Source organism: Anguilla anguilla, chromosome 3, assembly GCF_013347855.1.
Source record: "Anguilla anguilla isolate fAngAng1 chromosome 3, fAngAng1.pri, whole genome shotgun sequence".
In the NCBI taxonomy this organism is placed as follows: Eukaryota; Metazoa; Chordata; class Actinopteri; order Anguilliformes; family Anguillidae; genus Anguilla; species Anguilla anguilla.
This window is the reverse complement of record NC_049203.1, coordinates 10252939-10395408: the sequence shown is the minus strand read 5'-3', so window position 1 is coordinate 10395408 and position 142470 is coordinate 10252939. Positions and strand designations below refer to the sequence as shown.

Here is a 142470-nt window from a genome sequence, read left to right as displayed (position 1 = left end):
CGGATTAATCTGGGAAGGTTTGTTTTGGTTTTGATTGAATTTCGCATGCCCTTAAAGTGACTGCGCGTTTGATTGAATCTGTGCCCCTGCCTCTCACCTGCACTTTTATAAATGAGGACACTGTTCTCAAATAGTTTTTTATCTATCTTCATGGACTTTTGAATCTGGAACATCCACCCTCATTGCATTTATGGCCATAAAATCTCCCTAGAAGACGAATCATAACACAAAGTGTGATATGACTGACAGCGTGCTTCAGGTCACTGGCTCCTGAAGTGATTAGGTTCTCGTTGAGCTTTATTTTGCGGGCGACCATCATATTGAGTGGATGTGCCGTCGGGTCTGACAGAACCGCTCCAGGGAAGACACGTTCCGCCGCAGTCTCTGTTCTGTGGGCGACAGCGGAACAATGTCCCTCGTACAAAGTAAGAATTTAATTTCCTTGTCGTTTAGCCGAGGCCCAGGGGCTGCACACTTGGTCTGTCACTACTGCCGTACAACTCATTGACACAGATGCCGAACAGTGTTTGGACCACAGCCCTGTATCACTGTACTCCATGATCGAGCGATTCTGAATTGTTCCTATTTGGATTCTGTACCCACACTCTGTATATATTATTTTTATGATGCTATTGATATTACCCCCTGTCAAAGTATTTTACGGAACAGTCCCCCATGCCAAATGGATTGTAATACTTTTTGAAACCAAAACAACAAGCCCGTGGTTTCCACTTAATTTGTTTGATGTACTTGTTTGTTTATTGCACTATAATGTATATGGTGTTAATATGGTCAGTGATGTGAGAATTTGGAAAACAGACAATTTGACTCTTATCCAAGAAGCCAATAAGGAAACCCAGTATTGAGCACTACATTTACTGTATAAAAACCCTGTTACTCTTCACACAGGTGTCTCATTTCTTTCTATTTGTAAATATAAGGGTGATTAGGCCTTGGTTCCCGATCTCAGGGAAACACTCGGTGCTAAGTGAGAAGCTGACTAGCTCCAGCCTCTCTTGATTAAGGTTTGCTGTGTCTCGGCATCTTAATGCTGGTGCTATCAGCCCACAGCCCCTTAATGGCCTTAAGGACCTGTACTCTTAATTCTATCAATTTCCAAGGGCTTGTGGAGGCTGAATTTCTTTAAAAATGTTCCTTCACAGAAAAACTTTATTCTGTTAACTTTTGCTCTCTTCTTTTTCTACCTCCCTTTGTCTGTCTCTCTCTCTCTGCTCTGAATTCGTCTCTGTCTCTTTGTCCTGGTGTCCCTCCGCAGGGGGACAGTAAGCGGATGGAGGACGTGGGCTCCTACCTCTCCCTGCCCTCCACGCGTCAGCACGGCGATGTCCACAAGGGGGCGGGGCTCATGCGCAGTGGCAGCAGTGTGGGGGCGCTGTCAATCAGCTCCAGGGACAGCTTTACCATCTCCACCCTGGTCTGCTCCACAAAGCTGACTCAAAATGGTGTGTGTGTCTGTGTGTTTGTACGTCTGTGTGTGTGCCTGTGTTTGTGTGTGTGTGTGTGTGTGTGTGTATGTTTGTATGTCTGCATGTGTGCGTGTGTGTGCCTGTGTGTGTGTGTGTATGTTTGTATGTCTGGGTGTGTTCGTGCGTGTGCCTGTGTGTGTGTGTGTGTGTGTGTGTGTGTGTATGTTTGTATGTCTGCATGTGTGCGTGTGTGAGCCTGGGTGTGTGTGTGTGTGTGTGTGTGTGTGTGTGTGTGTGTGGTATGTGTACTTATGTGTTCATTCATGCAGGATTCCAAAATATGTAATCATCTTAATATCAGTGCTCTTAGACAATGAACTATATGTGCATGTTGAAGGAGAATACTTATTTCACCATGTAATCGATGCATCCTTTCTGTCTCTCTCTCTCTCCTTAACAGTGGGTCTGCTGGGCCTGTTGAAGTGGCGTACGCGTCCTGAGATGCTGAAAGAGAATCTGGAAAAGTTGAAAATGATTGATGGAGAGGAGGTGGTGAAGGTGTGTGTGTATGTGTGTGTGTGTGTGCCACACTATCTCCCTCTAGCAATCTGGCCTACTTTGGAATGTTCTGAGTTCCTGTGCCATTTCTACTGTCTCGACCTGTCCACAGGTTCCTCTCTCTTACTCGGTTTGTTTATCTGCCCTGTGTAATAGTCAATTCAGTTATATGTCAAATACACAGTATTGTTCAAGTACATAAAAAATATGCTAAACTTACATGAATCTGTTAATAATTTAACTATATTATGTTTGTCCTTTTCCATCTCCAGTTCTTGCAGGACACTCTGGACGCCCTGTTCAACATAATGATGGAGCATTCCCAGACTGATGACTACGATATCCTGGTGTTTGATGCGTTGGTGCGTATGTGTGTGCATGTGTTGTGCACATATTTTCAGATTTGATTGATTGTGTGTGTGTGTTTTGTACAGTATGTGGTGTGTGTGTTTGGTTTGTATATGTGCTTTGTGTGTGTGTACGTGTGTGTGTGTGTGTGTTTGTGTGTTTTGTATATGTGCTTTGTGTGTGACTCTGAGAGTATATGTGTGCAATGTCAGCCTGATCAGATGTAGGAACTTTCCCTCTCTCTTTCAGATTTACATCATAGGTCTGATTGCCGACAGGAAGTTTCAACACTTTAACACAGTGCTGGAGGCCTACATCAAGCAGCATTTCAGTGCCACACTTGCTTACAAGTATGTTTTCTCTCTCTCTCTCTCCTGTGATCTAAAATTGCACCCCTGTATATTTCTTGTCCCTGCTGTGTGTCTGATGTTCAATGGTTGGCAGAGTTTCAGACAAATGTTTACCCTCACAGTCCTGCACTTCCCTATCCAACCAGCAAGTGGCAGTATGCATGCATGTGTGGGCAGTAAATCACCATTTGATCCATGTGTCCGACGGCTGTTTTTTTTTTTTTGGGGGGGGGGGGGGGTGATGGTTTCAGTCAATGTAGGGCTTTTCAGAATTATGGTGCTTTGTCTCTGAGGCTTAATTCCCTGTTTACATTGGGGAGACACAGCAGCCTGTGCCCCGTGCTCACTGTTTGCCAGAGATTTCGTTCTGAACCGCAGGGTCATTTCGGTTTAGCCAGGGTCCTGAAATATGCACTTCATGCTGAGAGAAGCTCTGCAGCGGGCTGTTAAATAAACTCTGATGTATATTTAAAGCTATTCTGCTATTGAAACTTTTAAAACCAACATCGCGCCCATCAAAGGGCTCTCTCGGTAATGGTTCCTGCAGAGCAGATTATATTGTTCAGCTTTTATCCAGTGCAACTTCCAAATATCCACCCCCCCCCCCCCCCCCCCCCCCCCGACCCCCCTTATCACTACATTACTGTTATTGTTTAGTGCGGCTAGCAAATCATCCATTGCAATTAGAGCAGATTTTTGGTCCAAATACTTAAACACAGCCCTGCACTAAAGTCCCTGGTGTACCCTCTGTAGGCAGAATGGATAGCCGTGCTCTGATATTATTGCAGTCATTTTCAGTACCTGAGCAACAGAGTGCTGCCCTCGTCATCTTAAGCGAGCAAAGGTTCAGGACAAAGCTGGCAGCCAGCACATTTTAGTGTGAAAATGACACACAGAAACATGCACACACACACACACACACACACACACACACTCACACACACACAATGGTTCTTGTGTCCAGAATTTCGCTCTGACAGACTTGCATAAATTACTTTTGCTTCATACATCGAGCCTCTTAGAGAAGAGTTCGGCCAGCTAGCTTGAACATTGGCCTGTGAATTGCACGGGCTCCCAAAAGTACTATGCATCACGGGCATAAATACTATCCCTTCTCTACTCCTTCCCGATACTGTGCCATTTTTCTTCCCCTCAGGAAGTTGATGTCAGTGCTGAAGACTTATTTGGATGTGTCGAGTCGTGGGGAACAGTGCGAACCCATCCTCCGGACACTGAAGGCCCTGGAGTACATCTTCAAATTCATCGTTCGATCCAGAATGCTCTATTCACAGTGAGTGTTCATCTTCCAGGAAGGGCTCAACATAAATAATAAATGACATCTGAAACACACATATTCTAACGGGAACTGCAAATCCTAAAGCATTTAAAGTATGCACACACATGTCCACGCACACACACACACACAGTGGAACAGGAGCTACAGATATGATCATGTTATATTGCTACTGCAACACGTCATAATATGAAGTCATAATATGAGCCCAAATGGGTAATATTTTCTATATTTTGTAAGCATGTGCATTCCGACGCACATGCATGTGTGTGCATGTGTGCGTGCATTGGTGTCAGTTTCAGTGACCTCGTGTCTTTTCTGTCCGTGGGGAGTTTTCCAAATTGCCCTTTGTGTCCAAACAAAGGGAGTCCCGACACCTCCACACAGTCAAACCACCCCTGCATTCCCACCACAACTGGCCACGCCTGCTAACCCCAATCAGGGTGATTACAGAGCTTATGCCTCTAATGAGCAGTGATGACAAAATACGGCGTTAATTTAGAGGACTAATTGTCAGCATCATTATGCACAGCTGCGGGATAACAAACACTTTTAATTAGAGAGCAGAATTTGATTAAGAAGGATTTTGGTAATATGCTTTATCTCTGGAAGAAACATCGTGCGTACGTAAAACAAAAGTGACTATGTGTGTGGGTTACTGAAGTGTATTAAGTGCTGAGTGCCGGTACAGTCTATATTGAAGCTTATGGAGAAACTTAATCATACTCTGTTCTGTTTCAAAGCCCTCGAGTATTCTTGACAAAATCCCACAACAACATAAATCAGTTATTCAGTCTTTTTTTCCTCCTCATTATACTCACTGCCCCCAGGAAAATACAGTACACAGAGGTGAGATGTTTGATGTTACGGAAATATTCCTCTTTTGAGGGAGGAGTTTACTTTATCAGGGTGCCAGTTTGTGTGGATCAGTGACTAAGAGTTGCTGTGGATCAATGATGGACAGTTTGTGGATCAGTGTAAGTGTGGATCAGTGATTAAGAGTTTTGCTGTGGATCAGTGATTGACAGTTTGTGGATCAGTGATTGGGTGTAAGTGTGGATCAGTGATGGACAGTTTGTGGATCAGTGATTGGGTGTAAGTGTGGATCAGTGATGGACAGTTTGTGGATCAGTGGTTGGGTGTAAGTGTGGATCAGTGATGGACAGTTTGTGGATCAGTGATTGGGTGTAAGTATGGATCAGTGACTGACAGTTTATTAGGATCTATTCTGGATCCGGTGGCTTCCAGACTGTAGATACATGTTGCATCCACATGCAGGATTTTTCTTTCTTCTTCACCTTCTCCTGTGGGCACTCAATTGCTGTTGTGCCACAGCTAGTACCAACTGGCAAATATTTATTCTTATACAGTAAAACAACTTCCAGGCCAAGAAAATATGCTTACACAGCTTTGCTGATGAAAAATTTGATTGGATACATTTGAACAGAGTTTGTGGACAGGACTGCACCTGGCCATAAAGACGGGGGGCGTTGATGGCTCCTCACGGATACCTCAGACAAATTGAAATGGGGAGCTGAAAGAAATAAGGTGTTGTGTTACAGAGATTCTGGAGGCAGTTGGCATGAGTGGGGTAAGGTTCATGGCCTGTACGGGGAAGCCATTTTAACAAGTTGTGGTAATAGTAGGGGATTGTCTGTAATGGTCTGTTCTCTTGAATCTTGTTTCCATGCTAATAGTTCCAATATAAGGACATGGCTGTCCTTGTTTTGAAACTGTTCTGTTATGCTGTTCTTAAGAGAATCTGATGCTGCTGTGGCAAAAATGAATGACATTGTTCGTAATAAGCAGCGATACAGCCGTGTACACTGTCCAGATAGAAATGGAACAGTGTTTATTTATGAAACAGTGTTTATTTATATGTGAGGAAAAGTAGATCAAATCATTTCCATATCCCAACAAAAATAACAACAACAACAACAAATTAATGCATTCAGCGATGCTTTTGGACCTCTTGTTGATAGAATTTCTGCTATAGGTTTTTTCTATATAGAATTTTCTAATAGAATTTTTCTATAGGTCCCAGTTAATTTGGCTATTTGTAATGCAAGAATGAAGAGTCTTTTTGTAGTGAGCAGCCCGTCATAATACTGGCCCTGTATAACAAAATACTGAAATAAATGCAGTTTTTTCACCTACAGAGTTATTTGAGAAACTTGATGCTTCTGGTTTATTTTTTAAAGTGCTTATTTTCTCAGTCTCTTCTTTCTCATTGTTTCACTCTTGTTCTCCTGCAAATTAAGGATGAATTACAGGGTCGTGACTGATAAGAGAGAAGGAGTGTCTTCATTTTTAGAACGTTCTCTGTTGTGAGTTCATCAAGGGATTGATTATAGAACTAATCTGATGCATCTGGAGCATATTTTCACATTAATTTCTGCAGATCCAGATAAAAGCCAGTAATCCTAACAATCAAGGGAGTTGTGTGCGTGTTTGCATTTGTGTGTGCACGCGTGTGTGCGTGCGCGTGTATGTGTATGTTTGTGTGCGTATGTGTGTGTGTGCTCAAGTGTGTGTGTGCGCCTATGTGTTTCAGTGCACTTGCGCATGTGTGTGTTGGCATGCGTATGCGTGAGTGTGTCTGTGTTTGCGCAGGGTTGGAGGGGTGTGTTAATACAGAGTCAGAAGATTAGAGATGACAATGCCCACATTAATCACGCGGGGCTCGGTGATCCTCAGCTTTACAGAGAATTCTACCGCACATCCCACCATAATCTCCATCCTGTACAGATTCCACCCTACTGCTGCTCTAATCAACATCTGCACATCGTTACTGTATACAGAGATACACAGAGGCAGGGGGAAAGAGAAAACTGCAGCGAGTAGAGAGAGATGCCATGGGGTAGACAGGAGCGATGGGGGGAGAGAGGGCAGGGAGGACGTGTAGAGAGAGAGAGAGAGAGAGAGAGAGAGAGAGAGAGGATGAACATCGTGAATGCATCAGTCAGAGAGATGTAACACAAGTCAATACTGTTCAACTTTGTCTTTGACAGCAGGCTAGAACAACATAGCATTGTGTAGCACCTGGCACCATCCTACAAGATATAGAAATCTGTTGCCACTTGAAAGGTGACCTGGTTATGTTGTGCAAACAGGAATTTAGTTCTGCTTGTGAAATGCTTTCAGTACTGGGCTCTGGCAGTAATTTGAAAGCTATAGTTAAATTAGAGCTCTTCAACTGATAACTCACATGAATATATGACTTTAGCTACACCAAATTTTTATATAGTTCTTACTCATGGCAGCGAAGGAACAGAAAGAGAGTAGCAACGAGGCAGTATAGTGGTTAGGGATTAAGACTGCTTTATTACCCTTGAATAAGTTGCCTATCATGAATTGCTGCAGTAAATTTTTTTCGGCTGCCATGAAGGAAAAGTATTAATTTGTACCTCTCTTTCCATCTCTCCTTTCTGTAAGACTGTATGAAGGGAAAGAGCAGACTGAATTTGAAGATTCTCTGAGAAGATTGTTTGAGTCCATCAACAACCTGATGAAGAGTGACTACACCACTACCCTTTTGTTGCAGGTACCGATGCACCCACGGTGGTTACAAACACACATACTCACACACACACACACACACACACACACACAAACACACACACACGTGATCACACAGACTCACAGCAGTGCACGCTGCCTGTGTGGATGCAGGGTTAAAGGTGGTGTGGTAATTCAGGGATCTGATAGGGAGTAAGTATGGCTTAGGGGACAATGCCCTCTGTAATCCTGGGCTAGGTTCTGAGAGTCACAACTGTACTGTAAACAGAGTTTTGTAATCCGCACTTTTCCTGCAGCTCTGTCACCCTTCCATCCCCTCATCCATCCCGCCTCCCAAATTCACTGACACGGCACCTTTGAGAAGCACACATACACATCTGCTAACATGCACACATTTAAATTCATGCATCTCTCTTCCCAACAGTGCACTGAGGACATTCCATTAGGGCGGGCCAAAAATGACCACATGACCCGTCCTATGTAAACATCCTGCGGCCCACAGCTCCTTAATTAGGGTTATTTGCATATTCAAATGCCAGTCACACATGCGCACACACATACACACACACACACACACACACACACACATATATCATGGGCACATTAAACAATTACACAACACAAGCCACTGAAACACACATGCCTTACCTGCACACCAAAGAATACACACGTACATCATATGTACAACACCTGCACGCCAAACACACAGACTCACACTTGCACTGCAGAGCACCAGGCTGCAGCAGTCTGAATGGTAATTGGCTGCAAGGTTGTTCTGTGTCCTTTGACTTGACTTTGTCCCCTTGTGAGTCTGCATCATGATTAAAGATCAGTTTGAAGTTGGAGACGTTGAAAGATACGCAAGCGTTAGCACTGCAGTAATCTGTAATCATCACCCATCAATCCTGCAATCATCATCACTTTCGCTTTACTTTTAATGAATATTCATAGTTTTTAAAGAGAATATCGTGGAAATTAGCACTCATTGAAATTGCCTTTAGACTTCAAGATTTTTGGACATGATATATCGTACGTGAATGCCTTAGATTTTTTAATGCTCAAACACTTGCGCAGGTATGTAAATGCGTTGCATGTTTACGTATGCGCGCCTGTGTGTGTGCATCGTTGCTGCGTTCGTGTTTGTATGTGCGCATGTGAACTGCGCGTGTGCTGACAGGTGCGCATGCTCAGGTTTACGGTTGTGTGTCCAGGTCGCTGCGCTGAAGTACCTGCCGACGGTGCTGCATGACGTGGAGACCGTTTTCGATGCCGGCCTGCTGAGGTGAGTCTTTCTCTCTCTCTCGCCCCGTCTGGGAAAATGAACGGGAGGCAGGGACTTCACGAACGCTGCGTCAGTCACCGGACACCCCCCCCCCCCACCCCCCAGACCTCCACGCCAAAAGACCCAGCCCTTCTGCAGCAAGGTTGTATATTCACAGCACTTGTCCTTGGGTCGCATTCTCTTGTTTAATAAGGGCAAATCAACGAAAGGGCAAAGCAAAGGACAGACAACCCTTATTGCCTGCTCCCCTCAGCAGAGACAAGCATATCTCCTGTGATCTCGCTGTTCTCACCTTCCAGTGTCCCACACTGTCCCTCTACCGCCAAAAAAAAATGATGCCCCGTGAATAATACCACACTCTGTATTCAAAACCATTATTTGTTCGTTTATCAGCCCCGGGGAGAGTTAGCCCTGGCAAGGCCGAGGTTTGATTGCGGACCGTGGGGCGCGTCAAGTGCATCAGGGACTGAGGATGGAGTGATGTATTCCGCTGCCATGCCACCAAGGAGGGCCTCTCCTCCCATGTCACGCTGTAAATATTCCTGTGATAACAGTTACACCGTATATCTCTTTGCCTAAAAGCTCCCCAGCTCGAGAAATGAGAACTAACAGAGAAATCGACTTCCCAGCAGGATCAGAGACTGCTCAGTAAATAATTTATACTGTAGCACTTTGCAGATTTTGCAAGCTTTCGCAAGTTCACAAGCTTTCTTTATCTTTTCCCACTTGTGAGTGTAAACGACATTATGATGACATTTTTAAAATGTTAGATATCGGTTGGTCTTAATTGCATACCATGAACTTAAGTGAATTTAGTGATTTTCCATTTTCAGTACCTTTTTAATAGTCTATTATGCTGCAGGATGATCTGTAAAAAACAAATAATTAACGGAATCACAGGGCCACCCTGTACTGTAAATTGGAACAGGGCTGGGTTTTACGCTGTTTTGTCAAGCTGGCATAGTGCAGCAAATTCTAATTGTAATTAATAACAACAGTCATTGATTTGACTGTCAAAACCAAAACCATTGAATTTGTATTATCAATAACCTGCGTAGTTTATGAAATTAGTAATTAGGTTCGAGAAGACCACACAGAAACATAATGTTGGCACATAGACCTCCAGCACCTAGACTTCCTTACCGAGTCTCCTTGCTTTTAAACTAATTATAGGTCAATTCACTGCTTACTCATATCGCTTATTTATATTAATAAATCTGGTGATACAGTATGGTAATGACAGGAGCCCTTTTCCATATGTGAAGACAAACTAGATAAGATAGTCAACAAAACATACGCCAACCAGGGCAGTTTATATATTTTTAAGAGCCTTTCGCAGTCTCATACTGTGATGTAGCCTACTTTCTGTTTTTTTTTTTCAACCATGGCCTATCATAACACAGTAGGGCTCTCAGACTGTAAAATAAGTAGTTTTGTAGAGACAAAATTGCATTTCCCGCATGAAATGATTATTCCGAGCACTAAATGTTCGTCCGTCCACAAAATGTTCATTCTGTTCAGGAAATTCAATTTGGTGCACACATAACACCATTTTATGCTCAAAATGCAATACAGTTAGAAATAATGCCCCATAAATTAATTCTTTGCAACAAAAATTATGTTCTAAAAGCTGATATCATGATAGATGAATAATTGAAATATTTTTTGGTATGAATATCATACAGTGATTGTGTCATGTCATTTCACTCCATGTTCAAATAATGTATAAAGACTACACCGAATGATCAATAGACATAGAAGTGTTTTTAACTTTTTTATATAAAAAATGGGAACCAGCATCCTCTCACACGAGATACTGTAACCCCTAAAAACATCTTAGGATGTTCAATAAGACATACATTTGCTAAAGAATCGGCTTTTGAATAGAATACTAATATTGATGGGCTGGGAGACCACGTGAGGCAGGCTGAAAAGGCAGGCGACTGTCAGTCAGTTTGTGAATCCTGTCACGGGTTTGGTTCCCTGCCAGGACAGTTTCAGCATGGTGCTCTGATCTCTATCTGTAACCCACTCTACACTCCCCCCCCCCCCCCCCCCCCCCCGTCTGAATAATGAGCACAAATAAAGGAGGAGGGTAGACTGTCCACTCTCCTTTTTATTATAAAAATAAATGCGCTGCTGTTATAAATAGGATTAGCTTTATGAAACTGCATTCTTTTATTGCGCTCACGGGCAGTGCTCTTGAACACGTACAGCGGTTGTGCTGCCATGTGCCGAAATTTCCAAGGGAAATAAAAAAGAACCTTCCGGCGTGAAATGCGAACTGCAGGAAACCACCATTAATGTCAATTAAAGATGAGCGCATTGTATGTTATGCGTTTAGATGTTCAAAAACACAATGAAGTGAAAACAGCCCTAAAACTGTATTTGTATAAGCAAAGTAGCACTTCAGTGCTAGCAGATAATGGTGGCCAGTGAGCTGCTAACGAAGAAGGCCAAGATCATACGTTTAAACTAATAATGGCCCCGGACATTCTTTCCTGTGATTCAGCAGAGCTATGCCAACAGTGGCATGATGTGGATGGACACTGGGCAACTTAAAAGAATCAGCTGTGAAACTGTTAACTTTAAAAAAAAAAAACTGAGGTAGAGAAAGAGAGAGAGAGAGAGAAGAATGGAGGGAGTGAAAGTGAGAGAGAGGGATAGAGAGAGAGAGTGTGAGCGAGTGTGCATGCACACAATATACATCTAAGTAGCGTATAAGAGACCAGTCAGGCAAAGGGCCATTCTCACGTCTGAATACATTCTCTATATGCAAAGTGGCTGGTATGCTGTGCCTTGAAACATCCCGGGGATATAAAAAACGTAAGCGCTCATTCAACATTTTCAAGTGAAAGATGTGGAAAAATAGTATCTTAAATTCACCACATACAAAATATGGCCACCGGCCTGTTTGAGCATGAATATTTCAAAACCCAAATCAATGGGATGACACAGTGTGGACCTGCATGGAAAACAGATCAGGAAAATTGAGTTGAACTTCCTTAACATAAATTTCCCACAGGCAATATTAATCCCAAGGCATGTGCTTTAAACCATTGCCAGTTGTGCTTCAGTGATCTCAGTTGTGTCAGATAATCAACCTCTTCACACAATTTGAATTTTATCTGAGTGGAAATTGCCGTAACCATACCGATATTTGGGCAGTGGCATAATCAACATGTGTTGTAAATATCAGGGCTCTACACTGGTACATTACAGAGCCACTCACACAAAACTGTGCCTTACCTATACAGACCAGCTCTCACAGAATCAGGCCCAATCCAGCAGCCCCTCTCTCACACAACCAGGCCCAATCCTAACAGTGCCTCTCTCACAGGACCAGGCCCAATCCTAACAGTCCCTCTCTCACAGAACCAGGCCCAATCCTAACAGTCCCTCTCTCACAGAACCAGGCCCAATCCAGCAGCCCCTCTCTCACAGAACCAGGCCCAATCCAGCAGCCCCTCTCTCACAGAACCAGGCCCAATCCTAACAGTCCCTCTCTCACAGAACCAGGCCCAATCCAGCAGCCCCTCTCTCACAGAACCAGGCCCAATCCTAACAGGCACTCTCTCACAGAACCAGGCCAGTTCCTTTCCATTCCACTCTGAGAAAAACCAAGCAGAATAATTTTACACACGAAACCAGGTCCAGCCATTACAATCCATTCTCATCAAACCAGGCTAAATCGTTTGAATTTCTCATGTACACTCACTATGCATGTATGTTGTGTTCATCTCATCCATTATGAAAAATTGATTAGTTTTGGACCTTATCATCAACTGCGGCAGATAATTTGCAAAAAATTTTTTCCTTTGTTTTTGTGTGACAAAATGTGCTTTCCTCAGCACTGTGACAAATCTGGTTGAATCAGCCTGAGACAGCTTGGCCGTTGGCTGTTTAAGCAATTTCACCCACAGTGGAAGTAATCGGACCCGACCGCGGTTCTCTGCTAGCTGTCTGTCGTGTATAGCCGTTCGTATATAAGCTCATGTTTTGCTGATGCCTGTCAGGAGGTGCTGACAGAGCCAATAGGCAAGCCCGATGCGCGTTCTCTGAACTTCCAAGCAGTAATCCCAAGTCGGCCTTTTATGTGCATTCTCTCTAGCAGCTTTATGGCTTTCTCATTTTCATAAATAGGTTTTAAATGGAAATACTACCTAAGGCACATTATTTTTACCTCATTTTACAGCATGTCGAGTCCTTTTGTCTAGTTAATCAGTTTTATGGCAGATTCCGGAAACTTCCTGAAAACTGACTGCTTGAAAATTTGGTCAGACGTACAGAGGCTTAGCAGAAGGCATCAGACATGATGAGTACAAAATCTGCACGTTGTGCACTCAAATTATGCAGTGTAGAATATGCATATTGTAAATGCTTCATAGACCAGGTAAGCTGTATTTATATATGTGTATGGTTTGTGCTTCTGGTCACGTAAATGCTCTATATACAGTGAAAGTGATCGTTAATTAGTATGTTAAAGGAACAGGCAGGGCCTCCTGTCTCCTTCCAGAGAGACGTGTTCACATTAAACCAGCGCAAATGCAGATTTCGGTGTTTGACGGATTCACAGATGTGCCTCACGACTCACGGAGACACAATCTGCCGCAGATATCTGCAAATGGAGCGTGTTTGATGTCGGAGATCAGAGGCACATTTACCTGTTCAGCCGTCTGATATTAGAGCAAAGGCACGATTGAGAGAACAGATGATGAGACGAGACTGTTTAATGTATCAGAGGTGACCCGCGGTGTTCTCTTTTGATTAAAATATTATATAAATGACTATATTTGTAAAACCTGAAAGAACTGTATCTCTGCTGATTCGTACCTCTGAACATTATTAAGAGGGGTCCTTCAACTACCTAATTAGCCATGTATCCAGAAGGAATATTTGTGTGGACTGTTGCCCCAGGGGACAGGTTTCAGCCAATATCTTTATGAAATGTGTTTAGTCTTCAATGTAAATCAGTGGGGCTCTTTCTGCACGCTGATACTGAATTTCATGCTCAGATAAAACTACAAATGAAGAACATGCATCCAAGCTGATGGTGCTTCTGAGGAGAACTGCATTTCCAGATTAAAGCAAGACCTGTTTCTTGCTTCATGATGCTTATGGAGGCTCCTGTTCTGTCCATCTGAAGCACAAAACACTTTTACAGTGCAGTGTTTCCTGGATTAAACAGGGACCACTGTTGCTAGGGTTCATATTGTGTTATGCATTATTTGCTGTTTTATTACCCTGGGAGGGAGAGAGGGTTTCATGGGGCATGATATGCCCCCCCCCCCCCCCCCCCCACCCGTTGCTTAATACCAAGCTGTTAATAGCATGTCAGTCGGACACCTGTGTCTGCTTGTGTCAGCTATGCCAGTTGCACAGTACCCTGGCACAGTACCATGCAGTTGCAAATGATATCTGGCTGCAAATGTTTTGGAAGATGTGCCTCATTCACAAATCATGAATACTAATCGGATTTGTTCTCTCTCCCTCATTCTCTTTCTCTGTCCCTCTTTTTTTCTCTCTCATTATTTCTCTCTTTCCCTCTCTCTGTCTCATTCTCTCTCTCTCTCTCTCCCTTTCTCTCTCTCTCCCTACCCCCTCTTTACAGTGAGCTGTTGTTTGACTTTTATACCTGCATCCGCCTTGACAAACTGCAGAAATATAAAGTGGCATCCATGACAGAGATCGTGGGCAGCAAACTCTTCCGGAAACAAGGTAAAAATAAAAAAAAGCCCTCCCTAAGTTTGTTTCTGTGTGTCCCCAAGATGTCCCATCTTACCAAAGCACTCCAGAACTGTACATCATGGCTCCCAGAAGGCAGTTGTTGGGGTTAATGCTAATGACTTTGCTGCCACTTCCTGTGGCTATGGTGATTGAAACGCGAGCCTCAGTCTGCTGCCACGGGGAGCAGGTACTGTCTTATTAATAGAAACGTCCGGGAAACGAGGCGAGAAGGCTGCTCGCTTTCGTCTTCGCTTTTCAGCGTGACCCTAAATCAGGTGCTCTCGCACTGTCACGCAATATCACTCTGCACTGAACTTCTGCACCGCTCTCCCCATTTCAGTCATCTCTCCTCTGTCCCGTCGCTCCCCGCCCCCCCCTTATGATTCCACTCCCATTATGTAATCAGAGGGGGAGAGCTCCTGAAGGGAGTATAATAGCGCGTCTGATCCGCGCCGAGAGCCCATTCCTCCTTCAGGTGCGGCGCCCGGCTTCTCTGAGCACCTCCTCAGTTCAGCCCCGCTGTCAGCTCCCTCGCTGTAAAGCACCTCGTATCTGCGAGAGAGACAGCCTGCATACACTGTGCTGTCAGTACTCATTTTGTCTAATGAAAAACAGCTGACCTGCTGAGGCTCCCCTTTTGCAAATGTCACCGCCGTCCTTGGTTCACAGCTCCTGACACCAGAGTATTTTTTACTGAGGACTTAAAAAGGAAAGTGTATATGCTGAATACTATAGGGCATGGCATATACTGGGTATGGCTTGGCATATCGTTGCTGTACTTTTTTGTCATCCAGATCTTAGGGTCTGGCAGATGCGTGCATGTAGCGTATTGTAATGTTTTGGATTTTGTACAGTGTGGGTAAAGAGTATGACATGAAATGGTTTGGTATAGAATGGGTAGAGAATATTACATGCAATGTTTATGATTTGTTAAGGTATTGAATGTATAGGTGTATAGGCTAGGGCTAGTAAGCTAGTAGCTAGGCTAGATTGTCGGACTTGTAGGAGTGGGTGTGTGCAGTTTGACTGGTTACGGTGGGTATAGTCCTGAGTGGGAATATGGGGAGATAATGGACCCAGTTAGGCTACTATTTGCTCTGCTTAAGCAAAGGTGGACATCATGCCAAACTCAGGACAGCGCTTGCTAAGCATGGAAGGTACAGTGTATCACTCTGATGGACAAAGCATTCGTGCTCTGTGGCCCGGTTCCAGTATTTCAGTCGACGTTTCAGTTAGCATTTGACTTTAACGAATTAAGCACTGGATTTGTTTTAAAGTGCAAGCGCCTTGCAGGCCGGGGCCAGCGGACAGGCAGCTGTAGTCCTTTGGGCATTGTGGCTGTGTGACGGATGGTGTTTGTTCTGGGGCGGGGGGGGGGGGGGGTGAAGTGGGGGTGGAGAGGGTCCTGCGCAGCTGATGATTATCGATGTTGTTTTTTGAGACCGCTACTACCGGGAGGCTCATTCATCAAAATGCTCACCTCAAGCGCCACATCTTCTATTGATCATACCAAGCTGATTGATCCCCCTGGGTTCCAGTAAAGACCTTATCACTGTTCACTCTCCCACAGTCTGCAGACCATAGTGTGCATTAATAAAGCACTTAACCAGACCTAGTGCCCCAGTGCTGGGGAGGGAGGGAGAGAGACACAACAAAAGGGAATCTATGTTCCATTGATATTTCAGTGTTGATTTCTTTTCCTTCTTCCTCCATTTGCTGTTTTCCTGTCATGTGTGCCAATAACAGGCAGTCTGAATGAGAGATAGGCGGGGATAGAGAGAGAGAGAGAGAAAGAGAGAGAGAGAGAGAAAGTGGGAAGCAGAGAGAGGGAGAGAAAAAGAGAGAGAGAGAGAGAGAGAGTGAGGAGAGAGCAAGCGAGGAAGAGAAAAAACAGGTGTGTAAGAGAGAGAGACAAGCATTAATCTAAAAGACCCACCACTCCCAGTTTTAATAGTGATGGAAAGTGGGGGGGGGGGGGAAGGATGGGACACTCTAAAAAGCATAAATGAGGAATTGAGGATTAAAATGGAAATAAACAGGGACAGCATAGCACACCGATGCTGCTGGGTGCTGGAGAGGGCAAATTACTGCAGGTCTCCTGATGTTCCCGGAGCAGCCAGGCTCGGTAAGCTGTATTGTTAGAGAGGCCCGTTCCGCCTGGACTTTGCTGCTGATTGTGCAGCGGCTTTGTTCTAAAGTGCACCTCTGTGTAATGCCAGCCGTCACTCACAGTTTAAAATCTCCCACCTCCCTTTAGAACGGACGATCGCGTTTAATTCCGATTAGAATAGCAGTCTTTTAGTTAGTGAGAGCTGCCCTCCACAGGAAAGCGCAGGGTGGCTGTTCTAACCAGAAGAGCATCGGCGTCCTTTCGCTGTAGGACATCTGCGGCAGTAACCGTCCCTGCCGTGGTAGTCTTGCTTTGATAAATGTCCCACGATTCTTCAGTCTTCCTGCTGTTGTTTTCCCCTGAAACCTCCTGGCACTTTGAGCGAAGTCTGTCTCTCAAGTATTGAGGCGGTGGGAGAGCTGGGAGGCCCGGCCAGTGGAGGTTTCCCGTTTCGCCCCGTCGCATCTGAGGCTCCCCGCTACACATCAAGGCTGCGGCTGAGAGCGGCCACATCCTTTTGATCGTGTAAAAAAAAAAAAAAAAGAAGAAAAGCTCTCAGGCTATGGACGTTCGCTGAGAGCACGGGTGCCACCGGGGATTTTGAGCCCCATTAAAATATCTCACATTGGACTCCGCCACCCCAGAAAATCTAATATGTTCTAATATGTTTTGAGGGCGCTTGTCAATCAGGGCCCTCGGAATCATTCTAGCCCCGCCCCCGCCATGGTGCCCCTGGCTGAGAGCTTAACTGGGCGTTCTCGAGTTGCATGGAAGGAAGGGCTACTATGCCTGTCGGCCTCTTTCTCTGGAAGCGTAAACAGCTCTTGGGCTGTAGCAATAATCCTGTCAGGGGTGCAGTGAGACTGATTTGCAAGTGAGGCTTGTCAGTGTCTCACACTCAGCCTATTTTTAAGGGCCCTTGATACTTAGTGAGAGAAGGACGGGGAGTCTTTTATCTCAGCCAAGTCTGCCACTCAGTATGGACACAGTAAAGGCGATGGGTTTTTTAATAATCTAACCTCATAGAAATGTGGACATTTGAAGCTGAGGTGCTAACAAAGTACAATTTATTGCATATCACCAGATAAGGAACATTTCCTTTGGAGGTTGAGAAATACTTTGGCTTTTAACATGAACTAATTGATTTCAATTGTTGTACGTGGCAATAAAAAGATAAAATGCGTTTTTTTTCCTTTGAGAAGTGGACGGCGTTTATGATCCAGCAGAATTCCATCAAGGAATGAATCTATGAATCTCACTATCACAAAGAGAAACTCTGATACAACTGAATTTCTCTTTGAATTTTGAAATGACTTCAGTTATTCAGTGGCACACGGCCTAATCTTCGTAATGTGTGTAGGATCTCATATAACACGTTTGCTGGCTTTTCCATTGTCCTTTCCGCTTCGCAGGCTCCGCATAGTAGCAGTCTTTCTTGCAGATGATTTGTAGTCGTACTTGAGGAACGGCACAGTCCAAAAGCCCACTTAACCGCGAGGAGCTCGGCTGTGGCAGTGAGTGATATGATATGAACTTTAATGAGCTCGAAGACTCCGTTGGACGCGTTTCCACTGGCGTCCCACGGTGACGAATGGCCTGTTTGGGGACCGGTTGTTGTGGTGCCGTGGTCGATAACGGGACGTGTGAGGCTGCGATGGGGCTGTGCGAAACGGCGTGCGGGCGAAGCGAACGCCGATCGCACGCCGGCATCGTTACCGAGACATAGCCGCGTGTGTTTGTGCACGCGGCCGCGCTGATCGATAAGTATGACTGATGGGTGTCCTTTCAGCGATTCCCAGAGTGGCTCGGGCCGTCCGCGCTCCACTGCCATTTCCTGTCTTCCGCTCTCCGTTCTGCCCTCCTTTCCTTCCTATCTGTACCTCTCCATCATGCTATCTTCTTCTCTACTCTCCCCTCCTTTTCTTTTGTCATCCCGTCTTTCCTCTCCTCTTTTTCCTCCCTTTCACTCCCTCCCTATTGTGCACCAGCACTAAAACTTTGAAGACTTGTCTTTTTGTCTGCCATGTGCCTGCCGTGGCATTGATTCAGGACAGAAAAGGTCATGTTTGGAGGTCTGTGTTGCAGCCCCTCCTCTGGCCAGATCGTTTCAATACATGACTGAACCTTTTGTTGATGGGAAGTTTATAAAAAGCGGAAGAGGGAGCATTAAGGGATTCTGATGGCAAAGATAGCGTTGTGGGTGACAGGGTCAGTGGATGCAGAGGATGTTGAAGCAGTGACATGGTTGAAATCTGTAATTTCATCAAGATTAAATATTGAGTTCATGTATTACATTCAAGCCACCAAAGGATTTGAACAGTTATGAAAAAAAATGTGAAAAAAATGTGTCCTACTGGTGAAGATAAGCTTCATAACCAAAGGAAAAACTTGCTTTGGAGTTTTTTTTTACAAGGCTTCTCTCATTTATTTTCTTTATTGTCCTTCTTGTCCTTTTTGTAATCCTCTTTTGTCACTACTCTTATCCTCCCCAACATTTTTCTCCTCTGCTCGCTCTCCCCTCCTTCTGAAAGGGCTCATTGCCCTTTCAGTCTGTTGGTGTTGAGGCTGTAGTTTTGCAGGTGCTGTATGACTGCCCTCTGTAACCCCCCCCCCCCCCACCCCCCCCCACCCCCCAGCCCCTCCGCTACACAGCACCCCCTGCTGGGAAGCTGCTGTGGCAGGAAGGAAGTCCCACACTTCCAGCACAATGGACCTGGCAGCCACTGAAATTAAATATTGAAAACATTTATTCAAACGCAAATACAAGCTGTACGCTTTCCCGGGGAAATATCCAGGGGTGAAAAATGAGAAACGGAAGCAGCTATTGACAAACCTATGGCAGCAAATACACCAATGAATATTTAATGGCGCTTAACTGAATGAGTCATTCAGGTATCAGCAGATGGTGTGTGTGTGTGTGTGTGTGTGTGTGCTTGCGCATCTGCGTGTGTGCGTGTGTGTGTCTGTGTGTCTGTGTGTGTGTATTTATGTTTTCCATTTGCTTTTTGGGTATTTAAATATGTTTTATGCCTGCAGAACGCTTTTATAGGTATTATGTAATGGTGTATGGTGCGTGTCAACCAGCCCAGGTACTGTAGTTATAGGCTGTTGTTCAGGAGGGTATAAACAATGCAGTAAGTGTTTGTTTTTTACACCAGCGCAGTAAAAACAATTCTGAGCCATTACTGGAGGCTCTCGTATCAGAACTGTGATGTATGAATTCATAACTTCTCAGTTATTAACACACACAGTCGTAAACCCGCCTGGAAAAATAACGAATGTGCATATTGGAAAAGTACAATCCACACAACCAACGAGGTAACTGACGAAGTTAAAGCATTCTGTCACATCTGTCACTGACAGCTGCTTTTCCCCAGCTGATTACCTCCTGTGTATGCATCACCTATACTTACCCATGAATTATTATTTATGACTAACTTCCTGTTTCAGGCTGGTTACTAATTAGTGATAGACTACATCCTGTACCAGTTAGTAGCAGGTGCCCTGCTAATGCCTGATTATTATGCATAATTGTGTGATTACCTAACAGTGCCATTTTCAAATATTAATATTGTATAATCAGTATGGCATTTATTTATAATCCTGAAATGATTGAAATCACAGTATGGATACAAATATAATTAAGTGTATAACAACATTAAATTTTCATTTATTAAATTTGACAACATTAACTTTCTTTTTTTTTTTTGGAGGGGGGGATTTACTGTAGGGTTGAATTGAGCAAGGGAGATATCTTTCCATTTACAGTAACTAATCAACGGGGGATGGGGGGGGGGGGGGGGGCAGGTCGTTGTAGTTCTGTTGAAGTTTCGGAAATAACAATGAAATGTGACAGTTTATCGCAGTTTTTATCGCAGTTTACGCTCGGCGATGTAACCGAGGCTCCTCCCATCCGCCAGCGTGCCCGGGTCTCTCAGTGAGGCCTGCCACTTTGTGATGCATTACACCTTTTAGATCTAATATCTGCCGTCCGAACGCTATTTCTGCCCCGTCTAATTTGATCTGCCGAAATCCTAGCCAGGGAGGGCCTGATTTAGAAGGCACCAGTAATTGAAATAGCATCTTATTACCATGTGAAATAGTTTATGGCATTCGCCGTGACATTGCACGCTGAATTGAGTGATGGGCGCAGTTTTGAGGGACCGGGTGATTTGTGATTGCTTGGAGTACATTTGGCTTGGCTATTTGTCCGTAACTATAACAATTTGGCCCGTGATAAATAATCTTAGCCCTTCCACGTCATTAGGGGACCGTCCATCTTGCATAAACCACAAACATATAATGCATATTAATATAAGTGTCTGCTGGTGGACGAAGTGTCTGGGTGATCAATTACATTAGTTTTAATCATTTATCAGTTCAGGCCTTGCAGGCTGTCATATCATCCAAGTTGTATTATGATAAAAAGTGCTGCAGTCACTTTGTGATGTATATTTGCAAGCAAATAACATTTTTGGACCTGGCAGCGCTGAGAACAATAAATGCCTCTTATTAAACCTGCAGACAGACACATACACACTCCCGCTTACTTCAACACACACACAAACACACATGCACACACACACACACATACACAGAGGGTGTATTAATGCCTGAAGGCCTAGTTGTATATTCACAGAGAGGTGGTCTTAAAAAAAAACACTCTGTTGATAACTCACTGTTGTGGTTAGCTAGCGCTCCAGGCATTGGCGGTAAAATGTTTTTTCTCAGTGCCGAGCCGTATTCCCAATAAGGTCTGCGCTACACCTCCTGGCCATGTCCAGAAACATAAATTGAGACATCTTCTGTCTGATGTTCCGGTCTTCCTGCACCCCCGCTCTGCCATACCTGTCTGCCTATCCATTTCCACTGCCCGTTTCCCCGTTCTTGTGTGTGTGCCGTGCCCAACATTATTATTTTGGTCACGCACGCGCTCAAACCGGAAACGGCTCATCTTTCTCTTTGAAAAAGTGGATCCTGGTATCAGAACAGGGCTTGTGGCGGCCGGTCCGCGAGAGGAGCTGAGACTCCTCTGCAGTCTCTACCCCGGAGCTAAAGGCTGCCGTTCTACAGACGCAAATTCAGTTAGCGAAGGCTCCGTCTTCAAAAAAAAAAAAAAGAAGCTGCTTCCGAATCAGTTATGTATTTATGAGCGCTAATACAGCTGGCGGTAAGCGTGAACGCAACGCAGCAGATCATTTCTCTGTAATTGGTTGAAGGCGTGCCAAAGGTATGAGCGTGCTCTGGCCAATCGGGGTGGGTTTTTCTTCGCAATCCCGTTAAACGAGGGGGTCCGTCACGCACCCTTTTCCCACGTTGCGGTGCCGCACACACACACACACACACACACGCCGCTGTTAGCCTTGCGAATGACCGTTCACAATGGCCAGTCACACATGAGAGGAGGGTAATAAAACATCCCTGTGAGCGAGATAAAAAAAACACCAGTGAATAACCTTTTATCTGTAATTAGGAATGAATTAGCAGAAACACTTGAAAAGTGATTTAGTACTGGACTGAGGGCATAATCAGTATGCCCTTAGTATTTATATTAATTATATTTCAAGTGTTTGTGCTAATTAATTCCTAATTGGAGATAAAGGTTTCTCACTGGGTTTTTATAGAACATCTTGTCATTAGAATGTCATTTTCTCATTGTGGGCAAAAATGGTTCTCCATAAAAAAAAAAGTGCAGGCTCTGTTTGTATTGCACCACTCAGCCTGTTGAAAGATCTTAAACACATATTGAACAATTGTGATGTTCCCTCAATAATGTCCCACTGCTTTAATCCACTCCCAATTGACAGCTCCAGCCTTTTGACTCCCTCCATGTAAACACAGAAAAGGATGAAAATAGTAATGTCGGTGCAACTGTCACTTTTTTGCACTCATAAACTTGAAAATACTAATATTTGAAGGATTGCATTCGCATTAATTCAGCATTCATCATTCTGTGCTAGATCTATGGACTTTTTTTGCCACAGCAGTCATGAGAGAGATAAACTGAAGGGATTGTTTGCTTGCTTTTTTATTTTTTTATTTATATTATCCTTTATTGACGATTGCTATGTGGAATTTATATAAATTCAGAATCCTGTGATTTGGTACTGTTTTTTTTATGGCCATGCCAATCAAGCTGACTTTGAAAGCCCGTTCATTTCGTTTAAGAATCACATCAGCTAACACTGAGTGAGCTTTGCTTGTTATAGCTGAGTGTTCATGTGTCAGTGAAGCAGGAGATTGTTTTCTAACGGGGGCACTCGAGGCCGGATGGCTCAGGAAGCCAAGTTATTTTGGGGGCGAGGTGTAGATTAGATTGTACAGGACATTTACGATTTGCAAAAACAAAACAGTGGTTCCTGTCTTTGGCCAAGTGTGTGCCGTGTTTATGGTACCTGTGTGTGTAGTATGTAGCGTTCTGTGTTTTGGAAGATCTGTGTATAGTCGGTTTGTTTTGGCCGATGTGTAATGCCATTGTATTGGGTTCAGGGTGTATGGTATGGTCTGTGTGTTGGGTTTATTGTGTGTGGTATGGTCTGTGTGTTGGGTTCAATGTTTCATGACCTCTCCCGATGGCAGCGTGCCGTGACATCCTCCTACCCATGATGCTGCGGGAGCTGAGCATTGCGCTGACGGAGGTGGGGAGCAAGTCACCTGACGATGGCAAAAACAGTGTGGAGCTTCTCAACAACATCCTGGAGGTGCTGAGCAGGAAAGACGTGGTAAGAGAGCCAACAGATGTCTGCCCCGCTCTGCATCCACTGCCCCATATTTACCCACACAATCCTCACACAATGAACCCCACACAAATACTAACCCCCACAATGCTGCCTCCCCAATTCCAACTTACACACACACAGATCCCCCCCCCCCCCCCCCAAAATACTGACCTCCACACACTGATGCTCAGCCACACTGATCCTGTTCTGATTCCCACAAATGTAAAGCATGCTTTGTCACCACATTCAGAGGCACAAATAAATCCATACATTTGTGCATGCACCCTCTTAGGAAATGTGCAGGCCTCATCATTTGGTCAACATAAAGATGGTGCAATCATCTGCCAAATCCCTCGTCACTATACATATACAGTGTGTTCACACACTCCTGCACCAGCACCCCAGACAAGCACACAAGCACACACACAGAATACCCATCCACACACTCCTACAGAAACATAATAATCCATAAGCACAATCCTCCAACCCCCGACCCAAACCTACCCACACATACCTATACGACTCCTAAAAACATGAATACATGCTCCATCACAACCACACATACACACACACACTACTGGACCACACTGTCCTGTTCTCTCTGCTTTACTATGGAAAGCAATCTAACTTAACGCCTTCTCCCACATCTACCGAGCACCCATAATCCCGTGCTCCCGTACTAGTGTGGAGGAATGGAGTAAGAAGACCAGCTGTGCCAGGAAGTGTGAGCGACATTGAGAGATGTGTTTAAATATACATTACACACCACTAACAGTGTGTGTGTGTGCGTGCGTGCGTGTGTATGCCTGTGTGTGTGTGTGTGCGTGTTTGCATGCGTGCGTGTATGCGTTTGTGCATGTGTTTGTGTGTGCATGCGTGTGCATGTGGTGTGTGTGTGTGTGTGTGTGTGTGTGCGTGTGTATGTGTGTGTGTGTGTATGTGCGTGTGTGTGTGTGTTTGGAGGAACAGCTGGGAATCTGAAGCAAGAAAAGGAAAATAAATAAGTGAAATCCCCATGCCATATGAAACCAGCTGCTAAATTTCAATCTGCCTCTCTCTCATTCAATCCCCTTCTCCACATATTGAATTGATTGTGATGACAGGAGCATTCCTGTCTTAGCCCATCATCTTCACCATGCTGTCCATCCCATCAGCCCCATTACCACACTGCACTAGCATGTCATTGGGAGTCTCAGTCTCCTCAGGACTTCTTTCAAATATTCAGGGTATTGCAGTAAAATTCACACACATCTGTGTGCACACACACGGACATGCTCTTGCAAACGTGCACAAACACACACGCTCACACACATTCACACCCAATCTGTCTTTGTCTATCACCGGTTAGCTTTTTGCACGCACGCACTCAAACTGTCTCTCTCTGTCACATATCCACAGAAAGGGACGCATACACACAGGAATGCTAATTCACACAGACGCAGCCCTGCACGCAATCTCGCGCATAAACACACGTAAGCACGCACCCACCGTTTTGGTTCCGCAATCGAAACGGTGCCAGATTAAGGTAGAGTGGTGATCAGATGTTCTTGCCAGTTCTCTGCCCAGCAGTTACTGTGACTAACGTCATCTCCTCGTGCACAGGGAGCAGCCTTTGTCACACTGACAAAATAAACCGCGTGCGAATAGAGAGACAAAGCGCAAATAAAACACACAGCAGTCGTCGATAAACTGCTCTGCTGAGTTCGGCTTGACTCAGAGAAAGTCTGGCCGCTTTCAGATTTATTTTAGGGTCTGCCGTGTTTTAACTTGGTATTTGGGTGTGATATTTCGGTTGCAGTGATGATTTTGGGATAATAGTTGTGATACTGGGATATCTGGAGTTATACTGGGGTAACAGGGATAATATTTGCGTAACATGGGATATTGGGATTGCAAATGAGACTGTGGTGTGATGTGTTTGTTTAACATGTGAAAATTCGCCCCATTCACGTTGTTTCTCTAATGTCTTATGATTTACAGGGTGAGACCTTCAAGCACATTCAGGACATTGTGCTCACCCTCCTAAGGACCATAAACCGTACTGTGATCATCATGGGCCGAGAACATGCCCTCATTGTGAGTAACCCCCCACCCCCATTTCTCACTCACTCTCTGCATTTCCCTCCTCCGAGCCAGACACAGGTCACATGTCAGAGAGGACAAAGTAAGTATTTTAACAAGCTCCAGAGGGCTCTACACTGTCCCAACGCATCGTGTTCCCTCTGTGCAGTGATATGGCCTCCATTCCTGCTACTACCCACAGTATATGCCAAATGTTTGTGCCAGCAGAAGTTACTGTGACCCATCTCAATCTGTGGCATTCTGGCACTCTGTGGTACTCTGAGGTACTCTGAGGTACTCTGTGGCACTCTATGGTACTCTGTGGTACTTTGTGGCACTCCATGGTACTCTGTGATACTCTGGTACTCTGTGGCACTCCGACACACAGTAGCACTCTGTGGTACTGTCTGGTACTCTGTGGTACCCTGAGTACTCTCTGACACTCTGTGGTACTCTGTGGTATTCTCTGGCACTCTGTGGTACTCTGTAGTATTCTCTGGCACTCTGTGGTGCTCTGGCAATCTGTGGCACTCTCTGATGCCTCACTGGTCTGAGCTCTGTTGCAGCTGGGGCAAGAGTTTCTCAGTGTGACTCAGCCAGTCAGGGCCAAAGGATTATGCACTGTCACATAAAATTATATTCGGCATATCATTTCAAATATTTATTTTTAGAATAAAAAAGGCTATCCAAGGTCTGCACCACGGTCCTTTACCTGCAGGAATACTTCCTGTTGGCAGGTTTTTCAAGATGCATGTGCTATACAGTACACACATAAGCTCCCTGTCAAACACACACACACACACACATACACGCACACAGAGATAACAGTCTTTAAAAATATCGACTTTATTTGATTTCATTATATTATTTACAAACAACTGAAAAAAATGGCATGACAGGCTCAATAGCCCTTTCTATAAAAACATGTGGACCTCTCTGTCTGGCTGCATGTGTGGATATTGATGGGATGGAAAAGAGACTGATAGTTCATGTAGAGTCTAGATGTGCTTTCTCTTTTTTAATATGCATTTACTGTGTTAGTGTACATACTCTATTAGCCTGGTAAATGTACTTTAAGCATGCTGTTCACTGGTTGTCCTCTTCTGTTCTCTGATTGGTGGAATGGTGCTTTGAGGGCGCGGCTCCAGACTGGTGTCAGGAATGGTGTCAGTTTATTTGCAGGACAAAACCAGCAACGCAGATAGCCTGAATGTCAGGCACCGCACATGTGATTTGTTAGCTGTGGTCCTAATTTAGCACTCCAGTGAAGCAAAGCGCCGTTTTATGTGCCTGTGACTTTTGAGTGAGGCGGTCGTACTGCGATTTGCGCTGCTGGGAAAGAGGTGTACATGATTTAAATGTAGGTCCAGAGAACGCAGCCGGTGACATTCAGTCTGTCAGCGTGTGGAAGAGCCCGGTCATTATCACTGCCTCCCTAATTCCATTTACAAAATGGCAACGATCTCATCCCGTTGCAAACAAGATGAGGGACAATGCTCCAGGAAGAAAGAAGAAACATCCAAGTCTCTCTCCTCACGGAGACGAAACATGGCCTCACTGGCATAACATTGTTCCAGTGTCCCAACATTGTCACAATGCTCGCTGATGAGTTCTGATGAATTATTCGGTTCGGACTGGGAACACTTTGAAAAATGCAGTATAATTACAAACAGAAGACGCAGGCAGGTTTCAGTGCCTCTCCCTCTATCCTCTGAGACAGTGTGCCGTGTGATCTCAGCACAGTCTCTAGTCTACGCAACACTTCATCTCCCACAACCATATACTGTTTCAGCAGCCTCTCCCTATGCCTCTGTGTCTTTCAACACCATGGTAACTGTTGGCAGAAGCATTTCAATATTGACAAGGCTATAGTAGTCCCATGACAATTGCTGTCTGTAGTGTCTCCTTGGTGACTGACAGTGGGTTCTTGTGTCTTCTTGCTGACACTTTGCTGTACTGTATCCTAGGTGACAGCTGGCTTTAGCGTCTCATTGATCATGCCTGGCTATAGTGTCTCCTAGGTGACAGTTGGCTGTAGTGTCTCCTTGGCCACACCCGTCCATAGTTAACCGAGGTGACATCAGGATGTAGTGTCTCTTAGGTGACGACACGCTGTAGTGTTCTCATTTTGACAGCAGCTGGCCAGAGATCTTCTCATTTAAATGTGTCCTTATAGCCACCAGAAGCATTTCTTGCGCAGTTTCTTAACTTTGTTCTTAGTGTTGGAGGATGGGCGTGAGGGGGGAGGCAGGGCAGGCAGAGGAGTGTCATACTCCCCCTCCAGAGTGTCCAAAACCCCCTGGAAGCGCCCCTCCTGCTGTCGGAAGTCGTGTTCCACACTGAGAGAGAGGGAAAGAGAGAGGCTGTCACGCGCTCAGTCATACTGTCATTTTCTGGTCAGGAAGCTCCGCATCAGCGGTATCTCTGACCCTGGTGTTTGGGTTAGATTAATGTGTTAAAGAAATACTGAAAATTCAGCAGTAGTGTCTTGCCAAGAATTTTGACTCCACACTAGCCTACAGTCCAACGCTTCAATCACAACCTCACGCTAACCCTCAACCCAACGGCCTAATCACAACTCCATACTAACCCAAAGCCCCACACCCTAATCACAACCTCACGCTGACCTACAGCCCAACACCCTAATCACAACTCCACACTAACCCAAAGCCCCACACCTTAATCACAACCCCACTCTAACCTACAGCCCAACACCCTAATCACAACTCAACACTAACCCAGAGTGCCAAACCCTAATCACAACTCCACACTATCCTACAGCCCAACACGCTAATCACAGCTCCACACTAACCCAGAGTGCCAAACCCTAATCACAACTCCACACTAACCCAGAGTGCCAAACCCTAATCACAACTCCACACTATCCTACAGCCCAACGCCCTAATCACAACTCCACACTAACCCAGAGTGCCAAACCCTAATCACAACTCCACACTAACCTACAGTTCAACACTCTTAATCACAACCCCACACTAACCCAAATCCAACACTCTAATCACAACTCTAACCCCGCTCCACGCAGCCCCGAGGCCTTGAGAAGGCGTTTCAGTCGCGGGTTTGCTGTGCAGCGGTGACGGCTATGCGCGAGTACGAGCCGCGCGGTTCGGCCGCGTTTTGATCTCAGCGCGGCGGTTCCGAAGCGCCCGTGTTTGTCTGCACTTTTACGCCGCGGCGGAAGAATTGAACGCTCCTAATTGGCTCCCCTGGCAGGATCTTCGCCGGCGTGGAGAAGCGAAGGGCCCGAAACCTTGCGCTCGCTGACACCGAGGTGTCCTTCCGAAAGCCCGCAGCGAGCTCTGGAGCGTGAGCTGTGCGCGGTGCTGGGCTATATCGAGCGGTTTAACGCGTTTTCGGTCGAGGGCTCGGCACTGCGAGTTCCGTCATGCGTGAATTGAGCCCTGCGCTGTTTGCCTGCGCAGTCGGTTGGATCAGTTCGATGAGCTGTGCGTGCAGCGGGACAACTAAAGCAGAGGTCATTACAGCTTGCCTGCTAACAAGAAAATAAAAGAAGCCACCGTTTCGCCATCACTTCCTCATGAAATAAATATATTTATACAGTAGAGTAAAACGTCATAATTGGCCTGGAGTTTTACCAAAAACCAATCAGGCTTGCAAGCAAAGCCTGTGTGTGAGCTGTACTTATCAACAGTAGAGAACAAAAATTTGCACTACCCAGTCAAATATCAAGCACTTGCATGCATTGGTGTTCTAAGCAAATCGGTTTTCTTGCTGTGCTTTACTTTTTTCCTCAGTAGTCGCAACTTTTCCAATTAGCTGCCATGCTGTTAGGTTAATCAAATGGCAAATGCGCTGCTGGCTCCAGTTCAATAGCAATAGCATTATGTGGTCCGATAACTCTGCCCGTAGACTGTTGTCCCATCTCCACAAACAGCTAAGAGTTAACCTAGCAAAACCAGTGAAGAAGGTAAGAGCGTTATAGTCCCCTAATAGTCACTTTGAGTTTTAGTTCGAACAGTGTAAAGGGGCTACCATTACCCTGAGACAACCCGGACCTCTCTTCTGGTTCATCAGTCATTCCATTTCTCTTTAGTGTATCATAAAGCCGGAATCTAGATGTCTAGAGGGTGGGAAATCTAACTTGTGAGACCTTTTGACATAAACAGACTTGGTAAACCGTAATATAGCTCAGGTTTTACCCAGATATAGCCTGGCTATGTCCAAATGCAGTAAGCATTCTGAATTCTAAACTACTGAATTCAAAAATACAATACACTGTATGATTGCATATTTGCACATCTTTGTTGAACAATCTTTTATGAGTATCTATGATGGCATAGCCTATGTGTTTTATGTCTTCAATGTGTTTCATATGCCACCTGTAGACAAAGACAGATCCCCACATGTGTAGATAGTCATGTTTTTGTAATCTAGTCAGCTAGAAAACTTCACCGACTTTTCACCATATAAAATGTTCACTGGGAGAGCTCTTTCCTTAGAGTTTGAAATAAAGGATTTACAAATACAGGAAGGCCTGGGACACACCAGGAGGAAAGAAGTAAGGCCAATGCTCAGGTTCAAATCTGCAATCATTAAATTGTAGGAACCAGCTCTGATTCTGTGGGAGAGTGTGTGTGATTGAGCACATGATTACGGTTTTAAGAGAGAGTTTGTGAGCGTGTGGCTATCCATTCACAAATCTTTGTGTCAGTTTTTCAGTTTTGTTTGTGTGTATGTGCATGTGTGTGTGTGCATGCATGCACTTGCATGTGTGTGTGTGTGTATGTGTGCACGTGTATGTGTGCATGCATGCACTTGCATGTGTGTGTGTGTGTGTGTGTGTGTGCACGTGTGTGTGTGTGTGTGTGTATGCTTGTGCATATTTGTGCAGGAGAAAGTATTTGTTTGCATATGAGGGAGCTGCTCTTCATCTCTGCCTTGTAGATTAATTCAGCTTGACAATCTAAAATGTCTTCAGGCAGCAAAATCAGAACTCTCATTTTCTGAGTAAAATAATTAAAGAAAAACTCCCCAGACTCCTTTGTCCGCCCACACATATGCATTAATAGAATATTGTGTCATTATCTCTGCATTGTGCTCATTCCCAGCGGGTATGGTAGATATTTCAACAGCAGTGGTTTCTTCCCTTTGATTGGCCCTTATCAAATATGTATATGTGTACACAAACCCTGAATACCCCGGTCATTTATAATATATAGTCTGTTTGATGGCCACACATAGTCTTTTACTTTTCTATTAGGGTCTTGTGTGTGTGCAGTGATGCGTGTGTGTGTGTGTGTGTGTGTGTGTGTGTGTGTGTGTGTGGACATGCCATATGTTCATTTGTCGTATGCGCGCACTTGTGCATGTAAGGTATCAGCCATGCATATGACGATTTATTAATGGCTGGTTCTTGATTAATTAAGGAAGGAAACCAATATGATTGACAGGTGACTGTGTGGTCAGGAGCCCCTTTGCTGTCCCTGTGCTTGTCTGTCTGTCTATTAGCAGTAAATGACAGCCAGTGCCTGTCCATCTTTCTGTCTGCTTGGTACTTTCAGATAATACATAGTGCTTGTCTGTCTCTCTGCCTGTTACCTTTAAACGGTACACAGAGACTGTCTGTATGTCTGCCTGTTACCTGTAGATGATACAGGCTGTCTTCTGGCAGGTGGTACAGTTGTTCAGATCCTGCCCTGTCCTGTAGGAACGCCGTCTGCAAAAAACAGCAAAATTACATTACTTAAGGGCGACACAATGGACACATACAGACAGGCACACCTACAGACACACACACGCATACACAGACACACACATACACAGACATACACACACACACACACACCCAGACACACACGCGCACACACACACAGACACACACACACGCATACACACACACACATACACAGACACACATGCACACACACACAGACACACACATGCACACACACACACACACACACACACACACACACACACACGCATACACACACACACACATACACAGACACACACACACACACACATGCACACACACACACAGACACACATATGCACAGACACACACACACACACACACAGACAGCATGAGCTGGAGCAGACAGCGCTTGCTCTTTTGAGTCATGCAGAACAGCCGCAGCAGACGGGTGAATTCCAGAAACATTAATTACACATCTGATATGATAATCTCCGCAGGATTCATTTCGTCTGTCAGACAGCCGCTGGGTCTATGAGGCAGAGGGACAGGGCAGAAACAGGAGGGGAGGAGACGGAGGTAGAGAAAACAGAGGGAGGGATGGAGAGAGCGAGGGAGGGCACAGGAAAGCGGAATAGGAGACGATGAGATGGAGGAAGATCGGGTTAATGAGGGGACGAATATCCTCCTGACAGGGAAAATGCGGTTACCATGGGGACCAGTGGAGCCTTTGCTCCAGGTTCGTTTTGGGGGGTGGAGAGGTGACAGCGCAGTCGGGCACAGACAGAAAGAATGGCTTCACTGGAGGCTTGATTGCATCCTACCCCCCCGGTGGTGATTGGCCAAGTTCTTCGGAGGGAAACCACTGTCTACCGTTGCATGAATGCAATGCACAAACAGCATTGTTCAGCAGCACACCGCTCCAGAGCCGGCTCTAGGATTTTGGTGGCCCTCAACAACAATTATCCTAAGTACTGCACAATTAAAAAAACTTAATATTTAAAATCTGAATAGTGTTGCCCATCCATACTTAAGCCCTAAACAACCACATAGGCTGTTTATGCCAACAGCCGCCTCAGCACAGCTGAATAAGTACATTTCGTTTTTAAAAAAGAAGTAAGAAAAGCAACCAAGGAGGGCAATAGACTAGACACAGGTAAAACTGTCTTTCTGTCCTGATGAAAATGTCAGACAGACACACAGGTGATCTAGAAAAATCTCTTTCTCTCTCTCCCTGTCACTCTCTCTCTCTCACTCACAAACACCCACTCTCTCTCTTTCTTCCTCTCTCTCTCTCTCTCACACACACACACACACCCTCTCTCTCTCTCGCTCTCTCTCACACACACACACACACACACACTTACCCCTCGCTCAGAGCCCTGCTTCTCTCCAGATCCTGGATGACATTTAGCAGGACTTTAATCTTCTCCTGGTTGGACAGCAGACTCTCCTCCACGGTCAGCAGGCGGTCCTGGAGGCCCTTGGGCACCCCGTTGCATTTCGGAGAGGGGGACGGAGGCAGGCCTGTGTGGTGAGGGTGGTAGTCTGGGGGAAAGGTTTTGGCACTCGGTGCGTGTGAGTATTCCGACTGCAAAGAGGAACGTTTTTGGGCAGGTGTTTGTGGATCAGGTGGTATTGTGGGTTGAGAAGGTGCAGGGTCTGTGTTTGTAGAGTGGTCAGAAGAGGCAAGTTTGGGTTCTGCGTATGTAGGCTGGTCATATGCAATAATTGCAGGTTCCGTGTAGGTGGAGTTGTCAGGAGAGGCATGTTTATGTTGTGTGTGTGTAGGCAGGTCAGGAAGGGTGGGTTTCGGTTCTGCGTGTGTAGTGCAGCCGGGGGGCGTGGCTTTGGGCAGGGTGTGTATAGGGGCTGCCGGGGGAAACTTAGCTTCCTCAGAGCGGGTTCCGTTTTTTGAGCTGGGGGCGGGGAGAGTCATACTCCCCCTCAGCTGGGCCGCCCTCCTGCGGCAGGCCGGGGCCATGCAGGGCGGGGCCTGCGGCTGCTGTTTCCGCCCACAGTGGGTGCAGATCCGGGGGGTCATTCGACAGGGCCGGGGGCTGGGCTGGGACTCCATACTCCCCGAACGCCCTCCCACCTGCGTACACGCTTGCTCTCTGAGGCTCATCGTCTTCTCCAATAGGGTCCTGCTCTGCCCTGGCTCCGCCCCTTCCGTGTCTTCGCTGCACACCCCGCCCACCACCTCCGGAGCAACCACGCTGCCATTGACGTAGCGGATGTTCCGCTTCCCTGTTGGCTGACTGCTAGTCCTGCCGCCTGATTGGTTGGGACTGGTCCTTTTTACTTTAACATGGCAATAAACCTCGCCCCCTACATCTCCCTGGCCCAAGCCCTGAGAAATGCTATTGGCTGCGTTCTGAGAGATTTCCTTTGTGACGGCAGTGCCTGTATCGCAAGAAGTTAGCCTCCCAGTGTGCACTGCTCTCGTAATCTCAGGTTTGATCCTTCCGTGACCTTCCTGTGCTCCCGGCAGACTAGCGCCGTGCTCTGATTGGCCAGGCTGTTTTCTCCTCTTCAGCGAGACCAGGGCTCGGAGTTGGGGAGAGGTCTGCACTCCCACATTGCACAAGGGGCCCCATTTCTGCGACGACACCCCACCTACTCTGTCACTTTCCCCCGTCTTCCAGCTCCGCCCCCTTGTCAGTGGGATGCCCAGTTCTGGCACCGGATTCGTTGTATCGGTTGCCCGTCTCCCCATGACCAGGCCGACTGGCTCAGCCCCCAGAGGAGCTGGGAGGGGAGGGGCAACACTGTGCCATCACAGCTAGGGGATGGAGGCGTCGCAGTGGCTTACATTTGGAGCAAAAGATGAAATACTGCTGAAATACTCGTCTCTGTTTGTGTGCACAAGTGTGCGAGGGTGTCTATGTCTGTAAAGATCTGTGTGTGCATTTGCTAATTAGGCCTTTGCGATTGTGCTGGTGACACACGTCCAGTTTGTTTTTCCTCCTACAGAACAGAGAGAGAACAAGGAGAGGATGTAGACCTTGTTACTGCTGCGCAAATATATATATTTTTGTGTAAACTCAGTTATTCAGTGTTTACACAACATTAGCACCAGCCAGCCCAATGCAAATTCAAGCCCACAGAACCGGGAAGTGACGGCATAAAACATTACTCCACACAAGCAGACTGGGAGACACTGTGAAATATAAATGCAGTTTTACTAAATTAATTCAGTAGTCTCAGCTTACAAAGGAATATTTTTACGTAACTCAGGGCTGCCCAACCCTGTTTCTGGAGATCCCTCCAACTGTAACAAAGCACATTTATTCAACAGCGAAAAATCTTGTTGAGCGGCTAGTTAGTAGAATCAGGTGAGCCAAATTAGAGTTGAAATGAAAACCTACAGGACAGTAGATCTCCAGGAACAGGGTTGGGTAGCCCTGGTGTAACTCAATTTAAAAAGGGGTAAAAAAAATTAAAAATAGAATAACTTTAAAGTTAAAGACCAATGAACAAATTAATTCATCCTACTCAAATGTTTCAAGCCAATTGGTTTTCTCAAACCGTGTGGAGAAACTGACCTTTTTTGTTCTGCAGTGTACTGCAGCTCTCCTGAAAACATCTCAGTGTGTTCTCACAGCTGTACTGTCTTCCTGTGACCCATCCGGGTGGTCTCTCTTGCATTGACTGTCTCCCTCTCTGTACAAGGTGTTTGTCTTGCAAACACCTCTGTACAAGGTGTTTGTCTCCCCTGTCCTAGCTGGGAGGTGCCTCTCTGTTCTACCTGATTTATATGCATTTAAAACGCACAGAACAGAACAGGAAAGCCATGGCAGGTCCGTTCTGCTTAGAAGCAGCCTGTTTAAGACTCCCAGACCGGGAACCTGATCTAACAGGCTTTTGAACAGCTCAATGCATTATTTTGCGGATACTGACAAGCGGGGTTTAATATTGTAAGGCATGGATGAATTTTATGCAAACAGGCTTCAGCCTGACAGATAGAAGATGGTGATCCTGACGCATATCTACCTGTTCTGACACAACGTTTTAAAGAAGGGGTCGTAAAGATCGGTTTTCCTCCCTAATTTAGTCCACCTTTGAGATGCACACTGGTGATCATTATGGCAGTCCGCTAACGACTTCATTAGTTCCTGACAGAGGAAAATGAATAATCTGTTTACTGTGAGGCTCATTAATGTTTCCAGAGAACGGAGAAACAGCAGCGTCTGGACATCAGGGACATAACCATCTCTGTGTGTGAGTGAGAGAGAGAAAGAGAGAGAGCGAGAGGGGCAGGTGACACACACACACACACACGCACACGCGCACACACACACGCTGTGTGTAGTTGAAGAACAGGGGACTGAAGTTTCTTTCTTTTCCCTAAACTCATTATTTTCCCTGCAGGGAAGAAAACTATTCCTTGTAGTGTTCAGCGGATAACCATTATTTACGTATCTATTTATTCATTTGTTAAGGGAGTGGTAAGTGGGCTTTCAAAAGAGAATCAGCTGCTTAAATAAGGGTTTCACAACCTTCTTCAATCTGCATATGGCATGTCATAGAATATCTTGCTCTCCTGCCTGCATGCGAGCATATTTTGATCCACATTTGTCAGGTCAGCGGTTCACTTGAACTCTTGGAAATGAAAGTGTGTCTGTCCGGTTCCCTCACCTCCTGTCTCCTTCTCTTTCTAAAGAATTCAGTGTAAGGAAAGAGATACTAACTCTCCTCTTATACTGCACATGGTAAATGGGCTGCATTTATATAGCGCTTTACAATTGATGCCTCTCATTCACCCATTCACACACACACCAACGGTTAAAGGCTGCCATGCAAGGTACCAGCTTGTTGGGAGCAATTAGGGGTTAGGTGTCTTGCTCAGGGACACTTTGACACGCCCAGGGCAGGGGATCGAACCGGCAACCGCCCGACTGCCAGAAAACCGCTCTTACCTCCTGAGCTATGTCGCCCCACATATACCCATACAGTGTGTCTCTCTTTCACACAAATAGTCAACACAGTCTTTTTTCTTTCTCTCCCTTTCCCCTTTCCCTTTGCATAATGTTGTCTATCCTTTTTTTTTTACTTTGTCCATTCACACTGAAAGCGCACATCCCACAAACACACATAGTGACTCCGCTCACTTCCCTAAGCTGTGCGCGACACTGCGGTAGCCCTCGTAGCGAGCTGTGTGTCTCTCTGGTCTGTGCGTAACACTACCCTCTTCCCTAATCTGCGTGCAGTGTTCTCCTCTTCCTGATCAATGTGTGACTCTGTACCTCCCTGTAGTCTTTATTTCGAAAAGGACAAGTGGGAGGAGCTGTGGCAAGTGGTCTTTGATTGGACGCTGGTGCGTGCCAACGATCGATACCGAGAGCTGCAGACGAAGCATCTATCCCCATATTTCTGAAAGATGAAACCCCACAAATAGAGCCCGCTACCGCAACGTGGCTAAAGAAACACGAGCGCGGCGGTATTTCAGTCTGGCCGTTTTCTGGAAAGGGTTTTTCGAGCCTGAGAGTAAGTCTGTACCGTCGCAGCAAGATGCCGACCGAGCGTCATTATGAAACCACCTTTCGAGCACTCATTAACAGCCAGCTCACCAGGGCACCCAAATCAGCTCAATTAGTCATTTTAATGATTAATAATTATGTGCAATAGCACAACAGTTCACAGGATGGTGTCCGTGGCTATTAGCAAATATTTGCCCATTTTATTACAATCTGACATTTAGCAGAAACTCTTATCTAGACTGACTTACACAGCTTACATTTCCACATACAATCCGTTTATACAACTGGACATTTACTGAAGTAATTTAGATTAAGTGCCTTCTTAAAGGGTACACCTGCCAATGCCTCACCTGGGAATCACACCTGTGACCTCTGAGGTACTGTAAGATCCAGTTCCCTAACCACTGCACTATACTGCCACTCCAAAAGAGTAACTAATGTGCACTGGCCAGGAAACTAACCAGGGTCATCTGCTTGAGGGCTATGCTGGTCACTGTAGCACAAACGAGTTCAATCTGCAGGACAATAATAACATTGTGCCTACACAATAATACAACCCTCTATAACAAATAACAAATTTGTCTGTTGGTGATTCTGCACTATTCTTTATTTATTAAGAGAATGAAATCAGAAATGCATTAGAGAAACCTGAAATGTCGACCGGCACTAACAAAACATTATCAAAGGTTATCTCTTATTGTGATTGAATGATAACGGAATGGCATTGTACACGAACATGTCAAGAATGTAAAATGTGAACAATTGGATCGGACATTCCAGTTGTTCCCTCATTTCAGAATCAGTTCTGAATACTTTTTGCAGCAACTGTACATCTGCAAAGCCACGTGATCAACCACATGGTGCCTCTGTGTCAGCTGCGTCTAAAACTGTGATAATTATCAAGTCTGCACAGGGCCCATACCTCCAACCAGTGACAACAACAGCAGCTGGGTACAATTTAATATTACTTCTATGGTGTTTATACACATGTATATGCTTCTTATCGATACATATTGATGTTCATTATATAAACAGCTCATGGATAATGTGTGGCCCCTGTGCATAATTTTTTTTTATTTTTTAAGAATTTGGCTTCCTTGAAAACATGTGTGTTTGTGGGCAAGATTCGCGCATGCTGAAATACAGTAAAGTGCAGTATACTCACACCTCTCCTCATCTCCTTCCCCTGGTTGAGGTGTACACTTATATTTTAAGGCATTTATGGAGGTTATTCGAACACCCGGGGATTTCACTGAAGTAATTCAGGTTGTACTAAACTGGTTTGCCTATGGGGCAACAAAAGAAGCTGCCTACAATATACAGTATTATCAATATACAGTATTATCAAACCTTACACTTCCTCCAGACCACTGCACTCTGCAAACTTTGGTCATCTTGCCTACCTCTTCCTGAAAGCAAAGGCATCCATGTCTATTATCTGCTCTGGCCCCCTAGTGGTGGAATAAGAAAGCGCTCCCCATTACTGTCAGCACAGCAGAGTCACTGTATGTTTTACGCCACAAACTGAAATCACACCAGTTCAAACTACATACTGGCTCAACAAACTCAGAATATCTTAAACTATGAGCACTTATACTGGGTTGAATACTACCAAAATACAACACTTGATCAGCTCTCGCACTGTAGTGTTATGCGGTGCTTATAAAAAAATAAAAAAATAAATAAAAAATAAATAAATAAATAAATAATAATAATAATACTTAATTTATAAAGTGCCTTTCAGGACACCCAAGGTCAGTTTACAGGGAAATCAGGATAAGACAGACAGTGCAGAGGATTAAAGCACTATAGCACCATATCCTCGATATCCCTCTTAAGCCTCCTACGACAGTTACGACACAGTTATGACACAAGTCGGCAACATATCGTTGCTACTCCTCGCCAAACCTATTTGTATGCACTGTGTAAGACTCTGGATAGCAGTGTTTGCTAAATGATTAGATGTAAAAGTAATATTGGGCAGTTGGTGTCATCATTAATTAAACTCATGCCTTCTATCACTGATGATTCACTGTGAAAACTAGCAGTTTATTAAAAAAAAAAAAATCTGATCCATCCCATTGCAGTGTATAGTGTAGTGCATGTTTGTTCAGGAGAAGACTGTCAGATGGCATCACCATAATTGTCTTGTCTAATCTATTCAAGGTAATGTGATAACTTGTTAGATAGCACCAAGCTCATTATGATTTGGCTGTCTCTATCTAATTAATAACTGATTAATCAAAGCCAACTGTTGTGCTCTCAACTGGCACAACAATACAGAAATCTCAACTGATTTAATGACAGACTGCGAAATCTGGTCCTTGAAAACGCAGGGTATCTGTGTAGCAGTATGCATGATTCTATTGGGTCCAAGCTGCCTTTGCTAAATCTTCATTTTCCTCTCCTTCTCTCTCATACACACACACACACACACACACACATACACGCTCTTTGTCAACATGAATGTTATGCTTGCTGTCTTGTACTTCATTCCCTTTCTCTGTGTCCTCTTAATTTGCAGTCATTATCTCTCCCCACTGGCTGTTTCCTGTCTTTATCTCTCTTCTTGGCACCCTTTTTGTCTTCTTCTCTCTCCATCAAAGTCCTTGGATCTATTGTCGTTTCTCTCACTTTGTCATTGTCTTGGTGCTTAATCCCCTCATCTCTCCCATTCTGTCCCCATCTTTCTTTTTCATTCCGTCGCTCCTCAGCCCCCCCAAATCAAACCCAATTTCTGTCTCGAATTCAAGTCCACTTTCTGCCCAATTTCCACTCTTCTTTCTCTGTCCATTTCTTTCTCTCCTCTTTTTTCTCTTTCCCACTGTCAACCAATCAGTCCCACATTGTTTCTTTGCTTCTCTTCTCTACCTCCCCCCCCCCCTGTGTGTGTGTGTGTGTGTGCCCATTCGAGCATGCTTATGGTTTTTTGATGTCGTTTTAAGAGGTGAACCAACATTTCTTTTGGGGGGTGGGGTTGAGTGGGGGGCTGAAAATTGGGTTGCATTTCTGTACAAGGCTTTGATACAGCACAGCTGTAGGTCGCTGTGGTTACAGAACGGCACAGACACATATTAGTAGACCTGCAGGTCAGTACAGATAGAGGTCAGTAGAGCTACAGGTCAATGCAGGTCTAGACCAGAACAGATGTCAGTCCAGTATGGCTACGGCTGTTAAAAAGCTAACAACGGTAAATGTGTCTGAGAATTATTCCTGATTTTATTGCAGTGTAAGATGACACTGCGAGATAGAATCACACAGACCTCCGGAGAGCACTGCTAAAAACAAAACTGCTGTTAAATATTGCATAAGTGAGAGGAGGGTAGGAACACAATAGACTCATAGATCACAGGCCATTGTAAGAGAACTGTGGAGAACACATACGCACCCATGTAAACGTATAGAGATGAACCTGGGTAACTGTATACGTTACCTTGCTAGGGTAGTGTTGATTTAAAAAAAGAAAGAAAAACAACCAATAAGGATATTAAACACAGGTGAATGTAGCTGCCTTTCTGTCATGTTGGACAGACATACACAGGTGATCCAGAAATCTCTCTCACTCTCTCTCTCCCCTCCTCTCTCTCTCTCTTTCTCTCCCCCTCCCAATTCATTTTCAATCAATCAGATTTCATGACAGATACACAGGTGATCAGGATAGATAAACCATTTCTCTCTCTCTCTCTCTCTTTCTCTGTCTCTGTCTCTCTCTGTCTCCCTCTCTCCCCCTCTCTCTGTCTCTCTCTCTCTATATATACATTAGACAAACACAGGTGATCATCATGAGTTCTATATCTACTTTCTCACCTGTGTCGCAATCTCACGGGTCAGCTTTTCGCCAGATTTTTATTTTTGAGAAAATTTGAAGCTGCAAATCTCTAGAACCAAGCGCTCCAGTGACTTACCGATGCTGTTCAACCGGACGCTGTGTCAGTGGTCTCTCTCTCTCTCTCCCTCTCCTTCTCTCGCTCTCCCGCTCTCTGCGTGGAGTCTGTTTCAGTCTGTCCGCTCTGTTTCTCTAATCCCAGCGCGTGCCCCCGATTCTGCTCTCCGCCGCGCACACAGATGTGTCAGGTGTGAGTCCGTTTTTTTTTCACGCGCACACAACCTGTCCCGAAAACTCCACATTTAAAAGTGTTTCCCAGCTGTCCGTCATGTCTGCATGACCCACCTATTCCTCTTCTCCCTGTCCGTCACTTTTCTTTTGACAGGATGCGCTTAGCTCTGTGATCTCTTCTGAGATTCTGACTTCTGTCTGTCCCTGTCTCTTACTGTCTCATTCTCTCTCTCTATCTCTTCCTCTCTCTCTCTCTAGCTTTCCCTCTCTTCTCTCTCCCTCTCTCTTTCTCACACACACTCTCTTTCACACACACACACACACCCAGCTCCACTGCTGAGTTGAAAAATCTTTCTGAAATCAGCTGGAGGGGAAAAGAGAGAGAGGAAGAGAGAGAGAGAGGTGACTTCGACTCTCCGTGAAGGGACCGTGTGAAAACTATGAACAGCTGTTCAAAGGAACACTCCGTCAGACACCCCAGCAGAGATGTGCCACCGGAGACAGCAGGCAGGGGATTTGCTCTTGGTCCCTCAGCTGAGAATAGAATAGCTGTGAGTGAGACAGAGATAGAGAGAGGCAGAGAGAGAGAGAGATGGAGGGACAGATGGAGAGAGAGATGAACTGAGGTGGAAGAGTGGACCAGGGTACGTGGAGTATGCAGTGTTGTTCAGTGCACTTTTCTGGGTTTTCTGGGTCTATGTGTAAGGATTCAGTGTCAGGGTCTGCATCTCTGTATTTCTCAGTTAAATGGGTGCATGTACATGACCTTTGTACTGCATATAATCAGCATGTGTGATGAGTTTGTGTTGTACTGTTCATAGTTTTGTTTAGTGTATTTAGTGTGTGTGCTTATGTATGTGTAGCATTTGGGAAATGGTCTGTGTCTATGTATACACACGTTTATGTTTTAGTATGAGCATGGCAGCATGTGAGAGAGTATGTGTGTATTTAAGTGAGTGTGTGTGATAATGCATGCATATTTGTGAGCACAGTATACATTTGTGTATATGATCGCATGAGTTCAAGTGTATATTATTATATATGCTATTTATTTTTTAGATGGATTATGTATGAATGTGTTTGCTTGTTTCTGTACTTGTGGTAGCTCTATGTACTCATTACTTTATATGCATGTGTATGCGTGTGTGCATGACTGCGTGTGCTTCTGTTGTGTTTGTGTGTGTGTGTGTGTGTGTGTGTGTGTGTGTGTGTGTGAATGATAGGGTTAATAATCCCCTCAGGTCCCACTGTAGTTAATCTTCAGAAAGGTCATGTCCCACACATTGTCATGGCAACTGCCTTTTGTCTATCAACACATGCACACTGAAACATGTATGTACAGACTGACTGTTGAGTACATTAATAAATTCCCATGTAAGTCTCTCTTATAGCACAGGACCATTCAGTTCCCCATTAGCGCCTTAAAGACAAGGAAGGGTGTCTTTGATCTTCATAATTAGTACACACTGACTCTGTCCTTTCTCCCATCCTCTGCTTTGCTCTCTGTCCTTTCTTGGCGTTACTGACATGGCAGAAAGGTGATTTGTGTTACCAAACACTCAGACATTCATCAAACATGAAAACAAATTGAAAAATCCCTATTTTAAAAAATCAACCAAGCTCCTAGACAAATACACATTTTTTTTTTTAGTTTGTGAAAATTAGGGGGAAATTGTGAAGGTATTGTTGAGTTGCAAGCACATCTTTAAAATGTTCTCCTGTGGGAAAAAAAACATTCAGTCAGAATTTGTTCACGGCATATTTCTAAAGTTGTGGTTTGAGATGGCAAACAACATGACTAGAATGTGATTCTTCGCTATACCCTTACTGCAGTAACATTTAGTGCTTCCTGGGTTCTGAGCAAATAGGCAAAATATTTATACATTAGTTTTCTATACAAATGGAACAATATTAAATTTGAGATGTTGTTCTGATTTTGTAGTTAGGCTTATTTTTCCTTTATTGGTGATTGTTTCTGAAAGAATAACAATAACCTGGACAAATTATTTGTTTCACAATTTCCCAAAATGAGGTTTGTGCACTGCCCTATCACTAAAGATGGGATGATATACATTTTCTACATCTCATCTTTTTATTCTGGGGGATAATTTTTTATGTCCTGCAGTGCAAGTAACTCTGAGTGAGTTTGATTTATTTTTATTGAAGTAAATTTCCTCTTTGTCTTTGTATTTTTCCCATTTTGTGATGAGGTGAAACTCTCCTACATCCTCCTGTGGATAACAGTGCGAGCTCACCCTGCCCCCTTGGAGAATAGGACTGCCTCCTAATTGAATTCGGTTCAATTCAATTCAGCTTGATTTAATGGCATGACAATGACTCATTAATAAGAACCACAATGAAAAAAATGAATAAATCTGCAGGTTAACAATGGCAGCGAGGGAAGATAATGGACAAAAACAGGACATTATAATCAGCTTGTAATGCACGATCAAAATAATTAATGTAATAAACCCTAAAATAAAGTTTGTGCTCAGTCAATGGAGTCCCTCTAGTTGTGTTTAAGAGCTGTGTGATTCCTAAACAGCTCACATCTGTCATCCCAGTGGAGGGTGGGCAGATTTTCAAGGTCTTTTAAGGAACTGATTAGTTGATTGATTGATTGAAATGAAATGTGTTTTCTTTAACCTGTGCAGTGTGCTACTGCCACCTTTGATCACAGTTTGAGCACAGCCTGTCCTCCCTCAGGGTGTTTCTCTCTGCCAGCCAGTCACCAGGCTGTGCTCGGTGAATCTCCAACTTTCTATGAGCTTAATTTTTTATTATTAAGAAATTATTTTTTTGTCAATATCTTTTTTATCAGTCACTAGTCAGCCATAGTGCACTGCTTGTTTGGGACCAGGTAGTGCACATTAATATTGGTATACTTTGGTTACTCTCACTATACGTGATGATATAGTTTTCAATTTCTTTTGTTATAGTTGGGTTGGAGTGAAAATACTTGCGTTTGTGAGGTGATTTTTTTTTATTTTCGGTTTGGTTAGATTAAATTCTATTTCTCTCTAAGCTCTTAAACTCGTGACGGGCTTATTGTCTGTGTGGAACATTGTCTCCAGCAGAGATGATCACACACAACACGGCAGAGCAGCAACAATACCTCTCCCTTCCCCCCATCGACAATAAACAGGATATTCTCTACAGAACACAACCCCCCCTCTTCCTTCTGCTTCATTACATACTCCTCCTATGCTCATTACCACTCACATTCACACCTCAGAACAAACTCTGCCCCGGGTTACTGTTTGTTAAAGTGCTATGATCTCTATTTTACCGCTTTCTGTGAAAAGAATGAAAATGCCAATTAAGGGGAAAAAGTGAGGAGTCGTACCTCTGTGTGTGTGTGTGTGTGTGTGTGTGTGTGGGTGGGTGCGTTTATGTGTGTGTATACGCAGGTGTGTGTGTGTGTGTGTGTGTATGTGTGAGTGTCTGTGTGGCTGCATGAATGTGTGTGTGCATACATGTGTGGGGGTGCCTGTGTGGATGTGTATGTGTGTGTGTGTGTGTGTGGGGTGGTGTGTCTGTCAGTGTCAGTGTGGTGTAGGGAAGTATAAAGAGAGGCAGAGAGAGAGAGAGAGCAGAGGTGATAGTCACATCTGTGTATTTGTGCCCTGCTATTGCAGTAATCTGTGAAGTCAGTGTATTCCTTACACGGGGCATGGAAGGTGGGGTGGGCAGGGGCAGGGGCGGGGGTGGGGTGCAGTACTGACGGGGTGGGCCGATGGGCCAGGGGGGCCTGGCCAGGTTTCAGTGATTGAGTATGATGTTAATTCCATACAGGAAACCAATTGTGGGAAAGTAGGGCGATGAACAGTGACCTGAAACCAGTGGCAGACAGACCTGCCTGCCAGTCTGCCCTGATCTGACAGGGGCGGAGATTAGTGCCATTGTTCGCTGTTCCCTTTGCTGTGCTGTGCTGTGCTGTGTTCAGTGCTCTGCAACATGTGCCGTGCACAGTGTTCAGTTCTATATGCGGTGCTAAATGATCTGTTTTATGTGCTGTGCTATTTGATCAGTTCTATGTGTTGCACTAAGTGTTCTGTTCTATGTGCCGTGCTAAGTGTTTTCTTTCATATTCTGTGCTAAGTGCTATGTTTTATATGCTGTGCTAAGTGTTCTGTTTTATATGCTGTGCTGTGTTCTGTTTTGTATGGTGTGCTGCGTTCTGTTTTATATGCTGTTCTGTGTTATTTCTCTCCTGGGCTCTGTTCTTTGCGCTGCAGGAATTGAAGATGTGAGCGTACGGTCTAGCAGGCCACCACATCTGTCTTCATTACACACCCCCAAATGCACATGCTGTGCACATGGTCAGAATTCACAGGGTCAGAGCCCTCACAGTCACAGTCCACAAGGCCATCAGACTCATGGGCAGTGCACCAGCACAGGCATGTGTTCACATAAGTTAGATGTCCATCAGGTCAGTGACTCAGATAGTGAGGACCTCATTCTACTCCGATCAAATGGAACCTTTTGTATCTGTCCAATTACAGCGAGAGAATACTCTGTACCTTCAACCACTGGTGCAGCTCAATAGCATCTGATGTATTCGTTTGATTTGGTCAGTGGTACATTGACAGGATTCATGACATTTTATTATAATTATACTGAGACGAATTATAAGTACAGTGATTTATACACCATATGAAAATGAAAATTGGGGACTGAACGATATTTCATGTGACATTAGCAGTCGGAGAGCGATGGCACGAGCGTCTGTACATCTTGTATTTCGGTTAAATGAGAGAGGATCTGCGGTCATGTCAGAGCGCTTTATGGGGGGCTTTGGTGCTCCGTTTCTGAGATTGCTAACTGTACTCGAATGTTTGGGAGCCAAAGCAATGGAACTCAGTCACCATAAAAGAAACTACTGTGTTTTTTGTTTTTTGGTGGAAAAAATACAAATCGTTTTTTCCTGCGACACATTGACAGATCTGATGTTTTAAATGAAAAACATGCTTGATTCTCGTTCCTTTGATGTGGGGAAAAAAATCCTTAGTGCCGGTTTCACAATTATCCGTGAAGATGGGGGGGACAGAGTGATTGCGTCCTCTGGAGATGTAACGGTTCTGGTTGATAAATATAGATTTAGAAATTCTGGCTGTTTGTGCTGACCGCAGCACTTGGGTGGCGGTTCAGAGCACAGTAGAGAGAGAGCTGGGCTCCTGGCTCCGTTACCTGGAATCTGGAAGTGCGTTTGGTAAATATCCAGCTGCATTAATGAGCCACAGGTCAAATGCAACTTGTCTCCAAATAAATAAGCATCATTTTTAAACTAATTAAAACACTCAAAGGCCACACGCTGGGTGTTTATTTTCCTTTTTTTTCCCAGACCGTAATGTTGGCTGAATCCAGTTATTAAGCGCGCTGGTTAATTAAGGCGTGAGGAATGGCTAAATGTCAGTGCGCAGAGGGACCGGTTCGGGAGAGGAACGGTACAATCTGCCACTGAAGGCTGAGGACTCCCTCCCGTCTGGGCAGAATGTGTTCATGTTCCCCCCACATGTTGGCGAAGGGCGCCATCCATCCGCCACGTCTCACCGTCCTTTTCTTTGCGTCCACTATCGACCTCCCCCATCTCCAGCTGTCCAGGAGGAGACGAGGGAACAGTGCAAACATTAGAGTGCTTCTCTCTCTCCTCTTATTATAACAATAAATTATTAAGTGCCTCGGCAGACACGTTTTTTTTTTCCAGGGCGAATAATCTTTTTTACAATATTATCCATTTGTACAACTGGATATTTACTGACGCAATTTAGGTTAAGTGCCTCACTGAAAGAGTACAGTGGAACTGCCCCCCCCCCCCCAGCTCCCCACCCCTCACCCTGAGGATTTGAGCCTGCATCATATGAGTTGTGAGCCCATTTCCTGAATAACTGCATCATCCCCTAACCCCCCCCCCCCCCCCCCCCCACCCACCCACCCACCTTCTCTTGCTCTAATCTTTCTTTCTCCTTTGTTGTCTCAATATCAGGAGATCTGATGGGGTTGAAACTAACTCACTGGTCGTTTAAAAGGGTTTATAGAGCAAGAATCAATATGTATCAGTTTGCACCTTCCACCTGCTCTGAGGTGGCTCATTATCTCTCTCTCTCTCTCTCTCTCTCTTTCTCTCTCTCTCCATCTCTCTCTCTCTCTCTCTCTCTTTCTCTCTCTCACACACACAGTCTCGAGTGGTTGCCTGCATGACGGCCATTCTCAGCCAGATGGATGATCGACATTACTCCAGTTACATTGAAACTTTCAATGGAAGCGATGACCTGGTGGTGAGCCACTGGCACATGTGCACCTGTGCCCGTCCACATGCACATGCACAATCACACACATACACACACACACACTCACACACACACACAAATGTGTACACTCACGCTTAGGTGTACACAAATACACAAACATATACATAAAGTACACAGCCAAACACCCACAAATACCCACAACAACACACACATACGCGCACAGCAATGCATGCACTTTTACATACAGGCATCTATGCATGCACACAGCAAACACACACACACACATATATATATATATATATATGCACGTACAAATACACAAATACACAAATAGATCCATCACTGAAATGCCAATAGACACAGGCGCTCACATTCAAAGGCATGGCTCTGAACATTGTTTTGTTCCTGTAGGACTTCCTCATGGAAACTTTCCTGCTGTTTAAGGATCTGATCGGAAAACATGTATACCCATCAGACTGGATGGCCATGATCATGGTACAAAACAGGTGAGACAAAGATGGGAGAAGGAAGATGAGATGGAGGGAAGAAAATAAATAATGGCAGGAGGACAGAGGAGGGAACAAGGAAAGTGTTGGTCCAGGTCAGGAAAAAGACAGAGAAAAGAACAAGATGATGGTTATTAATGTGGTTTCATGACATCATATTTCTTACGAGCATTATAAATAACATAATATCTTGAATAACAAGCTTACCAACCTAAAATTAAGGCTTGAATCTGACTGCTAGAGAGACAACATTTTCAAAAATACTGCAATCCAACCTAAATTATGAAAAAGAAAAACACAAAATTAAAAGAAACTAAGCAAGTATTTGAACACCAGATTTATGCCTCCTATAATTTAAACACTTAAAATAAATGTGCTTTAAAACAGGGGGAATAAAAAACATGCATAACATTTTTAATCATCCTGAAGAATCAATAGATTAGACTATTAAAATCAGTTTTGCATGCAGAACAATTTAAGCATGTAATACCCACAAGAAATGACAGCATGTGGTCAAGATGTTTGAAAACAATGGTTTCAAATTAAACCAATGGCCGGAAAAAAGGAAAAGATAAAAGCGAGATGTTTGAATCGTACAGATAAAACCCTCCGCGCAATTTTTATTGCAAGTACTACCATAAAAAAAACCCAATCTTTGAAATCAGGAAATGCTTTTGGCCCTGACAGCATTGGGACTGAGATCCTTAAAAGACTGCTGAAAGCCATGTTTAAATTATTCAACCTTGTGCTGTGCTGACGCTTCCTCCCCGACTCACAGAACCCAGAGGTTTATGTCCCCCAGTCTATGAAAACAGGAGATAAATTTGACCCAAACAATTACCGAGGCGTCCGTTTTAAACGGCAGCCCAGGAAGGCTTCTTTATGGTATTATTAACGCAAGATGATTACCCTTCCGTAACGAACGCATTCTTCGGTCTGCCTGTTGCTATTCTTTTGTATTTACATGGGATGCACCTTCATAAATAAACACCTTCGTTAGACCAAAAAAGAAAGCATTTCCCTGCTGCGGTGACCTTAAAGAAACTTTTCATTTTGTTAGCAGCGATAGATTCTGATATAGACTCCTTCAAAGTGATTAGGGATATGAGGAAAGTCCAGTGCTGTACGCGTACATCAATAAGTTAGCGGTTGCAGACTGCAGCAAGGCTCTGCTCGAACAATGTCGTCTGTCCTTGTCCTTGACTTTCAGTTACAATTACCGAACCAATAATGAAAGGCTGTACTTTCATTTTTTGACATTGACATTAACAAAATACCACTCTAGGCAACATCATCACCAAGCACATCCTACTTAATGTAGTCTGCTAATCAGCTCCTTGGTGATCTTAAATGTGTGAATGCATTATAATTAAAAGCTTGCAGAGCACTTACAAAAACATACCAATTAAAATTTGGTCAAAACCCAACGATAATGCTTTCCAGTCCACTGCACCATATGTAAGTGAGGTTTGAAGAACTGTTCTGTCAGTTCTGTCAGAACAAATGAAAAATCCACTGAACTCTGGCCAGCCCAGCCATGAAACTTCCACTGCTCTGAAGGAAAAAAATATAAAACAAAGAACAATCTCTTGTTGAGAATTGTTGGGCAGTGAAACTTAAGCACAAATAAAGTTGCTGATGAGCCCTAACTTGGTGACAAGAATACACTGGAAGAAAATCTTTCTCTATCAAAGATATAAAGCAGAGACAGATCCTGATCACTCACAGTAGTTCAGCCATTGAGAAAGAATGGCATGAAGTGCATTGGTGTAGAATGGATTTCTGCTGTTGAATACAAGATCGTATAGTTACTGTGGACATGAGGTTGAGACAGTAATGTGCTTTCTCCATCAAAGTTTAATTAAACCTTCAATAAAACAATTAAATGAATATTCTTAATCAGAAAATGTAAATGAAAATGATTTCATTTATTTGTTCTATTAAATTATTTGTATTTAAATATAATAAGGTTACCGATGTACAGCTTAAGTGGTGAATACAACATAATTGAAAAATTATTAACAGAGTAACAATGCTAATTTCTTTAATTATTGAATAATATTGTACATAATATTGTAACTGCTTACTTGCTTTGGCAATATTTTACAGTGTGCATTTACAATGTATTCCAACAAAGCATATGCAGAATTGGATTTTAGCGTATTCTCTTTCACACTATCTGTTTTTATCAGAGTCTTTCTCGGAGCCATCAATACCTATGCTGACACCATGAACCTCAAATTCCTGGACAACAACAACTTTGAAGTGCAGGTCAGCCGTCTACCTATGCAGATGTCATTTATGCTCAGGGCAATACATTACTGTATCTGAAGTTCCAATACCTTACTATAACAGGCATTCCTCTCTCTCTATCTCTCTCTCTTTCTTTTTCTTTTTCTCCTTCTCTCTGTGGGTTTCTTTACAGTTGTGGAATAATTATTTCCATTTGGCTGTGGCATTCATTACCCAAGAGTCCTTGCAGCTTCAGCACTTCTCTCCTACTAAGAGGAACAAGATCCTCGCCAAGTGAGTGTGTTTTAGACCTTTTGTATCTGAAAAGGTTTACCTTTGGTGGTATTTGAAGGAATTCCAATTGTTTCTTTGTAAAGCAGTCCAAGATCCAATCTCTAATTATCATTAGCATTATTTTTTTTATTACTAGAGAGTTATTGTTATTATTATTATTATTATTAGTAGTAGTAGTAGTAGTAGTAGTAGTAGTAGTAGTTACTTACATTAGTCTGTGACTATCCACTTACGGAAACAGTAAGACTGGTGCTATTGCTCTGTTGGACTATGCCCTTAAAACAAGAAAAGATTGGAAATTGCCTCTTGCAGTAACTACAGTGTATACTGTTACTATTCGCTAATAGTAACAGTAGACCAGGACTATTTTCATATAGTCACTGTGGGTAGGACTGTCTATTTAAATTAACAGTAGAGCCAGACTGTGCTTGGATTCAGAATTGCTACTGTACTGGGAGTCTAGATAATTCACACGTTGTCTGTCTCTGCCCTTCCATCTTTCTCTTCATCTCAGATATGGGGACATGAGAAGATTGATTGGCTTTGCAATTCGGGACATGTGGTACAAACTGGGTGAGTGCACAAAAAAAATAAAAATAGAAGCAGTACAACATGCATTTGTCTATGTGTGTGTGCGCGCGCGCATGCGTGTGTGTGCATGCCCATATTTGTCAATGTGTATGTGTGATTCTGATTCTATTTGATCTCTTTTATACATTTGATATACAGTAGTTAACCAGCAGGTCCTTTTGGAAACTTTAATAGAAGTGTGTATCCCAGGCAATGCCCACAAATAGTTCTTTTCACAACTTTCTGATGATACCAAGCCTGGCGTGGCTCGATATGAAAGTACCACAGCCTTATCACAGGAGCACACCAGGGATTTATTCTGCCTCGATACTATCCTCCCATGCATCTTTCTCCCATCGCTAAATAGACCATGCACAGGTATTTCTCTCCTTTCCACCCACGGATGTACGCACTGTCTCGGGCATCAGAGCTTTTCTTAATGACATTTCCAGTCGGGTGATCAGGTAGAAGCTCAAACGTAATCCTCCCGAAAACTGAGTCCTCCACCTACTGTACCTGCTACATCTTCCTCCCCCATGGATCTCTCACATTACCCAGAGGACACTGGGACAGTTATGTGGAGCTGCCTTTTCTTTCTCCGCAACCCCTTCCGAAATCTCTCCGAAATCTATTTCTGATGACACATGCTGCCCGGCTCATTGTCCAGGCCCTTGTTCTGCCCCCCATAGACTGCAGCGGCTCCCTCCCTGCTGGTCTCCCTGCATGTGTCCATAGGCCCCTCTGCCTGCAGGATTCTGCAGCTCATCGGATCTACAGTCAGCCGAGCAAGCAATCAGCTTATGGTGCAGAGGGAGGAACTGAACCCTATCAAGTGCAATCTGTTATCAAGCCTTTCAGTCATGCTGGAACACTCTGGCCCGTATACCTCCTGTCACCTTGTCCTTCCGTTCTGAAAGAAACCCTCCTCTCGCTCGTATCCCTCCGGTACTCTGGCCCCCGGTGGTCAACTTTTATATGCAATCTGCTAAATGCCTAAATGTAAATACATTACATTACATTTATTTGGAAGGCGCGTTTATCCTGAGCGACATACAGTTAGTGCATACCGAAGGTCACTGGAACAACTGCAGAACGCAGGTTCGATAAGGTGCGGTTCTCATTAAGTAAATGTGGGTGCGGTCAGAGGGCATGCCTTTGTGTGAATGACAGGCGCGTGTGCTGACACTCGTATGTGATGTGCGTGTGTGCGCGCGTCTGTGTGCATGTTACAGGGGTGAATAAGATCTGCTTCATCCCTGGGATGGTGGGGCCCATCCTGGAGATGACTCTGATCCCTGAGGAGGAGCTCCGCAGGGCCACCATCCCCATCTTCTTCGACATGATACAGTGTGAGCACGGACACTCTGGCCACTTCAGAAAGGTACTGCCCTCTCTGTGCACTCATCACCATTCACTGTGCTTTACGCCAGTCATAAACGAGGCACCAATCACTACGGACTCCTTCGATGAACAAGTTTTAGCCTGAAAACAGCATGTGCAGTTCATCTTCATGGGGTTTCATCGGGTTATTATTGGTGCTAAAATGCTAAATTCTCCATCGTGAAAGCACTGAAAATGCTATCAACATCAACATCAGACAAAACGATGTGTCTTAGCATACCTGCTGAAGAATATATAATATGGGACAGTCAAACTTGTTGCCAAAGGCCAAAGATTTTTGCAAATGTTAATAATAATACTACTAATAATCAGAGTGCATGGCGGGCGCTTTGTAGCTTGCATTGCCATACACATTCATTAATATCAAGATATGGCATCATTTTGGTCATGAAGTGCATTTATTTTTAAAATGCAGCACTTATATACTGTAGAGAACATTCCATGCTATGCAAACACAGCTAACATGGTCAAGTTTGTGCATTGCGTTTACAGCGCATGGTATGCTAATGCTAAACAAAAATCTAAGAATAATCACTTTTTATATTAATTAAAGACTGGGAAGGCAATAATCAAGATCACTGACATCATTGAGTACTGTGTTTTCACCTGTGTTTCTCTTGTTCTTCTTAATAAGCACTATTACTTCTGTTAGTCGGGTTTTATAATTGCTATTGATCGTGGGCCTGAAATATTTTATCACTATTGCTTTATGTGTTTTAATAGCTTTTCTTAATTGTTCATTTATCACACATGACAAGCAAATGGAAAAGTAATGATATTTTATCTAAATGGGATAAATGATACATATTTTTAAAATGTGGCGACAACATTTATAAATGCAAATGGAAAGTTTTTGACCTACATGTATCTCCACTTTTTAATGAAGAAGCCACTCTCGTAAGACTCCACAAAAATATTTCAGGCTGTAACTATAGATAATCAGTGTTCGTTGTTCTACAGAAGGGGAGTCAGTTCACACAACAAAGATGCTTCAGTAACTACAGAGGGGCAGTCCCTCTGAGCATTTATATCATTCATGTCACATCGCTCGTGTCTGCTTCCAGTGATCACAAATCATCACTTGTTATGTTTCAAAGGTCTCCCAAGTAAAGTTAATGAGGTTTATTACTTCTGAGAGAGAAAGCTTAGGCAGAGCACCCTCACCAGTCCAGGCCCCCTCCCATCTAAACTACAGTGTTAGTTATTGTATTAGTCAATATGAGTAAAAATACACACATATATAATATAAGTCATCCATATATTTTAACCCTAACATACTGTACCCTGTACACATTATAACAGTGGACATGGTATACACACTGTACACATTTTACAAACATGAAGCACATTGCACATACTACACTCTGCCTGTCTCCTGCAGTTTGAGAATGAGATCATTTTGAAGCTTGACCACGAGGTGGAGGGAGGCGGAGGAGACGAACGTTACATGGAGCTTCTGCAGACAATGTGAGTCGCCCCCGGCAACTGTCGTTCAAGCACACCGCCTCTCTGCATCCCCTTTCCTGCAAATTTACCTGTGCGTCTCTGAGCCTGATTTTCCGTGGCCTTAAAGCATACAGAAAACCTTTTAGCGCACGCAGAAGTAATAACGCGATCAGTGATTGGTGCGAGACAAATGCCATGGCCAATCGCTGGTCACGTTACTGGTTTTATGAGTGGTAGAAGACTTGGTAGTGGTAGAAGGTCTTAGCGAATCAGGCCCTCCGTCTGCGTTTCAGCCTGCTGGAGTGTGCGTCAGACTGGCCCCAGCTGGTCCCCCAGGTGCAGCACTTTGTGACCCTGGTGAGGGGGCTGCTGGAACGCCTGCTGGACTACAGGGCCGTCATGAGCGACGAGAGCCGCAACAACCGCATGAGCTGCACTGTCAATCTCCTGGTGAGGCCCCGCCTCCCGCACAGTGGGGTCCCGCTCCCTTAGTCATTAATCACCGAACCTGGCTAGCACCTCATTTGGCTTTACTTCATAAGCTCTCACTCATCCAAAGTGTTTAATCGTTGAGATACAAAAGCAATATCATTTTCACACGTGTATTTTTGTTTTTCAGAATTTCTACAACGACATCAACCGTGAAGGAATGTATATCAGGTGATTGTTATTTTATTATGATAAATCTGATGAGGATTTTTATACACTGACTGATCATAAAGGCATCTATAATTGTATTTTATACCTGAACATACAGTTTAATGTAATTATTAACATAATGTATGTAAGTATATTAGGTTATTTCAATTAAATTCTGTGTGTGATAATACAGGTTATATAATTATTTATTTCATACTAACTTTTGCCATCTGTACATTTTGTTTTTCTGCAATTTCTGCAAGTAAAACCTGAAAATGTTTGCTTGGACATTCTCCATGAAAAAGTGACACACTAGCACACACACAAACACACACTCACACGCACACACACACACACTCTCTCATACACACAAACTATTCAGTGAGCTTGTGTGTGTGCGTGTGTGTGTGTGAGCACACACGTGCTCATCACAGTTTAAACATGCTTATAATGATGATGCCCAGATGGTGTGTGCATACATTTGTACACAGATGCATATGTGCGCTATGTGGTTTGTGTGTGTCGTGCGTACGTGTGCGGAAGAGTGCATGGTGTGTGTCCCTGTATAATCTGGCTGGAGATTATCCCCAGTCATACTGAATTAATGTTAAAACCCGGAGGATCGACTGATCCTCTCTAGGCAGCATGTGCACTCATCTCAGGAGAGAGGAGGAGAGAGAGAGGGAGGATGACAGAGAGGGAAAGAGAAAAAGAGAGGTTAGGGGGAAAAGGAGAGTGATGGAAGGAATGAGGGCCTGGAGAGATGTTTGCGGTAAGACAGGAAGACAGCCATAAAGTAGAGCATGTTTAATTTATGCCCAGGAAAAGGATATGTGATAAACAGTGTGAAAGAGCTTGGGGGTGGGCCCTGCTCCCTCCTCTCTAGTATTGCTGCAAGTGAGAACTAAATTAAACTGGAGTCTTATCAGTTAAACAGCCCAGCCTATCGATAATCACTAGAGACCAAGCCAGCAACATATCCCAATATTTTAGTCCTGAAATTCTTATTTCATTTATGTGTTAAGAATAAGTTATTTGATTGGTTCCCTTTGACATTTTTTTTTTCACTTTCTCAGTCTAGACACTTCGTCTGTCCTTCCATAGTACGTGGTGTTATTAAGCCTTAAAGCGGACATTGTGTTGACAGTTGCCTTTTCCTGCTCAAGTATTAACCTATTGACATGTGTGTATGATGTGTGTCATCCAGATAAATTGATTTCCGACATCAAGGCTGACAGGAGCCAGACAAACACAGAGCGCAAAGGTTCAGCAATGCCTGTAATTATAGAGAGACATCTACTGGACAAGTTTGCTCATTGCACTGACTGTGTCCTTGGGTCTTGCATTTGGGATGGAAAAACAGTGATTTCTGTTTGTTTGACTGTGCCCTCTAAGCGCAACTTGCCTGTTTCTGCACTTATGTGGGTCTGTGTACTCATTGCTTTATGTGCATGTGTATGTGTGTGCGCATGGCTGTGTGCCTCCGTTGTGTGTGTGTGTGTGTGTGTGTGTGTTTGTGTGTGGGACTCTTACAGGTACCTGTACAAGCTAAGAGATCTTCATTTGGACACTGAGAACTTCACTGAAGCCGCATACACCTTGCTACTGCACTCACGTCTGCTCAAGGTAGGAAATGTCCACCTTCGCCACTGCAGGTAAAACACACACAGTGCAGTGGAGAGAGCTCAGCAGTGGGCTACACACACACACCCGCGCGCACACACACACACACCCGCGCACACACACACACACACCCACACCCAGTATGGGGTGCCGAAGGCAATGGGTGCAGGTGTAGGGGCTTAAAGGTTTTGGCTTGTTTGTAAGTAGGTACTCTTGGCAGTGCTCACGGAGAAATGTGCAAGCAGTACTGCTGCCAGAGCTGCTTGCTTGTTTTATGATGTGGGCTGCAGCTCTCAGACCTGTGCAGCACAGTGAATTACAGTCTCTGAGGATCGCTGTGTATATTGCATTAACCCCCTTCTCTAATTCAACTTTTAATTCACCTTATAGCTAGCTGTCGAAAAAGCGTGAGCCATTAGCCGCTTATAGGCTGACACGCGCAACACCAAGAGTACACCACTCTCTCCCTCTCCCCCCCCCCTCTCTCTCTCTCTCTCTCACCCAAGTGAATTTACTCTCACCCCTGTCTCCTTCACTCTCCTTACCCTCCCTCCCTCTCTCTCTCACCCAAGTGAATTTACCCCCCCCCCCTCTCGCTATGATACGTCAATGATGAAGGTGAGTCTGTTTTCACTAAGGGGAAAACTGTTGCTTCAATGTGAGCAGGAAATAAAGGGCTTTTAAAAGTCAGTCTCTCTCTCCCTCCCTCCCCCCATGTCTCTCTATCACTCTCTCCCCTCTCTCTCTCTCCTTCCCTCCCTCAGTGGTCAGAGGACCAGTGTAGCCCGCAGATGGATTTCTCCAGTTCTCAGACGCAGCGGCAGCTTAAGGAGACTCTCTACAATAAAATCATTGGGTACTTCGACAAGGGCAAGGTCAGCACAGTACCTCCCCCTCTGACAGTATGCCGTACTGCACCCGGCAAAACTGGGACAAAGTGCCTTAATCTTTTGGGTCCTTAGGATATTTTGGGAAATTGTCACGCCTTTTTGTCACGTTGCTCCTGAAAGGCAGATGCAAATAGCCAAGTCTACCACCATTTTTACAGCGTGATGATGTGGATCAGTACAAAGTCTAGGAAGCCATAGCAGGAATCAACACAATAAAACTTTAAATATCCCCACCTGAGAAACGTTTTTTGTATCCTGTGTGGTTATAATTAATAGAGCCAGCTGGACTTGGAAATAGGATTCCATTTACGACCAACCAGCTGTCTTATGGCACTGACTGTTACTATTAAAGACTTACTTCTGTAGGTCACAGTAAAACATGATTTACTTTTTAAACCAGACCGTTAAAACCAGGCCATTATTAATGGCAAATAATAATGTATAGCACTACTACTAATAGTTAATTAAAATGTGATTTATATGTCATTAATAACAATAGATAAATACCAGTAAATAATTTCAGTGTTATGCATTGTATTCTGTTCCTTATCAGTGCAAACATACAGTGGCATATTTGCATCTCAAGAGAAGCTCCTTTCAATTCACTCCTTGAATGTGGCAGCATCCACTTCAATTCCCCTCTTTTCCATTTTACTTTCAAAGCTGTTTCAGAGCCATTTCTGCAAAACTGCAATGGGGTTCTGAAGTGCTCATTTAGGAGCTCAAAGTGGACCTGACTGTGACACTGTGACTCTCTCTAGAGGTGACCATGACTCCCTGGAGCTGACTGATGCTGTGACTCCCTAGAGCTGACTATGATTCCTGGAGCTGACTGTGACACTGACTCGCTCCGGAACTGACTGTGACTCAGTGGAGCTGATTGTGACACTGTGACTCCGTGAGAGCCAACCAAGACTCCCTGGAGCTTACTGTGTCTGTGGAATCAACTGTGACACTGTGGGTCTCTCTGGAGCTGACTGTGAATTCAAATTGAACAGTATTCAGCTTTAGTGAAAATAAAATAATTAAACTGTGCTGCAAAGGAATTTCACAGAACATCCGCTATATATTTAATTTATTCATTTGTCATTTGGTGTTTTTGTCTCATTTTGTCCTCGTCTCCAGATGTGGGAGGAGGCTATTGCTCTCTGTAAGGAGCTGGCTGAACAGTATGAGATGGAGGTGTTTGACTACGAGCTACTGAGTCAGAGTCTGGTAAAGAGGCTGAGTATTACTGTCTCCCCCACTATATCGGCATGACCGACTCCACCCACTACATCTGCTATGCTGACTTTACCTACCGCATGTGCTACACTGAATCTACAGACTACATCTGCTACACTGACTCCATCCACTGTATCGGCATCACTGACTCTGCCCACCACATCTGCATCACTAACTCCACCCACTGTATCTGCTACATTGACTCTACCCACCACATCTGCAACACTGACTCCTCCCACTACATCTGTAACACTGACTCAGACGCAAGCAGCTGAATGCCAGCTGAAATATGTGTAACTGAGTCACCTGATTGTAGGAGCCATCTGCGATGCGTTTGTCATGACACTGCTCTCTCTGATGTAGTAGGCTGGGTTACTCGGGCTAATCTGTTGCTCCAGATCCTGGCACAGCTGCATCCTTCCTGTAGGATGCTCTCATTATCGTTGCAATTAGAGAGAGCTACAGTACAGCCAGGTTCCATAAACTAAAATTTATTAATGTTAATTTTTTTCCCTGTGAAGTTGGTTGGCCCCAGCAGGGAGATATCCCACTGGGGAGCTGTGTATACACAGAAACGCATGCACAAATGGACAAACACATATTTAATATTTCTCTTTTACTCTTTTGCAGACACAGCAGGCAAAGTTTTATGAAAACATCATGAAAATCCTGCGGCCAAAACCAGACTATTTTGCTGTGGGGTACTATGGCTGTGGATATCCCCCATTTCTGAGGGTGCGTTTGTGTGTGTGTGTGTGTGTGTGTGTGTGTGTGTGTGTGTAGTAGAAGTAGTAGTAGCAGTAGTCGTAGTAGTAGTAGTTGTAATTGCACTAACTGTTACAGGTATGTATTCACAAACTATAAAAATGTGTTAATGTGATTATGTTAGTGTGTTGGAAACCTCATATGTTTAGATTGTGGTGAATGAGAGAGGGAGAGTATGCTTTGATATTGAGGTTCAGATTCAAGGTTCTTGCAATATCTCATTTTAACAAAGTGGCCAGTTCACCTTAGCCTATTTCTTCAAGTTTGTTTCCCTCTCTCCTCTTCCATTATCAAAAGCAACTCCTTGGGCAATTTAAGACACACAGAGGCCCTTATACACAAACAAATGCAGGCACTTCTGGTGTCCACTATCACTGGAAGGTTTTATTAGTTCTCTGAAGGAACACTGCAGCGCAAACGTATTTTGATTATGAGGGCCCAGCAGGACCACATAAGGGGGTTGCTATTGCCCATTTACAGTCACCTAGTTTGAATGCCTAGGGCTCATAATAAACACCAAATAAAGAGCGATGCTTTTTCTCTAAGTCTGTTATTTGTTTCTTTGGGTTAGTATAGAGAGGAGTAACCTGTTTTAAAGGGATAATTAATGCTAGAGTGTACCTGGCAAAATTACGCCTGTATACTGCGCAGTGTGTGTGTGTACGTGTGTATGTGTCCATGTGTGTGCGTGTGTGAATGTAACTGTGTGCATGTGTAGTTTGTAATAGTTTGTGAGCATGCATTGTTATGTGTTTAGATTGTAAGTGTGTGTGCGCTGTACTTCTCTCTATGTGCAGAATAAGGTGTTTATCCACCGGGGGAAGGAGTACGAGCGACGAGAGGACTTCCAGAGCCAGCTGATGAGCCAGTTCCCCAGTGCTGTGCGCCTCAACACCACCAGCACACCTGGAGAGGACATCCGCAACTCCCAACTGCAGTGTATCCTTTACAGGAGGAGGGGGTATAGTCAGTATGGGAGCAGGGAAATGGGGGGCCTCTCTGCTCCACAGTACAGAGTGATGTGTTATTTATCTTGACCCAATTGCACCAGACATCCAGTGTTTCACAGTTCAGCCAGTTCTGGAGATTCCCCCTCGCCTGAAGAACAAGCCTGTGCCCGACCAGATCATCAAGTAAGACCACAGATTTGACCACAAATAAAATCTTATTCCCAATCAGATTACCACTCAACCCAGAGCCCGTGCTCTCATTCAGTAACCCCAGTACCTTTACCTGAGATATCTTGCTCTCATAAGCCAATCACACAACCTCTAACAAAGACAATCATCTCTTCTTATAAGCCAATGACAGTGCCTTATGCCCTGAAGCCCTTTTCTCACTCACAAATCACACTCTTGAGCCTTTGTTTTCACCCATAAATCACAGTGCCTGTTTCTGATGCGATAATTACACAGGAAGAGGGAATCAACAATGCCTCATATCTATCTCTGTCTGTCTGTCTGTCTTGTAGTTTCTACAAATCCAACTACGTGCAGCGTTTCCACTACTCCAAACCAGTGCGCAAGGGTTCTGTGGACCCCGACAATGAATTTGCTGTGAGAATCCATCCACACACATATTCCTCCCAGATGTGCAATAAACACCATTAAATTTTAAAACCAAAGAAATTTGAGACTGAAGATGTGTACAAGCCTATTAATTCACTTCTGTCTGTTTGTTGACCTCTCCCCCTCCTCTCTCTCCCTCTCCCTTTGTGCCCACACACACACACACACGCACACACACTACTTCTTCTGTTCAATTAAATTGATCCTCCCCCAGTCGATGTGGATTGAACGCACCACCTTCCTCACAGCCTACAAACTCCCTGGAATTCTTCCCTGGTTTGAAGTCACCAACACAACGCATGTCAGTACCAATATCTTTCTCTCTTGGTCTTGCAAGATATGAAGATAATCATACCTATAATCATCAGCATTTCTGTAAATTAGCTAGTATAAAAGTACAATTAGGTACACTAAATGAGTACAGTACCATATCATATATTTGGTCATTCATTTAAAAAACAAAAAACGAAGACGTATTTCTGTTGTATTTTTGTGTGTGTATGTGTCCGAGTATGTTTTATGTATTTATATCAGATGACAATCAGTCCTTTGGAGAATGCTATTGAGACCATGGGGACCACCAATGAGAAAATCCTGACCATGATAAACCAGTATCAGGGTGATGACAGTCTTCCCATAAACCCACTCTCTATGCTGCTCAATGGTATCGTGGACCCTGCTGTCATGGGTGGCTTTGCCAAGTATGAGAAGGTGAGGAATGTGCTTGCTCCTGCATGCCTGTGTGTGTGTGTGTGTGTGTGTGTTTGTTTGAATATCAGTGTAATGGGCGTGCTGGGTTCATATTAAACTCTATACTTTATGCTTTAAATTTTAAATTACACAGATATGCAAATATATCACACCCTCCTCTGTGTTCCCCTTGCTCCATCTTAATTCTTCCTCATTGTCATTCTATTATAATAATATAAAAATACTTTTTTTTAAAAGGTTGAATAATACAACACATATCTTTGTCTCTCTCAAGGCATTCTTCACAGAAGAGTATGTGCAGAAGCATCCAGAAGACAAAGACAAGCTGGTTCATCTCAAAGACCTCATTGCCTGGCAGGTAAAAAGCAGGGAGGGGGATGTAATGCATGTTTAAATACCATACATTTTTATAATAATCAAACAGTGAATTCAGGTGTGATCTATTTGACCTTGATGACCTCTGACCCTGACAGACTCCCTTACTGGCTAGAGGTATCAGCCTGCATGGCAGAAGGGTAACGGACGACCTTCGACCTTTCCATGACCGCATGGAAGAGTGTTTCAAACAGCTGAAACAGAAGGTGGAGAGGGAGTATGGAACAAGAGAACTGGTAAGAGCGAGAGAGAGATAGGAAGACAGAAAGAGGGAGGGAGGGAGGGAGGGAGGGAGGGAGAGAAATTTGGTGCAAATTGATCAATAGTGATATCCAGCCCATTACCTTAAAGTTAAGTTTACATTAAATCTTACTTACAGAGATATGCTTAAAATAGCTTATAAGAACAGAAAAAATTGCAGGGGAGAATAAGGCATGATCTCATTGATAATAGATAGTCAAAGCACAACAATAAAATTCTGGATGTGTCGCAAGTCGCCGAGACAGGCTGTATTTTAAAGCCCTATACACCCAAGAGCTGAGCACTAAAAAGAGCTCTTACTCAGCGAGACGTAAAACTGATTAATAACCAAAACTAATTTATAATTGCTCAGCCCAGCACTGCCAACCAGCAACAAATCAGAGCAGGTTAAATTATTAAACACATTACGGTAATAAATACAGGAAGATGTTTTGTCGGGCCCTAAAAACACACCCGATGCTGGCAGAGAATCTTTGCGCTGCAAGAGGTGCAGAGACAGATGCTGGAGATTTGTTGGGCTCACTGACCACACTCTTACAGCTTAAACCAGGCTAACACAAAAGGTCAATGTCACCAGGGTGGATTGTGTTTGTGCACACTGTGAAGACAGATACGGATGAAAAGTATGAAAAATATTAAGAACATAAGAGGAGCCTGTCTCAGTTCAGTACTTTTTGATGGCGCTGTTGTGCGCTTCCATTCCTGTGCTCAATATCCCGAATAAATAAGTGTATTGACTGTGGGGCAACTCCAGAAGAAAACAAATACGTGCTGTGACAAAATGGCTGGATGTAAGGATGATTCTGGCAGAAGAAACATACCTGCGTACCAAATGTCTTAAAGTGGCCGACGGCCATTGCGTTTTTGCTTCCTAGGGGTAGGAAAATAAAAAGAGCAAGCAAAGAATGTTCCAGCGAGATGAACAACACAAAATTGTTCCCCAACAATTTTTCTGGGAGAAGGATGTTTGAGGAAACACAACCAGACATCTATTTTTAAGGTCTTTATAAATAGGTCTGATGAGGGCCCCAAGCAATAGATGGGCTAGTTACCAATCAGCCTTAGCTGTGTGAGTGTAGGTGAATCTACACACAAACACACACACACATTCACCCGAAATAAAATGTGTGTACAGTCACACAAGCACACTCGCAAGCCCTGTCACACAGTAACAGTCACACTCACATGCAAGTGCACGCATGCATACATGCACGTGCTCGCGTGCATACACACACACATGCGCGAAACACACACACACAGTACAGCTGGACATACAACTGTGCTTGAAACTTACCTATAGACTACTCTGTTAATTCACACTCATTAACAGAGTACTCCCTCTCTCATGCACACACACACACCACTGGCCTCTAATTTTGTCATGATCAAGGTTAACAGATGAATAGGTAAAGGCAGGTACATATTGTCAATATATACCTTGAACGTTTAAAAATATCGTTGTATTTAGAAACATACTCTTCGGTTCATTTTAACAAGGCCATTGCATAAGAAACATGCCAAAGTCATCTCTGTGCCCCTGTCTCTCAGCCGGATATGGATGACCGCAGGTCCAGCCGCCCTCGGTCTGTGATGCGCTCCTACCGTCAGTCCATCATATCCATCGCCTCACTGGGGGGCTCCTCTGAGTGTGGGACCCCCACCAAGACACATCCTGACAGGTATTAATATGCCTTCTGCCTCAAACTCCCCCATCTCTCTCTCTCTCTCACACACACGCATACACACACACACACACTCACTCTCTCTCTCTGTCTCTCTCAAACACAGTCTCTCTCTCTCTCTCTCTCTCACACACACACACACCCTCTCTCTCACTCTCACAAACTCTCTCTCTCTCATACACACACACACCCTCTCTCTCTCTCTCTTTCTCTCTCTCTCAATTTCCGTAGCTGTCTCTTCCTCTAGTCCTCTCTGTCTCTCTTCCTCTTTTGTTTAACTGAATTCAACTGTAAATATTTTCCCTCAAACTTTTTATTTTCTCTTGTGAGTCTCAACCTCACTCTCTCACTTGTCTTGCAGTCAAATAAAAAATTCACGAAATATTGTGTGTCTGTATTGGGTGCGAGTGACAAAGCAGAGGCACAGGCAGTGAAAAGCCCATTACATTTGTGAGGCCATGTTTGGGTGCATCAGTAAATTGAGCCTGGCTGCAGCACAATGTTATGACTCTGCTGCTAAACTCTTTATGTGAATTAATGTACCATATTAATTTAAAAAAAATCTTCACAGAAATACAGAAAATGTGCATAATTATTTGAATTATTCACATACACACATACGCGCGCACACACACACACACACAAACTCACAAGAGAGAGCCAAAATGAATATTATGCCCTCACTCATTCTTGTGTAGTTAGTTGTACAGTATTTTACTGTATTCTTCTGAATATCAGCTAAATCATCTATGTTGTGCTTAGCCTGTTTGCTTCTGTATTTATGCAGTATTGACATACTGTATGCTAACCTAAGAGGAAACATAACTTAATATTGGTACCTAGACTTGAATATAATCAAAAAGATAAGACAACATCCTGTTTTTTTAATTATTATTATTATTTATTTTATTTATTTATTTATTTTAGCAAAAACTGAAGAAGGGTCAGCTAGGGGAAAAACAGTTCATTGCTGCCACCTACTGGTGCAGTGGTAACAGTGTAGTGGAGATGAAAGATCTGAAGCTTGGCTGAGTGTGAAAAAATGGCAGTTATAGGCTTTACAAAATTTGAATTGATTACCTCTTTTGGTGTTCAAGTATATGTCTGTATCTACCTTTTTTTCAGTAGAAAAACTTTTGGTAGAAATTCAGATTAAAAAAGAGTAACCAGATAGTTCAGTACAGAAAATAATATAATAATGTATGTATACAATCAATGCAAACCTGAAGTTTATTATACATACATGTTCACAGGAGAAAGCATTGCTCTTTCTCTGTCTCTCTCTCCCCCTCCCTCTCTCTCTCTCTCTCTATGTGGTGTTAGTCTGCTCCCTGAATCCCCAACCCCCCGGACCCCCACCCTGCAGCGGTCCAGTGGAAGCGTCAGCGCGGTGGAGGAGGGGGCCACAGGAGAGGGGGAGGTTCGTCTGCGCAAATCCAAGAAGAGGCAGAAGAGGAGCAGCATGATCTTCATCAGTGAGGAGAAAGAAAGGACAAGCACTTTGGATAGCAAGAGGGTATGAGAGAGAGAGAGAGAACGTGTGAGCAAGGAAGAGAGAATGATAGAGGAAGGGAACTTGAGAAGGTCATGCAGGGGAATGGGAACAGGAATTATCAGAGCATGAGGAGATGAAAGGTGATTTGAAGGAGCTACTCCAAAGACAAGACTAGAGCACAGAAATGTGATGTTGCAAATGTGGTGTAGCTCCATCTGTACCCCCTGGAGGAGAGCCCTTTGTGTCAATGTGTCAGTGTTATAGTGTACACTCACTCTCACCCTCCAGCTGTCAAAGAAGCAGGAGTTCCGCAGTGACACAAACCTGTCAGACGCCAGCGAGAACAGCACTGCTCTGACCAGTACCAACTCCAGATCCCTGCCTACTATCACAGGTGAGATGTGCATATACATGCACACACACACGCGCGCGCACACAGTGCACATTGCCTACATCTTCTTTGACCTTCTTCCTCCTGCGTGCTCTACAGGTTTGTCTCTGTCAGTGGCCAATGGGGGGGAGGAAGGAGAGACTGCGCGCTCTCGCCGGGACAGTAAGAGCGTGTCCGTCTGCCTCCCAACGGACCGCACTCCTGACCGCCGCTCCAAAGGGGTCATCAACCTTTTCTTCAGGGCCAAGGTGGGCCTCCACACATTCAGATGTACACAGCTTAATACGCTGTGTCGCTATACTTCCTGTCTGTCTGATAAACTGAATGGCTGTGTTTCTGTTGCAGCACAGCTCCAAGTCTGAGGAGGGGAAACCACCGGCTGAGCCAGCTGCAGAGAAATCCTCTTCTCATTTTTGATTCGTCTTCATGACCTAAGCTCCACCCCTTTCCTCTCTGTCTCTTTAGCCCAACCCCCATCTCAGCCTTTACAACCACATCAGCCCCACTGTCATTCTTATTTTTATAGAACAAGCTTTTGTTGATCATTTTGAGAGCACCGTTAAGTATTTTATAATAGTTACATAGTCCTGAATATATTTTTAGCAATTAAGGGCCAATAAACAATCCTCACCTGTATTCAAGTGATCCTTTTATAATTTCTAATGGTTTGGATGTTAAGATTTATTTGAAATGAATTTATCTAGCTATATTAACATTTGCTTTGTGTGTTTGTATCGGCGTTTATTTTGAAATTGGCTGAAAGAAATAAACCATTGTTTTGTTACGTGTGTCTTTCCTTTTATCTAAATTGAAAAGAAATGCCTGTCTCTCAGATGTAACGCTTCTCTCACACACCTAGCATAAAATCACTGATTATGTTAAAATGAGAATATTGTCTTAACTATGGTATGTATTCATATTAAAACTTTCACACCAGACTTACACAACAGAGTTCAGTTCCAGCCATCCCAGAATGCCATATGTTGGGCTGATTTTATTTTCATCTTTATATGATTATGTTGCTACCATAAGTGTAAAATATTGCCAACCAAATTATATTTATATTTTAATCAAATTTCAGATAACTATGAGTCAAAGTAACCTTGATCCTTATTATATTACTTTTTACCCCAACAAGCCACCTGAGGGAGACAAAAGGCTCTGTATGACAATTAAAATAAGCTTCAGAACTTCAGTTTACATTTCAGAAAAATATTTACAGCACTTTTTTTTTTTTGCAAGGATGATAAACAAATCTTTCCTGAAAACAAATTTGCTGAACCCACCCCCCCCCCCCCCCCCCCCCCCTCCCTTTTTTTTGTGATTAAACGTAATTAAACACATTTTACTTGATAAACACTTAATATATAAAGGAGTAAACAGACTTTCCACTACATTTCTTTTAAACGCCCGTTCCAGAGTAGAAGACAGTTGCAATTTCAGAACAATGTTGGAGTTAATGAGGGTGTTACATAAAATGAGCGCTTCTGTGCAGACCAAGAAAGGACAGCTTTTGAATCCATCTATACATTAGGCATTTAACAGAGGCTCTTATCCAGAGTGATTTGCAAACTTGTGTGTTGTCTTAACTTCTTCTATTAACTAACGTCTATTTAACTGGATATTTTACTGAATCAATCAATTGAGGTGAAGTACTTTGCTTAAAGATCAAAGGACAGCATCTCTACGAGTATGTGAATCAACCATCTTTGAGCTATTAGCCCAGTTCCCAATTTATCAACCATCTTCTCTCTGCGAGATTATGCTGATACCCCTGGGACTGTACTGTGGCCACAGGCCAGAGGTAGCCAACGTCACAGCGTCTTGAATTCACCTCACACTTGTTTTAGGAGTTACAACGTTGGGTGTGGTTTAAAAGCGCATGAGGTTGTACGAGTGATGCTAAAATTAAGCCCATAAAAAGCATAACAAGTGTCGATAAAATCATGCCGTTTTGCGTCAAGAAACAATTCGTCTTCCCGTTTTTTAGGTGTTTAGAAGAGTTTAGTTAATGTTATAACCCTAATGTTAAATAATTGTCTCTGAACTAGCTTGCAACCAAAATCAAGGTGGACTGTTGGCGCTCACGACATTATTATTATAGTAACTGGCAGCTAATAATTGAGCGAATGGCAAGTTATATTATGCAAATGTTCATGTTTGCAGAGTAGTTAGCGGCTACGTATGTCTTAAGACCACGTCATGGAATAGTAACCACACGTCCACTATATCATTTTATTAACTACAGGTCCCAGAAGTCTCATTCTACAACCCCACCCACTTTGCTTTCTCATCGTTCCAATGGCTGAGCAGTGAATGCTCTGTAACAAAGCATGGATTTTAAACCAATTAAAAGCCAGACCGTTCGTCTCTATGCGGTTTCCAGGAAGTGATCTTACCCGGAATTGTACCCACCTCCCCCACGTGAGCCCCATGACCATCACAGCACGCGCAAGTCTGAGAGAGCGAACCGGCTCTAGAGGCAACGTCACATAAGTGGAAGCCGACCGTAAAAACTCGCGCGGCGGCACCAGCGCTGGAGACCGAGTGGAGCGGCGGAGCCCGAGGCAAGTATGTTGGTATAAGTTATGAATGTATAACTGAGTCGATTATATCCAAAGTTTAGCAACATCTGTTAAATGCTAGAAAACGAATCGAGTTGGGCCAGTAATGGGAGGAACTAGGTGGACTTTAGGGCCTGGGAGGGATGTGAGGGCCTGAACGCGCCGCGCACTACACTGACATACAGCCGGGCGATAGGCCTTTTACTCACGGTTAGCTCAGCCGTGTGGACACACTGGGCTTTAAAGTTTGTGGGGTTAGCACCCTGGGTCCTGTGGTGTAAGTCCTCTTGATATCTGTATTCTGTTCATACCCACATGTGAGATGTATAATTCCTCTGCCATTTTTTAATCAACCAGCTTGCCGCCTCTCCATTCTAGGTGCCGAGACGATTACAGCAGGAAAGATGGCGGACGACCCGAGCGCGGCGGACAGGAACGTGGAGATATGGAAGATAAAGAAGCTGATCAAAAGTCTCGAGGCGGCCCGGGGGTGAGTGCGAGTGAGAGCAGGAGTCGCGGGGTAGGGATCGTTCACAAGGGGATGGAGTCCATCTCGGACAACCGCATTATAACAGCTGTACAGGGTGTCCGGATCTGGGAGGGGTGCAAGTAGGGTGTGGGGTTACTCCGCGAGCGAGGAATCATGCCACTGAAAGAATGGGATCGAGTTGATATTTTTAGTGGATTTTCTGTCTAGGGTTGAAAATCCGGTAGTCTTGGTAACATACCTATTCGAAAAATGTAGGCCCTGATAAGCATTGTGGGCCGCAATGTATGCGTCTCTATACTCCTTGGTTTACGCATGCTGTGGCTTTGTAATTAACCAGGGTTTCTAGTTAGAGGTTGTTCACAAATTCGGTCGCGAGTACTAACTAGCTTGTTACTTAGATCTGTCGAACTATTGTTTTCCGTATTTGCGAAGACTTAAATGTGTACTGTGCCGTGGTAATTGAGCGGTGACAGTCAATTACTGTTTTTCGCTGACTGATCAACTCTCCGCACACAGTAGACCAAGCGTGCTTCGGACAAACAGACGCTAGCTTGGTAGTTGGTCAAATAGCAGCTAGCTTAATGACTAGTTAGTATTTGTTATAATTGTGTTCAATTTTCAAGTAAATAAACTGGGGCATGAGGCTACAAGAAGGGCGGTTCGGAAACAAAAGATTGTGTTGCAATCAGACTGGTGTTATTGTCCTTGGTTTAGCTAGTAGTTGCTATGTGTCCGTTTGTCCTATATTCCGTGTCGGATAGATACCGGTACATCGTGTCCGATTCGTCAGTGTGTTTGTGTGACTGGTTTGGGGTGGGGGCGGCGTAGTATAGTGGTGCGCGCGACTGCTTATTCACTGGCGGTTGCGGGGTTATTGTGTGCGTGCACATGGTGTAGTTGCAGTGTGTTGTAGAACTATTCAGTTGTTCAAGGGCATTCTCTGCTTTTAGTGTGTACGCTCCCTCCATTCCCGGTCAACATGCGGTAAAGAACACGGGTATAATTGAGGGGGGGGGACATCCGGGTGTGATCTGCCCCTAAATAGATGTATGTTTATTCACCTACAATGAAATGTATGATGTTAACGGTGTTTATGTCTGTGGCTTTCTGTGAGTCATACTGAAGTAGGCTGTGCATTTTCATTTCTCTCCGTGTGATCGGTGCTGTGTCTAACTTAGTTGTGTCTTCTCCACAACAGGAATGGCACTAGTATGATCTCCCTGATCATCCCTCCAAAAGACCAGATTTCTCGAGTTGCCAAGATGTTGGCGGATGAGTTTGGCACAGCCTCCAACATCAAGAGCAGAGTCAACAGGCTTTCTGTGCTGGGAGCCATCACCTCTGTACAGCAGAGACTCAAACTCTACAACAAGGGTGAGGAGTGTGTCTGTGTGTGTGTGAGTGCGATCGTATAGGGTAGCATATTGCTGCTCAGTGTGAAAGGTAGCATACAGTAACACAATGTATGAAGGGTATTGTAGTTGTAGTCCACTATGCACAGTAGAATGTAGTATCTCATTGTTCCTGCTATGGTATAGTAGTTAAGTGTACACATAATACAGCAGTTTCTGTCATGCTTCAAGTATGGCAGCTCACTGTGTTTTGGGTTGGGCATAGGTCACGGTGTGCTGAGTAGGTTATAAGTTGATGAGTATGTGCTTGGCAGGCTGTGGTGGTTCAGTGTGTGCTGGATGGGGTACAGTAGCTGTATGCGCTGGGTTGGCTGTAGTGGCTCTATGTGTCATGGGTGGGCTATAGTAGCTTGATGCATTTTGGGTAGCGTTTAGTAGGTCTGTATGTATAGATTTGTGTCTGTAATGAGTTTTCCTGGCAGGTTATTTCAGTCTGCAACACTTCCCTTAAGTTGCGGTTGTTCTTTAGCTGTTCACTTTGAACAGTGCTATACCTCACAATGATTTACAGATAAGAGCCCTTTAGGTTATCTCATAAGCTTGCAAGGGAAAGCATTCACTGTGAAAGAATTGTGTACTACATGGGTTTTCATTTCAAATTCAACCACAGGAGCCCACTGTGTATGCTGCTTTTTGTTCCTACCAACTTCTGAATTGTAAAGAACTGTTGATTGAACTTATGTGGACACTCAATGTATGTTGAAAGATAATTTATCCTCTTGAAGGCACATTATCATAAATGGAGCAAATTGGTACGAAATGATGTTAGAACTTAAATGCTTGCTTACTGATACCTTAGTGAATATATTGCCTATGAGAAAAAGACATTTACAGTGGCTGACCAGGACTGGGTTTGAAAACAATCATGTGTTCAAAAAGTAATTCATAATAACTTGTGTGAAGGGAACGTTTAGTGATCAGCAGAAAACATTGGATCCTGGCAAAGCTATGAATGATCCAGTTCACTTTGTGTGGTGTGGTCACTAATTGCGGCTGTCTGTGCCCCCTCCTAATTGGGCTGGACCCCTTTGTGTTTGTTGCAGTGCCCCCTAATGGACTGGTGGTGTACTGTGGCACCATAGTGACAGAGGAAGGAAAGGAGAAAAAAGTCAACATAGATTTTGAACCTTTTAAACCCATCAACACCTCCCTGTATCTCTGCGACAACAAATTCCACACTGAGGTGAGAGCCTTGTTACACCCCTGCATTCTTTCACAGTAAAATATGCATTATTTGCATGAGTGAGTGCACCTTGTAAAACATCGACACATCTACATTGAAACAAACAATTCTTTCAATAATAACCCTTTAAAGACTTAAGTGTTAAGTTTGAAAGATACTGTTGATCATTTGAACATACTTTTATGGTATACAGTTCACTTGTATGTGTAATGACCTATTCAAGTTAATACTTTACAGTGTAACTGCAGTATATGATAATTATACTGTGCAGATTCTTTCAAAAGTGTAGGGGTCTTCACCCTGGTGTCCTGCTCCAATTCCTGTGAAAAAGAGTTACCTGTTGCATTGCCTGTTAAAATAACAGGGAAATAAATTTCCGTGGCTGTGTGGTGTAGTGTTTAAAGAAACGAGCTAGTAACTCCAATGATTGGTTTCCAGCAAGAATAATTTGTGTTCCTGAATTGCGACATCCAGGTGGCGTGATGCAAAATGGTGAATGTCATTTGCTAGAGCTGTCGGGGTAACTGGGTAACTTGCACCACTTGTTTGATTAGCAAATGATGTCCCTCATGGGTCTGCAGGCTACTGCCTATAGAGAAGCTTAATGGTGCTCTCTTGCCGTCGCCTAATAAAACTGGCAATTCTTTTGCCTGTTCTTTTTTTGGAAATTGGGTGAGGGATATTTAAATCTCTCAAATTAATTTCGCTTTAATCTTTCCCAGCAATGCTGTAGAGAGCACTATTACATTTCTTAATGACATTGATGGTGTCGTCATGTTTTAGGGACTCAACAGCTATCAACTGTTTTGGATTCACTGTACTGAAGTCCAAATTGAAGGGTTTTTTTGGGGGGGATTTGTTCTGTAATTCAGTTTCATCCGATTTGCGATAGTTTGTTTCCAGAAGTTACTTGAGCCACAGACATGGTAGTGTGGAATTCTCATTTGGTTAGCCTCAGACTGGCTGACTGAAGGCAGCTCTGTTGAGATATCAGCTCTTTGGTTTTTAAATGATTTAAACTGCTGCTTGTTGTGGGCTTCATTGCAGACGTCCAATATTTTTGCAGTATATTTTGGAAATGTAATATCAATGAGAACTCCCTTTCTGCCCGGCAGCTATGTGTGTAATTTGTAGTTTGTGGGATTTATTTTGGAAAAGTTTAATGTTTTTTTAAAATAAGTTGCCTCTCTGGACCCCAGACCTCTAGACTCCATACCATGATGGGTTGGAAGACCAAATATGTTGAAGCTAGTTTATAACTGATGTAGTTTTTCATAACGGTTTTGTTCATACATTGCTGTATGAGTTGTATGATTTTCCCTACCATGTAAAAACCTTCTTAATTATTCTAATTGCAAGTATCATTCAAGAGGTGTTCTGTGAGGACTGAGCGATATGGACAAAATATAATTTGTAATGTTTTTCATAAGCTGAATATACTGTAACTGTATAAAAAGGATAAGTCAAAAGGCAATAATAATGTAGGTTCAATCAAAATGTGGTAGTAATAAACTTCACTATTTTTATTAGGAACATGAACAGTGTGAAATATTGAATGACATTCAGAATTTGATAGTAAACATTAAAAACCCTAATATGCAGCCTTGCAAATGTTAGATTTTTAAAAATTCAAGCTTCTTGGTTGGGAATTAAATAGACTGGTCAAATAAAAATAAAAAAAACATTTTTTAAGCATAATAATCAGAGCCACCTTACAGCATATCGGCTTTCTTCTGTCTTTTTTTCTTTTTCTCTAATCACACCTTATGCGGGAGTAAACCTCCAAACTTAAGAGGCCAAATGAAAGGGGGAAGAAAACAATACCATTCCTACCTCTTGAGCGTTGATAGGATATTCACTCGGCACCAAGGCCTTGCTGTTTCCTTGTGAAAACATCACATGCTCCCAGAAAAGAAAGCTGATGTGGTATTACCCTTTAAAAAAAGAAAACGCATTCGATCAGTGTCGGTGTGGTTTATCGCCCAGCCCTACTGCACTTCCAGGTATTTTTAATTTAAAAATGCTGCAGAGGCTGAGAGGATTCACCGCATGGCGTCACTCCCACGGCATCATGCGTTTCCACAAACTTCTCTGCACGTTTTATGTGCAATGTCACATCCCTTTTTTTTAATGAAATGGTGCGAGTTTCATTGAAAACAAAGAATGTGTGATGTAAACTTTAGGTGAATTGTCAGTCCAACTGTTGCAGTGTGCAATTCATTCATAAAATATCATTGACACCAGTATTGCAAAACCACATATCGTTGCGTGAATTCATCCTGGTGTACCGAAAAATACGGTATACCACCCAGCCCTATAATCTACGGTGTCGTCGCCTCATAGTGATTTTCTCCCCTCTTCTTCCTCCTCCTCCGCCCCCTCCTCCCTCCCGATTCTCCCTCCCTGATTGGCAGGCTCTCACAGCCCTGCTGTCAGACGACAGCAAGTTTGGTTTCATCGTGATTGACGGTAGTGGCGCTCTGTTCGGGACCTTGCAGGGGAACACCAGGGAGGTGCTGCACAAGTTCACTGTGGACCTTCCCAAAAAGCACGGTAACTCCCTGACCGCGCGCGGACCACGGCATAACCGACCATCCTGCTGACCCCCTCCCCCCCCCCCCTGCCAGCCCCACATGTTCACGTGCCGACCCTGAACACAAACCTGGCATGGGGTCTTATTACTCAGATGTTTATTAGTTAATTCCTTCATATCTTTTACAAAGGCTAGGCAGTTAAAAACCACCTGTTTGTAAATGCTGTCAGGTCTGTTGATGTTGTGTTTTGTGAGGTTGCCATTCCATTGTTCTTGCTGTCATTATGCATAATCAGATGTAACCGTGTATAGTACAGCTCCCTGGTTTGAGTATAGCGGTAAAGTATTAGAGGTGTGTGCTGTAATTCAGTAGCGTGCAGCGGCGGTGCTGAGCGGCTCCTCCTCTTTCCTCAGGACGAGGCGGGCAGTCGGCGCTGCGTTTCGCGCGGTTGCGGATGGAGAAGAGGCACAACTACGTGCGGAAGGTGGCGGAGACGGCCGTCCAGCTCTTCGTGTCCAACGACAAGGTCAACGTGGCGGGGATGGTTCTGGCCGGCTCTGCCGACTTCAAGACGGAGCTCAGCCAGTCGGACATGTTCGACCCGGTCAGTACCCCGAGCTCAGCCAGTCGGACATGTTCGACCCGGTCAGTGCACCGCGAACTGCTCTGTTCTAACGTAGTTTGATTAAAGGTGCTGGGCTGCAGTGTGCGTGGTGTGAGGAAACACTGAGGCTTTAATAAACATATTTCAGCATTCTTTAGGCCACATTTAGTATGCTAGACTAGGCACAACACAATTTTCCATTAAGTTTACAAAGCCCTGAAGATGAGAAAATGTCCTTACTCTATGATCTTATGGGGTTATTTGTCTTATTTCTAATAACCAGTTGGCATATTTTTTGTTCTGTTCAGAGGTTACAAGCCAAGGTGTTGAAGCTGGTGGATATCTCATACGGAGGAGAGAATGGCTTCAACCAGGCCATCGAGCTGTCGGCAGAAGTGCTGTCCAATGTGAAGTTCATCCAGGAAAAGAAACTAATTGGTACTTATGAAACCTCCATGTGCCCATGTCTTTGAGTTTCAGCTGAGTTGTGCTGCAGAGGGGCTGTCAGCTCTCTGTACAGCACAGACCCACTCAGAATTGTTGGAGTGGAGATACTGGGTCAAGAGGCTGCAGGAGGGTGGAGCTTGATGTCATGGCCAGCCTTTAGACATCCTACTGCCCAATCCAGTGGAGTGATTGGAATGGCGAAAGTGTTTTTAACCAGTTGCAAGCGTTGGTGGGTGGGACTGGATATGAAACCCCGCCCGTTCCACATCCTGCAGTTGGACATACCTGACTGGGTCTACACTTCACTGTTACTATACTGAGTGCCTGTGTCCCTGGCTTTGAGTGACAGGTGTCAATCTGAGGTGTGTCCCCACTCTCTCCCTAGGTCGCTACTTTGATGAGATCAGCCAGGACACGGGCAAGTATTGCTTCGGTGTGGAAGACACCCTCAAGGCCTTGGAGATGGGTGCCGTGGAGATCCTCATCGTTTATGAGAACCTGGACACCATGCGTTATATTCTGCGTTGCCATGGCGCTGAGGGCAACGCCTCTGAGAATGGTACACAAATGCATGCGCCCGAAACTGCACTGGGGACCCTATTATCCGGCATCTAGTCTGAATTGGTTATGAAGCAATTATTTTTTTTTAAATGTTTTTTTTTTTTTTGTTTAACCCAAGGTACAAATGGCAGAAAAATACAGTCTGGGATTGTTTAACATCATTAAAGTAATTTATTGAAAACCAGTACTCCTTAAAGTATTAGGCTTTTCAGACTTGTATTATTAAAAATTCAATAGTGGGCATATTTCCCTTACTCAAATGAACATTTTCTCATTTGATGTAGCTGCCTACATTAAGCTTTTATAAAATGAGCAAACTAAGTAAGACCAACTTTTTAAGATGTCACTACTGGACTCACACACAGACCAGGATATACCCCTTTATGGACATTTAATATCAGATTTTTTTTTATTTTAAAGTTTGATTGAAACTGCATGGCCCAAACCAGCCAATCCAGTTTCATTCAAATCTTATTTAACATAGGACCCACCAGTGCCTAATTTGAAGTAAAAATGGTTGGTTATACCGGTGTGCCATGCATGGTTGAGATTATGTAGTTTTAATTACAGCAAATGGGAATGTTTTTCATGCCTCACAGTTATCTATTTGAGTGCCATAATACGCTCTGTCATAAATGCATGAATGCTGGAAAACATGCCAGTTGCTGATAAAGGTGCAGGAACTCCTTTGCCTGAAGCTGTGCGATATAACCGGTTGTATCGTCTCATTGGCCCGTTCTTGTGTGCTAAAAAATTATCTTTATAGCAAAGTTGCTGGCAGAGAGCCAGCTCCCTTTACATATTGAATACCGCCTGTTCTGTCCCACCAATGAGATTTTCCCTAAGGAAAAAAATGTTTAAAGAGATGCAGTACAGTGTATGTGAAATATTTAGCACATGAGTAGGCATTCACTGCCTGACTCCTCTGCCTTGACCGCTCATGTCTTGATGACGCATCTCTGTGACCGTTTCAGATGAGAAGACCCTGTTTTTGACGCCTGAGCAGGAGAAGGACAAGTCTCATTTCACAGATAAGGAGGTTAGCTTCTGTCTCCCTCTCCTTTTAGCCTGTAAGAGGGCCGTCACTTCAGCCCAGTACACTGACATTGATAGCTTGATATGCCTGTGTTCCCTTAGTTTGACACTGAACCGTCTGTAAATAGGACTTTTTTTCTTTTTTAAATCCTTTTGAAAATCTTTTTTAAACACTTGTATCTCTCGTCAGGAGATGTGCTCATTTCTCTCTTCAGTAGATTTGGTCCCTGCTGAAGGCCATAATGGGGAGAGAAATATATTCTAGTCTGGGGTTTTCTGGAAGGAATGAAGCGGTTACTGTGCAGCCGTATTAAAAGCCATGTACAGAGAGGCCCAGCTGGCTGTATTGACCGATTTGGTTATACGTGGACTTGTCTGAAGACCGCATCGTGTTATGTGGACACATGCGCAAAAATGACTCGATGTGGAAATGTGCTATCATTTTTGAATGATGATGGAAAGATCCCTTAAGGAATGCCGGTACATTTGTGGCAGCAGTGACCACTAGCAGTGTAGCTAATGCTCTTCTGTTCAGAGAATGTTGTTGCCTCTAGTAACATCAGTCTAAAATACAGATAAGATCATATAGGCTGGTTAGTTCTAAAACTGGGAGGGGGAAGAAAAAGTCACCAATAGAAGAGTGATACCTGTGGTAAGATGAGTCAGAGCGTTCATGTTCATTCTGCTGACTGCCACAAACTTTTTACATTACCTGTCACTCGCGTCTCGCCACGAAACCTATCCGGAGTTCTGAGAAGAAGAATTTGGCTGCTTTGAACTCTTTGAACTCTCAGGAAAAGCACTGCATAGGGTGCCCACGGCATGCTGGCACAGCTTGTGCAGTCACCAGCCCCGTCACAATCTTGATAGTAATTCAGAAAAAAATAATGATAAACTTTACATAATGCCAGTACATTTAATTCTAGTACAGATCTGAGCACAAATTGTGTGCTTAAAATGGAAACATCAAAAACTGCAGTCCAAGTGAAGTTATTTTGCCCGAGTTAATACGAACCCAATTACTCCAAAGCAATGCAGTGAAAACAAACGAATGTGGTCCAGTGGAAATTGCTTTGAAGGGGCTTTTTAAACATAGGAAATATTGAAACTCAGTGAGTGCCTAGAGTGTTAAAGAGTTAACACTGATTTAAATTCTTGCTGGACTCATCCTCAGTTCATTTTTCAAAGTGATACCTTCCCTGCTGGAACATTTGGGTTGTGGTGGATTGGGTTCAAAGCCTAGATTGCAGGCTAACTGAAAATGAGTTAACTGAGCTCAACACAAGCTTGTCTGTACAAACGAGTAAGGATTTATGCAGAGCGTAATCGCTGTTCCCCCCTTTCCACAGACGGGGCAGGAGCACGAGCTGATCGAGAGCATGCCACTGCTGGAGTGGTTCGCCAACAACTACAAGAAGTTTGGTGCCACGCTGGAGATCGTCACGGACAAGAGCCAGGAGGGGTCACAGTTTGTCAAGGGCTTTGGTGGCATTGGGGGTGAGACTGAGGCCTTAGCGCTGCATTCGTGCTAAATGAATTTCAGAGGCTAACGGGCTCAAAGCACTGTGTGATTCAGGGCCTGCGTGTCCAGAAATATAACTTAGTCAGATTCAGGACTAACCCCACTCTTTTCCCCTTCTGTCTCTCTCTCTCTCTCTCTCTTTCTGTCTCTCTCAGGGATCCTGCGGTACAGGGTGGACTTCCAGGGCATGGATTACCAGGGAGAAGACGATGAATTATTTGATCTGGATGACTACTGAGTAGTCGAGACTGGCATGAGGAAAATAAAATTTAAAGATAAAATAATAAAACGCCTCTCGCAAGAAGAGGGATAAAAGACCACACAGAGGGGGAACGAGAATGACAATTCAAACAGAAAAACAGCATCCATAGATCTATCCCTGCCTTAGTAAGTCATTCCCTCCCCTTGGTCGGATTGGATATTTCTAGATTTTTCTCTCCACTAAATTAACATGAAGCAACAGCAGGACCCAGCACCCAGCCCTCAGAATGTCTGGACTCACTCTTCTTATACAGAAATATATTTTCTTTATTGCCTCATCCCCATCCTTCCCTCCTTTTTCCTTTTTTTCTTTTTTTCTTTCTTTTTTTTTACTGGCTGCTGTGTTTTATGAGAGTTTGGGTTTTTTTAACCTGGGTTTCTGTAGAGAACGGGGAAAGAGTATTAAATTTGAACTGTTTAACACCAGTCCCGATATGGTCACGCCTCCCATTTCATGTACATTTTCGTTTTTCCTTAAGCTCTGAACTCTCCCAACCCGTGAGGCGGCCCGGATTTCCCTGGGCCGGCCTAGAAAGTGTTGACAGTGCAGTAGTGCATGTTGAAATACCAATCTGAGGCCTGCACTTATCCAAATGGCTCTTTGTCTTTGTGGAGGTTCGTCTTTGTCACCGTCCCTGTCTGCACTCAAGCATGTTGACCACCCCGTGTGTGTGTGAGAGTGAGTATGTGCATGCAGCTCTTAGGCTGTGCTGCGACCAAAAGGAAATTCATACAGCTGATTGGCTGTGGAATCTGATAGCGGTAATGCACGCTGCTGGTTGGATGTAAAATGTTATAATGTCCACAGCTGATTGGGTATGGAGTGTGATGGGGTTGGGGGTCTGTACCGAGCTGATAGGTTGTGGAGAGAGTGGTTGAGCTTTGACACAGTTCCAGGCCTGCAACCTCAATCACAGTTTAGCAACGCATTCCCAAGTAGGATCTTTTAAAATTCTTTAACTCTCCTGAGAGGTTACCAAACAAATAGCAGTTTGGTTTTTACATTTTAACATATCCAGATTTTTGAATAAGACCAAGCCACAGGGGAACTGATTGAAATGCAAAAGAATAGAACCGTAGTCCAGGATCTTTGGTGCCACCACTTTGGTTGCCACTTTGCCTGGTGTAACTGGCCATTGGTGTAATTCTGCCTGCTAGTATTGGCTTTGTAGCAGTGTGTGTGTTTACCTAAGAACAGGTGAATGTGAGGGTGGTTCCTGTCCTCCTGATGCAATGTTAACACAGCTTTCTCTGCTTGGAGAGATGAGGCAGGCTGTGGTATCGAACTCTGAACACTTGCATCAGGGATGTACCAGGAAGAAGGAGAAGCTCCATTGTGTCCCCAGGGGATTTGCTTTCCTTCCAACACAAACGTGCGCACACCTCCTGCTGGACATTGCTCCTGGCCTGTCTGTATTATAAGCTTCAACAGAGCCACCGCTGTGCTAACCAATTTGCTGCATGATGGTTCTTCATTAGGTTGATTTGGTATGGTACTGCTGCAGCCATGCCAAGAGAACCCAATAATGTATGGACTGCAGTTGAGTGGCTTAGTTCATACTTTGGAGAATCCCTGTCTGGCTAACAAACTTGGCATTTAATCGTCCCTTAGTATAATTATCTGCATAAATTCCTCCCGTTCCACCTCAGCTGATGTGTGGAGAGTGTTCTGGTGCAAAATGGCTGCCATGGTGAGGGTTCCCCCTTTCACTGTAAAGTGCTTTAAGATCCATGAGTGGCACTATATAAATTCAATGAATTATCATTTTTGAGAGCATGTGTAAAGGACAACCTTCAGAGACACTTAAGCTCCAGTATGATTGTGCTGTCATTTTACTCCCAGTCAACCCGTCTGAAGACAGATATTTTACCTGGAGGTTGTGAGTGTCAAAACGTCTGTCACAAACAGCAGCAAAAATAATGATACTTACTAAATGTTCTTGTTTGATCTTTTTTCATTCATTGCTATTTTATATGGATCAGTTCTATCTGGCCACAATTATTAAATGTTCCCATTGTTTGCAAAATGAGTGTGGGTATTTTTGTGGATGTCTGTGTGTCTGAAAGTGAGGTTTGGGTTGGGGACAGGGTTTAAATGAGTGAATATTTGTATTTTTCAGTGAACAGCATGCACTGTCATCAGATCAAAATGCAGAGTGAAAGTGTACGATAATATCTCAATGGGGATTTATAGCCTGTGGTTACAGTTTCCCCCGACATGTCTGTCTGGCTGCATTATTGTCGCCTGTGCGTGTCCTCCTGTGCCCCCTCTGCTAACTATTGGTAGCGTCGCTTTGATACATTGTCATGATGCTGTCTGAACAAGCTGCTCTCTGAGGAAAACTGTTACCAGGGTTGGTTCATCTGAACGGTTGTATAACCAGCTTCTGGGGGTGTAAACTAAAAAAAATGCAATCATGGTGTGCAGACCTTTTAAGACATTATGTAACAAATATATAGGTGAGCTAACAATGGCCAGGTTATCAATCTACTGGGAATGATGATCATTGGAATGTATGAAATGAAATTAGTAGGAATTCATATATGGGGGAAATATGTTTTAAGCTACGTTTAATTAATTATTGAAGTAATTCAAAATAAGAATCTTGAATTAATTACGTCCAAATTGTGGATTAAATGAGTCGCTCCCCCACTCAGCTTCAAAAAAGTGGTACCTAGCTGGAGGTGCGCGCTCGTTGATTTGATAAGACTGCTGAAATGAACGCTGTCGTAATGTATTGTTGTGCATTTCCTAATCATTAATCGATACTTATATTATTTCACGTTCCCCGTTTTATCTTTAGTTTGTCTACGCCGAGTAGCTACCTACCTGCCACTACCGAAAATCTCAAAGGCTCACTCTTGTGTCAATGCGAGAAACGCAGGATCGCATCTGCTACAGAATCAACCAATCTAAGCGAATACGTCATCAAAATAACACCCTCTACTTCAAGGCTTGGCCAATCGGCTATGTGTGCCAGAAGGAGGGTGCTGTATCGCTCTGTGCTGTGCGCAGTGACGTAGCCCGAATCGCAGGCCGCAGACGCAGGGCTGGGTTTCCATTTTCACTGCGAGTTTCGGGGGAACAACAACATGGAGCCGGAGATGGAGGACAAGACGTTGGAGCTGATGGTAAGTTTACATAGGAAGTTCGTCTTCCTTTGGAAAGAAAATCTGAGGCAGAAGCGACGACCTACAGATTGGGGTGAGGAGGCTTGTATTAATAAGAAAGAAATGAACCCAGACCGACAGAGAGGTGGAGAAAAAGGAGGGGGAGCAGAAGGGAAAGAGACAAATCCAGAGAGGGAGGGCCGGAGGTCGATATTTTTCTTGAGGGCAACACTGCCTCGATTAACAAGACTACAGATACCCAGAGCAGCTGGTTTTACTGACAGCGAAGGGTCCACGGTGAATCTGAAACGTGAAGGTGGGGACAAAATTGTACTATTAGCGGCCAGGGTTGTCTGAGGACTTCCCGGCTATGAGGCTCAAATAGTGGGTGAGCGTTTCACTGCGGCGCCGCTGCGCCATTCGGCCCAACCATCAATTGCCCAGTTGGCTAGCTCGCTGGATGTGTCGGTAAAACGCACAAAGCAGACACATTCGCGTAAAAATAAAATAAATGTAAATTATGTTGAGTAAATTTCTGGCCTTTGTTCGCTGTAGGTTTGAGTTTCTCACGCTGTGTGTGAATGTATGATTGCGTGTATGCGCTTTTTAAAGCTGCGTAGAAGGAAGTAACTCAGCTAGAAACATTAGCCTACTAGCTAGGCAGTACTTTGTGAAAATATGTTGTGTTTGGTATTCACGTAGTTCGTTGACTATCTTTGAGTGTTTAAATATCGGCCGGAATGTACGTCTGTCGTGAACTGGCTGTACAGGACATTTTGTTCCAAATGTTCCTAGCTAGCAATGTAGCTTGCTAGCTACTGGCGTGTATTTTTAACGGACAGTTAAATTAGCGTGCAAGCTAGCGAGCTGTTCGCCATCAAAGTAGCTTCGGCTATCTCCTGTGGCGTCATTGCTGAGGTTGACTGAACCGCTAGCCAGTTTTACCCGTGTTGTAATTGTATTTTGGGTTTTTTTAATCGCTGAAGTGTATGTGTTTAATGTATTCCTGTGTATGTCCGTTTTACAGTGTGTTTGTATGCAAGAGAGAAGGAGCTTCGTTGTTTTGATTCCTAAACCCAGCAAACGTAACATTAGCTAGCTAGCGTAAGCTAGTTCATTAGCTGTGCTAGCTATTGTAGTGCAAAAATGGCTGGCAACAGACTAGGTTAGATAGTTACTGTAATAATACAATCTCAAATTCATTTAGCTAAGGAAGCTGTGCAGACGCTTGCGCCTGTTAAACCAGACAGGTGATACCCTCAAACAGATCAGAAGACAGAGACAGGCGGATCTTTGTTAAATACCAGATATTATGTTATTTGGGAGCACTGCTATTTGCAGGGTTAAAGGGTTTGAAGCCTGTAGAGGAAACCATTCTCTAAAAGCCCAGCTAAATAGGTTACAGAATAAGCAAGATATAAAGTGGAAAGTGGCCCTGTGTATGGGGCCTGCCAAACAGATTATGTTGTCTCAGGATCAATTTGATTAGAAGAGAGCTTCCTGTTCAGTCTGTTTTGGGAGCATAGTTGTGCTGAATGTGGTTATATCGTGCCTGCCGTTTCTTCAGGCACTTGCGAGTGTTAGGCTAATGTCATTCTACACTTAAAACGTTTGGCAATTTGCTACTGTTCCTCTTCTTGGCTCTGTTTCCTGGAAAGGACTGCTGTTACTCAATATCTTGCATATTCATGTATTTATGGTTCTGTGTTCAAGAAAAAAAATCTTCAAAAAACTTGATTAGGCCTTTTTTTTTTTTTTTTTTTTTTTTTTTTTGAAAACTGTCCATTTCATCCAAATATTGGAGCCCAAATATCAATTTCATTTATGTAGTATGTACATCACAAAAAACAAGGATCATTGAAGGGACCACCATGAGTGAAGTATTAAATAATTTACTTTTCACATATTTTTCAGTTTCAGATAAGATGTCATTTTAATAGTTCCACTAAGGAATATTACATTTTGTAGCTCAGTGATTTTAAGAATGTGTTCAGCTGAAACACTGCTTTCTACTGCATATCATAATAGCAGTGAGTTAAAATATTTGTATATGGAGCCATTCTGTGTGGAAACAGCATGTGATAAACATGGATTTATTTGTGTTCATAGTTTGCCAAATTAATTTATTACCATTAACAAACCAGAAATATGCTTAATTATTTGGAGCACTTAGTACGGTTTGTTTTGACACCACAGTTGTATTTCTTCAAAGCTACATTTTTATTACATAATTTAGGTGAGTCCAAAAATATATATTGAATCTTACTGGATGTTCTAAATACTCTTCATTATTTGGAGCAACCAGTAAGGTTTGATTTGATTCTGCAATTACTTTCTTGTTGTGTGAATGGCTTAGGTGAGTGCAACAATTGATATAGCTACATTGCTGTTTCAGCTCCACATTTAATTTAAGTATAAATGTGGATTTTTATCAAGTTGCTAAGTAGCCTGCTGTCCATATGACTGGCTCACATTTATTTTTGTACTTTTATTCATTATCTGTTGTGTTTTAGTAATATTATTGGAAATGTTTTCACATATTGATAATATTATTTGGTATGGTATTTGTTTAGTGCTTTTATCTTACTCAAAGCACCTGTGTTGGTAAGTGGTGTGTGTGTAGAGCAAAGATGGTGCAAGGCCGAAAACAACAGCAAATGGATATGTCAAAGCAGTGCATGTGGCACAGGATAGAAAAATCAGTAGATTGAGATCAAGTAGAATTATAATGGGTTCAGTCATGCAGTTGTCTATGCATTCCCCCATGTTGATATGGCGATGTTCAGTGAATATGTAGCTGTCAGTGTAGGCTATGTTGCTTAAGATGGCAGCTTTCCTACGTGGTAATGTAGTTAGCATACAGCACAGTACTGCATTGCACTCTTATCTGGTGTGCACAGGATGTACTGAGGGACAGGGATCCAGGGTCCTTCTCATAAAACACCTCAACATCCATTCTTTCCTCATTCAAACTGAAAAGGCAAGGCCTTTCATGTTTAGCTCCTGCACAAGCATAGCTTTGTGATTTTGCCAGAGTCATTAGTTCTTCCGTCATTCACATACATAAGAGCAAAATATAAAACTGCTCGATCACACGCAGTACATATATAATTATAATCTTGTTTATTTATTAAGATTGGTTTTAACATTGTGAACAATGATATTAAGTTTTCTGGCTGTGTGAAAATGAAGAAAACTATTTTAGTCTTATGCATTTCTACAATGTGTAGGCTACATAGGCAAGCTGTTTATTCTTGTAATCTTTGTTCTCTGGCCATGCCACTGTTGTGTCCTTACGGCCAAAATTGGAGCCAGCACCTGTTTCCATTCGGCTGCTTCTGTAGAAGTTTAAATCATTTTCTTCTTCCAAGCCACATGAAAGTTCCACCCCATATTCTGTTTCAATGTGCACAGCACAGTTTGATGAAACTTGGATGGATTGTTTTCTAATTTTTGGCCCTCTCTCACTCTTTGCTTGTTGTCTTCATTAGTTGAGCTCTGTGTACAATGTGGTGATTCTTAGGCAGTGATTTGCCCTGTCCTGAGGGTACACTGTGTATTATGGTATTCATCCCAGCTGTCTCCATTGAATGAGATTTGATTGAGCTTGTAATTAAATGCGCATCTTGGATTGTCGTCACTTGGCGGGTGCAATTAGCCTCCTCCTTTTTGAAAGGGGGCTTTGAAAATTCCGTTTGGAATTTGAACTCTTCCAGAAAAGATAGCTGTGCACATCAGGACAGTGGCTGTGTTTTGCAAAAGGAATGCTCGGTTTAAACGATGCACTTGGGTCAGTAACAGTTATTTTCCAGTAGAAGGCCTGAATAAGCTCCACGGCGTGAAGATTGAATAAACGTGTCATTAGATTATTCCCCTTAGTGTAGAGTTTTTCACATGAGGTTTCTGAGTGGAGATGAAGGCTCATTACTGAGAGACCCATGCCCTGTCAGTTCTGTTCTCCCATTCCTGACTGTAGAGCATCGCTCTTCGTCTACTCAAATTCTGACTACTCATGCCTGTACAGATTCTCAGACCTCTATTCTGGTATGTAACCCTGGGCAACTAGCTTGTAATCTGCTGTGATAGTCCTTGGAAAACGCGCTTAAGTGTGGATATGCTAACGAGTATCTTTTCCCCAGTTACTTAATGGCCGTCTGAATTTCATGGCACAGCAAACGACTAATCGCATCAATTTCAGAAAGTATGGAATGACTTGCAGGGAAGTGTATGTGGTTGCCGGGAATAGGGGCTGCAAAGGCAGATCGGTGTTTGAATTTGCTAAGTAACCGCAGTGTATAACCAACTTGGAGAGAATCGTTTTTATTTTCTGTTTATCAAAATGGTTTGAACAATCTAAAATAGAACAATTATACATTTTCAGAATAATTGTCCACTGTATTCATGATGAACATGAAAAAAGGATTGTGATGGTAGTAACTGGGACACACAAATTGTGATGAGCAGTCATTTCTTTCATTTTTAACAACATTTGAAGGTTTTGGGGGAAGAAAAGGTAGAAATTTGAAGGTTTTGCAGAATTTTTTTATGAATTTGAACACTGACCCACTGGCAAGGCCCACTTTAGCCACCCAGAACCTCGACCCAGTGCGACTACTGAGGCCCAGGCCAAGACTTTGTTCAGCCTCTCTGTGTAACATTTTTTCTAAGGAGCACATTTCTGTTAAAAAATGTAGGACCATACTAATGCAGCCCAATTAGTATATGTGCTCCTAAATTATTTTTCCCATTAGCACACATCATTTTTCAGGAGCCTCTAAAATGGGAGCCCTGTAGAGCCCTGCATGGTCGGTGGTCCACGTGGTTGATCCAGCCCAGACTCTCACTGCACGGACAGTTCATGGGCCAGAACCTTTCCAGCCTCTCACGACGTTAGCAGTCGGACAGACCCACTTCAACCCACAGTCAGAGAAGGTAGTGCTTGAAGGTACAGTGTACCTCAATGTAACTGAACTCTAAAAAGCATAGCTACTTAGCTAGCAAGCTAGCTGACAAACAATTTAAAGCCTGTGATGCCTAGTTCACTGATGAACACGCAGATTCAATTTGTGGTTTATTTCTGCCTAAGAGAGCAACCGCTTTTACAAACAGAACCGTTTTCACGTCAACACATTCAGTAACAAAATTGTATGCAACCTCAGCTGGTTCATTTAATTTAAGTTTAGTGGCTCAGACTTTCCTTCATTCACATTAATCTTTATATAAATTGTACCGTGCTTGTGTAAAAGAAAATTATGTGAATTAGCTCTTTTTTTCAGTTAATTTTTTTTTTTTTTAGAAATGGCATCTTCCTGCAACTGAACACAGGTAGATCTTTAATTTGCCAAATTGTTGATAGTTTCTGGAACCCGCGCACGTGTTTTAATGTAGGAATGTCCATTTCAAGGGCTTGATATTGTAAAACAATTTGGAATATTCTAAGTTGATTGCAGTCAGGTGATCGATGGGTGTGATGTCATCAGTGCAGGACAAGCTGACCCAGAAAGGAAACTCAAATGTGTCTTGTCGGGACCTTTTCTCTTTCTCATTTTACCTTTTGAGGACCATGACACAAAAGCCATATCCCCACACATTTCTTTTCTGTGGCTTCTGTCTTGCTACTGCCTTGTAGTCAGAAATGAAACTGGAGAAATGAGGATTCCTCCAGCCTTAGTTTTGCTTATAAATATGGCTTTTGCTATGGTCAGGGATGAATCCATTCCCTCACACAGTGTGATTTCATCCTCCCCCCACATTCACCTCAGTATGTACTTCACACATTGTGAGGTCATCTGTCCCCCAGCATGCACTGCAGTTTGTTTGCAGTGTGATGTCATCCTTCCCCAACTTGTCCTGCTCTGTATAATATGTGGGTGTAATGGTAGGCTGTGATTCTTTGTGAATGGAGGCGGTGGCTTTAGAGAAGTGGATGATAATAGTATTTTTATTTATTTATTTTACTTTGACCCATATCTCTGAACTATTTCAACCATACGGCTCAGTAATGACAATAATTTTGGTCACCCCAAGAATCGCTCCACTCTGCTTTGCAATGAAGTCTAGTGGGCCCATGCAATCAAGCCTTGAAATGCCCATAAAATAACCTCCCTCAAAATAACTGCACAGCCTGAAGGGGAACATTCATTTATGTAACTTCTTATCATCCATTACCAGGTATTTGATGTTTCAGTTGACGGACTACTTTTTTTAGCGGAAGCAGATGTTGTTCTCGGTGAGAACCTCAGCAAGAAGAGTGTGTGATGCGCCGCCAAGGAAGTTACTGTAGCGCATAACTGCACCGCCACACCCACCGGTGCACATGAATACAGCCTGCTGCATTGCAAGTGAGGAAGTGTTTCTGTAATGCAAAATTTGGAGCAGTAACTGCTCACACTTCTACTACTGAACGCGTATATGCTATTCAAGCTTTTATTAGGTGGAAAACCACATTTGAGGGCATTTCAAGTATAGTTAGCGTGGCCTCATTAGACTGCATTGAAAAGCAGAGTGGAGTGGTTTCTTGGGGTGACCAAAGCTCCACAAAGAATATTACAGAATTATTGTCATTACCAATCAGCGAGAGAGAAACAGTTCGGAAGAATGGTTCCGAGTCGAAAAAACCAAACTTACCTTTTAAGTGGCAGGTAATGTACATGCAGTGGCCCCACTACCTCTTGTCAGAAATCCAAATGAGTCAGGTTAGTGTAACAGTTCACATTGAGAGTAGTGTTCTTGAGGAATAGACATTGTATTTAGTTTCCGACAGATTTCAGATGTAATCTAGAAATTTAGCTGATCCTGATTAGTATATCCCCCCCTCCACCCACTTGTACATGCACACAAGCACACTTGCACGCATTCACGTTACCCCCACACACACACACACACACACACACACACAGATTCAACACGTGGTATAATTTGGTGTACACAGGTGTTTAGATGCTGCTCTCTGGTGGAGCTCCTGTGTATGTGCGTGTGCTTGCCTGTGCGTGTGTGCCTGTGTGTGCCTGTGCGTGCGTGTGTGTGCCTGTGTGTGTGCTCTCAGTGCACCATCCTAACAGACTCACTGTCCTTTCACCCCCACCCTCCTGTCTCGGTAGCACAGTGTGTAGAAGTGACTAAACGTGCCTCTCCATCTTCCTCCCTTCTCCTTCCAGCAGCGCTTCAGTGTGTGTGCGCTCTCACTGACACTGAGTCGCTCTGTCTGTCTGTCTGTCTGTGTCTGTCAGTGTGTGTGTGTGTTGGGTGTGTGTGTGGAGGTGAGGCTCTAATAGCTGTTTCTCCCTCACTTTCCTCCCCCTCAACTCTCTCTTGTTCCATCCTCTCTCTTGCTCTTGTGTAATCTCTCTCCATCTCTCCTTGTTCTCTCTCTCTTTCTCTCTGTCTCTCCATTCTCACTGTCTTTCTCTTCCTCTTCCTCTCTCTTTCTCTTTGTCCCTCTCTCCCCCTCTCTCGCTCCCTCCCTCTCCCTCTCTCCCTCTCCCTCTCTCTCCCTCTCCCTCTCTCTCTCTCTCTCTCTCTCTCCCTCCGCAGTGCTCTGTCCCTCGCTCTCTCTGGCTGGGCTGCTCCTCGGTGGCAGAGAGCTTGTGTGCACTGCGGTGTCTACAGAGCATGCCCAGTACCCGGGGCCACAGTCAGGTTCTGCTCCTTACTCCTTACTCCCTCCCGTGTGCTGAGTGCCCCCCCTCCCCCCCCTGCTGCGCTCCCATTAGTCCGTGCTGTGCCACCCATTCAGTCTTCACCCTCTTACTCCAGACAGGAATCCTCAGCCCCCCCCCCCCCCGTAACTCATCTCCAATGAGTCAAATTATCTTTTGAGTGACAGGACCCAGCCCCACCCCCAATGCAGGTTTACTCTTTTCTGTAAGGGTGCTGTGCAGCCCTGTGACTTCCCACATCTCGTAATTCAGGAAAGTAGTTGAAGCACTCAGAATCATGGAGCATGTGTAGGATTTGCGTAGTAAATGCTGGTTTAAGTAAACCAGGTACTTGCGAATCTAACCCGTAGGGAGAGAATACGAAGCTTTGGCTAGTTTTTCATGGGAAGTCGTTATTCCATGTTTGCACACTGCCTGCAGGGTAGTGACTACTGCTCTGTCTCTCCTCAAACTTGTAATTTTTCACCCGTCTGCTGTGGGCAGAGCCTCTACTTTCACCCCGCCCACAGTCAGGGGAACGCGCCCAAAACGTGAGGCTGGTGAGCAGGCGTCCTGGTAGCAGGAGTACATGGACTCTCTCTCTCTCTCTGGATCATGATATGGAATGGAGCTGGGACTGAACATAGGAAATTGCAGTCTGCCCCAGATTATGCCCTTTAACCCTACCCTCGCCCAAAATCGTGTCCCTTTGAGGTCCTGCCCTCCATCAGTTATGATCGTCCTGCCCCAGATAGATTTACCCCTCACATGCGCATAGACCCTCCCCCATGCCCCACCCTAAACTCTTTTTGATGCTCCCACTTCCTGGCACCAGGTTTGGCCCCGTTCACATTCAGCTCCTTTAACGCATTTGTGCTGCTCTGCTGGGGTCTGAACCGGTCTGGGTTGTTAGCCCTGAGCTGCTGCCGGCTCACTGAGTAGATGTAAAGGTTGTGGGAAATGTCTGCTGCTTTAGTTCAGTCCACTGCAAAGCCTTCTGGGAGAACGGGGTGGGCTGGGCCCAGCGAGACCCAATGGGAGCAACAGTGAGACCTAACCCCCCCCCCCCCCCCCCCCCCCAACCCCTCAGCCCCCCGCCTGCCTGCCTGCCTGCCTCTTGGTCCTGTTTGCTTGCATCATTTTGTATTCTGTTTGCCTGCTGCTCTTGCATGTGCACTTACAGCGTCTGTCTGTCTGTCTGTCTGTCTCTCTGTGTGCCTCAATGTGACTGTTACATCCCTTCCGCCAGCCTCCGTGCCAACGGGCCCTCCACTGTAAGACTGAGGGACGCACGCCTGCACACACACATGCACACACACACGCACGCACGCACGTGCACACACCAAACATGATGATGTTCAGCCACCATGTTAGCAAACAGGAAAGGGCCCCAGTCCCTGAGACCCCTCCACTGTGTGTGTGTGTGTGTGTGTGTGTGTGTTGACAGCTTGATTGTATGTGTGAACCTTGCTCTGTCGTGTGTGTGTGTGTGTGTGTGTGTGTGTGTGTGTGTTGACAGCTTGATTGTATGTGTGAACCTTGCTCTGTTGCGTGTGTGTGTGTGTTTGTGGGGTACAAGAAGGGGGAGTGTTACAGGGTTTGGTGCTAGGCCCATGTCTGGACCTCAGCGATGTGGTTTATCACTGTGACCGCTGCAGGACCACACATGTTCCTGTTCTGTTCATTCTGCGGGCTCCTGGTTGTGGCCCAAGAAGTGTGGTCCTGCTGTGGTTGTAGGATAATGCATCCCAGACCTCTGCAGGCATAGTTCTTCAGAGTGTCGGGGGGGAGGGTGGGGAGGGTGCGGTTGCAGGAGATTTCCATACAGTCCCAAAAACCGGGAAAATATGCGCCTTGGGCCTCCACTCCACACTCCAAACCCAGCAGCCCGCGTTCGCACACTCAGCCTTACATGGTGGTTGTATAGGTCCTGCCTCCTCTTCTCCTCTCTCTCTCTCCATCCGCATATCCAGGTTCCCCTCTCTGGAAATCCTGAGTATGGCTCATATTTAACAGTGAAGCGGCCGCTAGGACCAGAGCAGTAAAAATGGCCGGGGTTGAACCTAGACTCAATACGGCGGGTAGTTGGGCAGATACCTGGGGTGGGCGTGGTGGGTGTGGAAATGCCCGTGTCCCGTACCTGGCTGTGTTACTGGCTCCTCCTGTCTCTGTGCCCCTCCCCCCCCCCCGTCCCGCCCCGCCCCGCCCCGCCCCGGTGCATCCCGCTGCCGCCTGCGTGTCTCGCTGCTGTGCTGCCGTCCGTGCCCCGCCCTCTCTCACTCACTCATCCTCTCTCTCTCTCTCCCTCTCTCTCTCTCTCTTCCAGAACACTTCTGTCATGGAGAATGAGGATCTCTCCCCAAAGAAGACCACTGTGTTCAAGGTACGAGGTTCATCTCTCCCTCTGTCTGTCTCTCTCCCTCTCTTTGTTTCTCTGTGTCTCTTTCTTTCTCATGCTGTTTTTTTAATTGGATTATTTTATTGTAAAAATGATTGTAGTTCCTTATCTCTCACTCACTCTCTATCTCTCTCAGACTCAAAGAGTGACTTCTAAAAGGCCTTCTGTACACAAAAATGCACACTCTCACCCAGTGTAAATAAGCTAAGCTGCACATTATAAATTACCACACACAAGACAAGCAAACCAGCACAATATAAACCTCTGAGGAGAAGTTCACCAGCACACTCCGTCATATCTACACACAGCTGGTTTGCAAATGACTGGTTAACCTTGTCATTAAATACAGTTGAGTGAAATTACACTATTTAACAGTATACGTGGATAAAGCTAGCTGTTGCACAAGCCCACACTTGTTAGGCTTGCAAGAATCAGTCAGGCTTGCCTGTATTTTCTACATTAGTAAGGCTTGCCTGCATATTCTTCCAGCGTAAAGCTAAACTCTCCGGTACATTCTGCCTTGTGAAAGTCTCATGGTATGTTGTGCTGGAGTAACGAACTCAAGGGTTGCCAATATACACCACATTGGTAAAGCTTTCCACTCTACATTATAAAATACTGTAATCATACACTGCTGGATTAAATCTTTGTACGCTGTATCCTGGAATAAATCTTACGAGTGTGTTTTTCATTTATAAAGCTCACCAGTGTACTCTAAAACCAGTGCACTCTACATGGGAAGAGCTCTTCAGTGTACTCTGGATATAAGCTCACTCACTCAGTACACTATACGATATAAAATTCAACAATGCACTGTCCATGGGTAAAACGCCTGAAGTGAGCACAAGATGCGTTGATGTTCCTAAGCACATTCCAGCCTGTGGAGGTTTCTGCGCGTGTGTAAAATGGCTCTGCCGTCCCGCTTTGACCCCCAGATCAGTAACGGGACGGTGACGGGCTCCAGGAAGCGGCCGTCGGAGGGGAACTATGAGAAGGAGAAGGACGTGTGCATCCAGCTGTTCGATCAGTGGTCCGAGGCAGACCAGGTGGAGTTCGTGGAGCACCTGATCTCGCGCATGTGTCACTACCAGCACGGCCACATCAACTCCTACCTCAAACCCATGCTGCAGAGGGACTTCATCACGGCGCTGCCAGGTAAGGACCGCTGTCTGTGTAGCGTAGGGGGCACCGGTGTAGTATAGCGGTCAGAGGACTGCTTTTAACCCAAAGGTTACAGGTTCGATGCCCAGGTAAGACAATGCCCTTACCCTTGTGTAAGTTACTCAAACTGAATTGCTTCAGTAAATATCCAGCTGTATAAATGGATACTGTGTAAAAAGTTGTTAGTCTCTCTGGATAAGAGCATGTGCTAAATGGCTGTAATGTAATGTAGCACACATGCAGGTACTGCAGATGCCTGTAATGTAGCACATATGCAGGTACTGCAGATGCCTGTAATGTAATGTAGCACATATGCAGGTACTGCAGATGCCTGTAATGTAATGTAGCATATGCAGGTACTGCAGATGCCTGTAATGTAATGTAGCTCATATGCAGGTACTGCAGGTGCCTGTAATGTAATGTAGCTCATATGCAGGTACTGCAGGTGCCTGTAATGTAATGTAGCACATATGCAGGTACTGCAGATGCCTGTAATGTAATGTAGCACATATGCAGGTACTGCAGATGCATGCTCTCTCATGGCTGGCTCTGTAACTCTGCATGCTCTCCCCGGCCTGCAGCACAGGGTCTGGACCACATAGCGGAGAACATCCTGTCGTTCCTGGACGCGCGCTCGCTGTGCTCGGCCGAGCTGGTGTGCAAGGAGTGGCAGCGCGTCATCTCCGAGGGCATGCTGTGGAAGAAGCTCATCGAGCGCATGGTGCGCACCGACCCGCTCTGGAAGGGCCTGTCCGAGAGGCACCAGTGGTGAGGAGGGGAGGGGAGGGGAGGGGCCTGACTGGGTGGGATGTGTCTGTCTGAGAGGGGAGGGTGTAGGGAACATTATCTGAGAGGGGAGAATGTGGGGAAGGATGTAGGGAACACTAACTGAGAGGGGAGAGTGTAGGGAACTCTGTCTTAGATGGGAGGGTGTAGGGACTTCTGTCTGAGTGGGGATGATGTAGGGAACAAAGAGGGGAGAATGTGGGGAAGGATGTAGGGAACACTATCTGAGAGGGGAGAGTGTACGGAACTCCGTCTTAGATGGGAGGGTGTAGGGGTGTCTGTCTGAGAGGGGAGGATGCTTTTCAAACTTGTACACAGCATAGAGGAGCAGCACTGTTTGCCTCTGCTGGCCAGGTGTGGTTCCAGTGTGCCTTAGACACACAGTGGCCTTATCTCCCCGTCTGCCTCTTTACAGGGAGAAGTACCTGTTCAAGAATCGCACAACAGAAGTTCCACCAAACTCGTACTACCACTCCCTGTACCCCAAAATCATCCAGGATATTGAGGTGAGATTGTATTTTCCTTCGAATGTCTTAGTAATCCTGTCTCTAACCTTATCCTGTCCATATCACTGATCCGGTTGGTACCACACTAGACATGATGGCGATTCTGTATATAACCTCCTAAAATATGTGCTGTCCTCCATGTAACATTGTTTTTATCTCTCTCTCTCTGCCTCCTCTCCGGTCAGACCATTGAGGCTAACTGGCGGTGCGGGAGGCACAACCTGCAGAGGATTCAGTGTCGCTCTGAGAACAGTAAAGGGGTCTACTGCCTGCAGTACGACGATGACAAAATCATCAGCGGCCTCAGGGATAACTCCATCAAGGTGTGTGTGTGTGTGTGTGTGTGTGTGTGAGTGAGCCTGTCTCGCTCTTATATATGGGAAAAGCAATGTGTGACTGCCTCTCTTTCTCTCACTCTATCACCCTCACATATGGGATAAGCAACGTGTGTATCTCTCTCTCTGCAACTCTCCACTTTTCCTGCACTCTCCCTCTCTCCATTTCTCTCTCTCCCTCTCACCCTTTCCCCCACCTCTCCCCCCTCCTCTCTCTCTCTCTCTCTCTCTCTCTCTCTTTCTCTCTTTCTCTCAGATCTGGGATAAGCAGACTCTGGAGTGCCTGAAGATCCTGACGGGTCACACGGGGTCAGTGCTGTGCCTGCAGTATGACGAGCGGGTGATCGTCACGGGCTCCTCCGACTCCACCGTCAGGTGAGCGCGGCCGCGTTCCACGAGGGCCGGGTCCGTTAGGCCATGTGACCTGCGTAGGCCGGGCCTCTGAACCCGCTCCGCCTCTCTCTCTCTCTCTCTCAGGGTGTGGGACGTGAACTCGGGCGAGGTGCTCAACACGCTCATCCACCACAACGAGGCGGTGCTGCACCTGCGCTTCTGCAACGGGCTGATGGTCACGTGCTCCAAGGACCGCTCCATCGCCGTGTGGGACATGGCCTCGCCCACCGACATCAGCCTGCGCCGCGTGCTGGTCGGCCACCGCGCCGCCGTCAACGTCGTCGACTTCGACGACAAGTACATCGTCTCCGCGTCGGGGGACCGCACCATCAAGGTGGGCCTCCGTCGGCGTGGGGTGGTGGTGGGTGTGGAGCGCTGGACTCCTGATCTGGGGCTTTGTGGGTTAGCGTTGACTGGTGGTAGCAGTGCTGGGCATTCAGCCAGGTAGTTTGTAGTTCAACGCACCCCCCCGTTGTCGCCCTGCCTCCCGAACCTTTGTTACACAACGCTGCCCCCATCTCTCTGCCCCCCACTTGGGAAACCTATAAGTAAAATATAATATTTGGGGTCCTGGGCTTGTAATTCATTGTCTGTGGGTTCGGTTCCAATCTGCAGTGCTGCCATTGTACTCTCTTGAATGTACTGTCCTGCATTGCTTCAGTAAATATCCAACTGCATGAATGAATTTAATGTTGAAACGTCTGTGTAAGTTGCTCTGGAAAAGAGCATCGGCTAAATGCCACATTCATTCATTATGACTTATGTACAGGTTTTAAGCAGAGATGCCCCTGTGTAACTGGGCCTGTATTTGTGTCCTGTACGCTCCACATATGACCTGGAGGGGGCGTTGTTGTGTAACAGACGTTACTGAAAGTGAGGGAGACCCACTGTAGCTCAGTCAGAACCTGCTCATAATTTATTATGGTGATGTACAGGAGTGTAAAGGTAGCCTGCTGAACACAGTCTGTGAACATTAATCATTAGATTTAGAGAAGTAGTCTGTGGCTGAAAGGCACTCTGCTTCTCTGTCAGGGTGTCTGTTTTTTCGCATCTGTTTGTGTGTTTGAGAAACAATGGACAAAGGGAAGTTTAACACCATCAGTGCTAATGTAGTGTTCCAAACAATGGACTAGTAGAAACACACACACACACACACATGCACGCACACACACAGAGCCCTGTGTCTGTCTCCCTTACACCCGTCACATCTGTGCTTAAGTCTTTGAAGAATAAATTATTTGTCTCGTGTGGGCAAATCATAAATCCATTTTATTGTCTCTAGGAAGCGGTCGGATCTGTAGTCCAGGTATACTGATATGCTGGGGTGTCTCTACGTATATAAAATGTAATCATAAATGTACTTCTTTTTACATGCATACTTCATTCTTTAGTCCGTTTTATTTTTTCTAAATCGGGCTTTGTGTTTCCTATAAAAAATGTAAAGCAAGTGCATTCTCAAGGCATGTTATAAGAATCAGTTGGACACTTATACCCTTAGTCGAGAAAGTGACATCAGTCTTGGTTCCTACTTTCTCTGTCACAAACGTGCCCTATTTTTAGATATTTGTATTTATCTAATGTTGTTACAAAGAAAAGGCAGTTTTAATTCACTGAAATCTGCAGATGATACTATAATGTTCACTGCCCAGTTTGGACATCATCACCCAGACCAATAAATAGTTATGACGTGTTTACTAGAGGTTTCACCAGTTTGCATTCAAATAACTGGTATGGCAGTTTCAAAATGGCCGTGCCTCCAGCCACCTGTTAGTGCTCAAACTGCCATTTGTGTTAATTACGCTGCTAAGCTAGTAACCACACTAGGTTATAGTTTTACACACACTCCTCCTTACCTCTAGCTAGGTGGTGGCTTTTAAACTAGGGAAACTGGCTAGGTGATGTTATCTTAGAGCCTAAAGATTTTATTGGCTAATGTCTTTCATATGTCTGTTTCTTTCCGATACTAAAAATGAAATTCAGTCAAAATTGACATAGCTGTCAAATTAGATGACAGATATTGCAAGGAATTCCAAGTTCGTGGGAGTGTCGCATTTTTAAAAAAAAATGAGGCAGTCAGGAATTTCGATTTACCAGTCTAATCGAGAGAGAACGAATTGAAGTTTACCGTACGGAAATGACGAGCAAACAAAAAAAAAAAAAACCGAAGGAGGAGTTACTGGTAGGCCCTCTGGTTTCGGATTGTCACAGTTTGCTGTTTAGGACAAAATGGTGGGAGGCCTGGGTGTCTGCAGTACAGGTGTGTGCACACCTGCTCTTCAGCAGAGCACCAGCACACATGCTGACTAATGGGTATCGTTTGTTTTCGTCTGTTGTTTTCGCCTTTTTATTCTAGCTGCGGAGCACCAGTATGGTTGTTTGCATAATGAATGTAATTTGTCATTTTTCTTGCTTTTGCTCTCTGCGTGTGTGTGTGTGATTAATTGGATTAATCTGTTTCTGTATCTGCAGTGCACCAGTACATCTGTGTCAGATCAGACAGTCTCTCTGTGGAACCTGTGGAACGCTGGCTCGGTTTGTGGTGTTGCTTTAATCTGTCTGTCTCTCTCCCGTCTGTAGGTGTGGAGCACCAGTACGTGCGAGTTCGTCCGCACTCTGAACGGGCACAAGCGTGGGATCGCCTGCCTGCAGTACCGAGACAGGCTAGTGGTCAGCGGCTCCTCTGACAACACCATCAGGTCAGAGTCTGAGAATGTGTGTGTGTGTGTGTGTGTGTGTGTGTGTGTGTGCTGGCATGCATTTTCATGTGCGTACACATGTGCAAGTGTGTGTACGCCAAAAATGGAGGTAATTTGCAGATATCACGACACGGTTGCGTAACCTAAGCTGAAAAGAAGCTACACTAATTTTGTTGTTGTTCCACAAATGCTCTTACTGAATACATGGAATCCGAGAATGAACTTTATAAATTCAAAATGGAGGACAAAATTATTTTCCCTTCATTTAACTAAGCAGGTCAACTGGGAGCTTGATTCTCATTTAGGGGGAGGCAAAGTGGGCAGGGAGGCAAGGGGTTGTGTGGCCAATCAGATAAAGGGTGTGATTAGGTGGCCGCAGTACTGACAGTGCAGACGTTTCTGTAAACGAGTCTAGATCATTCCGTAGGCGGTGGTGTAGAGCATGCTGGTCTCTCTCTCCTCAGGCTCTGGGATATCGAGTGCGGCGCCTGCTTGCGGGTCTTGGAGGGCCACGAGGAGCTGGTTCGCTGCATCCGCTTCGACAACAAGAGGATCGTCAGCGGAGCCTACGACGGGTGAGGGACTCACCCAGCGCACATGGCGACTGCCAATCATGTAGCATAGTGACCATCAGTATGGCCTGGGAGTGTTCTGAGATCAGATCGTTGGTCTTAAGGCCCTGCCAGCAATGTTTCAGCACTATTAGATAAATAAGTCTTCATAGGTTAGATAATACACTTTGTTAAATTGAAAGATCTGAAGCATTGAATATGGTTACTCAAAGATCAGTAGTTGTTTCTGTGGTCCTCTGGTACTGTTCTTTAGTCTTATCACTGCACACCACTTCAAGTCCTCCGTTAGGTAGTGAGCTCAGTAGCGCTCACTGGACAGGCATGTACCCCAACCATGATGTCCTTGTCAACCAATAGTGTAATAAATGAAATGGAACGTACAGCAAGGCCCCCCCACCCCCAAAATTTTCTGACGGTTCTCCCCAAACCACACCATTCCAAAGCTATCTATGGGAAATTCCTGTCCGGTTTCTCTCTCTGGGAAATCCCGGTTTGGTTCCTATTTGGACAATTCTGGTCCAGTTTGCGGTGGGATTGTTAAACTAGGTTGTGACAGCAAACCAGTTTGAAGGTGTATTTAAAGTGGGATTGAAAGTGGGAAAGCAGTCCTGTCCTGTGTCCTTGATGGGCAGCTCATGTGTTACTGAGCCGTCCACCATAAACATGGTCCGTGAGAACGCTGGACTGCTGTAAGTTTATAGTTTATCGTTTTATGCGATTGTTCTATGTTTATGAAGATGTAACCCTGAACTTTGTTTTATGTTTCTGTCAAATCAGTAGTTTTGGATTATTTTTATGTCTGGGTGTAGGCTGGAGAAATTACTGTTCTAAAGTTGGCCTATGGTTGTAGACTACAGAAATTACTGTTCTAAAGTTAGCCTATGGGTGTAGACTATAGAGAAATGACTGTTATAAAGTTAGCCTATGGGTGTAGACCAGAGAAATTACTGTTCTGTTTTAAATTCACAGCATGAATGCAACAGTAAAATGTAGTCTGAAACACTTTTGCTTGATTTCCATAATTTTTATTGGACGAGAAACGCATTGGCTGCAAATATGTTTTGGCTTCACAAAACGGTGCTGTACGTGGTTCCCTTTTGGTCTCTCTGTAAAAAAGTAACGTACCCCTCATATTCATATTCAGTTATCTTGATATTTCATTTTCAAATATCAGTGTTAAATAGAAAAATTCACTGGACCCCATTTGGTTTATGAATAAGCCAATCGTATTTAACTTGTCTCTCTCTCCTGTCCTTGTTTCGCCCCCTCCCTGCAGTAAGATAAAGGTGTGGGATCTCCAGGCTGCCCTGGACCCCCGAGCCCCAGCTGGTACCCTCTGCCTGCGCACCCTGGTGGTGAGTGTGTGCTCCTACAGTGCTGTCGCTCTGGAGGCGTCTCGGTCATGATGATGATGATGATGATGATGATGATAACCTGTGTACCTTGCAGGAGCACTCTGGCCGTGTGTTCCGGTTGCAGTTTGATGAATTCCAGATCATCAGCAGTTCCCATGACGACACTATTCTCATCTGGGACTTCCTGAATGTGTCGGCCAATGGGCAGACAGAGGGGCGGTCGCCCTCACGCACGTACACCTACATCTCCAGATAGCAGGTAGAGTAGTGGTCATTCACGCACACACGCTCGCTCACACACTCATACAATCACTTACATACTCACTCAGAGCATGATCACTGGTTGCGATGCTGACTCTGCTCTCTCTCTTTCTGCAGGGGTACAGACAGAGTGGTGACTGTACTGCGTCTCTGTGTTGGGGGGCTAGAGAATGGACATCCCACCCTGAGTCCCCCCCGCCCCGCCCGGCCCCACCCAGCCACCCCTCTATCTTTGTCCTTGGTCTCGAGCCTAACCTCTCGCCTCACACCTCCTCTAAACCACGGACCATGTTCTCCCCCCCGCCCCGCCCCCCACCCCCGCCCTCCCGCACGCGCACCTTCCACCAGCACCCCCCCCACCACCTCTCGCTGCCGTCTGCCCAGCCAGTTGGAGGCAGACAGACAGACGCACCGACACTGAAGACGGGCGGAGGGCGTGGCCTTATGGGCGGAGTCGAGCGACAGAGAGAGAGAGAGAGACGGACTCTTTCCTCAACGCCGTGACACAAAAGGCTGTGACAGTGGAACACGGGGATGGGCGTTCCTTTCCACCCCCCCAGTACAGACCACTCCCCCTTCTCCCCCCCTCCTCACCAAATACAGATGCGACACCTCCCCTCCCAGTACTAAGCCCACTGCTCTCTGCCCTGGAGCAGACTCCTCCTCTTCCTCCTCCTCCCTGCGCTCCTCCCATAGTACAGACTTCATCTCCGGTGTCCCCCAGTACAGGCCGCTGTGGACAGTACGGGCTGCTCTGGGCACAGGGACTCAGTCCAGCCTCTGCTTTTTGTGGCACAAAGTAAAGAGACACAGAAAAGCTGAAGCCTTCTTTTCTCTTGGAGACTAAACTGCATGTGAGAGGAGTGGAGCCCTGCCGCTCCAGCCTTTCTGCGCTCCACCTTTTCTTTCTGTTTTTTATTCTTTTTTTTTATTTTGGGGAAAAAAAATCCTTTTGTTTTATTTGTAATATTGTACTAAGCATTGTAGTCCCCTCTCCCCCTTCCTCTCTCCTGCTCTCTCTCTCCTCTCCTCTCTCACTCTCTCTTGTCTTTTTTTCTCTCTCTCTCGCTCTTTCTTTCTCTCCCCTCCTCTGCTCTCTCTCTCTTTCTCTCTGCCTGCCTATGCTCTGAGCACCCTGTAACTTGGAGCTGAATTTAGCTGTTAACAGAATTGTCTTGTCAAAAATTGTGTTGTATATTGAAATGATTTTTTTAAAGAAAAAAAAAAGACATTATTAAGAATAAAGTACTTGACTGTGGCGGTGTGTCAACCTGGTGTTTAAGGGTGTGGGGGGCGGGGGGGGGGCGGGCTTTGTGTGTGTACAAATGGGATCTTGACTATCCTGGCTTTATTGAGAAAGTGTGTGTGTAACCAAGGTGGACAGGGTCAGAGAGATGGGTGTGCAAGTGAAATGGATAGAATGAGAGGTGGAGGTGGAAGAGGCAAGAAAAAATATGGGGGTGGGGGGGGGTGTATGTAGCCTGCCGGGTGGCTTGAGTGCCTGGGTTTTTCAACAGGGGGTCTGTGGACCCCTGGGGGCCCTTGAAGGTACTGTAGGGGGCCCCTGGCTAGACTTGATGTGCAGTGATGATGAATAGATTTGGGAAAATATTTCAAAACCTAAAAGCCTTTTTTAAAATATAACCCTTTCTCATCTAATGATGGGGGTCCCATGGTTGCCTTTGTGCCTGAGTGGGGGTCCCCTGGATCAGAAAGGGTTAAAAAAAACCCTGCTCCAGTGCGTGGGTTGCCCCCGCGGTATGGTGGAAAGTCAGACGTGCCGGCAGCAGGTGAGTGATGCTCAGTTGGACTTGGGCTCCAGAGGAAGGAGGGGTTTCAGTCTGCAGGACATGGGGGTCTCCCTGCACACCAGCCCCAGGCTTTTTGCTCAGTCCCACAGTCTCCCTGCACACGTTCCACTCCCGGAGCGTCCACAACTACGGGTTCTGCGGTCTGAAAAAGGAAGCAGCAGCTAGGCGCTGTGGGTCTCAGAGAAATTTACCTGATTGTCATTGTGCCGAGGAGCTCGGTAACAATAAAAGTGTCCTTGTTAGTTGGGAGAAAATTGAAAGTTGAAATGTGTTTTTCTAACGGGGACAGAAACGTGCGCCTGTTGGTTAGAGCTGTAGAGTGAGCAAGGTACTCCAGCTGCCCCCATTCTCCAAGGTAGTCTGTTCCTAAAACATTAATGAATTCCTCTTGGAAGTGAATCGTGTGTGTGCGTGAGCATGCACGTATGGGTGTGTGTGTCCGCGCTAAGGGGATATAGCGCGGAATTTGCTGTGTGTAATGAGTGTGAAATGGGTGCGGTTGTGTAACGTTGCCAGAAGTGGAAAATCAAGGTTCAGAAAGCAAAAGTTCTGCCCAGTATTTTGTTCCAATCACCTGGATTTGCTCATTGGCACGAGTGATCAGCCAGGAGGTGGAACTAATTGGTGAAATCAGCTGGCTCAGTTCATGGGTGGAAAAAAACACACAAAAAAAAAACACGTGGCAGGGCTTGGACTTACTGATCCTTGTATTTTCCACCTCTGGCGGCGGGGCGGATGGATGTGCGCGAGATTGATGGGTTTTCTTTCCGTACGAGCGCAGGTTGTGTTCTCTGCGCTCGCAGGAAGAGAACGCGCGTCCTCACCGGGAGAGAACGGTGTGTTTTCTCAATGAGGAAAGGCTGGAGAGTTTCTGCGCGGCGAGAGAGAGAGAGAGAGCAGCGTGTTTGACAGCAGTGGAGAGTCCGCTCTGGAGAGGGAGAGAGGGAGGATCAAAGCCCGTCTGGCGCACGGGGAATGTTAGTGCTGGAGCGGAGACCGGCCACAGGGTCTTAGACGTTCCCTCTCCTCCTCCTCTTTCTCTCTCTCTCTCTCTCTCTCCCTCCCTCTCTCTAGGCACTCTGCACATCTGTGATCCATAATCACTGCAATCTACAAACACCTGTGAGTGAAGACCACGCACCTGTTGATCCCTGCACTCTCTATATATATATACACCTGTGAATGCCCACTGCAGCCAACATGCAGTATCCCTGTGGCTGATAGCTGTACTCTAAATGTGTCTTACCACTGCGTTGCTTACGCACACCCCTGCTCTTGAGCGATAGCAGCACCCCTTCAACCCCATGCGTTGGGTGATCACTGCTATGTGAGGACTGCATTCTCTTATGAAATGTTCTGCAGGAGGACCACCAGGTGGCGATATAACTCCTTTGTCAGAGAGCTGGCTGTAATTCTCCAGGCAAATTTAGCATGCATACTATACTACATGTTAATTAAACCTTTCCGGAAGATTATAGTGCAGTCATTTGAAAAGCACGTCAGTAGAAATTCACACAATATTAGTATTGTTGCCATTATGTGAATAAGGCTAGAAGCAGTGAATTAATGCAGGCCTTGGTAAATATTTGTCTTATTCCATAATTCATAAAGTCCCAGTCTGGGTATTTATTCACTGTGTGTACTGTGTCCCTGTCCGATTGGATTTTGTGTTCTTTTCCATTTCGGTACATTCGCAGCCATGCCAGAGCACCTGTGGCAGTTAACTCTTCCCCTTCTCTGTTTTTGACAGCCCCACCTTTGGTATCTCTCAGATACCCCCTCCCCGCGGGTCTCTATGGGTGCGCTCCAGTGTAGAGGCTCCCAGTCGGTAAGAGACGTGACTCCTGGGTGGAGTTTTCACTCGAACCGGGCCTTCCCAGCAGAACTCTGCCGACCCACCTGCCCCCATGCAGCAGCGACGAGCGGCGATGTCACGCCCTCCCTGGGCTCCTCCCATCATACGGCTGGGAGGGTGCCAGCAATCTTTAAACGAACACGACCGAGGAGACTGTCCCTCTACACTGGGTCTTTTTGAGATAACTCCTCCCCTTGAGTCTCTAAGAAAGCCACACCCCCTTTTGTCTCTTTGTGATAGCCAATCGGCATTCTGTCTCCATGATAGACAGGCCCTGCTGTTGAGTCTTCGTGAGACAGTGTCTCTGATTGGGTCTCTGTGGAACAGCCCCTCCCCTTTTGTCTTCATGAGACAGGCCCTGCTGTTCAGTCTGTGTGAGACAGTGCCTCTGATTGGGTCTCTGTCAAACAACCCCTCCCATTTTGTCTCCTTTCGATAGCCAATCTCTATTCTGTCTCCAAGAGACAGGCCCTGTTGTTCAGTCTGTGTGAGACAGTGCCTCTGATTGGGTCTCTATAAAACAGCCCCTCCCCTTCTGTCTCTTTGCGATAGCCAATCTCCATTCTGTCTCCAAGAGACAGGCCCTGTTGTTCAGTCTGTGTGAGACAGTGCCTCTGATTGGGTCTCTATAAAACAGCCCCTCCCCTTCTGTCTCTTTGCGATAGCCAATCTCCATTCTGTCTCCAAGAGACAGGCTCTGCTGTTCAGTCTGTGTGAGACAGCCCCCTCCTCCCGGTTCTCCGCGAGACGACCCTTCAGTTTGAGTCTGTTTGACAAAGCCAATCCCCTTCTGCGTCTGCGAGACGGCCCCTGCTGTTGAGTCTGTGCGCCGCGGCCCCTCCCCTCGTCTGTGGGAAAGTGTCTGCGGTTTCAGGTCAGCGCTGCAGCTCCTCAAACCCATTTCACTTCCCGGCACTGCCTCCTTTTCCGCTCTCCTGTTTGTCTCTCGTTCAGGTTTCCATCTCCCCGTGTGGAATTAGAGCAGATTTCGCGTGCCCCGCCCCCCCCCCCCCCGATTCCCATCTCAGGCTTCAGAGACTGGAAGAATGTGTTCACTGCTCCGCCAGTCAGCTGCGCGTCTGAGTACGCGGCCGGGGCCTGCCGAGAATTTGTAGCGTATTTGAAATTTCAGTCTCAAATTCAAATACCGAACTGTGCCATCTTCGGGAGAAGTCCCAGTTAAGTGCGCAGTCAAGATGAGTGCAGTCCTGGTTATGTATACGGTCTAGGTCATGAGTGAGTGCAGGTCTGCTCATGAATAGTTTAGCACTGCTTCTGAATGCAGCCTAGGCGATGAGTGCGGTCTTGGTTGTGAATACAGTCTGGGTGATCGGTGCATTCCAGCATATGAACACAGTCATGGTACAGTAAGCGTAGTTACGCATAGAGTGAAGATGCTGAGCATAGTTGTGGTGGTGGGTAGTTTTAAGTACTGAGGGGTGCTTAACCCTTTAAGGTGTAAGATCACAAACACGTGATTGGAGTGTTCTTAACTGAACATTCTAATGCTAAATGTGACAGTCACTACTAGTAATTGTAAGCAATGGAGTTTTAGAACACTGACGCAAAATTTTGAAACAGCGTTCTAAAAAATGTACTCTTGAATGGGTTAATGTTGCAGCTGATTCTGTACCGCCTCACAGTCTGCCAGGTCCACAGGCCCATGAACAGTGCTAGGCTCTGTGCCCCTTGCTTGTCTGTCTGCATCACTGTGCTTATCTACCCTTCCATCTATTAATCTGTGTGTCTGTCACTGCCTGCTTCGCGTCACTGCTAGCCAACACAACTGCTGTCTCATCACATTAACATGGCAATATTGCTCGATTCGTAGAGATGCGATGTTTGTGGGGAACATGTCTCCTGCCACTGGTTAGTGTATTTGATGCAAATTGTGTGCGTTCATTTGCACAACCATGTGCTAATGTATAGTAAAGAACACGGTGTGTGTTCATCATTCACACAGCCATGTGTTTATGTATAGTAAGGAGACATCATTTCAACCAGCTGGTTTTCGTCAGGTAACTGACAAAGACCCCTGGTCAAATCGTTGTCTCTTTATTAGACACTGACTGGGAGAATTTTAAAGCATTGTGTGGGTAAGCTTTTTTTTCTTATGGTTCTATATATTTGTTTGCCCAGTACCTGTCTATAGTTTTAGATGTGCACACATTCAATCTTCGTTTATGTATATTATATACACATTCCTGTATGTAACCATTTCCAGCTCTGATACACACTGTGTATCCCCTCATATGAAAAAGTCTGAACGACTAAAGACAATAAAGACCACAATGACGACATAGTGTGAAACAGACACCGTTCTGTTCCTCTTTAATGGTGGAGGCAGCCAGAATGGCTTTAAAATGGCCGCCGGGTACAGAGGTGAAATAAATAGTTTTATAATAACAATAACAATAATAACAATCGCTTATTTTTTGTTTTCGTCTTTATAGATCTTTTTTTTCATACTTGTTCCCTTTAATATTTTTGTATGAGACTTTGGTTTTACACTGAATGTGTCTTTAGCAGCATTCTGTATCATTCCGTGAGCAAGAGCCGAGCTCCCTGTGTCGCTTCTATAAAACACAAATACAGAGAAATGCCGCTCTCCCCCCCACCCCCCCTCGGGCCCCCCCACCTCCTACATAAACCCAACAGGAGGAGGGGGAGGGGAGCGTCATTGGTATCCAGTTGTCTTTGGTGGCTGCACGTTTTTTTTTTTTTTGTTTTTTGTTTAGTTTTTTTGTCTTTTTGTTTGGGGTGTTCCAGTCCTGACCCTTATGTTTGTACCGGAGACTGTTGGAGGCAGGTAAGCTTTAGTCAAACCTATTTTGGTTTCAGCTTTTTAGCCCACCTCTGATGCAAACATTCTTGCAAATGCATACACTCTTTCTCACATTCACTCACTCATGCGCACACTCACACACACACACACACACACATTGGGGAGGAGGAAATGTCCTTCAGTCCAGTTCATATTCCACTTCCTGCTTTCCCAACTTCCTGTTGCAATGTCCATTTTGCGGTGCGATGTCCACTTCCTGTTTTGACATCCCGACTGGTGCGAGAGCTCTCTCTCTCTCTTTGTGCAGTGAGCGGTGTCCCGTGAGGATCTGTCTTCCTGCTCTGGTCCAGGAGTGAGGGGGGGGGAGGGAGGGGGGGGGTGCTGGAGGGGTGTGTAGACTCTGTTCCACCCCCTGGCCCCTGGGCTCTGGACCTGGCATGCACTCTGTGCTAAGTTGAGCAGTGTCCAGCAAGTCCAGCTCCAAGTTACATGCTGAAGCAGCCTCCCCCACTAACCTTTTGCATCGCCTGTGTGTTTGAGAGAGAGAGAAATAGTGTGTGTGTGTTTGTGTGTGTGTGTCTGTTTGTGTGAGACAGAGTAAGAAAGAAAGAATGTGTGTGTCTGTGTATGTGTGTCTGCGTGTGTAAGAGAAGCAAGAGAGAGACAGTGTGTGCGTGTGTGTGTGTGTGTGTGTGTGAGTGAGTGTGTGCGTGAGCATGTATGTGTGTGTGTGTGTGTGTGTGTGTGTGTGTGAGTGAGTGTGTGCGTGTGCATGTGTGTGTGTGTGTGTGTGTGTGTGCGTGTGTGCGTGTGTATGTGTGAGTGTGTGAGTGTGTGTGTGCATGTGTGCGTGTGAGTGTACACGTGTATGAAGTCTCTCTCAGGGCTCAGTGGGGTCTGGCTGCTCTCACCCTCTTGCTTCTCTTGCTGACGGTGGTGAAGCGGAACGGCTGGGTGTGGGGCTGCTCACCCGGGGGGAGGCGCTTCATGAAGTGGACGTCCTGCTGGTTGGGCAGGGTGTGCGGGCCGCGGCGAGGGCGCCCCCTCTTGGTGAAGCCCACGTACCAGCCCGCGTAGCGCGCCGACATCAGCGCCGTGTAGTGGTTCTCCAGAACCTTCTCCACGAACACGCAGTCCGCGCTGCGATTGCTGGCCTTCTGGCAAAACACACACACACAGGCGCGCGCGCGCAGCTATGTCAGGTTGTGCAGAAGGTGTTGACAGTCCTAATACACACAGCGTGCGCCCCAGCCAACGGCGCTCTCCAGGTGCGGAGGGAACAGGAACCTTTCAGTGAGAAAGACATTCCTGTCTCTGCCGAAGCTGGAGTCGCTCCCAGACCCTCTCTGGGCTCTGAGGTGAACCTGACAAAGGGTGCGTTATGGCCCTGCACTCCAAAATCGACCACTTCAGGTGTTTGCGTGTTTGGAGTGCGGCGTATTTGAGGAGGTGGGGGATAACCCGCACCCTTACTCACCTTTCCCACCAGCTTCCCCCGCCGGTTCATGCACAGGTAGTAGTTGGTCTCTTTGCCACGGATTCTCACCTGGCTGCCAAAAGTGTCCGCCTCCACTACAAGCTGGGCTTGTGAAGAGACAGAAAGACAGACATGGTATTAGAGGAAGACAGACAGACAGACACACACACACACACAGAGACAGCAGATAGACGTGCTGTTAGAGCACCCGGCATTTCTTGACTCAGCCAAACCAACCGCCTTCTCACCCTCTTACACATGCAGTTTGGAAATCAACATGCGCTTAAAATCTCAAGCGGGTTAAACTCTGTGGTCTGATGCTGCCATAATTCCTTTTGCTCTTTGACTACGCAGTTTTACTGCAGTGTGCTCAGTGAGCTCTATGCTCTGTTGTCTGACTGCACATCATTATAATGACTCCTCATTATTCTGCCTCTGCTTTGACTCCTGTGAAATCAGACTGACTGCACTGTGACTCTTCTATGTTGAGATTCTGCTTTGGCTCTCCTGTACTTTGACTCAGACTCTGCACTCTGGCTGTGTTGCCTGACCGTGCTGTGACTCCTCACTGCTTGGACCGCATTGACTCGTGTGTACTCTGACTATGTGCTTTGATGACTGCGCTCTGACTGTCCGGTGTTCTGTCATTCTGCTCTGAATCCACAGAGAGTTCTCTGAGCTCTCTCTTGCCTGGATAGACTGGGCATTTTTACTGTGTTTGCTCCTCTATGCTCTGACTCTGACTCATCTGTGTTCTGACTGTTCTCTGTACTTTGACTCCTCTCTCTGATCAGCCTGTACGCTGAGTCCTCTTAAGAGTTGCATTTTCCAGAGTTATGTGCTGGATGTCGCTGGTCAGGTAAACAGAATACTGTTTACACTTTCAGTCATCCACTCATCCCCCTCCCTCCTACCCCTGCCCCCTTCTCTTTCCATCCATTCCTCCCCACTCAATCTCTCTTCTTTTATGCCCTCCCGCTCTCTCTCTCTCTCTCTCTCTCTCTCCCTCCCTCCCCTCTCTCTTGTGCTCTCTCTCTCTCTCCCTTGCTAACTCACTGTCTCTCTCACTCACTCTCAGTCAAAGTGCACATTGCAAGATCACTGAATCCATCAAAATTCTGAATTTCCGTTTTTTGGATCTTAAGGTAAACATCAACACACCCACTTTGAAAATGTGAGACAGGGGGAGGTGTGTTTATGGAAGAGAAAGGGAAAATATGCCTGTTTAAAAAAAGCAATAAGATGGTTGAGTATGACCTTACTCAGCTCAGAGGTCACATGAAATCAATACGCTTCCCTCCTCTCTTCCTCTACACACACCACACACACACACACATACACACACACACGCACATATCCACACACACACACACACGCCACTCACACATGCACACACACGGATACACACACACAAACACAGCATGTGTGTGTATATATATTTACATATACACACTCATGCACAAAAAGAAATGCACACACACATGCATATGTATACATACATGTGTACATACATTAGCGTATGTTGTTCTCTGCAGTTTTCGTGCGTTTTTTCATTTGTTGCAGGCTACTTTGCTGACGATGATGAGAAGGCCGTAATCAATGGCGGTGTAAATTCTCCACACGGCCGCGGTCGTATATAACAGCGCAGAGAATTGGAGGGTGAATGAGGGTGGCTGTGAATGCGCCTGCCCCGCTGCCTCCCTCCTGTCTTTCCCGGGGCATTGATTGTGTCTTTATCGACATGCTCAGACCTGTTCGCTGGCTGACAGGGGCCGAGGCGGGGCGGGGACCGTCTGCTCTTTTAAAGCAGGAGGAGGAGAGAGCAGATGGGGAATCAATGGACTGATCGATGGAGAGATTGTGTCTAACACTCCTGCACAATCTCCCTCTTTCCCTTTCTCTTTCTCTCTCTCTCTCTCTCTCTCTCCCCCCACTCTCCTTCCTGATCGATTGAGGGATTGTGTCTAACAGTCAGTCTAACACTCTGCGCAGTCACTCTCTTTCTCTCACCCTCTTCCTCTTTCTCCCCCACTCCCTTTCTCTCTCCTTGTCTCTTGGTCTTTATTTCTCTCCTCTCTCTCTCTCTCTCTCTCTCTGCTCCTGTTTGACTGTTTAAATCATGTCAGCAGCAGGCAGTGTGGTCTTATTCCTCTGTCTGCCAGTGGTGATTGTGCATTTGTGCGTGTGATGTATGGTGTGTGGTGTGTGGCGTGTGCTGTGGTGTGTGGTGTGTGCAGGACCACAATGCTCCATCGCTCCACTTGTGCACAGAAAGAAAAAAAAAGTTTTGACCATCTGACACACGACCAGACTATTTTTGGATGAAAAATAATAATAAAGGCAGCAAACATGTGTGGCATGTTGTGTGTGATGTGTCACATGTTGTACGTGGTGTGTGATATGTGCGATGTATGGTGTGTGATGTATGATGTGTGTGTATGTGGGTGTGGCGTGTTGCGTGTGCGGTACCATATTTGTCGCCATCCTCGCCGCGGGCGCTGATTCTCCTGCCCAGCACCTGAACGTGTTTCCCGCTGGTCCGGCTGTACAGCTGGTACACCCTGTGCTGCCTCCGGCTCATAGCGTCTCGAACCCGCGTCTGATTCTCCACGTGCACACTGAAATTCACACCATCTACAGCAAACACCTGCCAGACCAAACACACACACACACACACACAGATACACAGTTCAGATTATGCCACTCTGTTAATCTTGCTGTTCCATATCACCATTGATTGGACACACGCACATGCACACACACACAAACTCACAAACTCATGCGCATACTCACCTGCAAAGGACTGCAGACAACCCACAATGCCTGGAAACCTCTGAGAAGAAGAGCAGATACACAGCATGTGAGTGAATGGGACACAGTTGCACATCAGTGCCCGGGTTGTGGGGGTACACTTCCTGATACTACACACCTTCCCTTTGGAGCATCCAGCACTTCCTGTCAGTGTCAAAATAAGCAGTCTCTCATGGTGACAGATGCAGCCACATAATACAGCGGGAACTCACTATGGCCCCCGGAATTCTATACACAGAACCCATTACAGGCCAGTCAAACCAACTGCAAACCAGTCTAAGAAACCGCATCTGCGTCTTAGCCACTGCATACCAGTTTAACCAACTGTGTACTCATCTTACCAAATGCATACTGGGCTGGGGTCCAAAGCCAATATCCAGCCACATAACATTTCTCACAATGTTGCAGGCAAGGGTTTTCACATGCTTATACTGTTACATTACATTCTAGGCATTTTGCAGACACTCTGATCCAGAGCAACTTGTACACCGTACATTCTATTCACAGAGAATCCATGTATATGGCTGGCTATTTAGTGAAACAGGTTAAGTATCTGCTCAACAGCGGTGCCTCACCTGGGAATCGAACCAACAACCTTGGAGTTACAAGCCCACCATTATGCTGCACCGCTGCATGCTGAGGGAACGTTTAAGAGCTGAGCATCAGCTCTCTCCACAAATGGAGTGGAATCACCCCGTAGTTACACGGAAACCCGTATGGAGATAATTGTGATTGTTGAACAGGATTCTGCTTGCAAATTGAAAATCCCGCTGACAGCACATGAAATGGGAGAAAAGTTACACATCGAGGAATGTTCCGAATTAGCAAGCCACACTAAAGCAAGAGAGGGACGCTTCACCTTTGCCTACCAGTGAGGCATTACAAACTCTATAATGCAGTTTTCATTCATTTATGGGTGTGATACCATTTCTAATCAGTATGGTAATCACATGGTTATCAGAACCCAGTTTACAAACAGCTGTTTTAGAGTTAACTTACACCCCATTATGAAAGCCCGCTGACAAAACTTATGGCACAAAATAATACTATAGCCATGAAGCATAAATAAAAGTCAAGCTCAGGTTAGGTTGAGTCCAGTCTTCAAACCAGTACTACATAGCCTTCTGGTCCAGAGTCCTCAGCTCTAACAGCTACACTACCTCAGCCCACAGTAATAAGGTCCAGAGTCCATCCCTCTAACCACTGCTCTGCATAAAGCAATCGGAGCACAGCTGGTGCCACACAGCTGGCTGCTCTGGCTGCAGAGCAGGTGAGAGATCTGGGAGATTTGCGGCTGGTTTTCGCCGTCTGCCAAGGGGTTGGAAAGTGACAGTTCTGATTAATCAGCAGTCCTAAAGCGACTGCCACTGTAATCCAAGAGATGACTTTGTTCTCACAGCTGTTTCCCCTGCTGTGGGTGGGGGGGGGGGGGGGTTTGTTCCACCGTGCCTCCTGACCACACCCTTCACCAGCGCGGCTCGGTCTTGGAGACTCAGGAGCGATCCCAGTGATGAAAACCTCAAGGTGTTATAATTATCAACTCGTATTTAACCACAAAGACCAGCTTACAGCCTCTCAGTTACACCAATGACCACAGCAATCAAGGTGGATTGCAAGGGACTGATCAGCCAGCTGACCATAAGGGGCAATGGCCAGTTTGAACAAGACGTCAGTTAATGACCTGTCTCTTTGAGGTGTGCACCATGAGATCTTTAATGACCGCAGTGAGGTATCTTGTCTGAAAGACTGCCTCCTCTACTGCAGTGTCCCCTCACAGCACTGTGGCATTGGCTCTTTATCACGGTCCAGAGAGAAGACTACCGTCTATCAAAGACCACTTCCAGAAGGAGCCTGGTTTTCCAGGAGGTCTCCTGTCCAATACTACGCCCAAAGAAATTCAGCTTCAGCCATCGGGCAAGAAAAAGCTACTGGGATGTGTGGCTGAGGGCTTAGATGTTGACCAGGACAGTGACAATGATCATAATGATGACGATGGCGGTGAGTATGAGCATGATAACAAAGGCAGTCTTTGGTGTGGCAAACCGTACCAGTTGAGCTGAAGCAAAGCTCCTCTTTGAGGGCTTGCTGTCGGCTTCCTCCCCTACGCTACGCTAAAGCTCCCATCTGCTGACTCCGGCACGCTGCCCTGCACTGCCAACAGATGTGGAGACACTTGGAGCATAGCCCACATCTGGGGCAAAGCAAAGACAGATGTACGACAGGGAGAGAGAGAGAGAGAGAGAGACAGAGAGAGAGAGAGACGGAGAAGAAGGAGAGAGAGAGGGAGGGAGAGAGAAAGAGAGAGACAGAGAGAGAGGGGGGAGAGGGAAGGAGAGAGAGACTGAGAGAGACAGAGAGAGAGAGAGTGAAGGAGAGAGAGAGTGAGAAAGTGAGAAAAACAAGAAAGGATAGTAACTGCTGATTTACAGTACTACTGTATCAGCAAAGCAGGGTGGAAGTGGCTGACCCAGGGTCAGCTTGGCTGGGGCAGCACCAGGGAAGCAGAAACTGTGCATCTGCTCTCTACAGGAGTAGAGCATGGTGCACCTGTTTTAGGTACTCTTTCCTGGCGGATCCAGACCAGTAAACTCAACACTGTTATCTAGTGGTGTGCAGTGGTCAGCACTAATCAGATTCAGGGTGTATGAACAGAAACTGAAACAGGATGGGACAGCTGATGTCAGCTACACAATGCAACAGGTCTGTGTACATTGGCTATGCAGCACAAGAGGTCTGCTCTGCTCAAACCGACTGTGCATCATAAATGGGTCTGCACAAATACTCAAAAATGGGAACGTTAGGTTAGCCTGAGTTCTTCATCCGATGTTAAAATAACCCAACAGAAGTAGAGTAGTGGTTAGAGTGTTTAACTCTGGACCCAAAAGGTTGTGGGTTCAGCCACAACCAAATCTGTTTGCCAAATGACTCAGATACTTTCTTAATGTGCCTTTCTGGAATGTCCTTTAGCTTTGCTTGCTGTGAGACCTGTAGCACTAGTTGTTGTGTGATTGTGGGATGCAGGTATTTGTGAATGGATCCTTGAGAATAAAATATCTTTTTTCTGTAATGTCCCCTGGGTTATTTTAATGATCGGCATCTTCCTCAGAGCAGAACATGTCTGCTTAATTAGGCTATTTCATTTAAGATACTCATCATACAACATCTCGGGAACCATTTTTACTTTACGTTGGGGCTTACAGATAAAAATCACGTTTTAATAGAAAATATTGCATAGATCAGCTGCATTACAGGTTATGAAGCCTTGTCAGACCGCATAGACAAAACCGTCTCAACTAATGCGAGCGGTGGTAACTTACAGGAAAGCCACTGTTGATAGAATGGACCGCATCGCTTCCACGGCCACGGAGCAATTTCACCCCGAGTCTGTTCCCACTGCCGGCGAGGGAGAATCGAATCCTGGAGCAGTTTTGAAAATCCAGAGACTAGACGCCTCTTTGTATTCCGTTCACTGGACAGGGGGATTCCGGAGACTCCTGAGCGCATTAGCGGTGCGCGCCAGGCCCCTCGTGCTTGCGGGGGCGGAGTGAGGTGTACTGAGGTGACAGGCTCTCTGTAGTCTCCGTCCCGGGATGTGGCAGAGGTACAGGCGTGCAGTATTCCGAGATACAGGTGAAAAAGGCTTCTGCAAGACTCAGGATAAGTTTCCACAAATTTTCCTCCAGGTGATTCCTTCCAGACGGGCTGCAGGTTATCCGCGTGGTGTTTCGAGGGTTGAGTGTCAAACTGACAGGATGTCTTTGCAAACGTCAAGAATAAAGTGCAGTTGCTTGCCTTTTATCGTTGCTTTAATTACAAAAATAAAAATTTGCTTAAATTTCTTCTACTTTTAAAACAAATAGCTTATATTTGCCGAGTCATTTCAGATCATTGGAAAATGAAATCTCCGAAATGTAAAGATGCGCGCTGGTAAAGGCAGGGACACTTTAGGTGTAAAGAGGGAAGAAGAGAAGAGGGGAGTGGAGGGGAGGGAAGGGGGGAGGAGGGTGGGTAGGGAAACGGGAACGTAGCTGGTCTACTCCCTGTGATGTGAATGTCCTGGCCGCGGGAGGCAGGACACCTGGGCAAGGTGGAGAGGAGAGCGGCGAACGGACGGCTGCTCTGCGGGCTCCGAGTGCTGCAGGCTGGGCTCGGTCATGGCTATGCCTTCCGAAGATGTATAAGAGTCCGAGGGCCAGGGGAAAGGGACCTGCAGTGGCCGAGACACAGCATGGAGTGCCCGGAGTGGTCCAGCGCAGGAGATTGTGAACGGAGTATAGGGGTGAAAAGAGGAGAAAGAGGGGGTGGAGAGATCAAAGACAGCTGCGAGGGGATGCAGGCACACGCGACAACGGGGGAGTACCGCCACACACCGCACCTGATTCCCGCAAACCCCGCTCTCTCCGCTCTCAGTCGGTCGCTGCCTCACCGTGCTCCGACACAATACCAGTCCAATCACAAGAACATGACATCATCCTCAAAAATTTGTGAAAGAAAAATGCAATCCGAGCTTTTTATATATTTTTTTATTTTAACAAATCGTCTGCAAATAGCCAGCAGCTCTTAAAATCCAAAGTCATGACATCTAGGTAGCGACGATCTTGAAGTTTAAAGTCGAGTAAGGGATGTATCTTGTTTGCAGAAACAAAGTCAATCTGTGCAGCGAAAACAGTGTACCTAATAGCACTGACAGACCGACCTCAGAACCTGCTCCGTTCTCCCTTTCTGTGTCTCAGTGGATTCTTTCGTTCCGAACATAACTGAAAAAACAAACCCGTGGAAAACAGAAAGCTCGCTGCACTTTTTTGCGGATAAAAATATGTACATCTGTTTAAAAAAATGTCAAGATTTCTTCCCGTAAATGCTTTCTGGCATAGATGAGGTCCCTTACATGAGAGTCAGCTAGCAGAGATCTCACTCCGAGAAAAAACAGAACAAGATTTTAACGGCGGCAGATCAATCCTCCCCCTCCCTCTCTCTCTCTCTCTCTCTCTCTCTCTCTCTCACACACACACACACACACACTTATTGGATCCAAATGAGATTAGTCAGTCGTGTGCGATGCTGTGAGGCCACGGGCACACCGTTGTTACTGTAACAGACTGAAACAAAAGGGCAACCTGGAGCCGGAAAAAAGCACAACACGGTCTCTTCCCCTATGGTCTTTGACACAAGCAGTAAGTACCTGAGGTAGAGCCAAAAATCACGGCGTGCGGCTGCGCTCTCTCTATTTCGCACAGTTCAGCTGAAGAAAAAAAAATTACAACCCCGTAAACCCCCACCTTCCTTCCCAGTCACTGTATACCGGACAACACCAAGGCCGTAACAGTGAGGAGAAAAGCAACCAGCTCCGCCAAGCACAGGAAGCTGTCCGAGCTATACTGTTTTGAAAGTACTGTATTCTGATCCTTCGTTTCAGAACTTGAGGGGAAAAAAATAACAAGAATGAGAAAGAGTTTGAGAGAGGGAGGGAGAGGGCGTGAGGGAGGTATGTAAGCAAAGAAAGAGATCCAAAACGAACATTTCTGAGGGATTTCGGCAGCACCGCCCGCTCCTCTCCCCCCTCACCGTGACAGAACCGCAGACACCCGGCCAGGCCAGCCAGCTAGCCCCGTTTTCTCTCCCTCTCTCTCTCTCTCCCTCTCTCTCTCTCTCTCTCTCTCTCAAATTCAAAAAGCTTTTCTGGTATGAATTACATTACGGTAGGCCTACGTTGCCTGCAAGGTTACCTGTTATTAATGCGTGAAACAACAACAATGGGATCATGACAGGGCTAATTATTTCGCATAGTCTAATGTTGTAGAGGAAATAAGAAGTAATTTATAGTCCACTTCCATGTTTTTGTTCCAGAGGGATTAATGGAATGCAGCGCTCGTTTTGTCCCTCAAGTTAAGGCAAAGAGCTGTGTATTCGGTATCGTGTCAATATCCGTGAGGTCTGTAAAGTGTTCGGTTATCTCAACGTAGTCTACTTCCCAAGTGATGTCATTTTCTTTTTACGGTGTGATCAGTTTTATTAGTCTTTTAAATAATCCTGTTCTTTGCAACAGTTCATAAAAACCAGATTTCCCTTTCAGGACAGGACAAGACAGCATGTTGTCCAGCAACCCGGTGATCAGTTTCCCAGTTCCCCGAATCTAGGATGAGGCTTGCAGGCAGGTTTTCTTTTTAAATGTCAGCGATTGGTTGGCTGGCAATGGGTAGGGTCAGCTTTGGGTCATGGTGTGCGGTTGTGGTTAGAACTGCCGTCAGACTACCCTCCCCCGTCTCCCGGGGCAGTTCTTGTTGGCTGATGTATGTAGCCTACTGCATGTGATATTGCGTAAATATAAGGAGGCGCTCTTTTGTTATGCACGACCTTAAGTGTTTGTAGCAAGTCATCTGTTAGACAATAGGCTACAACATCAGCACGGGTCATTCGCCGAAAAGCCTAAAAAATAATTACTTCTTGTAGTAAATAAAAAATTCCACAAGGTGACGCCATACCAGTAACTGCACGTAGCTGACCATTTGTCCATCCGACGTGCCCTCGTTACTTTTGAACAGAAAAAATATCGATTGAAACATTTTAGATCGAAACACAAATGACATTTTAAAAAAAGATAATTTAATTTGGTAAAACTGGACTTATGGAAAGTAACTCCTCAATACATTGTGGATTCTGTTTCTACACAGGCAAAAAGTCATATGCTGTGTGTTCTTATACTCCCTCTGAAAACATAATAATAATAATAATAATAATAATACAATGCCCATAAAAATAAATGTGATCAAGAAAAAACTTCTTTCCTCTTTTTTTTCTTAAAAAGGTGCATTTTAAACTTTTTAAATGGATGGTGCCACTCTGATATTTTGAGGGAGTGTATTCCAAAATCTGGGTGCATAAAATGAAAAGGCTGCTCCACCACTCTTCAGTTTACCTTTGGGCACATTGAGCAAGTTGGCATTGGATGATTTTAAATTCCATTTGAGCTGGTAACTTGGTAACATTTCTGAGATGTACAATATGAAGGTGCCGAATGCCTTAAAAACAAGTGAAAGGATCTGAGAATAAATTCTAAACAACAAATGGAGTCAATGTACTGCAGCAAGGGCGGGTATGAGTAGAAAAACAGCAAAGGTGGAAAGTCCGGGTTCAGAAAGTAGAAGTCCTCCCCAGTATTTTGTTCCAATCACCTGAGTTTGCTAATGAACACAATTCCTCTGCCAGGAGGTACAACTCATTAGTGAAATCAGCTGGCCAAGTTCATGGGTGGAATAAATGCATGGCAGAACTTTTACTTTCTGACCCCTGCACTTTGCACCTTTGTAAAACAGTGATGGTATGTTGAGGACAGTGTTTTTCTGTAAATGGGGAAATTGGTGCATATGTTGAATCTGAAATGAAGGGAACTTGTGCACGTGTTGTTTACTAGTTTCCCTCGTAGTGGATTTTGTAGTTTGTGTTTTTAAATCAGAAGGAAGCCAATTTCAGTGAATATTCTATTGAACTCTCATAACACCAAGCCAGTTCATTTCCTTAACTGCAAGCTTTAACAGCAACATTTTCAATGATTTGTTTGACTTAATGTAATGGTAATTACTCTACCAGTGACCTGTCTAACGAGCATGCCAAATAACTTTCTAATTCTTTTTACACAAACGTTCTCTTTTAAAATGGACTGACTACATGATTAAGAATGTAAGTGTGATTTAAAGTTGGTACTACACACTGTTATTTATTTGAAACAGTCAGGGAACTATTTAATCTGTGGAGCTGTGACTTTGGTTAAGACCTCTAAATTCTCAAATGCCCCATTTGGCAACAAGCACAAGTATATCCATTGCTAACATGTACATTTAACTATGTTAGCATGGCACCACATCACACCTATTTATGTTTTTCTTTTCTAAGTTATGACAGATGTTAAGAAGATTCAAAGTTAAGATTGATGTTAAGAAGAACCCCCACCCCCTCTGCCCCAACTGCATGTGCCCAGCCTGGTCTCCATTGCCTGAAAGTGCTGTCGTATTGCTTTCACACAGTAAAATAAAAAATAAAATATTTCTAAAAGTGCATATTTGGCAATAAAACCATTCTCGGCCAGGAGCAAAGAGTAAGCATGACAGATAAAATTTACAATCACACGTTTTTGAAAAATGCTTAAGATGACTAAAGACCTACTACAAGACTTTATTTCTTAGGTTGCAGACAAGCAAACAGACAGGCATGCATGTGTGGTGTTACTCTGGCCTAGCTGAAAGTGTTCATATACTTGGGAGCACCTTTAGGTGATGGTGCAATGTGGATGGATAGAGGAGCATCCCTCCGTGAAATGATGTATGTGTTTCCAGTGTGAACATGAAAAAATGTGTTTATAGATGGTAAAAACATGATTTAAATATGGACAGAAGACATTTGTATTATCTGTTTTGTTTTTGAGCTGTTGTTTCATGGAACCAAACCTCAGTCCTCTCTTTCTCAGTCTCTCTCCCCCTCTCTCTTTCCCTTTCTTGGTCTCTCTCCCTGTCTTGCTGAAATATTGATTGCCCATGTCTGGGCTCCTAAAGCTCTTCTTTATTGATCACATTTACGCACATCCATGCATGCACAAGCACACATGCATACACGCGTGCGCACATGCACTCGCACGCACACACGTGTGCATGCATACACACACACAAATGAACACACATAAGCAAGTGCTTACACACATACACACACAAGCAAGCACATGTACTCACACACATGTTCTTGTATACACTCAAACATGCACATACATAAATGTTCACAAGGAAGAGTTAATATTCTCAGTACAGTTTTGATCACCTTTGCAAGACCAAATGGTTCAAAACATTACTGTTCACAAGTAAAATGACACAAATCACTTGGAAGCATAATGCAGGGTGTTGATATTCTTTTATGATTTTGGGAAGTTATTATTTTCCCACAGATGGTAGTTCCACACCTTGATGCTTCTGCCAGTTGTGTTCTCCTGTGCAACAGAAGAAGGGGGAAAGGTGTTTAAATTGTGTACACCTGGAGGGAGAGGTGTTTAAATTGTGTACACCTGGAGGGAGAGGTGTTTAAATTGTGTACACCTGGAGGGAAAGGTGTTTAAATTGTGTACACCTGGAGGGAGAGGTGTTTAAATTGTGTACACCTGGAGGGAGAGGTGTTTAAAGGGTGTACACCTGGAGGGAGAGGTGTTTAAATTGTGTACACCTGGAGGGAGAGGTGTTTAAAGGGTGTATACCTGGAGGGAGAGGTGTTTAAAGGGTGTACACCTGGAGAGAGAGGTGTTTAAAGGGTGTACACCTGGAGGGAGAGGTGTTTAAAGGGTGTACACCTGGAGAGAGAGGTGTTTAAAGGGTGTACACCTGGAGGGAGAGGTGTTTAAAGGGTGTATACCTGGAGGGAGAGGTGTTTAAATTGTGTACACCTGGAGGGAGAGGTGTTTAAATTGTGTACACCTGGAGGGAGAGGTGTTTAAATTGTGTACACCTGGAGGGAGAGGTGTTTAAATTGTGTACACCTGGAGGGAGAGGTGTTTAAACGGTGTACACCTGGAGGGAGAGGTGTTTAAATTGTGTACACCTGGAGGGAGAGGTGTTTAAAGGGTGTACACCTGGAGGGAGAGGTGTTTAAAGGGTGTACACCTGGAGGGAGAGGTGTTTAAAGGGTGTACACCTGGAGGGAGAGGTGTTTAAAGGGTGTACACCTGGAGGGAGAGGTGTTTAAATTGTGTACACCTGGAGGGAGAGGTGTTTAAATTGTGTACACCTGGAGGGAGAGGTGTTTAAATTGTGTACACCTGGAGGGAGAGGTGTTTAAATTGTGTACACCTGGAGGGAGAGGTGTTTAAAGGGTGTACACCTGGAGGGAGAGGTGTTTAAACGGTGTACACCTGGAGGCCAATCACAACCTGGCCAGATACGGCAGATACAGCTCAGCCAGAGCTGCTCCCCACACCCTTCTCCCAGCCACAGAAAGGTAAGAGCTAACACACACACACACACACACACACACACACGCATGCGTGCACACACCCACACACACACTCACACACATGGGTGCACACACACACACGTACACACACACGAGTGCACACACACACTCACACGCAAGTTAAATGCATTTGAAGATTTTCTGCTCACGTGGCCCTTGGGTATCTTTTAAAAGGAGGAAATTGGGCTCTTCTGCCAGTGGTCAATACAAGCATTCAGTCATGCAATTAACATTGATCAGTCATAAATAAGACTGAGAAAAAATACTTAAAAGAAATGAAAAAATGAAAGTAATATTTTTACACGGTACCTCTCCCATCTTACTGTAACAGTGCACTTAAGCTGACATTTTGCTCTCAATGAGAAATAATAATTATAATCAGGAGTGGAAACAGTAGATAGGAGTAGTAGTGGTTAGAGTGCTAGATTACGGACCTTACAGCTTGGGCTAATGGAGAGTTGTGGTTTGAGAGCTGGACCAGAGGACTGTGGGTTAGTGTTCACAATATTTTTGTGTCAGTATTTTTCAATATAAAGGTGTGATGAACGATCACAGTTGCTTTTGTGGAAGTTGTTTTAGCATTTCATATGTCTTTAGCAAGATTTTTGCAATTTAATTAGTGTTTAGTTATATACTTGCACGCACGCAAACACACGCACGCACACTCACACATCACATTGACTGTTGTTGTAATGTAGTTTGCAGGGGGAAAAAAAAGTATTTTTGTAAAGCAGGAACTCCCTTGTGGCAAGATCTTCTGAAGCTTTTGTGCTAAATTTGCAGGGTTATTGCTTTACTTGAGTTTGGACTGTTTTGGATTGTAGAACACAGAAATATGTACACAGTTCTTGTTACTTTGTGTCATTTTTAGCTCATTAAAAACAAATGGGCCACTGGGGCCTTGCATTTCAGTGAAAGAGTTGACACAGAGGATACGCATTGATATGAGAACTTGCGCGCCACCTGCATGAGATTTGAGTGTATTGGCTAAAGACAGCTGGAAAGACAGAAGGCATTAATTAGCGAGAGATGTTTATGACATATTGTACTGCAAAGATGAAAAAATGGAATATTGTTCTTATTAACATTACTCAGTTTAAACAGATTAACAGATATTTTTAACAGGCCAGTGGTTCCAATGTTTTAAGCTGTGCCTTGGGAAAGCGGTTGACCCGGCTTGGCTGTGTGAGTGTGCGCGTGTGTATGTGTGCGTGGTGTGTGTGTGTGTGTGTGTGTGTACGTGTGTGTGTGCACGTGTGTGGAGCAGCAGGACTGGTCTTTTGCCCTTCAGTTTGTCATCAGCTTGAATAATAGCTGTGATCAACAGCAATCAAGAGAGATTATATTTTTTTGTCAGGGTTCCTGCCTTTCTAAAAATTGAAAGAAAAATAGATTTGTGTCAGTAGCGTAGTGGAGTTATAAATGAGTTTGTTAAATGAGTTTGTTATAAGTAAGTTCAGTATAAATATTAATGCCTCCTATCCCAGGAGCTCTTAAAATATTCAGTCAAAATATTTTCCACATTGATGCTCTCCAAACACTGTTTATCTGCCATAAAGTTGTTTCAGTAGTAAGGGAATAGTCAAGTAGCATGTGCATGGGTATAAAATCTAAATTAATGCTTAGAAATGATCTAAAGTGGGTGTGGGTTTCATTGTTTTGGTTTGCAGCCTGAAAATAGGCCCATAGGGGTCATTCTGGATGTGCTCTGTAATTTTCCGGCAAACATATGATTATTAGCTCTGCCAATAACAGTTTTAAACTGAAACTAAGCAAGGATTACCATCCATACTGCCTCTCTATCTCTCTGTCTCTCTCTCTTTCTCTCTCTGTCTTTCTCTCTCTCTCTCTCTCTCTCTCTCTCTGTAAACATTGGTACATTAAATAAATAAAATGTCACCAAATTAAAAAAGCAGCAAGTATTAATTAATCACAATGATGAGAAATTAACAAATAATTATCAAATGATCATGGGATGAAATGGTGGTGAACAATAAAGAGGTATATAAAGAAGGAAATAATGTCAAAGGACAAGATTAGGCTGGTGACCTGGAGTTGTTTGCGTGAATAAGCTTTTTTTTTTGTTATTGTTGCATGCATGCATGTGTGTGGATGCCTCATACACTCACAGTATGAGAAAAGCTTCTATATATACAGGGCTGCTGTAGTACTGTACAGTTTGGGCGCTCTCCAAGGAAGATTGCCAGTTTATCTGATATAATCTATGTCCTGTAGGACACGGAGGTGTGGATTTATCTTGTTATTTTAGGGAAGTATCGCTTGCTTTCCTGAACTTCTCACGTGTCGTGATGAATTGGCGCTGTGTTTCGACCTCTCGTAAGCTGCCGTGTGAACACGGTCTGTCTGAACACGGTCTGTCTGAACACGGTCTGTCTGAACACGGTCTGTCTGAACACGGTCTGTCTGAACACGGTCTGTCTGAACACGGTCTGCCTGAACACGGTCTGCCTGAACACGGTCCGTCCTCCTCGGGTTGCCAGGTTGTCTCTGTTACCTGGCCGCACGCACGGCGCTTTGTTGGGGCACGTTTTCACATATTTCACTGCTGACAGGTAGCCTGCCCCAGTGCAGCGTCTTCTACACCCAGGCTAGCTCTCAGGTCTGCTTCATACCTTTCTGTTTGCGTCCGCGTGGGTGACGTGATGTCACGACGTTTTTATTGTGATGTCTTTCGGCTGAGTCCCGTTTCGGCTGCCGGGATCGTGCCGTCCTGTCTGTAGGGCTGAGAGAGGTGAGCCCCAGGGCTCTTCATTCAGGCTCACCTCTCTGCGTCTTTATCTCTCTCTCTCTCTCTCTCTCTCTCTCTCTCTCTCTTTCTCTCTGTCCGTTTGTGTCCCGCTCTCTCCTTCTCCCTGAGGATTTCTGGGATCAGTCTGGCTGCATTAGAAAGGCAGGCGTCCTACAACAGCGTCTATGAATTTCTCAAATGATCCTTTCCCATTTCAAAACAAGCAAATATATTTTTAAAAATAGACCAAAATTAAGCAAAGACATCGAACCAAAAGCAGCAACACAATATTAACATGATTGACTGGGGTAAATATTTCCTTCTTCGACTACTGCCCCCACTCGCCCCCACCCTCGTTCTCTCTAAGAAAGGCAGCAGAGGTGAACTGCGCCTGCTCTGCAAAGCCCACATTTGTAAGACAAATATTATAACAAATTAAACAGCATAACAATGAGTGGTGTCAGGCCTTACCTCAGCCGGAGTTTTATTAGGAACACTCTCAGTCCTAATGCCTTCCATATGAAGGAGACAGACCTGCACCCCCTCCCCCCCTCCCCCCCTGTTCCCAGCACAGGCGGGGCACTGCTGGGATCGGTGCTGATGGACCCTATTATGTCATCTTTAATTTGGGCTCGTTACAGATTACCTGACACCTTCGCAGTGATTTAATAACCTTTTGTCCTGAAGAACGCACTACTCTCTTCACTCGCCTCCGCTTGCTCTCTTCACACCCCCTCCGTCTCTCTCCTTTTCTCCCTCCCCCCTTATCCCCCCTCTTTTTCCTCTCTCGTTTTGAGCCCTCCCACCTGCCTCACCCCCCAATTATTGTTTTTGAGAGAAAAAGTGTGAGAAAAGAAAGAAGTATACCTCTCTCCTCCTATATCCCTTCTTCCCAGCAAGAGGGTGTGAGTGAGGGAAAGTGAGATGAAGAGAAAGAGTTTAGTGAGAGAGGGAGAGAGATGGATGAAGAGAGGGAGAGAGGTATATAGGGAAAGAGGTGGTTTGCAAGGCCCCTTTGTTCTGAAGAAAAAAAATACTGAAACGATGAGAGATTGAATGAGAGAGCGGCTGTGGGGAGATGTACGTGTTCTGTTTAAACTGCAAAGTGTTGTCACTACACAACACACTGTTTCATCACATTTCTGCAGCACACAGTTGTGCCCTCATTGGTGGGAAGCTGTTGCTCAATGTCTTTCTCTGTAAGATTAGTCCTATTCGTTACTGGAAGTTGTATGTATTGTTGTTATGGTTATAGCATATTATGTGATGTTGCTCTGGGTGAAGGTTTCTTTTTTTTGCTGGCTGCGTTGGATGTTCTGGATTGGAATGTCATGTCGCTGTCGTGGCGTGCGTGCGATGAGAGGATGCTGAAAATGGTGCCGCGTGTGGTAACGTATCACACTGAAGGGGAGGGGGTCAGGATATCTGGGGACGTTTGCTCCACTCTGCCCCCTAGAGGCCAGGATAGAAGCAGGTTCAAGGTCGCTTCCGTGTCCTGTTTATTTCAAACTGAATGATCCCTTTTATTGCCATGAATGAGTGGCGAGAGGAAGCAGTCCGGCTGTGATCTGACCTGCTGTGAAGGTGATTGGGCGAAAAGGTGGCAGAGCAGGCAACCGATGGTTTGATGATGAAGCACTGAGGATAGCCTGGCACTCTATGGCTCAGCATGCCCATTTTGCCCCAGCTCAGCCAATCAGAGCGCAAGGAGACGAGAGGACCTTGCTGGTTGCCAGGACAGTGTTTGTGAGCGACGTTCTGACCCAGGACTTCATGGAAGAACGGCTAAACATGTAGCAGTTGGCATGTTCAGTTGAGCGGTATGTTCAGTTACTCACTGAGTTCAGGTCCTGATTATGTTGAATGGCTCACGTGCAAAAGAATTCTGATTGTGTTTATTGGCTTAGGGGTGTGAGAAGCACTGAATGCTTTACTGGGGTTTTATAATAATGATCATTTCACTCACGCACACACATACATACATATATACACACACACACACACACACACAAGCACACGCATATATACACACACACACATCCACACACACACACAAGCACACGCATATGCACACACAAACACACACAAGCACACACACATGCACACACACACACACACACAGCTTTCCATTTCTGAGGCCCCCTGTTGGAGCGCGAGTTTAGGTCCCAGATGCAGTGATGTCATCGCTTATGCCACCTCTCTGATTGGGTCGCTTATTGAAAGCAGAGCAGAGCTCTTTGTTTCTTCTTGAAGAGCTAAGCGCACACACACACACAGACACACTGCCACACACACATGCACACATTCATGCGCACACACACGCACACGCACACACATACCCACACAAAGGCACACACACACTTTTATTGACACATTGATTCATTTTGTTCCTGTGGTCCTGTGTTTACCCTTGTAGACCTGACCAGGAAAGATTTTCTGGCGTTTGATAAAAATCTGAAAAAAGCAGAGGCTATTGTCACCGCAGAGTGGGTGTGGCACCAGGCAGAGTGGTCTAACTCTACCTGTCTCCACAGTAGGGCCTCACACACACGCATACATGCACACTCTCACACACACACACACACGCGCGCGCATACACAAACACGCTTCTGCACACACGTGCTGAACACGCACATCGTTAGCACTTGCTGTCTCGCATTCTAAGAAGGCTGTTCGCACACTGGCTCTCTCCCTCTCTCGCACATTTTTCCTGCCTCTGAACTGGCTCTCCTCTCTGCTCTCTCTCTCTGTCCCTGGAGAGTCATCCCTCTCTTTTTCCTCAGTCCCATGCCCTCTCTCCTTCGCTTTCATCCCTTTCTCTCCTTCTTTGCTTGTTCCACTGTATGCACCTCTCTTCCTCTGTAAAAGGACCTCTTCACTTTTTGCCCATCTCCCCCTTCTCTTTCTGTTTCTCTCCATTCCCCTCTTCTCTCCTCTCTCTCACTCTCTCTTACTCCCTTTTTTTTCCTCTCTCAGGACTCTTGGCATGATTTCTGTCTTCTCAGACTTTGAAGACAGTTCAGACTGTTAATAAAAGACAGGTCCTTACCACAACAGAAGACCCAGCTTTGAGTTTGAATAAACAATCTTTTTTCCCCTTCTCTCTCACATCTCTCTCTCCCTCCCTCATTCTCTTTCTCTCTTTCTCTCTCTCTCTCTCTCTCTCTCTCTCTCTCTCTCTCCTTCTCTCTCTCTCTCAGGCAGAAATATGTGCACTTGCTCTGTTTTTTCCATGGGCTCACAGCTCTCTGGAATAGATTAGTAGCAGAGAGGGAGGGCGGAGGACTGCGGGTCAGAACGAGAGGGGAGCAGAATGAAAGAGAGGCGGAGAGCAGGTGACAGATGAGGAGAGAGGGAGGAATTTAGGGAGTTCGAGCCCCCCGATCCTCCTCCTTTCCTGTTGGCACAGTGCAGGTCCACCGAACACACCTTTGCAGGACAGTCGCCCAGAACATTCCTCAGCCCGAACAGCAACCCCGACCCAGAGAGAGCAGAACCACAGAGCCTCGATGCACTCACCAGGTACTGAACTTTCCTCTGTGAGCCGGCTTGGCATTCTTAACATCCCCCCACCCCCCGTTGCCCCCCCTCTCTAACTCCCTCCCTCTCACCCTCTCGGTCTTTCCCCCAGTCTTTCTCCTTCCTTTCCTCTCCCTATTTCTCTCCTCTCACTCTTTCTCTCTTTCTCTTTGTCTCCCCTAATTAAAACCACAGCCCCCCACCCGTCAGTTGGCAGGGGCTGGTTACCGCAGCCGGGGAATTCAGAGTAAATAAATGGACATTTCTCTGCCTCTCTCTCTGTGAGAAGAATAACAGAGTTTGGAGCGTGTGTGTGGAGCAGTAAACCACAGGCGGCTGGCTGGAGAGCAGAGCAGGACCAGATGGAGCAGCTGCACGCACGCGTGTGCGCGCGCACACACACACACACACACACACACTCAGGCACACACCTACAGATACATGCACACGCGTGCTCAGGCACACACACTCATGCTCAAACACACACCTACAGACACCACACACACACACACACACACACACACACACTTAGGCATACACCTACAGACACAAGCATGTGCGCACACACGCACATACTCAGGCACACACAGTCAGGCACATACTTACAGACGTGTGTATGCGTGAACACACACACGCACGCACTCAAGCACACACACACACACACGCACACACATGCACACACACAAACACACACTCAGACACACATCTGCAGACATGCACACACACACACATGCAGGCACATGCATACACACATGCTCAAACACACGCGTGCAGGCACACACGTAAACACACGCTCACACGCGTGCATTCACGGTTGCAGCTCCGCTGTATTTCAGGCCACACCCACTAACACACAGACTTTCTGGGTGCTCTCACACGCATGCTGTGACACACACCCGCTCACACACACATGCACACACGCTTGCTCGGTGTCACACATGGCAGTGGCCTCGTTTGCACTCAGAGTCCTGCCGTAAATCCAGTCGATCTGTCTCTCACGCGGCGTTCTCCACAAAACGGGCTCTCCCAGGACGATTCCGCTTGCACCCGTTCTCAACACAGGGAATACACTGAGCACACTGATCACACTCACGTTGCTCAATGCACTGAACATAGCATTCAGGAAGTGCTGAATAAACTTGACATTTTAAACATGTTAAGAAGCTGAGCACAGACACGAGCGCGCTCTGACTAACTGAACACTGGTGATGCTGTGCGCTCGACATGATGAATGGGGTGAAGACACTGGAAATATGACTCACACTGAACAATGAAGTGTTGAATACTCTGAATGCACTCAATGCACTTAACACACTCAGAGCGCTGATGAACTGAACGCGCTCGAAAGACTGACATATCTGTATGTAGTGAACACATTAACCATGCTGCAGCACTGAACGCATAACCGAAAATAAAACATTTACACTTAAACCTGGTAATATGACCACTGAACACACATTCGTTCAATCTCGCTCAACGTACTGAACATGCCGACACACTGAACACACTGATGTGCTGAATCTCCTTAACACACTTGAACACGCCCAACGCGCTGACATACTGAACAGCTAACGTACATCCTTGTTGCTCATTGGGCCATCTTGATCAGTGATGTCAGTCCCCCTGTTATGGGTTTCTCCCCGCCCACATTCGCATGCCTCCTCCGCTGCTTTGATTGGTCAATACCACGCTATGTTCCGGAATGTTCCAGTCCACTGTAAATTCCCGGGGGTCTCCTAGCCGATGTGACTGTTATCAGTGCCGGGGGTGGGGGGGTAACGGATGGAGCGATGTACAGTTCGCGAGTGCCCTCTGTTCTTACATGGGACCGCAGCCTCTGCCACACAGCGAGGGGGTTGGAGCTCATTGAGAGCTGAGAGAACAGGGCTCTCGGGCTGAACTCTGTCTGGCAGGGGAGGCACGCCACATCTCCTTGTGTGCGCTGAAATCCGATGAGCTCCCCATGTTTGAGGTTTCTTCAGCGAGGAACAGTTTGTGTGACAGGGTTTGGTTCCGAGAGGGCGCTCCACTCCGCAAACAAAAGCTTCAGTTTTAGGGACGTTCCCCTGTTGGACCATCTATGACAGATGAGCCGTTGTGTAAATGTATGGTTTTAGGGAACATTAGGGCAGTCCTGTCAGATGTTTCTGCCTGTGTGAGAGAGGATTCATGATCAGGATCATGATATGTTTTTATATTTGAATTAATGACACACCGTCTCAGAACAAGATGAGTAGGGGTATGGTGATGATGATAATGGCGATGATGATGAGGGTGAATGTGATGAAGACAATCTCTGTAGTGCCCCACAAAACTCACGTTTCGGGAGAATGCAGCTGATTTCATTTGTAGTTGGATTTTAATTGTGAATGCTGGTGAAAGGAAGGGGATTAATCAATGACAGTAGATTAGCCAGGGATTAGCCAATGAGAGAAGAGCTGACAGCGATTAACCAATGAGAGTACAACGTTTGATTGTGTTTGATCATGGGCGTGGAGTATGAAAAGTACAAGGGGGTTTTTTAACCGAGTGGCACAGGGCCATTAATATTAGCTGCCGCAACGCTGGTACTGTGATGTTGCCGTAAGAACCGAGTACAAGCTAAACAGAGCGGAGCGCAGGATTTGTGGGAGAAGTAGTCAGTAATGATGGGCTCACGGTGGCAGACAGCTGGAACACTCACCCGGGGAATGTGTTGGTTGGCCGCAGGGTAATTGTGACTGTCCTTGGTAATTTGGTGGCGAGGGGAGGCTGGAGTGGTTTCTCCCTTTGGCCGCTCTGTGGGCTGCACTTGTCTCTCTGGCTGCTGGTCAACCGCACTCGCTCGAAAAAAGAGAGGGAGGGAGGGAGGGGGAAGCGGAGAGAGAGAGGGGGTGAGAGAGAGAGAGAGGGGGGAGGCTTTAAAAACCGCCGAGAACAGAACAAACTGCATTTCACAGAGTGTTATTTTCCTAAACTCTTCGTAGGGAAACTGGTTTGAAAGTGGAAAAAAAATCAAGCCTGTCAAGTCTCTCCAGCGCCGTGTTTTTTGTTTACTTATGACATTTTTTGTGTACCAAGCCACTGGGGATTGAGCCCGCAACCTTCTGCTGTGGTTACCGTGCCAATATGTCTGGGTGTTACCTGTAGAGAAAAGCTGCATTTTGAAGAGCGGGATCCTGGCCACTCGAGAGCGGTCCACAGTTCAAGACGCAGTGGTCATTTGGGTAGAGTGATGCAACCGCGGTTTCGGTTGTGGATGAAGTGACTGTCCACAAAAGCTCTGGTGTGGTTGGCTGCAGGTAACCTTGGTTTTGTGGGAGTGGCCTGGTCGGACATGGCAGAAGCAACAACCTGTGCTACTTCAACGCGATTCACTGAGTGCAGAATATACAGCTATTCCAGAATGAACGTTCAAAAGTTTGACACTGCTGACAGTCTGTTAGTGTGCTGTGGGGGGCTGGGTTGCAGTTTGTCTTAAATGTAACAGAGATGGAGGTATGGGCTTAGTAATAACTCCTGCAACAGCCCTGTAATGTTGGAGAGATGTGCCAGATTATTTGTATCTGTACCAAGTTATCACACTCCTAAACTGTTTGAACCAGATTACCATACCTGGTATCCACCTCCGTGCTCAATTACCTCAACCTCCTATCTCTGTACCCAATAATCCTATCCCTTATCTATCCCTGTACTGAATTAGCTCCACCCATCAACTTTCTCTGTGTTCCAATTTGTTACTGTACCTAATTTCCTCTACTATCTGTCTCTGTAGTCAGTTACCCAGCCCAACAACCCAAAGTATTCTGGCCCATCCCCCTTCATGGAGAGCTATGGTTATCATGGTTCGTGTGGCTTTAGTTTATCAAAATTGCTATCTTGACTGCGGCACACAGTGTGTATGATGTGTATGAAACCATCCATATATATTGTTGAGTACTCACATTTACAAACAGACACACATGCACACACACATGCACATGAACACAAACACATATACACATATTTTTGTTAACATCTTGATTTATTCTTCTCCTGTGGTCTAGTGTTTACGTTTGTAGACTTGACCAGGAGTTTGATAAAAATCTGAAAATTACATTACATTTATTTGGCAGACACTTTTATCCAAACCAATGTACAATAAGTACATACCGAAGGCCATTGGAACAACTACAAGTCTGATAAGGTACAATACTCCCTGTGTGAGAGATATCCATAGCCATGAACACATTAAGTCCAGTTCAAACAGTAAGCACTGGCAAGGTCAGAAAGTTATGGTAAGTCAAACATCAAATGATGGTTATTGACACTGCTGAGTGGGTGTGGTACCAGGCAGAGTGGTCTAACTCCACCTGACTCCAGAGAAGAATCTCGCTCACACACATGCACATGCTTCTACACACCTTCGAGGAGCATCTCTACCAGCAGAGGGTGCTGGACAAAATAGCCAGAGCCTCGTCACTGTGTCATGTAAGGTTAACCGAAGAGAAACGGCAAGTTTTTGAACTCCAGAGGTGGTAACTGGGGGATATGGCTAACTTAAGAACAACATATGGGGAGGAAAAAGAGACAGAAAGAGAGAGAGAGAGAGAGAGCACAGTGGAAGAAGATGGAGTGAGAGAGGGAGTGAGAGAGAGAGGGAGGAGGAAACATAGAGACTCAAGGCACAGCTGTGCTGGCAGAGATGTGAACACTTAGCAACATGGCTAACATCTGACTGACGACATCCCTGACAGACCCTGCATTCCTCCCTCCTGTCTGTCTCCTTCTATCCATCCCTCGCTCTCCCTCTCCCTCTTTCTGTGCGTTTGTTGTGTAAATTAGATTTGGGTTCTGAGTGGAGCTTGCTTTTGTTCCCCTCTTTGCTAAGTATGAATAAAACCTGCTGGCAATTAGAGATTTATGGAGCTACCCCCCCCCCCCCATCCCTCCTTCTTTCTTTCACCTTCCCTTTCTTCTTCTCCTCTTCATTATTAATGTCTCCTCTCCTTCACTTCTTTCTCTCCTCATCCTGCTCTTCCTCTCCTTCCTCTCTCTACCCTTTCATTCCGCCCCAGTGAGTCAGTCACTCTTAGAATCTCTCCCTCGGTCTCTCTCTCTTTTTCTCCCTCCATTCCTATTTATCTATACCCTCGGTGAGTCCATGGGGCTCCCCCTCTTTCCTACCCTGTCCACTCTCCTCTCTCTCTCTCTCTCTCTCTCTCTTATCCCTCCCTCCCTCCCACTCTCAGTGGAATAGAAGCATGATTACTGAGAGCACATTCAGATTTTCCTTCCATGTGCCCTGCCAACGAAACTGTGCCCACTGCACAGAGCAGCCATGCCAGGGAAATGTAACGTGTGTCTGTGCGTGTGTGTGTGCATGTGTGTGTGTGTGTGTGTGTGTGAGAGAGAGAGTGTGTGAGTGAGTATGTGTGTGCATGTGTGTTTCTGTGTGAGTATGTGTGTAAATGAGTGTGTATGAAGTGTGCCTGAATCTGTGCGTAGTGTGTGCGTGTGTGTGCATGAGCCTGTGTGTGTGTGTGTGTGTGCATGTGCATGTGCATGTGCATGTGCCTGTGTGTGTGTGTGTGTGTGTGTGTGTGCATGTGCCTGTGTGTGTGTGTGTGTGTGCATGTGCCTGTGCGTGTGTGTGTGTATGTGTGTGTGCATGTGCCTGTGTTTGTGTCTGTGTGTGTGTGTGTGTGTTTGTGTGCCTGTGTGTGTGTGTGTGTGTGTGTGTGTGCATGTGCCTGTGTGTGTGTGTGTGTGTGTGTGATGTTGCATGTCCGTGGGAATTCTTACACTGGCTGCTCCAGATGTGTCTGCAGTGAAATTTGACCACCCCCCACCCCCCTCACAACTACGCACACACACACATGTGGAAACAATTCACTCAGTGCCCTGAGCAGGGAAGCCCTCACACACTGTACATATACATGCTGTCTGCACACACACACACACTCGCACACACACACACACACACACATAAACACATACACACAGCTGACACATGTCCACTACAGTTATCTACTACATGAGAAAGAGGTGAATCACGGGGTGAACAGTGGACTGTTGCTGAACTGTCCCTTGGGTGGCTCCATTGTGTAACTGCATGAGCATGTGTGACTTTGTGCATGAGTGCATATTCAGACTTGTGCCATTACTTTTTGTCCATATGCAGTGTGTGTGTGTGTGTGTGTGTGTGTGCGTGCGTGTACATCCCCTCAGCGCCAGGATAATTTATTTCACATTCTTTGAGTTTTTTTTCCGGGAATCTTGTTAAGTTTTTTGCTCACGGTATGACATCATTATCCTGGGCTGACTGGCGCGATGGGGAGCCCGGGCCTTTCGGCCTTCATTACATTACACGTTACCCTGGGTTACATGTTTTACCTGTGCTTGTGGATCAGCGCCTCAGAGCATTGTTAGCCCCACAGTTCATTTATGCACCGGTAACCTGAGAGTCTTGGGCCGTCACTCTCCCTTTCTCTGCCCAGAAAGGGGGACAGGGGGGATGAGTGTGAAAGGGTGGGGTGTAGAGAGGGAGGAAAGGGGTGATGAAATGTGTGGGATAAGCCTGAGAGGGAAGGGAAGGTAGTAGAGAGGTGTAGCAGGACTGATATCACTAATTTGGGGGGACCAGTACCCTAAGAGGAGACTCCGTAAGGTCAAAGTGGCATTGGGGGGGATGAGAGGTTATGGTAAGCCCGGTCTCCAGTGTATGTCTCCACTCCTGGAGTGTCTGAGTGCCTGAGGGGGGCACGTGTGACAGGGATGGAGAATGTTGGGGGGAGGGATTGAGTGTGTTGATTTGGGGGGGAGCAGAGTGTGCAGGGGTGGAGGGAGCCTGTGCAGGAGTAGGGACACGGCAGAGTTGTTTTTGATAAATTCAGAAACAGTGCAAAAACAAGCCAGTTTCTGTAATTTAATATTTCACGGCCCTTACGTCTGGTGCCATATGTAAAAATGAATCAAAACTGTTTGAGTGAGTGAGGGAGAGAGAGAGAGACAGAGAGGGAGAAAAAAATGAGAGTGACATGGTGAGAGAGAGAGAGAGGCCCCACTTGTGCTCTGCAGTAATCAGACCCCACACACAGTCCGTTTGTCTCTTAGCATGCAGTCATTGAGCAATATGGCTTTCCCCTCAGGGGGTTTGTGTGTGTCTGTGTGTGTGTGTGTGTGTGTCTGTGTGTGTGCTTGTGTGTGTGTGTGTGTGTGTGTGTGTGTCTGTGCGTGTGTGCATGCGTGCGCAAGGTAGTGACAATACATGTTGCAGCTGTTTCTCGCTGCCCTCTTTATTTTTAACTTAACCCCTGTGCCATTAGCCCAAAGCAAACACACTGACGCACGCGCTGACGCAAGCGCGCTAACACATGCACACACACGCGTACACGCAGTCAGATGCACGCACATACACACACACACACACACACACACACAAACACGCGCACACACACACACCCAGGCACGGTCTGTGGCTACGGCGCTACCTTGGCGTGGACGGGTAGGTGATCTGGGGGTGATTATAGTTTGGCCATCTGACAGCGCTGATGACATTCACAGCTCGGCGCTTCACTGGAAATGCCTGCTGGGGTGCACCTCCTAACGATTAACCCCACACCCCACCCCACCCCATCCTGCAACTACCCCTTCCCAACCCCCACCCCACCCCACCCCACCTACCCCAAACGGCAATGTAGATCTGAAACAGTCCCCTTCAGTGACTGCGTCAAGCTTCCTTTCCTCAGTATGCTTATCTGACACTTGTTAATCTCAGATAGAATGGCTACCGGCTTCAGCCAATGAAAGCAATTAAAAGGGGGGGGGGGCTTGCACGCAGGACCTCAGGACATGGAGTTAACAAACAGAGGTCCGGCTGGCCTGTCATCATCCTGTCTGCAGCCTCGTACAAGTGCTGAGCAGCACGGGCGTAACGCACAACAGATTAGCATTGTTTCAGCTCTGCCGGTGCCAGTGCTTTTGTTTGTGATTATCTGTGGCGTAGTGCTGTATCTTTTCCGTAATGAAGAAAACTTGAAAAACAAAAACAGTAATGCTTTGTTATTTGAAAAAGATTTATTTTCCTCTCAAACGGTTTCTTGTTGTCTGTATTTGACCTGTATTTGTCTGTATCTGGCCTATATTTAAATATCCAGTTATGAAACTATAAAACTATGAAACTCATGGCACATTTTTACATTCCATTATTAGGGTACGTGTACATGCTAACCAGACACTCTTAGCTACACAGACTGTCTTTGATATTCATAGCACCCTATACACTTACTAATATGATGCTATGCTAAGGCAGTTAAGTGCCACACTGAGGTGTACAAATGTTGTGTTCCGCTCAAGCCGCGAGCCCTCAACCCTCCGCTTGTTCATTTGCACTGAACCTGGTCCGCGCTGCCACCCTCCATGTTGGATTTGGATTTCCTACAGTCCGGCGTCCCGCCTCTCCCCGTGGAATGAAGTTAATGAGCTGCAGCATCACGGTACAGTACCAACTGCACATGGCAAACTTCATACCCAAAGAACACCAGCCAGAGGCCCCACAGAGCCCTGTCTCTCCAGGGCTGTGAGGTAGTGGCAGTCAAGCGTTCTCTCTCTTTCCCTCTCTTTCTCTCTCACTCTCTCTCTTTCCCTCACTCTCTCTCTCACTCTCTCTCTCTCTCTCTCTCATGTGTCGAAGTGGTGTGCTTTCCATTCCTAAAGGAATTCCCTGTCTGTGTTGTATTGGGTGGGGTGGGAGTGGGTGTGGTTAAGGGTGGTGTTAGGGTGTGCTTGTCCTCTAGAGGGCACATTGCTGCAGAGGCATTTTTCAGCGCCTGACCTTTGAATGGCGGGAATTATGACTTAACCTGGGACGGACCCAAGCCTATTTGACGCACTGAAACCTTGATCCCCCTACTCCCCCCCCCCACCCCCCACCCCCCCTTGGCTGTCCTTACTGCATCGCCTGATTGGTTTATCCTTCTGAACCTCCCTTCTGGAAAAATGTTCTTCCTCAACTCTCGCGTGTGTGTAACTTCTTGCATTCCTATCAGGCTGCCAAACGCAGCCAAAACAACAACAGCAACGACAAACATGCACATGCGCATGCACACGCGCATGCACACACGCATGCACACACAATGAATGGCCTAATTCGATTTAGAAATAAACATTGGCTAACAATATGAAATAAGTTACTGTCCAATTCCTCTAAAACAAATGTGCAGCACAAGGGGTGGAATATCAGCAGAGAAAGGCCAATACTCAGGTGGGACAGTAAATCATGGCATTTAGCATGCATTCTTATCCAGAGTGACTTACACATTTTCACATGCGATCCATTTATACAGCTGGATATTTACTAATGGATTTCAGATTAAGTACCCTGTGCAAGGGAACAACAGCAGCACACCAGGTGGGAGTCAAACCTGCTACTTACAAGGTCATTCCTCTAACCGTTCTACAACACTACCCTCATTATGCTACACTTACATATACCAATATATCAGTCGAGCGTGAACGTGACAGTTCAGCTGTGGGTTTACGGAGAAAGGAGCAAAGGATATGGGGGATACATACAGTAGGTGGAATTGGAATGGAAACCAGGATGTCCTTGGTGTGTAGGCGTTGGGGATATGAGGTCAAATGGAGCTGGTATGGAAAAACATGTCTCTTCAGGTAAGGAACTGGAGGTCATTGTAGCATAATGTTAGTGACGTGACCTTCGGCCTGGCCTTGGAGTTATAGATTTCTCAAAGATCCCAATCGATCTGCCATGGATGGAATTGCAAAAATCAATACATCACCAAACATGGATATGAATTTTATTCATATTTGAAGTGAGAAAAAGGGGTTTGAAGGGCATTTTGGATATGGCTATTAAATTTCAAGCCCAGACATTTTAATCCATTACTTTCGACTTTTAAGAACTCTCTATTTAGCAGCTGTACTAATACAACATTAATTCAGTGTGGGAAAAAATACAAAACAGCCAAATTCCATTCCAAGAATTCACTGTTGCTCACTTATGTGTACAGATTTCCACATTTGTTATTCATGTTTTGATAGATGGAATGAAAAAAATATTTAGTTCTTAGTTGCAAGCTGTGCAAGACAGAAAAAGAATGTAACATTCAGATATAGATATCCTTTCTCTTTTTATATATAAATACATTCTGGAACACTCCTGGCACTGTTCTGTGATCAGTATAAAGAAATTATCAACAATCAATGACATTATGAACTGCACAGCATAATGTCCAGTGTTAATTCAACTCAAATAGAGTACATGTGAGTTCAATTGGGACCATATGTACTCTGTTAGAGTTGATTTAACCCTGAGAATTTTGTGTGGAAGTTCCGACCTGTTCACAGAAATGGCACACCCTCCTCACTCCTGGCTTCTGGTGTACCATATGTCTGTTTGAGTTCTGTTGCACCCCATATATTATCTTCCATTGCATTACATACATTTCCATGTATTCAATTAGCAGACACTGTTATCCAGAAGAAGAAAAAAACTATAGAAGAGCACAAGATTTGAGCTTGCTTCCTCAGTGGGTCTGGAACCCTTTACGATGTAATATAAAAAATATGTGATAACAATGTTCTTAATTGACAATTCTAATGTTGATGTAACAATCACTACTGGTTAAATGAAAGCAATGGTTTCTAGAACACTGGCTTAGAACTTTGGAAAACATTCCAAAAAAATCTACTCCTCAAAGTGTTAATGGTCATTCCGTACTGCTGTGCCGAACCAAGTACTGGAGCTTTCACACTGTCTTTCCAACATGTCTTGGCTTTCTACACCTAGCCTTACTTTGAACATGATGCCGGCTCCAGTTTTTACAGGCCAGGGACTATGCTTTTGTAATGATGTCAGCATTCTGGGGGTAGGATCAACTCCAATTGGATTTAGGGACCCCAGCTCGTCTTGGCATCTGAAACGAAAATCTGAAAAAGCTGTTATATTGGGACATCCAACAACCTTTTGGGGGGGGGGGGGAGTCTGACCCTGAAATAGTCCACTTGGAGTCTGTTCCTTCGGTGGCTGTAAAGTTGCAAATCACTCGCAAGTCCTAACACAGATTAAGTCAAGGCACAGTCAAGACGCAGACCACATTCAGTGCTGATGCACGAGCAGTGCTGAGCAGAGCCAGTCACCAGCAATCCATCTTCTGCAAGCCTGCTACTGCTGTGACTGGTTGTCCTGGAAGGAGTATTCACGGCTTTTTTTCCCCCCTTCTAGGCCGAAGATTTCACACTTAAAGTAACTCTTAGAGCAGTAAGTAAAGCAGCAAGCATCTCATCTGCCATCCAGCTCCGCAGCGGGCCAACAGATTTCAGCCGAAAAGTTGCCTCCCTGCTTCCAGTATCAATAAGGCCTTGTCCTCCGAGTGAACTGGCAAGCATTCTAATGCAGCTTGGAGCCTCACCAAAGAATGTTAGCAAAACTCTTCTGGATTTGTTTGATCAGTCCCGCAGCAGGGTTAGGACCAATTAGCTTGCGCCCTGGGGATGAGGCAAGTTATGATCAGAACTCTTTCCCTATGTGGTAGCAATCAGCCAGCCAAGTCGCAAGCACCTTCTCCTGCTTCTTTAGTTAATTCTTCTGTATCCATGTAAACCTCCCAAAAATGTAAGTCTTAGGGTCCTTTGATGCTACAATTGAACCAACAATAGTGCTTCTACCATGCCCTAATTTGTTAATGAAGTTACTTTCATAAACCAGTGGACTGGTTTTCAGCTTAGTACGCATTCTCCGTATTCCTAAGACCACAGTCATGACAAACACAGACTTTTTAAATAGCTGGCTCACTCAGTGCCCTGTTTACTGGCATTTTTAAATTTCCATGGTACGAAAAGCAAAGGTTCAAATCCAAGACCACACAACTGTCCTTATTGGGGACACCCATGACTGACACCGGCCTGAACCTTTACTAGAACACACGGACTGCACTATCTATACCCTGCAGGAGGTCCCAAAGTATATTCATTTTAAATGTTGGCCAGGAATCCATTCCCAAAGCTTTTTTTTCTTCTTTTTGATCAGGACAGAAAGGCACATTCTTTTGTTTTACTGTACAGCATGTTCCACAACAGAAACAGGACAGAGTAATTACAAAAAAAAAGACAAAGTGTCCCATATCCTTTATTAAGAACAGGATATCCATAATCGACCTGTCAGACACACATTGACTGATCCTTATGTGCACTCGTGTAAGTTTGGCGTAAGCTAGTTTAAGCCTATTCGCGGAGTTCATAGACGTTATTTTATAATCAGTATACAGTGAGGCAACTGGTTTCAGGTTCTGCATGAGGCACTGATTACCATTCTTTGGTAGAAGTGACAAAGCAGCTTGCTGACAACTTCTAGGCAGAGATTTGGTTTTAAAACACCCCTGCTAAATGTAATGGAAATCCATTGCCTTATAGTATCAAAAACATTAAAAACAGCTGCTATTCCACGGTCTCAAGCTCTTCGAGATAATAACCAAGAACTCCCTTTATCCCGGGCCTGAATCGGGCAGCCGTTGAAGGAGCTCAGCTGTGCGTCTAGGGCCCGATCCCTCTGCTCTGTGCAAGGCTGAATGTGAGCTCCCAGTGAGCCTCTGTGTTTCTCCGTAAGGTCAGAGGTCAACCCCCCTGGGGCGCCCCCATCAGGACACAGAAGGCAGTGCTGCTCAGTTTTCTGTTAAAGCAGGGGTGCACAACTCCAATCCTGTAGGGCCGGTCTGCCTGCTGGTTTTGCTCCAACCATTTACCTGAGTTTCAGCTTTCTGACAGCTCAATAAACTACCCTCATTCACTCCTGTACTTGAGCACAGTTAGATCTTTACGATACACTTGCAGTCTGCAGCTGAAGCTAGTGCTTATACAACTGTCAGATCAAGACATTGTTGAGGTAATTAAATAATTAAGAGCAGAAGTTGGCACGAAATCCTGAAACGGATCGGCCCTTGTTGTGCACACCCGTGTTAGAGATTAAGGAAAGCGGTGGTACGTGCCAACTGTTGTCAGTTTTTCCCAACCATGCCACAATTTCTGAATTAGTTACATATTTATTCTGTGAGAACCTCTGTTGGGAGTACCTGCACTGTATTTGAACTGCGGCTGAGAATATATTCTCCTTCTACCCCGACCATTAATCCATTTCCATGTCATTATTTTCTGTCACACTGTGTATGCCATATTCCTGGATGAGTCCAAGACTTCTTGTTTCATAGAAGTATGTGGTGGAGTCACTTCCTCATTTTTCAAACAGGATATCCTGTGTGTTTTCCATAGACAGCAACAGCTAGTTTGATGACACCCTGGGCCTGCGTGTGCAAGAAAAAGGGGTAAACAGAGAGGGATGGCAAGATAAGAAAAAGAGATTGAGAAATAAAAGAAATGTAATTGGTGATAATGTGAAGCCCAAAGCCATTCTGTTTAGAGGGATTACCTAAAAAAAAAAAAAAAGCATGTTCATAGTAATGGATATCTCTCCTCACCCTTTCTCTCTCTTCGCAATCATACATTACAAAACATTTTGTTCTCTCTTCCTCTCTTATTCATCATCTTGTAGATTCATTGCTTCTCTGTGCTGTACTCTGACAAGGGTTCTAACTCCATTATGGTGTCTTATACTAAATAGGTGAGAACATCAACAGATAGGGGTAGGCGGAAGGACAATTGATTGGTAAAACAGGAAAGCTGTTGGAAAGGAAATTAATAAACAGGAAGGAAGCACGTCATTTATACAAATTTGCCTCTGACAGTATCTGTGTGCCGGAGGTGTTGTGGCTTCACATTGGCTTCCCCTGTTCCATGCAGAGTTGATATGGGCCATAATTAGAATGACGGGTGGTAATTAATCAGTGATTAAAGTGATGGGTGGTAATTAAGCCATCCCAGTTGGGGGCAGCTGGAAGGGTGAGTCACATGTCCCCAAGGCATGTCAGTCAAACAGTACCCCCCACCCCTTGTAATTGCAGATCTGGGTGCAACCTCGGTCCAAGCTCTAAATTTTAGGCAAAAACCAGAGGCAACCAAAAGCTTGCAGGCTCAGATCTGACGTAGGACTACTGCTGCTATTGTAGGTAACATATGCAGTTTCAGTTCTGCAGTCTAGCAAAGGCATTGTTCTGGGAAATAACAAGCAAACAAAGCAAGCAAATAACACATACTGAGAAGTGTTCTGAAAGTACTTTTCAGTGCTGCCACCATCAGGAGAAAAGCGGATCTGCAGTGGCTGTTGATTGGAAGGGCTCATCAATAAATATTGATGGCCCACTGTGCCTGCTGCATTGTCTGACTAGCATAGACAAAGTAACAGGTTCACCTGCCATTGCGTGTGTGAGGGGCGTGGATATGTCTAGACACTGGTTTTAAGTCATGCACACTGGCTGCAACAAACTTATGTGCAGGTTTGTTGGCATTCTGTATGAGGCTCCCTTCAGTGCTAGTGACACAGGAAGAAAAAGAGTAAGCACTTCCTGTGTCAGTATACCCTCTGTGGTCTGCAGACCACACCACAGGGAGAGCTCCTAGTGTGGGTGCAGGGTGTTACCTGTGATTGGCATCTGTCAGACCTTCTCCTTTATAGACCTGTGGCCATTGCCATTCTGATATTACAGAGTGCGTTTCATATCAAACGACAGTGAGGTCGTGTCACTGCAGAATCCACCAGCTTTCATTCCAGCGGTTTCTAAGAACTGGGGACAGATGCTGGCCGTGAAGCAGAGTGAGACATGGTGGGGGTGTGCACGTGCTGGTGGGGTGGTGGCTGTGGTGGGGGCGGGAGTTGCTTGGCTCGCTGCAGCTGTGATTGCTGGCAGTTTCAGTGTCGCTGTGACATCAGCCATGTGGTCCTGGAGAAGATCAAAGCTGATAGATTGATCCAAGCTGCATGACCCTGCCTGATTGTGCATTAATCTACTCCTCAGTGTTTGTGTATGTATGCGAGCAGTTAGAAATGTGTGCACGCGTGTATACGCGTGCGCACGTGTGTGTGTGTGTGTGTGTGTTTTACGTGTGCATCTGCATGTGTACATTATGAGCGCACCGTTTCAACAGGTTTCTGTCATTTTTGGGAATCTCCTAATCTCCTGCTGAGAGATATGCTCAGTCTTGCCTCACTCCTTTCACACTCTCCCCCTCTGTCTGACAGCTTGAACATGGTCAGAAAATAATATTCCAATTTAAAGTCCACCCGAGCCAACTGTCTCTCTCTCTCTCTCCTGCTAGTACTCTGTCCTTCCCCTTCTCTCTTTCTCTCTCCTCTTACTCACTCTTACCCTCTCATCTCAAACTGGCTTTCATTCCTGCCCTGTTTCACTCCTTACGCATACACACACACACACACACACACACACACACACAATTCCAGGCTTCTCAGTTTCCTGACATTTTCCATTTTTGAAAGTATAAAGTAATAATAATAATAATATTAGCGGGTGAGAGAGCGGAGCTCGGCCCTTTTTCTATACAAGTCCCAGTAACTGCAGCTCCTTGAGTTTACACAGCTGAGGCACATGTGGCAAAGTCTCTCTCTCCATTCCTCCTTTCCCATTCCTTCACTTCTAATTCCATCCCTCCATCAGACAGCCACATCTCCTCCACCCTCTCCCTCCCTCCTTCCCTCAACTCTTTCGCTCTCTCCACTGCCACTCCTTTCTTCCCCTCTCACTGCCTCTCTTCCCCCTAAGTCCCCCCTCTCTCTTCCCCCTTTTACTCCCCCTGTCCATCACTCTCACAGTCTCCCCCTCTCCCTTCCCATGCACCCCTCTCTCTCTTTCCTTCTGCATTTCTTCAGGCTGTGGTGGATGGTGACAGAATTGGGGTTGAAAAGGGAGCAGATGTAATGTCTTTACTCTTTGGACAGATAAGAGTGTGCCCCCTCTTTTTCTTCCCTCAATCACCTCCCATCTCTCTTTTTGTCACACTCTGTCTCTCCACTTCTCTCAGTACATCTGCTATAGTGATTGTGAGCTTTCACAGGTAGGGGGTCTGTACACATTCTCTGATACACGTACACAGGCACAGGCATGAGACTGGAGACCCTTCAACAAGCACACATAAATTTGTCCGCACACTAGTTGAATTATTGGAAGATGCTTTTGACTCCAGACTAAAGATACTACGTGTGGCTGGAAAGTGAAATCGCATCAGCAGGTGAACAAGGTCACATCCGTGCACACGCATGGGTGTGCGCGTGTGCGTGTGTGTGTGTGTGTGTGTGTGTGTGTGGCAGTGCCAACATTCCTCTGGCATTCCTGACATTCCCTGCCGGTGGCACCCTGCCCCATCTCCACACCCAGGGAGGGAGAGAGAGAGAGAGAGAGAGAGAGAGAGAGAGAGTGAGAGAGAGAGAGAGAGAGAGAGAGAGAGAGAGAGAGAGAGAGAGAGAGAGAGAGAGAGAGAGAGAGAGAGAGAGAGAGAGCAAAATCATTCGTAAAGTGTGGGGAGGGCATATGGTGGAAGTCTGAGAAAGTTGGTGAGGCTAAGCATCACTGGGAAAACACAGTGGAACGTGTTTAGTCTTTACTTTTGTGGCCTGTGTCTCCCTCTGCTGGCCACTTTAATAATAACCCATTCCACTAGCTTGGAACTTACCACCAGGCCAACTATTGCCAGGGAGTACAGCGCTACTCCTTACAGTTTTACATTGGAACCTCAGGTAATCACTGCACCATCCATTTCATGAGGGATAGGTGTGGGGGAGGGGGGGACTGGAATGATGTCACTACTGCCTGACGGGAGCGAGTAGCCCGGGAGCTCGTC

The 142470-nt window shown here is 45.2% G+C and overlaps 5 protein-coding genes across 16 annotated transcripts in view; 3 read left to right on the top strand and 2 right to left on the bottom strand.

The window, feature by feature from the left end:
• The window catches only part of LOC118223163 (dedicator of cytokinesis protein 2), an 81662-nt gene extending 15945 nt beyond the window's left edge, over window positions 1-65717 (top strand). Inside the window, exons 17-51 of one of the 2 annotated variants that reach the window (XM_035409374.1) lie at window positions 1277-1463; window positions 1888-1985; window positions 2258-2347; window positions 2583-2683; window positions 3840-3974; window positions 7413-7521; window positions 8708-8778; window positions 14390-14496; window positions 23195-23337; window positions 25315-25410; window positions 46789-46887; window positions 47272-47366; window positions 49559-49637; window positions 49792-49892; window positions 50407-50465; window positions 51695-51843; window positions 53245-53330; window positions 53603-53759; window positions 53929-53969; window positions 55484-55574; window positions 56336-56446; window positions 57587-57676; window positions 58316-58420; window positions 59248-59389; window positions 59502-59583; window positions 59922-60006; window positions 60233-60319; window positions 60553-60729; window positions 61004-61087; window positions 61203-61340; window positions 62914-63044; window positions 64371-64563; window positions 64831-64936; window positions 65033-65181; window positions 65284-65717. In XM_035409374.1, the coding sequence (XP_035265265.1) occupies window positions 1277-1463; window positions 1888-1985; window positions 2258-2347; window positions 2583-2683; window positions 3840-3974; window positions 7413-7521; window positions 8708-8778; window positions 14390-14496; window positions 23195-23337; window positions 25315-25410; window positions 46789-46887; window positions 47272-47366; window positions 49559-49637; window positions 49792-49892; window positions 50407-50465; window positions 51695-51843; window positions 53245-53330; window positions 53603-53759; window positions 53929-53969; window positions 55484-55574; window positions 56336-56446; window positions 57587-57676; window positions 58316-58420; window positions 59248-59389; window positions 59502-59583; window positions 59922-60006; window positions 60233-60319; window positions 60553-60729; window positions 61004-61087; window positions 61203-61340; window positions 62914-63044; window positions 64371-64563; window positions 64831-64936; window positions 65033-65181; window positions 65284-65295 (3786 nt within the window). In that variant the 3' untranslated portion in view covers window positions 65296-65717. Of the gene's footprint in view, window positions 1-1276; window positions 1464-1887; window positions 1986-2257; window positions 2348-2582; window positions 2684-3839; window positions 3975-7412; window positions 7522-8707; window positions 8779-14389; window positions 14497-23194; window positions 23338-25314; window positions 25411-46788; window positions 46888-47271; window positions 47367-49558; window positions 49638-49791; window positions 49893-50406; window positions 50466-51694; window positions 51844-53244; window positions 53331-53602; window positions 53760-53928; window positions 53970-55483; window positions 55575-56335; window positions 56447-57586; window positions 57677-58315; window positions 58421-59247; window positions 59390-59501; window positions 59584-59921; window positions 60007-60232; window positions 60320-60552; window positions 60730-61003; window positions 61088-61202; window positions 61341-62913; window positions 63045-64370; window positions 64564-64830; window positions 64937-65032; window positions 65182-65278 lie in introns of both variants that reach the window. The other variant, XM_035409373.1, reaches the window with a different exon arrangement.
• LOC118223164 lies at window positions 26244-41193 on the bottom strand. Of its 2 annotated transcripts, none has more exons than XM_035409375.1 (4): window positions 40458-41193; window positions 32437-34039; window positions 31016-31090; window positions 26244-27734 (listed from the first exon to the last, which is right to left on the bottom strand). In XM_035409375.1, exons 2-4 carry the CDS (start codon window positions 33786-33788, stop codon window positions 27566-27568), a joined length of 1596 nt encoding a protein of 531 aa, XP_035265266.1. In that variant the 5' UTR covers window positions 33789-34039; window positions 40458-41193; the 3' UTR covers window positions 26244-27565. The 2 variants fall into 2 exon arrangements, with proteins under 2 accessions (XP_035265266.1, XP_035265267.1); XM_035409376.1 differs by having other exon boundaries at window positions 40360-40467.
• Window positions 65718-67352: 1635 nt separating the features above from the next.
• On the top strand, window positions 67353-79573 carry LOC118223697 (eukaryotic peptide chain release factor subunit 1). 4 transcript variants are annotated; one of them, XM_035410587.1, is made up of 11 exons: window positions 67353-67500; window positions 67876-67987; window positions 69186-69361; window positions 70443-70582; window positions 72997-73135; window positions 73530-73720; window positions 74029-74158; window positions 74553-74726; window positions 75703-75767; window positions 77113-77260; window positions 77441-79573. In XM_035410587.1, the coding sequence occupies exons 2-11, from the start codon at window positions 67902-67904 to the stop codon at window positions 77521-77523; spliced, it is 1332 nt and encodes a 443-aa protein (XP_035266478.1). In that variant the 5' UTR covers window positions 67353-67500; window positions 67876-67901; the 3' UTR covers window positions 77524-79573. The 4 variants fall into 4 exon arrangements, with proteins under 4 accessions (XP_035266478.1, XP_035266479.1, XP_035266477.1 ...); XM_035410588.1 differs by having other exon boundaries at window positions 67355-67504; XM_035410586.1 differs by lacking the exon at window positions 67353-67500 and adding an exon at window positions 67654-67774.
• A 948-nt stretch (window positions 79574-80521) lies between these two features.
• Window positions 80522-100015, top strand: LOC118223625 (F-box/WD repeat-containing protein 11). Of its 4 annotated transcripts, XM_035410380.1 has the most exons (14): window positions 80547-80678; window positions 88191-88295; window positions 90621-90677; window positions 91628-91847; window positions 92435-92621; window positions 93055-93145; window positions 93331-93468; window positions 93737-93855; window positions 93958-94207; window positions 96451-96569; window positions 97034-97144; window positions 98418-98496; window positions 98591-98755; window positions 98875-100015. In XM_035410380.1, exons 1-13 carry the CDS (start codon window positions 80640-80642, stop codon window positions 98750-98752), a joined length of 1677 nt encoding a protein of 558 aa, XP_035266271.1. In that variant the 5' UTR covers window positions 80547-80639; the 3' UTR covers window positions 98753-98755; window positions 98875-100015. The 4 variants fall into 4 exon arrangements, with proteins under 4 accessions (XP_035266272.1, XP_035266271.1, XP_035266273.1 ...); XM_035410381.1 differs by lacking the exon at window positions 88191-88295 and having other exon boundaries at window positions 80522-80678; XM_035410382.1 differs by lacking the exon at window positions 88191-88295 and having other exon boundaries at window positions 80646-80751.
• A 5044-nt stretch (window positions 100016-105059) lies between these two features.
• On the bottom strand, window positions 105060-114458 carry fgf18a (fibroblast growth factor 18a). 4 transcript variants are annotated; one of them, XM_035408377.1, is made up of 6 exons: window positions 112814-114458; window positions 109479-109518; window positions 109155-109332; window positions 106686-106787; window positions 106179-106365; window positions 105060-105735 (listed from the first exon to the last, which is right to left on the bottom strand). In XM_035408377.1, the coding sequence occupies exons 1-6, from the start codon at window positions 112843-112845 to the stop codon at window positions 105387-105389; spliced, it is 888 nt and encodes a 295-aa protein (XP_035264268.1). In that variant the 5' UTR covers window positions 112846-114458; the 3' UTR covers window positions 105060-105386. The 4 variants fall into 4 exon arrangements, with proteins under 4 accessions (XP_035264268.1, XP_035264270.1, XP_035264269.1 ...); XM_035408379.1 differs by having other exon boundaries at window positions 105577-105735; window positions 106686-106792; XM_035408378.1 differs by lacking the exon at window positions 105060-105735 and having other exon boundaries at window positions 105997-106365; window positions 106686-106792.
• Between the last annotated feature and the right edge of the window lie 28012 nt (window positions 114459-142470).

Coding starts and splice junctions, on each gene's coding strand:
- LOC118223625 (XM_035410380.1), top strand. CDS start 80,640: ATGGAGCCGGAGATGGAGGACAAGACGTTGGAGCTGATG. Junction 80,679..88,190: donor ACAAGACGTTGGAGCTGATG/GTAAGTTTACAT, acceptor CTCCCTCCGCAG/TGCTCTGTCCCTCGCTCTCT. Junction 91,848..92,434: donor CTTCATCACGGCGCTGCCAG/GTAAGGACCGCT, acceptor CCCGGCCTGCAG/CACAGGGTCTGGACCACATA.
- LOC118223697 (XM_035410587.1), top strand. CDS start 67,902: ATGGCGGACGACCCGAGCGCGGCGGACAGGAACGTGGAGATATGGAAG. Junction 69,362..70,442: donor ACTCAAACTCTACAACAAGG/GTGAGGAGTGTG, acceptor TGTTTGTTGCAG/TGCCCCCTAATGGACTGGTG. Junction 70,583..72,996: donor ACAACAAATTCCACACTGAG/GTGAGAGCCTTG, acceptor CCTGATTGGCAG/GCTCTCACAGCCCTGCTGTC.
- LOC118223164 (XM_035409375.1), bottom strand. CDS start 33,788: ATGGGGAGACGGGCAACCGATACAACGAATCCGGTGCCAGAACTGGGC. Junction 31,091..32,436: donor AGCAGGGCTCTGAGCGAGGG/GTAAGTGTGTGT, acceptor TGTTTTTTGCAG/ACGGCGTTCCTACAGGACAG. Junction 27,735..31,015: donor ACAGCCTGTATCATCTACAG/GTAACAGGCAGA, acceptor CCTCTCTCTCAG/TGTGGAACACGACTTCCGAC.
- fgf18a (XM_035408377.1), bottom strand. CDS start 112,845: ATGCGGTCCATTCTATCAACAGTGGCTTTCCT. Junction 109,519..112,813: donor CTATCAACAGTGGCTTTCCT/GTAAGTTACCAC, acceptor TCTTCTTCTCAG/AGGTTTCCAGGCATTGTGGG. Junction 109,333..109,478: donor TTGTCTGCAGTCCTTTGCAG/GTGAGTATGCGC, acceptor TTGGTCTGGCAG/GTGTTTGCTGTAGATGGTGT.